Here is a 141,137-nt window from a genome sequence, read left to right on the forward strand (position 1 = left end):
CTTCAAAAGGAAATTTAAAGAAAAAAGTGTATTTTTGACCTCTTCACTGAGGAGTAAACATAACCATTTCTGTTCTGCTACTCTTACAGTCAGAACAACAATTATGCAATATTTCAATCTTCACAGGCCTATATTGTAATCCATCTAGAATTTTTTATCTTTTCCAAGTTTTATAAACAGAAAACATAGGAGTTTTTTAAATTCTGGGCTAAGATTTGGTAAGCCTTAACTGGCTTTTACAAATGTTTTATCACTACCAGTTACAAAACAATGCAACATGAAGCAGCAACTCCTTTCACTTTCGCTCACCGTACTCTGTACGTTGGTCCATTCGTACAGTACCAGTGGCAGAACAAGGAGCATCCTCTGTAAAGTACTGCTCACTGTGTGATATTAGGAGGAAGAAAATTCCTTTTTCCTGCCTTAGCACCTTAGTCATCAGCAGTCATAGGAAAGCACAGTTTCTGAGGACATGAGCAGTGTCTCTCTCTCTCTAGACCACGTGGAAGGCAGCAGTAATGTTTGAACCGGTCTCAAAACGTCCATCCAAACTGAATGAATATCCAGGCCTGAGGAGCTCTCCACCCAGTGTTAGTGTATTCTCTCCCTTTCCTAAACCTTGCAGTTGCCATATCCAACTGCTAACTTTTCATCTTGGATCTGGAGAAAGAGCTGGCTGTAAACACTTCCTCTTAAGGGAAGACTGGGTTCTGATTTATACAGAATTTCTACGCAAACCATCTGCTTTCTATATAGAATTTTATCCTTTTGTCAAAATATATGAAAGCAGATTTTTTTGTTTTAAAATCCTGTCCTCTGATGGAATGGCAAAACATTTGGCAGGATAAAGGAGAAAAGCTCTTTCTCCCAACCAGCCCTCCTCATCATTTTAGGTGTGTCTGATTTCTCATGTCATTGTTCTCCCAAGGAAACCTCAGACCTGGAAGGTTTTAGTGCAACAGTTGGTAGAAGACCAGCACAGCCTGTCAGGAACCCTGTAGAGACCTGGTGGCAGCTGTAGCTGATATACAGGAGTCATTGTAAGAGACAGAAAGTAAAACATAAGGGGAAAGAAGAAAAAGAGGCAAGCACAAGCTGAAGCAAATGGTTTAGGGGAGGGTAAGGAGGCAAACTTGTAAATGTAAAAGCAAGGGCAGGGAATTGGAAGGATCAGCTTGACTAGGGAAGAAAGTCAGGGGAGTCCAGCTGGTGTTTATGTGTTGCTAATCCAATCCATTACCCACAAGGGATTTCCGACATCAAAAGACTGGTTGGTTGTTCAAAAGATGGCGATCACAAACAAGTGTTGGACATTTACATAGTAGCACCTGAGGTAAGAGGGAAATTTATGATCATAGGAAAGAAAAGAATTGCAGATAAAGCTAAACGTTGCTTATCATTTGTTCCAGTTGTTAACGATATATAAATGCAGTGATCTTGAAAAAGACTGTGAAAGAATAACAACTTTTCATGGAGCACCTAGATTTTAGGTGTCTGGTTAATGGATAGTGTTTCCCTCCCTTCAGCTGCCTTCTTGCCCATACCAGTGGTGTGCTCCCCAGCCTCTGCCAGGCAGAGGGGTCAGTGCAAAGTACAAGCAGATTTATTCCTCCTCCTGAGGTCTACAGTGCAATTAAACCCATACCTGGCTGTGTGCATGAAAATGAGATGGACAAGAGATGGACATGGGCAATAAACAGGCCATAAATGGCACACAGATCGGTTCAGGATTATGGCAGATTTCAGTGTTGAAGCTATGTTTTATATTTAATTAGGCAAGAAGAGATTATTTATTGCTTAAAAATGGAGCACTGTGTACCATATGCTATGCAGTTTCACTGAGCTGTTACTGAAGTCTGCTGCAGTTTTTCTTTAAGCTTTTAGGTGTGGTTTTTAAAAGCATTTTGCTGTTCTTAGGTAGAATACTAATCTTACTGGGATATTTTTCTTAAAATGCCAAATGTAAGGTAAAGGGACACTGTCCAGTAGCTTGGGCCAAAATATGACATCTCTGTTCAAAAGTATTTGAAGTCTCTCTATTCAAAATTATTTGAAAAATATTGAAAAAATTATCTTCATTTCCTCTCCACATCCAGTTCTTAACATTTTTTCATACTGTGGCAAATATTTTTAAGCCACTGTTTATGTAACTCTTAAAGTAATTGTCTCCATCTAGTAAGCTAGATGTTTCCCTGAAGGTCTTTCATGTTGACAGTCCTGAGACTGGCTAAAGCATATGTTTGGAAGGAGGGGAATAAAACCACTTGATTGTTTTCATTTAGCATTTGAGTCTTTATGGTACCTTTTCTTCGGGTTTTCCTGCCCCTTGAGAATAGTTTTATGGCTTTTTTTTCTCCTCTCTGAAAGAGGACTAAGAATGGAAGCCAGAAACTGTAGTTTAAAGATCAAAAGGTTTGCTCCTAACCAAGGAGAGTATTTAAGGAGAAAAAGTTTCAAATGATGAAATACTCAGGATGCTAAGGTACAGGAGTGCTAAAGTACAGGTACAGGTAAAGAGTGCAGCTGTTCAAAACCAGCTGGTCAACAACAAGAATCCCATCATACCAGCTAGAAGAGGCTGTGCAGAGAAGATAGTAAAGAACCTGACATTAGTACTGACCTTTTGTTTGAATGCCACTGGCAGTTTATTACTGGAGCTATGGAAACCCAATAAAGGACTTTGCACAAGTGCAGGTTTGTGCAAGAGATTATTTCATTCAAGCACCTTATACCTCCGTTCATAAGGCACTTGTTTGTGTGAGCTGTGCCAGTGATGCTGAAAAGTCTGTTTATTTACAGGTGCTCAGGTGATTTGTTGAATTGGGCTTTTTATTACCTGCAGGAATGCAATTAGGAGAAAAGGAATATTTAAAATTGATCATAAAATTAATTGAAGGGGATGTCTTACTCGTAGGACAAAGAGATTATATACCGTGTTCAGCATAAGCAATGGGGTGATTTTCCTGGGTACTGGAAAGGGTTAGGAGGTATGGAGGGTAAGATTTTTGTTATACAGAGGTTTATGTGAAGAAAAGAATGTAGTTTCTTTAAGAAAATGACAGTGTTCCTTTACTCGATCTTACTCAATGTTTCTTAATGAAAAATGACAGAGATGTATTGCACGAGAAGGTACCATGTTACAAAATAGCAAAGCTACAAAAGCCTGACTTTGCTCCTTCCTCAAAATTGAAATTGCACTATAGTTTTAATCATGCTCAATCACTGAGGTTGTAACTTGTTCAGAAGCATCTTTTGGTCTTAACTGCCAAAGAATTGCAAACCCTGTTCACATCAGACTTCCTACTCCAGATATGGGAAAAATTATGTATACCAGTGTCTGTTACAGAGATGTAGACGGTTGTGTACTGGAATGTTTCTTGATGCTTTTTTTTTCCCCTTTTTTAACCTCAGGAATTAAAAAATAAAATTCTTTATCGTTGTGAATGTATGTCCCTTTCCTGCCCTGTCGAGATAGCTTTGTGTGGAAGATAAATCTGATGATTGTATGGTCTACTTCTAAGCGGGAAATGCTTTTACAAAATAAGGAAAATAGAAAATAGATTGTCAACTATTTCACAAATAGTGGTGAAAGGCCACATCTGTACAGTACAACAGAGGAACAGTGGAGATCCTTAAGTGAGCCAGTCCTCAGAGGTAGAACCAGAGCAGCCTCAAGGACAGCAAGTAAAGTCACTGTTGTCCCTGACAGTGAGCACATGGTCCTTTGGCTTAGGGCTCCCTTCTGGTTCTCCCCAGGTCCTAGCTGGCTCTGTACGCCTGGGTTCTGTGGCATGGCAGCGAGAGGCCAAGAAGTGCTGTGTGAGTCACAGTCACTCTTTGAGTGTCACCTCAGTGCATCTGTAATCCCAGCCCTGGAACACATGGGAAACACACGAGCTGCTGGGGCCATCCAGATGGGTCAGGAGGACAGCAGGCCACATCACCACCAGTCATTGCTTCTTTTGTCAGCTATTTCTGTTTTCTCACAGGAGTTTGCTCCTGGGGTGGAGGCTGCTATGCAGGAATATATGTGACATGAGTCTGTGTTTCAGACTGATCTGTGTTTGTGGAATCTTCCTTCTTCTTCCCATCTTCCTCAAGTTTTGTTTTTATTATTCGTTTATTAAAATATGAAATTCAAGGTTATCCTCATATTGTGCGATCCCTCATTTCAAAGCTACAATTACAAACAGAAGTCTCAGAGCATCTCCAGGAGCATCTCCAGAGGATGACACAAAGCAGCCTTTTATTTTCAGTGCCTATGTGAAGAATTTAGATACTGCATGTGTCTTATGAATATTCCTGATTTTGCTTAAGTCTAGAGTTATCTTGCTCTGCAGAAACATCAGAGAGTGAAATTCATGCTGCTGCCTGGTAGTGCACATTGTCACTTTATCACTGCTGAAGTGATAAAGTCCCAGTTCCACACTCAGAAGCTTCTCTCTAGGACAGGGTCTCTAGCAAAGCCTAATCTGGAGTACAAGGGATCTGCCAAGACTGAGTTTTACAAATACACAATACATGTGTAAGTGACCTTACCCTGCTGCACATCAGCTCTGCAGGGAAGGCTGTAGCTATTGAAAACCTTTGTGTACATTTCCAATAATCCATTTTTATCCATACTGATTACCACTTCCCTTCCTTGGTACTAGCGGCAAGGCTCTCCCAGCCCGACTTCTGCCTTATATTTCTGTTTTGCTGTGAGGAACATGTGAAGCTGCCACAAGTCAGCAGTACCCTCTGCATTAGTCCTTCAAGTGTCACAGGGATGCTTTGAAGCCCAAGTATAACGTTTAAAAACATGGCTCAGGAGACTTGGAAAAATCAGGCAGCACTCGAAGGCACTGGGAACCACAGTATCTGTTCAGTTAAATAAAGGATAATTGATTCAGAGCATACTTGGGTCTGCACATACTGCACTCAGATCAATGGCTGACTTTATTTACCATCACTTGAGTGATGCTTGCAGCTTTAATTGCCGTACTTTCACACCGTTCCATCACTTCCCTGCTCTCTGGAAGAGGCACTTGTATAAAGCATGTCTGTTTCAGGCAGGAGCAGGCATCAGGAAGGCAGGTTTGCCTGCGGAGAGTGAAAGTTTCTTATCGGCTCTCCAAGCTTCCTCTCCCTGTACCACAAGCAGCGTGGTGCTGTGCCGTGTGACTGCCTGCACCTTGGTCTCTGGGTGACAACACTTAGGGCAGACAAAGTCAAGCTGCTCCTTTAAAGAAAAGCGACAGCAGAGGAGACTACAGCCCAAAACTGGGAACATCTATGAAAAAATGGCCTCAAAGAGAGCAGAGGAGAACGAAGCCATGGAAGATCTTAGGCCTCTCCTGGGGCTTCCAACAAGTGCTTAGTGACCATCCTGCTAGAGCTGTGGGTAAGGCATGAGCAGTCCCACAGGAGGTGTGAAGGGATAGGGGCAGGGGAAGCAATACCCTTTGCCTTCACGGAAAACTCCCCTCCTGGAAAAGTGCATCAGCTGAAGGCTGGGGACAGCCTAGTGAGGCATAAGAGTGATTTTGGTAGGATGAATTCAACTAAAACATCAGGGCAGAGGGACAGAGGAGCCCCAGGAGGGCTTGACCACAAGGAGCTATGCTGCTGGCAGATGGAGGCTCCCAGCAGATGGAAGAAGGGGTAATGACAGCAAACATTTCCATGACTGAGCCCCTGCTCTGTGGTGGCCAACAACAAGGGACCCCACCAGTGACGAGGCTACAAGCCAGAGAGCCTGTAGGTAGGCAGCTTCCCTGCAAATACATGAGGCACCAACAGCCTCTGAAGCCACCAGCAGCTGCTGGACTGCAGGCAGCCGTGGTGGAACAAGCCCAATGAGGGAAAACCCACCCCAGAGGGGCTGGGCCCTGGCAAAGCAGCAGGGAGCAGCCTGACTCAGAGCAGGATGTTCATGACCCAGGGATGACCCCATCACCCCAAACTGCTCCAATTTTGTTGTCGCTTTACCACCCTCAGCAGTTTCACCTGCTGATCAAGCATGAATATTTCCCATGGCATTTTGAGGAGTGAAGAAGCTTTTATCTTCTCTGAGAAGGCCACAAAATTCAAGTTCCTGGGGCTGGTGAGATGCTATGCAGGGAAGAGGAGCTTGAGGCCCCCAGACAGGACCAGAGATTGGTAGTCCCTAAAGTTTGCACACTTGTTTGTTTGCATAACTCGGGGCCTCTTTTGGAGCCAGGAGGACCCTCTGACTAGGAGCACCCTCAGCCATAGGAAGAGCTGCTATGGGAAAGCATCTTCCCCCAGTGTGCTCCCTCCTCCCCTGCCCTCAGAAACCTGCCTTCCCTCCCAAAACTCCACCCCACCCCTCGCCTCAGGAGCTTAAACCCGCTGGTGCCTGTGGAGTTCTCAGCTGCACCCCAAGGGTTAGATATGTGAAGTAAACCCTGTTAGCAAAGCTTTCCTTTGGCCTTTTTGAGATGGGTAAATCGGAAACAGGTCATGTGTATGGATCCAAACCTGAGAAGGATGTGTGGGCAAGAAACAACCAGTTCATCCTCTTGGGATATGTGACAGTGCCTTTGTTTAGCAGAATTTCAGCTTCTGTTTGCTGAATACAGATTGCAAAAACCCCCAAAACCCTTCTTGCACATACAGTAAAAAATATGTACATCTTTGACAATTTTTATTTCCTAAGGAAAAGTTAAAAAAATATTTTAAAGTCCAATAAATGCATATAGAACTAGAACCCCATCTGCTTAGATGTACCCTATCCACTAGAAAAGCAGTGCCAAACAACGCAGAAAGCTTGTGTTTATCAACACTCTTTAATGATAAATGCACAGTGAAACCACTTTTTACCTGGAAGAAATAATTAACCAGAAGGCAAACTAGGTTAAATGAGATTATTTAAAACCTCCTGAGCATTATGACTTGCAACTGAAGACTGGGAAGTGGAGGCTTGCAGTCAGGCAGGACAGGCAATGCCACGTCCCTGTGAGCAAGGCGCAATGGACACACGATGTCCTGTGGCCTCAGGCACTGTTACAGCACCAACACAGGCATTCCAAAAGTCCTATAGAAGTTGTGGGGTGCATTACAGCACAGCATTTTGGGAACTGCTGCCTCTGCCAACCTGAAGTCTCATTCCAAATGTCGTGAAGTTTGACACTTAATAATGCTCTGTCTTACTGGCACCAGTCTAAATATATTTTGTCACTGTTAGCAAAGATACCAGCACATAACTGGCAGTCAGCTGAACCACTGGTTTGGTTTTTGTGTTCTGGTTTACTACAGTTTTGCACCATTCAGAAAATATCCCTGGGACAGACAGTACAGTGTCTCTGATACCCTTGAATTTTTACTGTGAGGTGTGATTTGTTTCCAGTACCAAAGTAGGAGCTATAGCATAAATTGTATCAAATTTCACCTGACATCACACAGCTAAACTATAGGAGAAAGGCAGGTCAGATTCTGCAATGACCAGTTTATGAACACAGATGACTGGCTTTTCTTTGCAATAAGAACCACATGAGCAGCCAAACAGAGTTGCATTTGCCCCGGCACAGAGAGCAGCATTTGCCCCTGCAACAAACCAGTGTTGGAGCTAAAGGCCGTTCTCCTTTACAGGGGAGGGGATCTGGTGCAGGAGTCTGGCAGGGCACTGGAGTCTGGCCACCTGCATAGGAGACCCTGGCATCACAGCAAATGAAGGCTGAACTCCCTCCTGCTGCTTCCTATGAGGAGGAGGAGTGGTTCATCCTGCTTTATCTGCCTCTGTTGCTGCTGTAACTGGGTTTATCACCTCCCTGTAAGACTTGTTATTTCAGGCTGTGGTCTGAGCTGCAGATGGGCCAGCTATTTACAGCTGTCACAAAGATAGCTTTTGTCCTCTATCAGTTCTGCTTATAGCAAGTATGGTTCCACTTTGCTGCTCTTTGCCAAAGGTTTCCTATCTTTTCAGCAAGCAAACCTCAGTTGGGTCTCACACATCAAGGACAGGGCTGCCAACCCTTCCTGCTCCTCTGGGACAGTCTTTGGGGTACACAGATGGCTTCCAAAGAGTCTCATGTTCCTCTAGAGAGGAGAGAGTGAGGACTAACTTACAAGAGGACTTTGCAAGGCGGGGACATAACAGAGGAGGTCAAGTGAGTGCTAAGGATCAGGGAGTTCCTCAGCCGCTGCCTCCCCAGCATGGTAAAGGACCAGTTTGAGCTGTGCTCCTGGCTGTCGCAGGCAGGGGAGAACTGCTTTTGGACCCTGCTTTGGCAGCAGCCACTGCTTTGCACCATCCTGCCCAGCACCATCCTGAAGCGCTCACCAGCAAAGACATAGAGGAAGGGGTTGAGGCAGCTGTGGAGGAAGGCAATGGCCTGGCTGACCTGCAGCCCGATGTCCAGCCGGTTGGCAGCCTGACAACTGTACAGTGCCCCAGTGTAGGTGTTGATGGCTTTGACCAGCAAAACAATATTGTATGGGAACTGAGAGAGGAGGAAAGCCGTGATGATCATGGTGATGATCTTCACTGACTTCTGTTTTTGGGATCTTTTGGCTTGTAGGAGGGTCTTGATGATAAGAGCATAACAAATAACCATGACAAGGAGCGGGAAGAAGAATCCAATTGTGACTTTCAAGACCAGCACGGTAACTCTGAAGATCCTGCTGACATTTGGTGGGTACGTGATTTTGCAAACTGTTATGTCACCCACCTGCATGGTTTGGCTGTATATGATTTCTGGGATGCACATGCCCAGCGCTGTCAGCCAGACGGCCAAGCACATGAGGTTGCTGCGCAGAAGCCACCTTCGCTTAGAAGTTTTAGCTTTCATTGCCTGGACAATAGTGATGTACCTGTCAAAGCTGATGCAGGTCAGAAGCAAGCTGCAGCCATAGAAGTTGATCTTATACAGGCTGTTGACGACTTTACACATGAAGTCCTTGAAGATCCAACCGCCAGAAGCAGCCTTGGCCCAGAACGGGAGGGTGAAAAGGAGCAGCAGGTCTGCAATGGCCAGGTGCAGCAGGTACCGATCCATCATACTTCTCCTGAAGTGGTATTTGCAATAGACAAGCACAACCAAAGCATTTCCTACTGTGCCCACAGTGAAGATAAGCCAGAAAAACACCGGCAGGAAGGCTTGAGAGAACTGCCTGACCTGCGTCTTGTCGCACATAAAGTCTGTGTTGTTCGCTGGGTTTCCACACAGGAAAAGCACTGCGCTGTCATTCCTGTAGTAATCCAGGCTGGTCTTGTCGGGGGGGGGAATCTGCAATAGGACATCTGGTAAATTCGTTTTGAGAGGCTCGGTAAAACATGCATTTGCTCCTCTCCACCAGATGCATTTGAAGATGCCTAACATATTCAATTTAAATGGGAAAGTGCAAAGGCTGCCAGGGAAACACTGCGTTTCAGACTGCTTGAAGTGTTCAGCACAGCAGAGACTTATAAAAGACCCACTGAGTAACACACTCTTTACAAAAGAGCAGTTCACCACCTCCAGCCAACTTCAGTTATTAAAACGGTAGGTGATGAAAGCATTTTCTCTGTCAGATCATTCAAAACATGGCCGGATTGGCAGCTTCAGATACCATACAAAACGCAAAATGCCCAACTTGGAAAGAAGTGGGGAAGAAGGCTTTGTTTTACTGCTACAGTGGAATGGTACCACTGGCTTGAAAGAGGCAGAAAACTGATGGAGGAAAAAAGGGGGGAGAGGAAAACAGTGATGAACAGTAACACAGCTGTATACTCACTATGCTTGCAGCTGCCATCTTCAGCCAGATCGTTACTCAGTGTTGAAGGAGGCTCCGTAGCCTGGAGAGGAAAGATCAGGGAAAACAACTGATTTGAAACAGCTCTGAAGTAGGACTGTGACTTTTTTCTTTCTTCCTCTTCTTCTACCTTTAATAAAAACCTCAACTCTATGAAACAAGTCTGGCCGGAAGATGAACAAACCACACAGAAATTGATGTTACTGATTTGAATTATTTAGCTATTTCCATTTTACAGATTTACACTTATCCTACCTTAGGTCTTCAACTTCTCTATGGCACTGTGCTGATTAAGTCCTTTGATGTACTACAGTACTGCAATCTCGTTTTTAACAAGCTGTAGACTGCCCAGCATGCACATGTAATAAGGAAGTAATCTGAAAGCACAATATCTTCAAAAAGATTCAGGAGAAAAAATGAAATATGTCTCTTAAATATCTAGCAACCAATAAGGAAAAGCATCTGCCTTTAAGGTAGTTTGCAATCTTAAATATTTGCATCCTCTGCAGCAACTGATTAACCTCTGCCTGCAACTTCTCTTTCTCATCTGTGACCCTGAGATTACCTCAGTTGGTTGGAGCATGGTGCTAATAATGCCAGGGTTTGGGATTTGACTGCTGTATCGGCCTTTCATTTAGGAGTTGGACTCGATGATCCATGTGTGTCCCTTCCAACTCAGACCACTCTGTGATTCTGAGTTTAGGCACAGCACTCATTGCTGTTGGCTTGTGAAACCTATGCCCCAGTAAACAAGTAAATATTGGGTTTTTACGCTGCAGATTGTTTTTCTGGTCAGTCCACCATCACAAAAGGTAGCTGACCCTCACAGGCTTGATGCAAAACACATGCACCCAAGTATTATTCAACATGGTCTGCTCTAGCCTGTCTGTGATAGTGCCTGGGGATGAAGCCTGAGGCTACTGGGAGCCCTCAAACAGCACAGACCTTCCCTCCAGAACCCTTCAAAAGCAGGTCATGTAACCAATCGAGAGGCCGCCTTGCAGAGCCAAACCTCTCGCCACAGCAGAAGCTGGGCAGAGCCGAACCTTCTCCATGGAGAAATGGCCCATGTTCATGCTCTGGCTTCCCTCTGGCTGCTTGTTGCCTGCTGACTAAAAGCACCCGTGACTGTGGCTGGCACAGGCGGTCAGTGAGCTACTGATTTCTCCCCACACCCATTTCTAACATGTTGTTGCAGCATCTGCTGAAGAGTGCAGAGTTGTGCATCCCCAGGGGGCTTTTTAATGTCATTTTCTTTTAGCTGTCAGACCTACCCTAAATTGCAATCACAAAGATGATTGTAACTGGGCCAATTGAGTGGCAAAAAAAAAGGTGATTGTAATTCTGTTTCCTTTCCATGGAGGTTGAACGTGGGAAAGACAGATATGAATAGTGGAGAAGGTGGGGGAGTCCCTTATGAGACAGGCTTGAGAGAGTTGGGGCTGTTTGGCCTGGAGAAGAGAAGGTTGTGTAGAGATCTCACAGCAATATTCCAGTATCTGAAGGGGGCCTACAGGGAAGCCAGAGGTGGACTCCTCGTCAGGAATGGTAGTGACAGAACAAGAAGAGTAATGTGTACAAATTAAAAGAGGGTAAATTTAGGCTAGAAGAATTTTTTTACTGTTAGGGTGGTGAGATACTGGAAGAGGTTGCCCAGGGAGGCTGTGGATGCCCCAACCCTGACAGTGTTCAAGGCCAGGTTGAAAAAGGCCGTGAAACCTGGTCTAGTACGAAGTGTCTCTGCCCATGGCAGGGAGAGGTGGGACTAGGCAATCTTCAAGGTTCCTTCCAACTCTTAACATTCTATGGGTGTGACTCACTGGCACACTCGCTGGGGGGGGGAGGGGGGCAGCCTGGACTTAGTGCCCAGCAGCCACACCTCTGCATGTTTGCTCTTTAAACCTGTAATCAACCTTTGGGCTTTTTGTAGGCTGAGCTGGGTGTGTGCTCCTGGGACCCCAGGCTGATTAGACCTGTCACAGACTGTTTATTCTGTGGTTTGCAGGGTTTAGGTGGCTCAAACACAGATGGTAATCTTCTTCTTTTTTTTTTTTTTCCCTTTTTTCCTGGTAAACTCTTTCAATAGCAAAAGGACAACATTGCATACCATCGTTTTTCTGCTCATGTGCATCATCTAGCACAGTGCGAATCAGAGGCTGCTCCCAGGCTGTGTCCTGCTGCAAAATGCTTTCACTGGAGGAAAAAAATATGCTGGAACAAGAACTGGGTCTCTCTGGGCAGCCGCCAGTGTACCCTGGGGAAGCTGCAACAGGAAGGAGGGTCTAGTCCTGCCCACTTCAGGCTGACCCACAGGCACAGCTTCCCATTGTTGCACACCAAGGCTGCAAGCAAGGAGGAACCAGGGTAGCAGGAACTGCATCATGCCTTGCAAAAACTGGTGCTTTGCAAGCAACAGCAAAATGGAGCAAAACAAAAGTACACCACTTTCAAGAGGAAAGACCAGGCTATTCCTGCTGCAGAAAGTGGAGAGACTCAGGACGGGACTGCAGGTAGTCATGTAAAGTTCCTGCTGGTGACAACCATCGAGAAGAGTGACAGGAAAGATTCTGAAGAAGAAGGCAGTGAGCAGTGGTTAATAAATATATGAATTTGCACATCTTATGTCTTCTTTCTGGTAAGCTGACATGCAAATTATTCTGATTTAAGTTCCTGTTTCTGCAGGAAGTCCAAGCATCACAGTATTTTGCTTTCATGATATCATTCAGCTATGACTGATGCTTATTCAACTCACACTTCAAGGAAACTTCCAAACTGTGGTTCAGGCTCAGTTCCAGTTAAGGAGAAAACAATGATTCTGGCTAGGTTTTGAGTTGGGCTCCACTGTTACTTGGCATTATGCTCCGGTGTCAACAGCGTGGCATCTCCTTCCAAAGGGAAGGAGCCCCAGCTGCTCCACGCTCCACCACTAAGGTGTCTGCATATGCTTAATACTTAGTTGTCATCCTGAAACTCTTCCTGAAACAGGTGTAGGTTTGTATGCGATGATACCCCTGTATAACACTTGGCCTCTCTCACTGCCTGGGCCCTCCAGTAGGAAAACAGAAGTGAGGGAGTAATCTCAGCTAAACTCCAGGGTACCTGCTAAGGAAAGCACAGGTGTGAAAGCACAGGCATAGTCTCTGGCCTCTGGCACAAGTTACTCTGGGTTGGCAAATGGCTGCCTGACAGAGGACCCATGGTAATTATTCCTAATTCAGGCTTGTTTGGCCCTTGGTGTAATACAAGCTGATTCAGCACTGGGAGAGCTACATTAACTTCAGTAGGGTAAAGGCATGCCCATGGGTAAAGCCTCTGATGCAAAGGATCTTCACATTCTTTGGTCTCTCCTTCATGAATCTGAGCCCTCGTGCTCAGGATTTAAGTGACTTTAATCAGACTTAATTTAATTCTCCCTAGAGGCAAAGTAATAAATTTATCTCATCCCACTACTTCACACAGCCCGTTCCGCTGTATTAAAAGTCCCTGGGGCAGATAAATGTCCAGACCAGAGCACAGGGAAGTGCTCATCTTGTTCATTACTTTTCTGTCAAATGCCATTTGTTAAATGTGAGTGTTGCTGACAGCAGCAGCTTTTTTGCCCCCGAGGGTGGGAACAGAAGCAGAACGGTGTGAACGTTTGTCTATTTGCCAAATTTCCGTGAAACTTGCTCCTTATCTTTGCTCAGTGCCATCCACAGTTAGTTCCTTTCAAACAAAAACTGAGACAATGTGGTCAGTTCTTGCAATACCAGCATGCATCATGAGATAACTTGTGATTTCCCTTCAGCTTATATCATTACAAAACTAAGCATCTTTCTTTTTCTTACAAATATGTTGCTTTCATGTTCATCAAGAGGACTTGCAAGTGTAATGCTTTTTTGTTTGTTAGTTTAAAGTAAACAGGAAAATTAAAACCAGCAGCATTTCCTATATGTCTTCTTTTTAAATTCAGAGTGCTTAATACTAAGCACAACTTGAGATGATTTTTAAAGCTCCTCATTTATTGCTCCTCTGTACTAAGGGCAGATATGTACCCAGCTTGATATGCTGATCAGGTTCTGGAAAGATTCTGCAGAAACAGAACAAAACTTGGGATTATACCCTCTGCTGAGGCTGATCAAGAAGTTTCCTTTTGCCACAGTGAAAACTGCACTGTGTTTACATTAAATCTGGCTTTTAATATATCTATTTTCCACTCAGTTAAGAGGACATTAACCTGCTTCTTTCCAAGCAGGCTATTTTAGAGGTTCAACAACCCCTCAGATAGTCTGTTTAGGAGAGGCTGTGGCTGCAATTCACTGTCCTCTATGAGCAGGATATTTTACAGACCACAGGATCACAGAATATTCTGAGTAGGAAGGGACCCACAAGAATCATCGAGTCCAGCTCTTAAGTGAATGGCCTGTATAGGGATTGAACCAACAACCTTGGCATTATTAGCACCATGCTCTAACCAACTGAGCTAAATCAGTGAGATCAGTGTCTCCATGCCAAGCAAACAAAAGAGTGTTTTATTCCCATTTCCAGTGTGAGTACAGAGTCATTAAATTTTTCCTTCTGTTTAGAAAGGTGGAAAGCTAAAGTAAAAAACTATCCTGAAAACTCTCTGAATGGCCCAGGTAATTAGAACATCCAGCCCAAAAATGCACCAGCCCAAGCCTGCCCAAGTGAACTTCTAACAATAGCCAAAACCCTACTTAGTTTTGGCTGTGAGGATGGGTTGCAGACACAGAACTTGGAAGAAAAAAATATTATTTACACTACCCTAAGTGTAGTATTATTTTTCCTCCACAAAAATAGGACAGGTTTAAAGTGCAGAATTACTAAGTACTGAAGATACAGTTACCCATTTTCTACAAATATATATATCTATATTTCTGTGAACCCAATTCCTGTTTGCTGCCAAGGTATGCTTCAGCAATCCCTGTTCAGAGCCATATAATCAGCAGCTGCTTTTACAGAGCACTGAGATGTTACAGAATATCCCTGAAAATCAGCAGCATCAAGTTTAATGTGAACAGGGTTCCTAATGTTAGTAAGTAGTTGGGAATTAATTATCTTATTTAAATCAGCAAGGGTCACAGCACTTTAAAACAAATTCTGTAATGAGTAAAAGCACATTTTGGTGATTTGCTTTGTTGTTTCAAAGTTATTCTACAGAGTAAGTTTTTCAAAATGGCAAATAAAATTGTGTGCAGCACCTACTGCACCTTCCATAGTGAACAGGATGATGTTTTTATAGTGGAGTGGCATCCTGCACAAACTCCCAGCAGTTTTTCTACCACTTTTTCAGTCTTTTCCCCCTCATCTTTGTATTTCTTGACTTTTTTTTCTTATTATTTGAGCTCAGTTCTTGTTTCTTTTTTTTTTCAGATACAGTAATAGTCAACACGCCATGACATAGTCTTAGCCTGAAGCTATTGTGAGAAAAACAGAATCATAGAATCATAGAATCACAGAATAGATTGGGTTGGAAAAGACCTCCAAGATCATCAAGTCCAACCCCTGATCCAACTCCAATTACTATATCATGGCACTAAGGGCCATGTCCAATCACTTTTTAAAAACCTCCAGGGATGGTGAATCCACCACCTCTCTGGGTAGGCCATTCAATGCCTGATAACCCTCTCTGTAAAGAATTTCTTCCTAAAAGAAGGAATCTGTAATGGCACTACCGTATTATGTATCATAGTAAAATTACAGCATGTAGTAAAATACGTACCATGTAATATAGTAAAACATTTAAGGCACAGATATGCAGCAAATCCATCTAGCAGTTTTTCTTTCCCCCATTCTCTCTGCATATCACACCACAATGTGCCATGTAGGCTCTGGCACACATTTGGGTGAGACTGGACAGAAAATAAACTTTTCCAAAAAGGTTCTAAGAAAGGACTTGAAGGGCAGATTGTATTTTTCACACAGATGATCAATATAATGTTTCGTTATTATTTTAATATTTCTGGAATTTGGTACCAAGAGATACTAAACATTCCATTGTAATGACACAGTAGGACAAATAATGGCTTTTACTGGTGTCCTTTTAGCATTAAACAGCAAACAGTAAGTTTCAAAGAACAGGATTGGACCCCACAATTCAAAACACAACGTTCTGGGTTAAAACTGCCAATACCAATAGCCCTAGGTGACCCACCTCAGCCTGGCTTTACTTTCTTCTGAATCAGGTAAAAATCCATCTTGTGTTCATGAAAAGCCTTTTTAAACAGGCTTTAAAGGACTGTTTGTTGAGAGGCATCTGAGGATCTGAACTTGGAAATAACAGGCAAATTATTAGATCATACACAGCTGAAGAGAAATAAGCACAATTTATTATTCACCTATTTGCCTCTGAAAAGCAATTAACCAAACCCACCAGTAAATTCATTAGTAATAGCAGCAATTACTGCCAGCAGAAAAGCCCTCTGGGCTGTAAAGCATGGGCATAACTGGAAGGAAGAGTGGACAGCAAGAAGCATTTTGGTAGTGCCACGTTTTGGTGTGCTTTTCCTATTGGGTGTCACTGCAGGGTAGGGCTGAGACACAAGAATGAGACATTCCCCATGAAAAAACACACTGTAGATACACATAAAGATATAAAATCTGAATAGAGTTTTTTGGGTATGGGTGTGTTTTGGTGTGTGGGTTGGGTTTTTTTGTTTCATTTACACACTCTTGCACTTAACACTTGATAAAAGACGAGGATTTCCTCTTCAGAAAAGGTACTAATGATAATGCTGACTTTGTAAGTCCAAATCATGACTTTCTTGTAACAACGTGATAATCTGTTCTGACTAAAAGGCTTTCTTTTTGTTAGTTACTGTGTTCTGTTCTACAAGCCGACAAGTTAGATAGTTTTATAACCAGTTAATGGCATGGAAAAATAAGAGTTAGTTTCAGTTGCTGTCATTCTTCAGTTTTTCCTCATCTGTTGCACTTGTTGATGGCCCAAGTCCATATCAAACACAAGTCATGAGCCAAGAGATGGCTATTCTTTGGAGCCTGCTGCTTCAGGCTGTGTCACCAGAAATCACGTGGCTGAGTGCTGTGGAATTCTGAAAGCTCTTCCAAGTGTGTACATCTGTTTGATGCTCAGCTGCGTTTGGCTCCACTGGCCTTGAGGTTCAGCCTTCTTTTGCTTGGTAGAGATACTTTCTTATAGTAAAGACAGTAATGGTGCCTTTGGCACTTGGCAAGCAAGGACAGACAGACCAGACCTAGCTCCTGTTCAGGGGGTAAAAAACCCAAGGGCTGCTGTTGAACATTCTCATTCCTGTCAGGCATTCACATTCCTATGCTGTGTATTCTTAATTAATTTGGGAGCTGTCTGTGCCTGCTTGCCTAGTTTGGAGTACCCACTCAGAGTAAATGTTCTGTTGGCTGCATTTGTCCTTAAGGGATATAAAAACTTGACAGATCTCAGGTCCAACTACTATTTTAGGAGAATCATTGGCTTTGTTGCTCACATTGTAGGCTGGTTCATACAGTGGCTTTTAACTCTTGAGTGTTTGCCTGCATAAATGTGCAGGGGAAAGAGATAAAACCAGACTCGCCACCAATGAGCAATGGGGTGGCACACCAAAGTTTGAGGGATTGTGTGCCAGTGAGATCCTCAGTCGGCTACACAAAGTGCTGGGTACAAGGAACTGCATCTGAAATGTTGCTACACCAATGCACACAGCACAAGGAAAAGGCAAGAGGATCTTAGAAGCCTTGGCTCAGTCCCAGAGATGCACCAGCATTGGCATAGGCAAAACCTGTGGCTGATGTGCTGTAATGGATGATTACAGGCTCTGTAGGAGAGACAGGCAGGGCAGACAAGGCGGGGGAGTGGTGTTGTATGTAACAAAAGGGCTGTAATGTACAGAGCTTCCTGATGGTGATGGCAGGGTTGTGAGCCTTCAGGTAAGGATTAAAGGACAAACAAATAAAGCAGATGTCATTGCAGGAGTCTACTACAGGCCACCCAGCCAGGATGATGACACCAACAAATTAGTCTTTAAGCAACCAAGAAGTACCTGTAGATCAACACAGCTGATACAAACAGGTCCAGAAGATTCCTAAAACACCTGTACTTATTGGTACAGGTACTATGGGAACTGACTAGGAAAGGTGCCTTCCTTGGTTTGTTATTTGTTAACAGACAGGGTCTCGTGGATGAAGTGGTGATTTGGGACCATCTTGGCCACAGTGACCATGAAACAATCAAGTTTAAAATCTCCCCTGACAGAAAGAAAAGTGACAGCAAAACTTCAACTCTGGATATGTAGTGAGCAGAATTCAAGCTGCTCAGGGAACTAATTAGTGAGGTCCCCTTTCAAAGGAGCTAGGGTCCATCAGTGATGGTCAGTTTTCAAGTGTCACCTCTGAAGAGCACCGGAGTGGGCAATTCCAAAACTCTGGAAGTCAAGCAGCCGAAGTGGAAGGCTGGTTTGGCTGAGCCGGGATCTTCTTCTGGAGTTAAGGTGAAAAAGGGAAAGTGTATGGCCAGTGGAAGCAAGGCCAGGGGACATGGGAGGACTTCAGAGATGCTGGAGTAGTGGACAGCCAAACTGCCAATCATGTGGCCACTGCTTTGCTGGGAAGCTAAGCAGAGGTGGCCCCAACTCCTATCAGGAGAGTGCCAGGGAGGACTGCCTTCTTGCTTCTGCCTTTTGCTTCTGCCCCTTTCCATTTTGTTTTTTTCTTTTCCATTCCTTCCCTTCTTCCTCTCCCCGGCCCTGGATTTTGTCATCCTCCTTCAAAAACGTCCTTGCCTGCAAGGTGGAAATCAGTCACATGGATGGAAGTGAGAGTACGGCCATCTCCCCACCCTCTTTTTGTCCCTTCGGCATCCATGCCTCTGTCACTGGCCTGTAGACTGGGAGATCACTCTTGCATTTCCTTGGCACGGGTGTGCGAGGCATTTCTGCCCAGCCAAGGTGGTGGGGGCGGGTGTTCCGTCATCCCCTTTGGGGAGCTGGGACAAGTTCCAGGGCCTGGAGCCTGTGTGGTGTTGCAGGCAATCGTCTGCCCACGGGAGATAAAGGCCAGAACCAGCCTTCTGTCTGGGCACCTTTTCTGTGGGGCAATCTTTGGAGATGTATTCAATATTGGAGGTTGTATCTTAATTTCGGTGCTGGGCTCCTGAAAGAGGATGACAGTGCTTTTACATGGGAAGGAAAGCACCTAGCCCCAGTGTGAATTATGGGCTGCCCAGGAGAGGTAAAGGCCAGAAAGACCTTTCTGTCTTGCAAACTTCATGTGGGAGCAATCCTTGGACTTACACAATATTGGAGGTTATATCCAAAAAGTCTGCTGTGAGCTCCTGAAAGGGCATGACTGCTTTAACACGGGACGGAGAGCACCTAGCCCCCACGCATCAGGGGCAGACGATGGTCTGCCTAGGGGAAGTCTCCTGGGAGGTGGTGGGAGGCAAGGGCAGGAGGAGTCAGGGCGCGGAGGGCGGTGCCGTGGGTGCCGGTGGGGCGGGAGGAAGGATGCCCGTTTCCCGGCGGAGCCGTCAGCTGACGCCGCCGTTTCCTGGCCGTGCCCGCCATGCTGCGGCTGCTGCTCCCGCTGGCCGCCCTGGCCGCGCTCCTCCGGGCGGCGGTGAGTCCCTCCTCGCCTCTCCCTCCTCCAAGCGCACCTGGGGCCGTGGGGGGCGGCTCCGAGGGGCTCCGGCGTGGCTGAGGGCTGGCAGGGGCCTCTTGCCGCCGCTGGAGGAAGGCGCTCCGCCCTTGGTCCGTTTTTAATTAAACCATGAGCGATTTGGGGCTCATGGGCGGCGAGCAGGGCGCGGGTGCCGGGATTGTGCTGCGCCGAGGGGGAGGTCCCGCGGCAGGGACGAGGAAGGGTCCGTGCCCTTGTCCCGAGCAGGCCGTGTGGAGCTGGGGAAGGGCTGGCGGTGGCGCCCTCCGGGGGGGGATGGCCGGGGTCGTGTCCGGCCCGGAATGGTGGTGGGAGCTGTCCTTCGGCCAGCGCCGGGGCTCCCTGCGCTCCCGGGAGTCGTGGGGTGCAGGGCCTCGCCGAGCAGCCAAGGGCGGTGCGGGAACCGGTGCCGATCCCATGGGAAAACTCGCTCGTCCTGTGGTGTGTGAGAGGAGGGAAAGGAGTTTTTCCTGTTCTGCATCGAGTCTGTAGTAGGCACTTTGTCCCCTACCACTGCCTAAGGACAAATCCTTGGTCTTGACAGTGTTGTGGCTCATGCCTTGAGTTTGAGGCAGTGTGTCGCTGTTACCTTGGTAGATGGTGCAGTTGAATCGTGCACAGGTGGTTGAAGTTGTTATGAAAAGCAGCACAGCCTCAAGTGAGACCTCTATGGAATGGGTGACAGTAAATGTGGGGGAAGTTATGGTTGAGCCTTCCAAAATTCTGAAGGTTGATGGGTAAGAGGAATGGAGAACCAATACTCACCAAATTTGGTAGTATTAGCACTCCTGGGGATTTAATAGATTAGTTTAAAACAGATTAAGTACTGTAAAAATATATAGTGAGTTTCAAGAATTTGCTGCCATGGGAGGTTGTAGAAGCAGACAGTGTTTACTGGATTAAAAAAATTGGATTTGCCAAATTTAAATATATCAGGTTCATAAACAACATTCAGAAATGACTAGGCAAGGATTTGCTTTCGAACATCCCTAGTGTAGCAGCTTTATCAGCTGGAGGAGTATGAGGGAGCAGACCATGGACTGTGGCCAGGGTCATGTAATTTCTTTAAACAGCATTTCTTGTTGCTGTTGTCCAGACAGAATATTGCCTGGTGTCTAGAGGACCTATGGACTTGGATCAGTAGATTAGCAGGGCATTTTTTATGCTCTTATCCTTCCTAGCTTTGTTTGTGTAAAATAGCAGGGTTTTAATATGAGAGCTTGAGGAACTGAGGGTGGCAGACACGGTTTTTCTTATCAGCCCACATTTCCCTGACACAAGCAATGAGGGAAGGGATCCTTTCAAAATTTGGTCTAGTCTTCAAAATAGAGCAGGGTCCTGTTATCACGGAGCTGCTAATGTTCTTTTAAATTAGCTTGGGAATGTATATGCTACAAATAAGCAACCTGGCAAACTGCAGTTTTGAGACTTCTGGGCTCAGGCTCACTGCTGAGCCCTCCAAGGCCGCTTTTGTGTCCTAGTTCTGAGATATTTTTGGCTGTAATGATTGCTTTTTCTCTAGTTAAGTGTGGACTGTGGGACAGGAAGTGTGTTGAAAATAAGCATATGCCACTGCATGACTGTTATGTCAGACGTGACCTCTATTGTATATTATAAAAGACTATCCAAACTTTTTTCATCTACAATTAAAATGAAACAGTAGGTTTGTTTTAAATAGAAATATGCATTAGTAGAAACACTGTGACTCTGAGCAAAATACAGAGCAAACCAGGGAATTCCGGTGCAATTCAAACATGATTGATCCTTATTTGTTTTCAATCTGTGAGCAGATATGTGGTAGACTCTACTCCCTTCTAAAGGAGCAGAGTGTGTGATGTTTTGATCCCTTTTCAACTAATCCCTGTTAGAATAGGATATGCTGAAGTAGGCATTGAAACTTGGAAACTGTACATGTAGTGGAAGTGATCTGGCAGCGAGTAGCAAAACACAATGTGAGTTTCACTGATCCTACTGATTTTCAGGGCTTTGGAGAAGTCTGATTCGCAACTGCAGGCAAGGATATCTGCTGATACATCATCTGCAGTTTCTGGGACCACAGTTGCATCTGGTAGCTGTTCCAGTGGGGATTTCACTGCTGCTGTAGCATGTGTTAGTAGAACCTCTTGCATTCGGTAAGAATGAGGTAGGGTGATGCCTGCTTTTCGGATGGAGCCAACTGCTTGGGAAGAAGAACAGAAAACACATGTTAAATTAATATCAGAAACAACTTAGTCCCAGAACATGTATGAAATTTCCAAATACTATAATGGTTGTTTCCAGGACTCATTGCATCCCTGTTGCGATCTATTGCCATCTGCTATAAGGAAGTCTTAATGAGAAAAGAGCGTATTAAAAAAAAAAAAAAGGGTGGGGGAGGAATCATAGAGGGCTGCAGGCAGGGAGCTTGGAAGGGGACTGCCAGAATCCAGTCTTTTCTGTTGTCTGATTTAGTCCACATCAGGACATCTCCTCTGTGTCTTTATAACAGTGATTCTGCATGACCCAGCATCTTGGGTAGTATGTAAAGTAACAATCCCTTTATTGCAGTCTGGGAAAAAGGGAATGTGTGTAATATTTTAAAACGGCTGATACTGGTTCCTGGTTGCAGGCTTTGTTGACCCAAGGCACCCCTTCATAACCACATTATTGCCTACTGGAGACTTCTGCAGAACAGAAGGGAGCAGTCAGGAAGCAAAGATGATCTCCTTCAAGCAACTGCCCCTTGAAGCAAAGGCTGCAGTGGCTGCAGGAATGGTTTTCTTCTCTATGATGCTGTCGCGGAGTTTTCTGGCAGAAAAACTCGATCTCAGGACGCGGCACTGGGTTATAAGGCTGCAGATGGCACTATTTGCCAATACACTCATGCTGGTGGGATCTCTTCATGTTTGGAAAAGCACAGTCACCATGTTCACCAGGTCTTCAGCTGCCAGCTCCCTCTGTTTCATGCTGTGGAAAATAGCTGTGTTCATGTTTCTAGCTTTGGCTCATTCAAGCTTCTTTACGTTGCTATTTCTTGTTGCAGAAGAGCCCTATTTCTTCTCTTTAGCTGCCTACACTTGCCTTGGGGCCTATATCATTCTCATCTTCTTCCTCTTCACTCTAGGCTCTGTAGAGCAGGCTTACAAGTTCTTAGTGGGGAGAGGCACTAAGGCAGGCACTGGCAACAGGAACAGAACAGCAATGAAACCAGTTTTGGCAGTCATGTTGACTCTTGTGCTGACTGTTGTCGGGCTGTTAAATGCTTCCCAACCTCCTGCTGTGAATTCAGTGGAGATTCCAGTTCACAAGCTGCCCTCAACCATGACTAACCTGAAAGTGGTGTTGCTTTCAGATATCCATCTGGGGCCTACTGTTGGCAAGACCAAGCTTGCCATGATAGTGAGAATGGTTAAGGCTTTAAAACCAGATATCACGGTGATCGTTGGGGACCTGACTGACGCTGAGGCAGAGATCATACGACCTGCTGTTGAGCCTCTTGGAGAACTTGATTCCCCTTTGGGGACGTACTTTGTCACAGGAAACCATGAGTACTACACATCAGATGTTAGCAACTGGTTTGAGCTGTTAAAATCATTTAACATTCAGCCACTGCATAATGAGAATGTGAAGATTGTCTCGCCAAAGAGCACTGATGACTGGTTCTGCCTGGCTGGCGTGGATGATATTGAAGCAGATGTATTACGCTACTCGGGACATGGCATGGATTTGAAAAAAGCTCTCAGAGGTTGTAGCAGTGAGCATGCAATAGTGCTTTTAGCTCATCAGCCAGTTGCTGCAAAGTGGGCCCTTCAGGAGAGACCAGACATAAATTTAATTCTCTCTGGCCATACTCATGGAGGGCAGATTTTCCCTCTAAATGCTGGAGCTTATCTTCTGAATCCATTCTTTGTTGGCTTGTACAAAGTTGGGCAGAACACCTTTGTCTATGTCAGCCCAGGGACGATGTACTTTGGAATACCCATGAGGCTGGGCAGCAGAGCTGAAATAACGGAGATAATCCTACGTTCTGCTTGAGTTTTCCATTTGACAGACTTCTGCCATTCTTTTTTTGGTCAGTATATTGGCTCTTCTGCTGTGAAAGCAAATCCTTTTTCAGGGAAGCCAGAGAAGATGTATTGGGCTGAACTTCAGCAGGTTCTATTAAGTTTGAGCAGAAAACACTAAACTGTATCTTGGGCCTGTGAAAGAAATCTGGGGCATGTTAAAATACTGAAGAAGTTAGTTCTTTGAGTTCGCTATCGCTGAGATTCTGCATTGAAAGCTAATGCTGATGTCATGCAGATAATGTATGTCCTGTGCATGTTTAGTAATATCTCTTTCCTGCACCTACTTCATGTTCCAATATTTGCTATCTATCAGGCAGCTGCCTTATCCAATCTCAGGCAGGCAAAGTTCTGATCTCATGCAGTGAAATCACTCGTGCATGTTTTGCAGAAGGGACTGCAGAGTTCCCGCTGAGTATGCAAAATGTAGAAGTCTTATACTAGAAATCTTAGGGGAAGGGAATGGTTGAGGATTTTTTTTTTTAATTGAGGCTGGATATCCGTATCCTTCTAGCTGTCTGCAACATGCACGAGGGCTTCCAGTCTGTGCTTACTAGTACAGTAAGATGCCAGCCATCAGTTCCTGAAATCTAATTTTTTTCGAGTTAAAAAGTTGGTGAGACTGACATCAAAGGATGAAAGTAGCAGTCATTCTCAGGCATTTCTCCAGAATAGCTGAGCATCTAGTAATTACTTACTGAAAATAGCTCTAATAAAAGCAAATGAGAAAGAAATTTCAAAATTAATTTCTGTTGCTGTCTGAGCATGCAGTACCTCCTGATGTAGAGCACAAAATCCCAAGCTGAAATACTAAATGTCTTTTCATCCTATGGTTTTTTTCTTTCTGCCTAGTTTCTGCTCTGTCATTTTTCTCTTGCAAGAGTAAGGAGATGCTGTTTGAAAACAATGCAAATAGGTTAATGCTTGAACTTTGTTTGAATGCTTTAATATCTCAAGTAAATTGTGTCCTTTTTCAAGTAGACTAAACTCTGCAGTGGGTGACTTTCCTTAAGAGCACTTGTGTATCGTTGTCCTGGGTGTCTGTAGCCACAGGGCTTCCCTTGCTCTGCCTTTCTGCCCAGCAGCACCTGGGTTCCTCTCAGGCAGACCCATGTAGCATGGGGCAGAAGAGAGTTTTTATGTGGGAGACTGAGGATGGCAAGACCAGAACTGAGGTGTTCAGTCTTTTCCTGCCTTCCTGTGTGAACCTGAAGCACATGAGCACACTTCTGTGTGAACCTGAAGCACACTTCTGTTTTGTTCTTCAGCTTCCATTCTTGTTTTGAAGGAGGGGTATTTGAAAAGTGCTATAAGCTTTGTAAAGTTGAGTTTTTCTCTAAGTTAATAAATTTTGAAGTTTCGCTTCATCCGCTTCCTTCAGCCCTCCCCCAGGCAGAGTTTCTAACTGCTAGGCTGGTTTTGTATCCTGTTCCTATGTACAAACATCTTGCCTTTTTACTCAGGAATATTGAGAAATACTGTAAATGTGTCATGAAGGTCAGTGGAATTGTTGGAGAAGTCAGTGCTCTTTTAATCTGAAAACTGAACACCTGACCAGTCAGAGTCTCTACTTGCCAAACTGGATAATTTCTGTTTCCTGACACCTATAATTTTGTGAACTTTTTTTTTATGCTCACGAAATGATACCTGCTTAAGCATCCTGAAGTTTGCATGTATATTTAACTCTACGTGGGCAGTGAGTGACACCACTGTGCAGTTGGTGACATAATGTCAAATGAGGCAGTGAGAATTTTGATAGCCTGTAACCCTCTGTTTACTTACCGACATGCCTTCAGTTAAAAGCTTTTCACTTATTGCACTGAGTGCTTTACCATGTAAAGAAGACTAATAGTAAGGCAAGTTTCCTTAACAGGAGGCATTTGTTGACTGATTTTAGATGGTGTCAGTTTCTCAGTGAGTTGCTAGTATTACTTTTTCTTTTTTTTTTTTCTTGCTCTTTTTATTCTTCTCTTCATTCTGTCCAAAAGTGTGCAAAAACCTAGCTGAAGAGGTCCTTCCATCCCAGGATTTCTTAATTACTTTTTATGTGCCTCTCTTGAAAGATTGTTATATGTCCTTTCAGAAGCCAATATGCATCCTTTTAGGAGTGGTCATATTGTCATTTCATAACTTTATTGAGTTCTCCCACTGTAATTTAGTTCTTGTTCAATTTGTTTTCTATAAGTCTCTCCCTCTGAAAGCTTGTTTGCTTGATGATTAGTTATTACTTAACATGTTTTCTTTCTGTGCCAAAACATTTCAAAACCTTTTCTTATTTTGCTTCTTAAATATGAATGGAAAGTATTTTAGATCAACTTTCTTCTTGATAAAAGGAATTAACTGTTTCTAAAATCTAATAGAGTAATATCTAACTGTCCTTCAAGGTTCTTCCTGTACATTTTCCAATTTGACTTGAACATCCACAATGTAGACCCATGTTCAGTATTCCAGATGAAGAAAAATTGCCGTGCTGCTTATTTTGTAATTTTTTTTGATTTTTTTTTAATTTTGTCTGTGTGTGTATGTGTGAAATGTATTTATCTGGAGAACTTAACTAAATGAATATGTATTTCTTTCTATAAAAGGCCAGTTCACTGAGGGGTGGGAGGGCAGTTAATTACTGTCAGAATTAATAGCAGAATAGATTAGTATCATCACTTTGTGAAAGTTGTATTTATTATATAATTACTATAGAATGGATTAAAAATATGTAAAATGTGATATAACAAATGCTTTAAATGTTGGGATTTAATAAAATTTTATTCTTATATCAAGAAATATGCCTCTAATGACTTCTTATTTTGTACCAGTATATATTGAGCAGTTCATGCTGAATAGTTTTAACACACTCATTGTATTTACTAACAAAAAGCTACTGACAATAAACCTGACTAGTTTTGGAAAATCATACACCCACACTGCTGAGCAAGCCATGGTGAAAAGTGGGAAAGGTAAGGCCACTATTAAATTTTCCTGAAGCATATTAGGAGAAAAAGGTGCAGACTGAAGAGATGAGAATGTGATGCAGAGAAAAGGACTGCTGCAAGGAAAGAGAAGGGTTATTAAGAGAATTTTTTGGAAGGAGCAGAAGTGGTTTGTGATTCTCAATTTTGGTACTTAAGCTTTGGGGTAGAGGAAGGGCTGTTCTGTGTTTGAATGGTCTAGATAGGAGAGGCCAGAAACCTTCACAGGTGGAGAGGTTTGTTGAGAATTTGTATCCACATCTGCTTGCTTTCCAAATAAGAAAAAAACCCTACTTTGTAAATTTGGAGACTGAGAGATTCTAGCCACTGTTAAATAAATTTGTGTGTTGAAGATATGTTGGGGGTTTTTTTTATATCAGGAGATATACACATTATAAAATGACAAAATAGTATTAAGATTGCAAAATAAATTTTTCCTTCGTTTAAGAAAGGACAAATTCTTTAGTTCTTCCCTTTTTCATGTGAGTATGCTCTGAGCAAGTAAGATGCAACATTGCCTCTAAGGGTCTGAATTTTCAGCTGGCACTGATGTGATTTGCTATGAATGAGCTGGCATCCCAAACAGTGCTGTTAGGGTGTGTCTGTTGAATCTGCTCACCAGATGAGCAGACCCCCTACCCCATCTAGGGAGATAGAGTGGGAATGAATTCCCTGCATATTCACAACCCTGAGTATATAGTTGTGAATATATGTCAATATGAGCAATATTGACAGAGCTAGACATAAATTCATGATGAGAGCTCTCTTGTTTTCATTGCAAGCCCTGGGTCATGAATTGGCAATAAAATACTGTTGAGTAATTGATCATGAGTGGAAGTCTGTTTGCAATGGGTGATGAATGAGGTAAATCGGAAGTACTCTGGAATCTTCCTCCCTCTTTCACCCCTGTAATAACACTGTGTCAGGAAGCATATGTGTTGGGAAGGTGACTTACAGCTTTAGAAGCATGACTTCTGAATGGTAACTGGTTCAATGATGACACTTTCATAATTGATACCTTCTTTTAATTGTTTTATTGTTTTAAGGCAACCTTGGTTCTCTGCCAGAGGTGTTTGTCCCTGGGGGTGTGTAAACAGTTGTTTCAACATTCATCATCTCAACAGTTATCTGCCACAAATGGAACAAGTGTCTTTTCCATAGGCCTCTTGATGTGGTCTAAAGTCTAAATGAGAGGATTAAAATTCTCTTGCAGACGGAAACCACAGCAATTCTGACTCTCCTTATTTCCAGGGATAGTGGCCTTTTAATATATAATGTGCTTTTATCCCTAATGATGCCTTTGTTTTCTCCTCTTATAGCATTGCAGAACTGCATTGCTGCACCTGGGTTCTGAGTTCCATTTAGTCATGATCATTTGGAACACTCAGCTCTGCATTAGTACTGTGATTTGTCACAGGACCCTACAGTAAAAAAACATTTGAAGAATGTGAAACATCTGCTTAGTGTTTGTAGGGGAGAATGGTTTTGTTCAGGGATACACACAGTACAATTTCATCCTAGTGCAGCATGCCCAGGAATCAAGATGCAGGTTTTAACTGAAAGATCTACAGAAAGCCACATATATTTGAATTGAACAGAAAGTAAGCAGCTGGTACATATCTTAGCATCCTTTGCAGTGACAGTTTACTTGAGGCCTAACAGCCTGGAGTTACTACAGAATCATAATTTCCTATGGAGAATCCCAGCCTTTGAGTTACAATTGTTCCACAGCAGTTGGTTTGTATTTCTGAGCTCTGTAAGGTCCTGATTTTGTAGAAGTGTGGCATGCCCATGCCTTTTTTGAGTCAAGATTTATTTCAACTTTCACAGAACTCTCTGTTAAGTAATCTTAAGAATGGGTCTGTGTTTATGGAATGAGAGCATGAAAAGCTTCTGTTGTGCCACACTTGGCAGTCCCTTGCATTTCTGGTGTCCCTGCCAGCTTATTGTTGTATCTTCCCATATCTGTTGTTATATGTTGACCACACTTTCACTTTTTCACTATTGGCAGAATGTTTTGAATTGCTATGTGCATTTAGGACATTTTCCACAACTTTTTTTAGGTTTTCTGCAAAAAATCGCCTCTGTTGCAGCTGCAACACACTGTAGTCTTCCTCACTGAAATTTGTACTCTTGAAATGTTTGTAGAGAGTTATCTCACTCAGTTGCTCCATTTAATGACAGTCTAGGGATAGGCATGTTTGCTGAGTAATTTCATCCTCAGTTTTTCAGGAGGGTGTGTTTTTATTTTGAGCTATATCTGCTAGTTTGTACTCTTGTTCTTTTGTCCTGTGACACACTGCACCGGTTCCTTTTTGCTTTTGTGTTGTGCTAAGGCTCAGGTGGGCTATAGGTAACTAGTCATTCACCATCTGTTGTTTTAGGACCATTGTATCTTCTGTTATGGGCAACCCACAGGTGTTGTATAGACTGTTCTCTGTGTCTTTCAAGGCAGAAAAAAATTACATTGTGTGTTTGTTTGTTTTGTATACAGAATGTACCCCAGAGGAGTTTTGGGATTGATTATGATTCCAACTGCTTTGTCAAAGATGGGGAGCCTTTCCGGTACATCTCTGGCAGCATTCACTACTCACGGGTGCCCCGGTATTACTGGAAAGACCGCTTGTTGAAGATGAAGATGGCAGGGCTTGATGCCATTCAAACGTGAGTAGCTGATGACTTTCCAAGAGATTTGTAGTCCTGGGAGCTGTGTGAGAAGTAGTTAAGTGGAATGCCGCCATTTTTACTTGGTTTATTATTTTTTTAAGTAACAGGTGAGAAAGCTCTGGAGAAGTGAAGGGTGGTACAGGATAACCCCTATGAGTGTAAACTGGGGCAATTGGGCAGGTTATAACTAACAGGCAACACCTATTTCACAACCCAGGGTGCAAATGTGACCTGAAATAAATTGTTGGACTGTGAACTTTGGCAGCTATGAAACAGTCGTGTGTGCTCTGCCTTTGCCAAGGACGTTGTATTCTATGGTCAAAAGGCAGATTGGTGAGAGGACACAATAGCCTATTTAAAGCTCTTTCACCAGGAGCATTTAAATTTAGAAAAATGGTTGGGAACTAGGTGTTCTTGTTTAAAAAAAAAAAAAAAGTTTAAAAGCTTTCATTTTTGTGTGAATACCAAACCCTTAGTCCATCTTTCTTGTCTTTCCTACTTATTGCAACAGGTGAGGCACCAATTAAAAAAAAATAAGAAGCTTAGTCTTATTTTTGCCAAAACTTTCTTGACAAGGGGAGCGGTGGAAAAGTGTAAGGCACAGTCTTTTCAAGCAAGGGTTGTAATTCCCAAACAGGTTTGTTTTTCTTTCTTAAATCATTGCAAGGCTTAGAGCTTCTCTTTGAAGCTGCCTGTTTTTGTGCTATGGACTGCCAGACAGGGTTGGTTCTGGCAGAGCAGAGCCTGTAGGCCAGGGCACTTTGCTCCGTGGGAGTGTTGCACCACCTCTCCTTCCCTACCTTTGAAATTGGTATTTTTGTTAGACCTGCAAGTTGCCTTGTACACTTGGGGATGTGATTAGTCAGGGTTAGTATGTGAAGAAAATACAACAGGGAAAGAAAAGAAGTTGTGTTTTTCCAAATTTAGGATTCTCTGTTATTTTTGTGTGTGATCTTCTCTGTCTTGAGATGATGCAGTGACTGGGTTTTGGGGTGGTTTTTGTTGTTTTCCACTAAAGCAAGAAAGCTCTGTCTTCACTCACATTATGTAAGAGAATGGGATTAAGTAGCACACTTGCTCAGGGCAGGGTTTCTGGAATTGCCCATGTAATTATTTTTTGCTGCAATAAGAGTAATCTAAAGTGGACCTGAAAATTAATACCTTTTGTTGTTTGGCTTGAAGGTCAACCTGGGTCCAGATAGTGGCTCTGTGACTCCTGCAATCCATAGTGTCTCATACTTCCCTTATGTCTCTGATTAATTTTCCTCCTCCTCCCAACACCCATTTTCAGCTTTTAAAAACAGTCCCTTCCTTTTTTTTTTGTTTGAAATTGTCTGTTCATGTCTCTGCTGTGTCACAGGCCTTTTGAGATAGAAATATTTTCTTTCCCATTCACCCTATCACTGTTGTTTAATGGCAAAATTGCTGCAGGGCTGGTTTGTTTTCTTCCCTGTTCCTTTCCCCCTCCTCCTTTATAATCTCCCACTAAAACCATGGGGGTTTTCTTATTTCTTTTCCTTTTTTTTTCCTTGTTGAAATCTCTGCATTACTGTTTTGCATTAGCATCCTTCTGCTGTACAGGAAGGAGTGGAGATTGTCTTGTTCTGCTGGTGCCAACTGTTGGTCTTGGGAGGGCTGAGTTGTGTCTGTTTTGGCACAGAAGGTGCTGTGCAGCTGGCAAGTGGTTATGGGACCTGTGGACTTAGGTGTTGCTGGATGACAAATGACAGATAACAGTTTTATTACAACCTCCATTTCTTTTTGTAAGAGCAGATTGAGATTCTTGAACTTTCTCCCCCGTTATTGCTTTTACCTTTGGATTTTTTTCTACTGTGGTGAAAGATAAAGTCCTAAATGTGTACCTTAGAAGCAGAAATGACCCCAATGCCTTGCGTTTTCTACAGGAATGAAATCCATGCATTTTTCCATTTGATACCAATCTCTCTCTCTTTCTCTCTTGATGCTAAAAAACCACCTCACCCACCAAAAACCCCTTCTGTTTTTCTTAGAAGTTTGCCAATAATCAAGCCTTACTGCTCTTTATTATTTGAGATAAAGCAATAAATGTTCATTATCCCAAACAAATCTCTGTGATTTTGTGGTTTTGTTAAAAAATGAAAATCAATGTACGTGATTATTTAGTTGTGTTTTTGTTTTCTTCTACATACTCTTTCCTGGATAAGTAATGCTGTTAGCAAGGGATTGTGAAGTCATTCTGGAATGGGCAGCAGCTAGACTTTCTGGTAGAATGTGGTAGTTGGACTCCCAATCTTGAGGCCACCTCTGAAGATTGTGATTTTGCAGCTTTCCTATCCTTTCCATGAGATAGGAAACAGTCTTACTATAATTTAAAATGTGGGAGCCTTCCTTGTTCTTATCAAGGTGTTCCCAGTAAGGCTTACCACTTCAAGGGACAGGGAATCCTTTTGTTATAGGATTGTTCTTGTAAATACCTTGTGGTCGAAGCCAGCCAGACCTGTTCTCCTTCCTATTCCCTGCAGCTTCTTTTTCAAAAGACTCACTATGCCTTGATGCATCTGTGATAAACAAAGTCTCGAGTTTCTGTAAGTTTCAAATAATAGTTTATTATATGGTAAAAGCAAGCAGCCGGCTGGGTGACAGAAGTGGGACCAGTTTCCCAAATCTGCACACCCCTACTACAGGGTACATTTAGTATTTATCTTAGCTACTTCATGCATATTAATTATATCATATACATATACATTCTACAGGTTTTTTGCTAAGTATTTAATATATGGGTTTTCTTACAGCTAAAGCTAAAAGGGTTATCTCTACAACCAGTCATAATTCATGTATTCTTGGATGAACAGGCGCCTAAAGATTTAGTTCTACTATATTTTATTCTTAGGATAGTAAGGAGGTTTTAGGCCTCTTGACCTTGTAAGGGTCTGTTTTATTTCTTTATGGGTGTGTAATTAAGTTTTACAGTCTGTTTGTTTTATTTTGATGTAATCACCCATTTGTTTCACGAATCACAATTATTTATATATCACACATCTTTCGGCTCCTGAGTGAGTCAGCAGCTCATCCTGGACTCTGGAATAGGTGAAGGCAGTACATAATATATAACTGCCTGCACCTGGTAGCATCTTAAGCAATAACAGAACATGTGAAAACGGGTGACAGAAAGCCTGATCTTACATTAAAGCTTAAAATATCAAGGCCTACACCTTCTAAATAGAAGGTTGAAATTTAATGTTGTGGTTGGTGTGACATCCCAGAAAATGATGGAAAAGGACACTGAGGAGCTCTGCTCCCCACCTCAGCAGGCAGCACACAAAAGTGTCTGGTCACACGAGGGTAACTCCGCGTTTTCAGTTCCTGAACAGTGTCTGTCAACTGTACACGTGTGCTGTCAAAGACATCTGGAAAGGACTGAAAGTTAGGGGTTTGTTTGGTTGGTTTTTTTGGGTTTTTCTGCATGGAGGAGGTAAGCAGTTAACCACTAGATGGAGGTAAATATATACAGGATTTACAGATCGGTTGTGAAGCTTCCTGGAAGGATCCACAGTTACCTTTATGGGCTCATAGAAGGTTGAAGTATGTCGAGCATTTTCTTTGTTGGCTCCATTTGTTGACTAATGAGTGGAAAACTGTAAACATGTAGAAACTCCTTCTAAGAAAGAGCTGCTGTTTGTCTCTTAAAATTACTTAAACACAATTTACTGTTTTAAAATACTCATATATGTGTAATTTAACTAGCTATAATATGTATATGTATAATATCCTGCTCATTTCTGAAAGTAGTACAAGTTACTTAATTTCACACTATTAAAAAAAACCACCCTGATATTACAGAGAGAATTATTTTGTACATTAACGTAGTTAAAGTATGGGGGTTTGCCTGTTGAGAGCTCTGTAATAGGAGAGGAAAACTGTGACTTCTGAAAAGGAGAAGACTATAGGATAAAGCTTAGAAATTGTGTGTAAATGGAAAGTAAATGCTATTACTCAAATACAGAAGAAATACCACCTTTCAGGTTTGAAAAAGGGATGTGGCTTTCCTATATAAATTCATTATTCTGTAAGTAAAGCAATACAGCATTAACCATTGACTATAAATTTGTACAATGGTATATAAGAGTTATACTCATTAATGATAACAATTTCAAAGTAAAATGACTTGAGGCCATTGCTAGCTGTAGAAAATATTGGGGGATTAAAGTGTCTTAATAACAATTTTTAGACCAGTGTTTATAATACGTTTATATCATGATTCATTCTGTAAAAAAACACTTCACCTAAACTTTTTTCTGAATTTTCTTCCCTCCTTCTCCACTAGAATCTGCTTTTTTTTCCAGCCTTGTGGTGAAGCATGGGACATAAATGAAAACTGTTTCTGGAAGAATTTTTCTGTCTTCTTCCATCTTGGAAGAAGAGCTGGAGAAACCCTTCAGTCCTCACCTCAGATACTATTAAGCGTATTTAAACCTTGAGACTTGTTTCTAGAACAAGTTCATAAAACTCTCCAGATGACAAGGTGTAGTTAAATTGCAGCTAGAATGCTTTTCTCATATTAACCTCTAATTTACTTACCAGTGATAAATAGCTGGTTTGGTAGACTAAAAAGAAAATATTATAAGTGGTTGCTGTCTCTCTGTAGTTGTATTTTAGGCAGTGAGAAACTGTTATGAAGTTAATACCTAGTCATCTTTATTTAGCTCAAAAAGGTGCAGCGCTCTTATAGAAGCATTTTTCAGTGAAAGAATTCCTACATCTACCTCCCTGATGTACAGGAACAGACAAAACTTTGCCTCTTACTGCAGTGTCATGTTGGTGATTCATAGTCAGATGGTACTTCTCAGTGGAACTTGCAGACCCTTTTCCTATTAATACCACTTCCGTATGTCTTCTTTCTCATTTTGTATTTTTTTACTTTTTCTATGCAAGAGAGAATTGAAAAGGGGTAACTCTTAATCCCTTGTTGATTTCAGACTATGTTGCTCGTTAGTTAAGAGCACTTAAGAATCCTCATCATGTTCACTCATCAATTTGCAAGTGCTCCCCATTAGCAATCATGCAGATGTCAATAAAAGCTTTGGATATAGTTAGACCTACTAAAGAGACTTGGGATACTCCTCCAAATAACCCATTGCACTCCCAGCATATTGTGGGTTGTTGTTTTGTTGTTAATTTTTATTCTATGTTGTTATCCCAGTTATGCTCTTCTTTTTTTTTCTTGCTCACTTAAAGGGATGTGGTACAGCAAAGTACAAAAGCTTTGTTAAGTCAAGAGACATGAATTTTTTTCCTTTAATCCTTTAGGCAAATTTTCCAAAGAACAAATAGATTTAGGTTTATTTGTCCTTGACAAATCCTTAGTCACGTATATATGTAACTTAAAAGAATTCTGCATTCCTAAGCAATAGTTTTGAAAACAACAGAGCTGTTATAGCTTATAGCAAACTATAATTATACTGCAGTGGTAGCCTGGATGATGGTGTGTGGAACACGGAAAGTAAGTACAGTACGATACTCTGCTATTGTCTTTTCTAGGTAGGTTGGGCATTGGTTTGTCTTAAATAGTTTCCTGCTTTATCCACTTTGACCTTAAATGTCAGCAATCAGCTTGCTCCTCTGCTTGAAAATTAGACAAAGTGCACAAAACTACATTAACATCACATGTATTTTCACGTGATTCACGTATTCATTAAATGCGCATTTAGTTTGTTTTACAAGTGAGTTATTCGTGTGCTTCAGAAACAATTAGAGCATGTTGACAAAGAAATAAAATATACCACATAGAGGGGAAAATCTGCATTATGATGCCTGAGTGCACTGCTTTGACTCTATCCTGGCATATGACTTTTAAGCTTCATCATCTCAAACAGAAGCTTAATACTGCACTCTTTCAAATTTTGGCATTTGAAAGGGTATGATATTAACTGAGGTTGAAAGATTATAATTTTTTGTATTTGATGTTCATGTGCTTGTTTGTCTGTGTATGGCCATTTCAGTAGTGTACTTATTTGAGGGTTCCTTTTTTTCCTATTGAAAGCACTGTTTTATGCATTTTCTTTCCCTCTTGGGTAGTTTTTACAAAATTAACTGTGGAATATATAAACAAATACAGACAGTAAGACAATGAGAGGATCTTTGCTTGACTGAACACAGTTTTGATTTTAGAAATTTTTCTCACATTTATTCTTTCTACAGCAGTGGCAACAATTCTCCTAAAAGGAGAATGTGCAAAACAAACCCATGTGCAAAACAGTAAATGCATGAATGAGTTTTCCCATTCCCTTGAATCCTTGCTCAGGCTGTACTCATCCCTGATTTTAATGTCTGTCTGTGCTGTGATAGCCACTTAGTACCATGCCAAGCCAAAACACTCTGTGGCTGTCAAGAAGTTGTCCAGCAGGGACCTTAAGCTACAACACCATGCATGGTAGTTGGTAGATTACATGTTTCTTTGTTGTCTTGCAACCAAGTGGTTTTTTTTTGTTTGTGTGAGATGTTCAGTGCTGAGGTTGCGGTTTCTTAAGTCCTGGAAGTAGGAGAGAGGTGTTCTTTCAAATGGTGATCTGCTTGTTTGGCAGCTTTATTGCTTAGTTGAAATGAAGTTTTACTTTGTCCAGGCTCTTGGGCACCTTAACATACTCCAGCTTGACCGTTCTTCCCACTGTTGTTTTCCAGAACTTGCTTTGCTCCTGGTCAATGAAAACTTTCAGGACCAAGATGCAGTATTGTTTGAGACTTAGATGTTTTTTAGGTTCTCTGTAGTGGCAGCAGCATGGACCTGTCAGCCTAGTTGGTGTTTCCTGTGCAATCTGGGTGTTTCATTCACGAAGGGTCATGCGCTGTTTTGGTTCCTGACCTCCTCCTTTGTGAGTGGTTTACAGTATTCATCTCCTCATCAACCTCCCACCACAATATAGCTGGCACCTGACTTGCTAACTTCAAAACTATTAACTACTTAAATTTTGCAACAGACATCATAGGTTCAAAACAGCACTACCAAAACCTGTTCTTGCATTGATATGGATTCCTGGAGACATACTGCAAAGTACTAAACCTAATTTCAGTATTAATTTCAATGCCTTCTGCCATATGAAGTAGGTCACACAAGGAAGGTTGCCTTGGCTTTTACTGCCCTTAAGGACCAGTTCAGCATTACAGATCTCTGGGGTGTGTAGTGCAAATAGTTGTTACTCTGAATTCTGGTTAGTCTCAGTTTCCTAATGGAAGGTGACTTTCTCTCTTAATAGGTATGTCCCGTGGAACTACCATGAAACCCAGATGGGCGTATATGATTTTTTTGGTGGCAAAGATCTGGAGTATTTCCTGCAGCTTGCTAATGAAATTGGATTGCTTGTTATCCTGAGAGCTGGACCTTACATCTGTGCAGAATGGGACATGGTATACAGCCTTTTGTGACAGTTAGCTCGTTTCTAGGGTAAATCTAATGCAAGTATTTCTGTCTTAAAGTATACAAACATACTTCATGTATCCCTTGGACGAGAGTCTTGCTTTAGTATAATTAAATCTATGCATCCTAAGTGACTTCTTACAATACAAGCTTCCTCAGCATTTGTTTTTTCTTTAGGAATTACTACTTTCTTGTAGAAAATCAGTCTTCATGTCTCACTGTATATTTTGATAAAAGGCTAAATTCTTCTTAGATTTCCTAAAAATGTTTACTGAAGTGTTTTCCTTTCTTTTCACAGGGAGGTCTTCCTGCATGGCTGTTGGAGAAGAAATCTATTGTTCTCAGGTCTTCTGATGCAGGTAGAAACATGAAAAAGGTTATCAAAAATACACTTTGGCAGCAAGGCAACTTGCTGTTTGAGGCCATTAGTAGATAATTCATATTTCAGCTTAAGTTTTTTTGTGAGTAAAATTTTTCAGTACTTTTACTCAGACGTGTGCATTCAAGAAGTATACAGAATGAACAAAGTAGGGTAGAAAGTATCCGAGGTATTGACAAGTGGGTGCCAAGAGGGAAATCATTGTCACCATTGAGGAAAAGGCAGCAGCTTCAGCTTTGAGATCCTTGGTTTTGTCATGGCCAACTGGCCACTAATTGTGGAGATTCTTTCTGGCTGGTCACTGTCCACGTAATTCCAGAACTAGTTACAGCATTCTCAGGTGCTGCCTGATCATGGACCAGTTACAGAGGGATGAAATGAGACAAGAGATTAATGTGTTTATTGGAGTGTGTATTGGGCAACAAGTATATAGATGTCATATCCAACTTCAGTTTTGCTCATTGTGGGTTTAAATTATCTATTTTAAAAATAGTACACCTAGCAATGTTTGAATTCTTTTCCTGTTGAAACATATTAGGACAACCTGTGTGAGACATGATGAAGTCCCTTTAGTGATTTTCCAAGTTCGTCAGTATTTAAGTGTTTTATTTTTTAGTAAACGGTACTGGATGCTGACATTTATGAACGAGTTTAAGAACACATCTATTCAAGTATAAGAGCAATCTGTTCATTAAATGCCGTTCATGCGTTGTATAATTAGAACTATGGTAAAAACTATCCATGTGTAAACAGAAATAAATAAAACAAAAGTAACCCCCCAGAAATTTAGGTGAAATGTTTATGCTTTGTGTATCACAGATTACCTGGCAGCAGTAGAGAAATGGATGAGTGTCCTTTTGCCAAAGATGAGGCCTTACCTCTATCAAAACGGAGGTCCAATCATCATGGTGCAGGTAATTTTCTGGAAATCAGATGACTCCTAGCAGCATGAATGCTTATACCACTCTTTCAGACACTCCATGGCTCTTGGGTGGTGGTGTCACAGATGTTCCTTAGCAGTTTCAGGTAGCTGAAAGTTTCTGATGAAATACCTTACCCTAAAGAACTGAATGCACTGTTTCCAGAATTCGGAGAGAGCTCATCTGCTCGACTGAAGTTGTTTCCCACAACCATAGAAAGCAATAGAGGGAACCTGTGTAGCTTTTTAGATCTGATATTCATGCCAATTCTCACGTAAAGCCAAAATACATTACAAATGCATGAAACAATTTGACAGGGAAAACCCGCAGATAGAATAAAAAGCATTATGGAGTAAGCCTAAACCTCATGACAAAAACTACCTGAAAATTTAGGCTTTTTAGTTCTTAGCACCTAACTTGAGTTGTAAATGTTTCCAGATACAATCTTGTACGTTTGTGGTGAGTAGCTTCTCTCTTAAACTCCTTCTAGATGTGCAGGGGTGATTGTTCTATATTCTTAGAATTTGACCGTAATGAAAGCGTTATTTCAATTTTTTTTGAACTCTGTGGTTGACACAGGATGGGATAAGAGCCCCTACTTGTAATATGCCCAAGATCATTTAGTTGAACAATGTGTTTTATCTGTTGAGCAGAAGCAGTGGGAAAAATTATTCTTATTTCTTCTGCAGAAATAAGATGCTTATAACAGGATTTTCAGAAATAACCTTCAGGTCCACATGGTGTTGGAGATCTGGAGCTTGAAAGTCCATGTCCTTGCGAAAGGGGCAAGATGTGTACCTTTCAGCAGTAGCAGTGTTGTCCTTCTGCCCCAAGTCATTCTGAGTCCATTACAGGGCTTTGCAGTTCATGAACCCTTTATAGATGTGCAGTTTTGTTGCAGTTTTGGTCATATCACAGCCTGTTCTATGGCTTTATTGTTCTGCTTGGGAAGGTGGTTGTAGATCTCAAATTTTAATAGAGATTGTGTTGTGATCACTGTAGCTAAGTAGCAAGGGTAAATACTTCTGGTGGGGGTTGATTTTGTAGGAAAATGGCTGAGCTCTGCTCAGTAATTGCTCCACTTTAAGATACAAGTGAGGGGAATCAGTGCCTAGAAGTCTTGTCTTCTCTTACTCCTCAGATCGGAGTTAAAATGACATTTTCAACATTGCTGTCAAAGGAAGAAGAGGCTTGGGTTTGGGCTTTCTGGTTTTGGTATTGGATGCAGACTGAAACTGGCTGTGGCTTTACTGACTTGCTTTTACTCTACAGGTAGAAAATGAGTATGGAAGCTACTTCGCTTGCGACTATAACTATCTGCGTTTCCTTCTGAAGCTCTTTCGCCTGCATCTTGGTGATGAGGTGGTGCTTTTCACAACTGATGGTGCAAGCCAGTTTCACTTGAAATGTGGAGCTCTTCAGGGTCTCTATGCAACAGTGGACTTTGCCCCAGGTTGGAGACTGCTGTTGGATACCAAAAATTCTGTTTTGTGTGTGGTTGTGGCAGGACAAACTGACTTGACTGCTTGACAAACCTGACCGCTTTGTTTAAATGGGGTAATAGGCATTTATGTGTATTTGATGTACTCTTAAACGTACAAGAATCACCCATGAGCACCCAGTTAAAGAGTCTTGCATCTTGAAATCATGAATTAACAATTTGCACTGCTCATAGTAAGTATCTCCTAAAAATAAGCAGTAATAGTTGTTGTTGATTCCATGTATTTTTTTAATATTTCTTTTAAGTCTTTGAGTTTTTTAATGTCCTCATCTGTCCTAGAATCCAGCTGTCAAAGTGCATTTCTGTTTAAGCCAATGATTATTAGAAAAAAAGTACTGCTGAAGATCATAATTAAAAATGTTCACACTGCCACAGTTTGGTATGATATCAGTCTGAAGAATGGCTTAACGGCAGTAGTGGGATCAGAAAGTACCCCTTTAATAGGAAAGTTAAGGATTTAGATGTTCATATACCACATGGACTTGGCAAAATTAGGCTTAAGGAACAAGATACAAACTCCAAGATAGATATTTTCTTTTTTTTTTTAATGTGTGGCCTGTTCTGTACGTTATTCTCTCTACAGCCAAACGTGTGCTTAGCAGGATCTGTTTTCTTACAAATAGAATGAAATCGTGAACTCCTTCATGTGTTTCATTTATGAGATGGCGAGCTACTCATGGAAGTGGTTGTTTCCATTCACTATGGCTTGAGCCACTAGGAGTGATCAGAAGTGAAAAGCTTCTTTAGAGACTGCCTGGCTTCTGTTCTTCCCCATAGTCTTGGTACTATAACCCCAGACCTAGACTTTCCAATGATCAAGTAGCAATTCTGACACATCTCAAGACTTTTTCGTGCCAGAATGTCATTGCTGAGAAAAGCTGGGTTTTCAAAAGATGTATCTCAAAAGCAAAGGCCTATACATATGCATGCATACATGTATGTATATACTTCAAATCAGTTCTGCAAATGAAACACTGGAATCAAAAGTATTGATTTGTGTGTTTGCTGGAGTAAATTCTCATGATTTTTGCTAGGTTGAAAGGGAGATGAGACACCTATCTCAGTAAAATGAATGACCGAGAAAGTCACAGATGTAGCAACTCAATTTTATTTCTTTCTGTTTATAGGTGGCAATGTCACAGCAGCATTCTTAGCTCAAAGGAGCAGTGAACCTAAGGGCCCTTTGGTATGTCTTTTCACTTAAATTTCTTGTATACTTTCTAATTTTGAAGTTGTTAATAAGAGTTAATAAGAGTTGACAGCAGCTCATTGAACAGTTTTAGAGACATGTTGACAAAGATGTAATTTCCAAGTCAGTCAGAAAAAGTGAATAGAGGAGCTTCTGTGGGTGTTTGTCAAACCCACATTAACTGCTGTTCAGCGAATACTATTTTAGTCTCAAAATGTATTAATTTTGTTTCAGTAGTTTTCCTTGCTAAGGCAAATGTTTACAAAGCAGCGGAAACGCTAAGTATGATTAGATGAGTTAGTGAGATATGTGTGTAGGTGGAAGCTAAAAGCAAAATTAAAACGGCAGGTTAGAAGTTGTTTCCTGTTTTCAGCTACCCTAGAGGTTTTAGACAAGCCATAATGGGATGTAAGATCACTTTTGACAAAGGGAAAAGGCCCACTGAGGGTACAAGATTATCTCTGTGCTATGTAATTGTTTGTAATATTGATTTTTCATTACATCTGGTCTATGTATGCTATTTTGCACAGAATATGTTGGATTCATCGTTTATTTGAATGCCAAGCATCTGAAACATTCATGTTGACCAGTTCCCAGGAAATCCATGTTCATTGGTACTTAAGCATTTGTTTTCAAAGTGTCCCTATAAAATTACTGAAACGATCCTTTAATTTCTTTCACTCAGTAGTCTGAAAATTTGACCAGTCTGCTGAAAAGGACTGATTTAGTATATATTTTGCTGTATTTGTAGTAGTTTAAAAATGGCTCAGATGAGTCAAGGTGGCTTTTTTTCCTTCCCTCTCACACTTAGTAACCTTAAATCACATTGCATTCTGTTCTTGTTCCCTCTTCATGTTTTCCCTTCCTCTTTTGCCCTTCCTCCTTTCAGGTTAATTCTGAGTTTTATACTGGATGGTTGGATCACTGGGGGTACCGTCATTCTGTTGTGCCCGCACAAACTATAGCTAAAACACTTAATGAAATCCTGGCACGTGGTGCTAACGTTAACCTGTAAGTGTGTGTTCGGTAGAGGTTAATTTTGTTGGTTTTTTTTTTCCCAGTTCAGCAAAACCTGATTTAAGTGGAGGGCTTTTTTTTTTTTCCTTTTTAGGTACATGTTTATAGGTGGGACTAATTTTGCCTATTGGAACGGTAAGAAATTATTTAAAAGATACTAATGATGTAGAAGAACTGTTTATGAATTAGGTAGTAATGTATTCTGTGAAAGAATAAGCTATGCCTACTTTCACGTGAGAAAAGATTACTGCACTAGCTATTTTCTGTCTTTTGTCCGCATGTTGTACTAAACCCACATTTGTCTTTGCCAAGGCTACTTCTGCCTCACTCAGTGCTGTGAAACAGTGTTTCTCTTCAGAGTATTTCTGAAGACTCTGTAACAGAGCAGTGCGAGCTCACAAGGACATTGTCCTCCGTCAGGAACAGTTTCTCTGTGTCAAATCCCACATATCAAGGCCTGCATTGAATCTGAAAATTTAGCTGAGTCTGACCGTGATCGGAAAGAATTCTCAAAGTTGATGCCTTTGAAAAAACCCAGCTCTTCCACTGCTTCTATGGCTTCTTCTTTTTTCCTCTTGCCTTAGGTGCTAATATGCCCTATATGTCACAGCCCACTAGTTATGACTACGATGCTCCACTGAGCGAAGCAGGAGATCTGACAGAAAAATATTTTGCCTTGAGAGAAGTCATTGGTATGGTGAGTGTCCCCAGGACATTTTTAGAATGGTTCTTTGAAACATGCCTGGTGTACTGCAAACTCTCTTGTTCTTGCGTTGGTATAAGTCACTTCTGAATTTACTGTTTTCTGCAAGTGGTGGAAATGAAGTAGAACAAAACAATGAGTCCAACCTAACTGCTTGTTGTTAGAAAAGGGCAAAGATCTTGCACCTCTCTGGCTGTCCCTTCTGTCCTGATGGATCCCTCCTTCCTTTTAGGGGAGAGGATACAGATGTAGCTCTGACACCAAAATCATTGAGCTGTCCTTTCTTAATGCATTTACTTTCTTTCAGCTGAAGGTCAGTAAGCTGAATCTGCTCCCTCAGTCGGCTGAGAGCCAGTGCTGCCACAAGGGAAGCAGAGGGAGCGAGGAAGGATTTGGCTGGGAGTAGAGATGGGAGAGGAGTGCACAGAGCTTTTTCCTTGCAGCATCAATCAGCCATTCAGTCAGTTTAGGCTCAGGGCTCAGTATCAGCCTGATGTGTGCTACAGCTTAGTATTTTGGCTGCCTGTATCCGAAGCTTCATGCTGTGGTTTTGGGCCTCTGTGAGAAGAAGCATGCTTATCCAGCTTGGTTTTGTGATTTCACAAACAGTAGCTAGTGGGTGGGACCAGCTTTGCATTGCTGTAAAAATGAAGTGTCTCTGCAAACTGGAGACTGAACTGAAACATGGAACCTGTGTCCAGATTTTGAATAGCTTTGCATTGGAGGCTGTTTAGATGAGACTTAAAAACAGATTCCACATGAATTCCAAGACTGAGGCTTGTACTCGTCCTGTTGCATGCCAGCAACATTCCTATTCACTAGAAGACATTTTTACGCTGGGAGTAGATCTCCCAAAATAGTACTACCCTTTCTCTAGGGTTGAGCGTGCCTGTACCTCTGTAAATGTGGAGGGCCTGCTGTGGATTGTTTCCTTCAATTTCTCAATTTTCCCCAAGCTTGACGGGTTAAATTGATGGGATAATTTTGATGGCCTTTCCAAGGGGAACCTCCTGTCTTGATACAGCCCTTTTCACCAGAGACATCTCCAAACTTCCTGATTTACAGTTGTTTTCTTCAAGACAAGGTCCCTGTCTGAGATATAAGTAGTATGCTAGTGCAGTGAGAAAGCCTTGGTAAGATCTGAAATGTTCAGTATAACCTCAGGTGTGTTGGGTCATTTTTTGGTTTGGTTTGTTAGTTTCTTACTTTCCATATCCATAGGTTCTCATGAAGTTTTTCTGTCTCTGCTGTGGGTTCTAAACCTGTAATAGTCTATCTACTTAGTTGCAGTTTCAGGTGAATCTGATGAAAAAAATTAAAGTTACCTCTAACTAATGACTGAGTTCAACATGTTAGCTGTGCTACAAGGCTAACATTATAATCTTCCTTTACAGTTTCCTTTGGTTAAATATGTAATGAAGAGGAGTTTCAGTTTGCAGCTTTTTTCAATTGCTTACAGCATTCTCTAGGTTTTACTATTTGAACTGAAATTTCCTGCTTCTGACTTCTCTTGGGTGAATTCAGTTTTTGTTTTCTTTAAGTCTGGATATCTTGATTATTTCCAAATACAGAGAAGAAGGAATGAACTTGTTACCGGAAATATAAATCAGGCTTTCATCCATCCATAATTGACACTTGACAGGACAGGATTGAGAATTACACTGCTGTGATCTGTTAAAAAAAAAAAAAAAGGCCAATTAAAAAGACTCCTTGTCTTGGTGCCAAGGCAAGCTTTGGAGCCTGAGTTTTATGCTGGTTATACCATGTGTAAACCTAGAAAATCATGCCTTGTCCTAAAATTTCCAAGCTGAAATCAAAGTAAAATCTCTTTAGAAAAAAATCTCTTTCAACCTCTCACCAAATGAATTTTTAAAACAAAATCTACCAAACCAAGCACTCAGAATATGCAGATGTGCAGCCTTCACAAGGGCAGTCATTTGTGATATGTATTAAAAAGTAGGCTTAGACTGCTTGCTTACGTGGGTATCTTGTCTGCAGAAGGTTTTTCTCTCTAATGTGCAGACAGGACAATGTTTAGTAAATGAAAGAACAGGTGGGAAGAGTGGACATTATATAAGACAGGTAATGGCAGGAAAGGGAGAAGAAGATGATTGCAAGGAGAAAATAAGGTTGTGGGCTCACAAAAGAGAAGGCTAGGTTGTGGGGCAGAAAGCCTGGTCTGGTCTGCCTTTCCTCAAAGTAGTGGATGCCCTTCATCCCTTCTCTCTGCTGATGTCAGGTTGGTTATTCCTAGAAATATAAGGCAAGAAGTAAACAGAAGTATATCCATGGTCAGTGTTTCCTTGTCATGTTTCCTTGTGATTAATTGGACAGTTGTCTAGACCAGGACTAGAGGAAGGTAAAGATGGGACCTCAGAGGTTTGTGGAACTGTGGTCTCAAAGCTGTGCTTCTCAAAGACCCCAGCCTAGGAAGTAATGGATTAGCAGGAAAGGCACAAGAGGCTAAAAATTCCCATACGGAAGTGTTGCTAAGGAAGGGTCAGGTGGAAATACTGTTTTACAGGCTTTTTGAAATGTTCACTCAAGCCCCTATGGACTGGGGAGATGACTGCAGAAGAGTTGTAGAAGTAACTCAGGCTGAAGCCACAGGAGGGCTCCAAAGGGCACTGTGATTCTTTGGCAGCTCAGTTTATTTGTTATGCCTTTTACCGTTACCTCAAGTTGAATAGTTATTAAAAAATTTTTACCATATGTGATCAAATCAGATTTTTTCTTTAAAAAAACCTCCTTCATCTTAAGACTAGATGCATCTGTAACATTTTGTGAGATCATTTACTTTTAGCCAAAGTTCTGTTTACAAAGTTTACAAAGTTTGTAAGTTGTAAAGTATAAAGTGAGAATTCAGTTAAAGTGTGTTTGTATTTAAGTTTTGAGCGTGTTTTTTTTCCTTCTTCTCTTTCCAGTATAAGCAGTTACCAGAAGGTCTTATCCCTCCAACAACACCCAAATTTGCATACGGGAAGGTTCGCTTGCAGAAGGTAAATTAACATCTGTAATATATATCTTTTGTAAGGTTCTGTGTTTGCTTTTTACAAAAAACTGTTTATAAGGGTGTTATGGCAAGCTCTAGATATGCTACAAAATAAAGAGGAAAACCTTGAAAGCAAACTTTCAGGAAGGAGGGAACAGAACTTGGAAGTTAGGAATCATGACCATGTTTGAAAATGAGAAAATGCGTCTTATCTGGACATAAAAAGGTGATTTTTACAATATTCAGTGTGTACCTGAGGATTTACTTAACTGAAATTAATATACTGTTAACACAATAGAATCACAGTTATCGAAGATAACTCAGGTATGAGTAATGTAGCTGGGGGAATGTTGCCATAAGAGCTATGAGCAAAGATTGTTTCTGTAGCTAGTGATGCCTCTGAAGTAGAGGCAGCAGGTAGGATATATGTATCTTTTAAGTACTTCTATACGTTTAAATTTAAATATGGAATATTTTTGATAAATTTTGGAGTCTTATGAAGTTTCTTACAAGATTTGTGCAAATCTGTAGCTGACGAGAGAAATTAAATTGGTTTCTTGCTGAGGGAGAAGCACACAGAACCTAGCATGCTGAACCCAACGCTGCTGTATCCTGTACAACAACAGTGGTGTAGCTGGTCAGCTTGCAGGTATCTGGAGTTTGTCCATAGCACCATTGTTTTAGGACCACGGACAATTTTTTATGAGATATGGTTGAGAAGTAGATTCCTGCAGTGAGTGAAGAGGGTGGTTTAAAGGGAAGAAGAGAGAGCAGGTATGAACTTGGCTATATTCCCTCTGCTGGGCACAGACGAATTTTGAGGTGGAGGATTACTGCAGTTGGTGTGCTGGATACGGTAACTCCTAGTGCTGTGATTTTATACTTTATCTGATCTGTTATGTACTGCAACTGAAGCATTGCAAAACTTGGTAATGATAAGGCTTTGCAGGCATTTTCAAGTCATTCTGCTCAAGTGGTGGGCAGAAATACTTAAATGCAAAAAGTGGTTCACCAGTGATGTTGAAACAGATCTATATTATGTTCAGCAACGACTGGCAGTTGTGACTAATTATATGCTCTTATCAGTACATCCACCACTGTGGCTGCTGTTTAGGGTTGCCAGCACTTAGGAGCCCAGCTATCAGATTTTGATTCTGATCTTCTCATGGATCATGGCTCTCAGATAAGACTGTCCATTTTCACTAGAATGATGAACTTTCTCTTTCATACCTTAAATAAATGCTGCTGTGTCCCTGATCCAGACACCCATCTTACAAAGGGGTCAGATGACCAAACTTGCTCAAATATCACAGCTTTGACCTGACCATCACATGGGGAACCCTGCTCCTTCACCTTCTATGCTTCCTGCTTTACTGAGAGGAAGTGTTTTACTCTCCACACAGCAGTTCTAGGAATCCAGATCGCATGTGTGAACTGCCAGGCATGAGGTTCCTGTCATGCCTGTACATATACTGCCATCTGCACTGAAAGCCTCCAGAACTGTTTTCTGTGAAAAAAGCAGCTTTTTGCTCTCTGACCCATTGCTTAACTTCAGCAGCCATTTGCTCTGCTTGGCTACCCCACAGCACGGGATGAGTCTCAAATCACAGAGGGTTTGTACCATCCCAGCCAAAGCCTTCCTCCCAGCTCCATTCTAGCCTCTGCTGGGACTAGGTCCAATGCACCTTGTTGTATGGAGAAGCATGGATGTATTTGGGTGAATATCAGAGAGGGAATATTTTAAATAATAGGACAAGGCTTTGGTAATAGTTAACTTCCCAGCTATATCATTTGCAGTGACAGTGCTAAAACACGTACTGTGTGAGGCTTCACTGTGCAGCTGAGGTCCAGCAGTCCGTCTGCTATCCAGAGCAGTGAATCTACTGCAGTGAACCAACTCCCTTGTCACTTTCTCAAAAAGGAAAAGAGAAAGGAGACTCCAGAGTATTTTCAGGAGTCATATGTTATACGTAACAGAGGTACATGTAACCAGAGTGGGCTGTTCTCCATTGATTCTTTTCCCCACAAGATATTCTGTGACAATTCAGTCTTTACGTACCAACTCCCTTCATCGGGCAGTTGTTCATTTGAGCTCATTTGAGCTATTAAATTATTTTGAAGAATCCTTCTGGGTGGGAAAAATATAATTTATTAAAATATGCTGGAGACACTGATGTTATATAAGACCAGAAGACAGGAAAGCAGGTGATAAGGAAAAAGTCTTGTTGCATAGATGCAAAAGAGAAGCGCTGAAGATGATGAATGAGGGCAAGCAAAGGCAAAACAGCAGCTGGAGCTATTTTGTTTCTTTTTTCTTTCATGCTTGGTCTTACACTTCAGTTTTGAAGACTTTGCTCTAAAGTATTGCTATTTTTTATTAGTAGTCGTTTGTTGCTTTTCAGGTTGTTTTTAAAAACTCCTGACAATATTTGTGATTTTTAAATTTACTGTTAGGTTTCTGTTGTGATGCTGATTGTCCACTAAGTAGCAGTCAACAGGAACTTACATCAAGACCAGATCTTGAGGGGTTTTTTGTACGCACAGCTGAAGACTGAAAAGCTGAACAAAAGTAATGCATTGATGTTTCAAAGAAACGAGCTTCTACTGGCCCAGTCCCTGAGTGAATCGTATGTGGTTGAACCATATTAATAGAATAGAAGCTCCCTTGGTAGCAGGAACTTAAAAACAAAGTCAAACAGCCACATGTACAAGCTGCTGATACTCAGTTCAGCAAGGCACAGAGCAGCACTCATTGCCAGTTAGTAGCTCGTTCAAGTGACTGTGTGTGTCTTAATGCTGCTTACATTCATTTCTGATTTCGCTGTCCACCTGGTCTAAGACTATTAATGCTCATAGGTTTGTTGTTTAGTTCTGTAAATTAACTCTGCCAGTGTCTGTGCATCTCTTGCTTTACAGCTGTTGTAGAAGACCTGGTAGTTCAATCTCTACTGTGGCCTGCCAAGTCCTGCATATTGCTGTAACATTACTGGCTCCCTTGAAGGAGCACAAGATAAGGAATGGAGCACATACACAGTATGGAATATTTGGGGAATTTTATTCTGTGCAAGGTGACACTTATTTTAGGTACAATGTTTAAACTGAAAATGTAAGAGCAAACTACCTTCACGAAAATTTTGCAAGCCGTTGTGTGACCATCAGGCTTGTTACCTGAGTGAACATGCTTAGCTGTGGGCTAGTGAGAGTGACCCAACCTGCAGGTAGTGATGACCATTACCTTTTGTATACTTATGGCACCCCTCTGCTTTCTTGTTCCTAGCTAGAGTTAAGATAAGCTCATTTTAAAAGTTGGTTTAGATCTGTGTCTACATGCTTGTTGTGGTTTAATCCTGGTAGGCAGCTGAGCACCACACAGCTGCTCACTCGCTCTCCTCCAGCGAGGTGGGGGAGAGAATCGGAAAGGTAGAGGTGTGAAAACTTGTGGGTTGAGATAAAGATGGTTTAGTAGATAAAGCAAAAATTGCAGGCATAAGTGAAGTGAAAACTGCACACATAAGTAAGATGAGATAAGAAGTTCATTTACTACTACCTATCCACAGGGAAGTATTTTGCCATCCCCAGGAAAACTGGGCTCCATCATAGAATCATTAAGGTTGGAAAAGACCTCAGAGATCCTCACGTCCAAGCGTTAACCCAGCACCACCCTGTTCACCACTAAACTGTGCTCCTGAGTGCCACATCACACACCTTTTGAATAGTTCATGTGTATTGGTTACTTGCCAAGATAAAAACACTGTCACTCCAAACATCTCCCCCTCTCTCCTTTTTCTCCCAGCTTCTATTACCAAGCATGACACCATATGGTACGGGATATCCCTTTAGTCACTGGGGGTCAGTTGTCCCAGCTGTGTCCCCTCCCTGCCTCTTGTACACCTCCAACCTGCTCTCTGGTGGGGTGGAGAGAGAAGCAGAAAAGCCCTTGACTCTGTGTAAGCTGAACTCAACAGTAACAAAAACATCCTCGTGTTATCAGTGCTATCTCCAGCAAGAATCCAAAACACAGTCCCATACTAACTACTGTGAAGAAATTTAACTGTATCCCAGCCAAAACCACTACTATACTGCAGAATTAATTATGCGTACATAGATGATACATGCTGGCTTTTGTTACATCACTGCAAAATGCTGTGTGTACATTTTAATATTTCAGCACTGTTTTTGTGTATGCACACAAAAAATTCAACAGTTCTGTTATTGAAGTAGCCTCAGAAGTTTGAATTGCTGTGAATGCTCTTGCAGTACAGTTTTACAAGACTGTGGAAACCTAATTTTTTTTGCTGTTCTTTTTTTCTCAAGCATTTGAATGTAAATCTGTGTTTGAGAAGTATTTTGAATGTGAACTGAACACCACTGAACAGTGACAATAATTCTGGTGAAACAGATTGACATCTTGCAGGAAAAATTTTATTTTTTGAGCTTGTAAGACAGTAGGCATATTGTGGACATTTTGACTAACCTAAAATTGAGCATGGACTTCGGGACAGAATTGTAGATTGGTAGAAAAGTCTCTAATTGTGAAAGGAAATTGAGGATGGCAACAAAAGGCAATTTAATTGTACACATCTAAGTCCTCGTTCAACAAGGTCTTTATGTATCTGATTACTCTAAACCTTGCTCCCAGTCTTACTAAAATCAGCCCAGCTACTTACATGTGACAACTGAATGACAGCCTTGAAATTTCTAAAATAATTTAAGACTAAATAGGGTCAATTCATCTTGGATAGCTCTTGATGGAACCAAATTGTATCCCTACTTAGCTCAGAATGATTTCAGAGTAACTCAGTAGATATCAGTGGCACTTTCCCTACCTTGAGTCTAACTGAGCAAAATTTAGATAATGTAGTTGTTTTCTAATAATTGTCCAGAGCAGTTGTGTTTGTTTATAGAAATTTGGTGAGAAAGTCCTGGGTTAGTTCTTGTTAAATAATAAAGGGTCATTTTTATTTTTATGAATGCATAGCAAATTTAAAACATCTACTCTTTTAAAACATTGCTCCACATGTAGCATGTTTCTTTCAGAGTTCATCAGTTGTCTGTACTGTATTGTATTATTAATGTGTCTGCAAGGGTGATGTAAAGATTTATTAACTTTCTAGACAGATGCAGTGAGCTGGCTTGGTGGTATGCAAGCTGTTATATTTGGACTAAAACTTATTGACCTTCACATATCTAGTTTTTCTATGCTGCAGGTGGGCACTGTGGTGGAGGTTCTTGATGGGCTGTCACCTTCTGGACCAGTGAAAAGCACTTACCCATTGACCTTTGTTCAGCTAAAGCAGGTAAGAATTCCTTCAGTAGGCACTCTGCAGTAATTTTGTAAAGTTTATTTGAACAACCCTCCATGGTATTACTCTTTTTATGTCATGTCTTACACCTTATCCCAGCACAGAAGCAATAGTATTATACAGGTATCCATTGGAGGCCTTTGCATATTCTACACTGCTCCTGTTTTGCACCTGAGGTTTTCTTCTTCCTGTGAATGTAGGTATCTGTGCTGTCCAGGCTTCCACCTTTATTTTTCTCCTCTCTGAAGTATTGACTTTCAGATTTTTAAGAGACTGTTGGGTTTTTTTTTAAATCATCTTCATAGCCCTCTGCTGGACCCTCTCCAGTAGTTCCGTGTTCTTCTTCAACTGGGGAGCCCAGAACTGGACACAACGTTCCAGATGCAGCCTCACCAGGGCTGAGTAGAGGTGCAGGATCACCTCCCTCAACCTGCTGGCAGTGGTCTTCCTAATACACCCCAGGATACCATTGGCCTTTTTGGCCACAAGGGCACACTGCTGGCTCAAGGACAGCTTGTTGTCCACCAGGAGCCCCAGGTCCTTCTCTGCAGAGGTGCTTCCCAGCAGTTCAGCCCACAACACGTACAGCTGCATGGGGTTATTCTTCCCCAGGGGCACAACCATGCACTTACCTTTTTTGAACTTCATTAGTTTCCTCTCCACCCAACTCTCCAACCTGTCCAGGTCTCAATAATGGCTACAACATTTTTTTCTGTTCCTGATGAGGAACTTAGTGAAAAATATTCCTAAATGTTCCTGATGTAAACCATGCAGTATTTAAAGATAATAGATAATTAGATAGATAAAAATAATGGATAATTAGATAATATTAGATAATATTGACTTGATGAATATGTCACTTTATGGGCAGTGGGTGACAGTGAAGTCAGTTATGAAGGGATTTTCCAGCTATCTTTTCATTGATTTTAATGAAGAAATAGTACTGTTGGTCATTAACTGCTTTGTTTTTATTGAGGAAATACCTCTTAGAGAGAGCCCTATCTTGTAAAGTTTCGTAAATCTTCTGATGAAATTTAAAAGTGGAAACTCTGTGGGACTTACACCCATTACCTAAAGGTCAAAGTGAATTTTAATCTGAAATGGTGTCAGTGATAGACGCTGTCTGAAGTGAATGAAAGTTAACATTTCAATCCAACCACGTGGGCAGAAATATGGGATATTTCTAATTCTGACCTGAACTGAAACTACAGAATTACTTGGTTCATGAATCTGCTTGGGTTCTTTTTCTTTCTTTTCTTTTCCTAGTATTTTGGGTTTGTACTGTACAGAACTACACTTCCAAAAAACTGTACGGAGCCAACGGAACTGTCTTCACCTTTAAATGGAGTCCATGATCGTGCCTATGTCTCTGTCGATGGGGTAACAACATTGTTTACTGGTGTTCATTTCTGCCTTCATGGAAGTCATGGATGCAGTCTACGGGTTTTTTTCCTCCTTTCTCTAGATTACCAAGACAACCCTGATCTTATTTAATCACACAAAGGAAATAAGAAAGTATCTATAGTTAATTCATACCAAATGTTCAAGTTTGTATTTGAGAAAACATGACTATTATCTTACAGTTTTTGAAATTTGAACGTTGATACAGATTCATGACTTAAGTGAGCAAAAGACCTAGAGAAAGGGTTTACTTGCAGGTTCATGAGATGTGTTAATGATATATATGCTTGGTGGCTTTCTGCAGTATTTCCATAGATTTATTTTTTTTTATTATTATTCTCTTATTTTTTCCTTTGAGGGTGGAAGGAAGAGAAAGCCTGAGCCTATGTCTCAACTTATGAAACTGGCTTCTGATCACAGTTTCAGGACAAAAAAAGTTTATTGTACAGAATGTGAAATTTGTCTTTCTCCCCATAAGCGGGGTTTTATTCCTGCTTAATGAGAATCAATATAAATTCATAGACTTTTATCATCTATTTTTTAATTAATATTTGACCTACACTGAACTCTCATCACCTTTATGTCCAAGTCAAGCTCTTTTTTCCTTATGTTATGGGAATAGGAACAAATAAAACTAAATATTGATACATGCTTAATTGGAAGATGAAGCCCCTTTAAATCACTGATATTGCCAAAATCTTTTCAGTCAGTAGACTAAATTTAGGAACCTGCTTTTTTTTGAATCAGGTGCATCAAAAATCACTAGCACATCTTTTTGATGTGTACCGAAATGTGAACATTGGCATAGCAGTTCAGGAAATTTTTTTTTTTACTCATTATTTTTTTTTGTAATTTTTGTTTTCTTCATACGAGTTGAAAAAACAAATAACAGGGTATTTTTGTTGTTTTCTAGGTTCCTCAGGGTGTCCTTGAAAGGGGCAAATCACTTACGATAAATATAACTGGAAGGGCTGGAGCAAATCTGGACCTCTTGGTAGAGAATATGGGCCGAGTCAACTTTGGTAGATACAATAATGACTTTAAGGTAAGTAAAATCGAGTTATGGGATTGTAATGGCTTTTATTCTTTTCCACAAGTTAAAAAAAAAGTAGCGGAATAGAAAGAGCAAAAAGGTCAGGATTACGCAGCTGGAACTTTACCTCAAAATATAACTACTCACTAGTTTTCATTTGAGTTTTTCCAGTCACTGAAATCAATGTGAAATTAAAAACTGCCAGACGTATTTTAAACTTTTTTTGTTGGTTCACTTATGTTGTCGCCCACAAGACTTTCAGATTGAGTTGAACTTGTACCTAACATTTTAAAATGTGCAAAAACTGCTTGTATAAACTCCATAAATGGGCTGGAAATTGGCCTAGAACTTGATTGTACTTTGAGGTTTGTGAATCCTGGGATTGCATTTGGGAGGTTGGTGGGTTTGGGGTTTGTATGTGTACATATATACACTTTTGTGTCTCTGTCCCTGTCCCATTTCATTTGTCAGAAGTGTGCCTTTGCAATAATTTCAGTGTGGCTGGGAAAGGCTGTCTCACAAGCACTTTACCATGCAAAAGTGCCAGTTCAAATTTGGACTGGTCAGATGTTAGAGATAATTTTTAGAAAGCTTTCAAGTGCTTCTGGGTCTGTGCTGCACTTTGGGACTGTCAACTCCATCCATGAGTGGCCGTGGTGGGTTGACCTTGGCTGTACCATGTGCCACAAAGCTACTCTGTCGCTCCTCCATCAACAGGAGAGGGGGAGAAAATACAATGACAAATCTGTGGACGGAGATCACTCAGCAATTACCGTCATGGGCAAAGCAGGCTTGACTTGGGGAAATCAATTTATTGCCAATTAAACAGAGTAGCATAATGAGAAATAAGAACAAATCTTAAAAACACCCTTTCTTCCCAGGCTCAGCCTCACTCGTGATTCTTCTAACTCCTCCCCTTGAGCAAGGAAAGGGGACAAGGAATGGGGGTTGCAGTTAGTTCATTATAGGCTGTCTCTGTTGGTCCTTTCTCCTCACAGTCTTCCCTGCTCCATCATGGGGCCCTACCTATGAGAGACAGTCCTTCACAAATTTCTCCAGTGTGCATCCTTACTATGGACTGCAGTTCTTCATGAACTGCTCCAGCATGGGCCCCTTCCACAGGGTGCAGTCCCTCAGGAACAGACTGTTCAAGTGTGGGTCCCCACCGGGTTACAAGTCCTGCCAGCAAACCTGCTCCAGCGTGGGCTACTCTCCACGGGTCCACAGGTCCTGCCAGGAGCCTGTTCCAGCACAGGCTTCTGCAGGGTCACACCCTCCTTTGGGGGCATCCAAGTGCTCTGACCTGGGATCTTCCTCATGCTGCAGGTGGATATCTGCTCCACTGTGGACCTCCATGGGCTGTGATGGGACAGGCTATGTCACTGTTGTCTGCAGGGGAGTCTCTGCTCCTGCACCTAGAGGACCTTCTCCCCCTCCTCCTCTACTACCTGGGGCTCTTTGTTTTCATTTTTCTTCACTCCTCTCTCACAGCTGCTACACAGTTTTAGGGTTTTTAGCCTTTCTTAAAAATGTCATCACAGAGGCACTCCCACTGTCACTGATGGGCTCAGCAGTGGGTCTGTCCTGGAGTCAGCTGGAACTTTGTCCAACATGGGGCAGCTTCTGGCATCTTCTCAGAAAAGCTCCACCTGCAGCCCCCCTTGCTACCAAAACCTTGCCATATAAACCCAATACCATGGAGGTGCCACTAGGCACTAGGAAGGGCACCATGTAGCACTAGGAAGGGCAGGGGCAAAAAGTAAACCTTTTTGGTTTTGGACTTAATGGGATCCTCAGTGCTGTGTGATAGTTGATAAAAGAGAGGAATGCTGTAGAGGCCAGTCTTATGTTGTGTTTGTGCTGTGTAGAGTTCACAGCATTCCTTTTTTTTTTTTTTTTGATATTATTAGGACACAAGTGGGTAGCAGTAGTGCCAACTCTGTCCATGCTGTCTCTTCAAGGCACTTCACCGTTATCTGAGTGGTAGGAGAGGGAAGCTAGTATCCCACTGTTTTGCTTTCATGTTGAAGCAGCAGCAATATTTTTGTGTATTTAATAACAGGCAGGTGATAAGGAAACTTATGTGCTTAATGCTAAATTAAGGTAACAAAATAAAAGGTTAGAGGTTGGATTAGGGAGGTGCTCAGTGTTGCTGTGGTTGAGTTGAGATTCACACTTATACCAGGGTTTCAACTGTTTAAAGATTTAAGAGTGAAAGCAAGTTTAGGAGACATGTCCCTGGTGAGAATAATACTCTAAAAACAGGATCCTTCTATGTAGAAAAGGCGGCCTTTCTCAGGTAGTTTTGGACTGTGTGCATTGCTTCTTCCCATAAAATTCCTCCATCATGCTGTTGTTCATGTTGATTTTGAAAACTGGAAATAATGATATCTTGGGGTTTAGATATTTTGTGCTTTTGAAAATTACATTAGTTGAAGAAGTTCCTGCCTTGTGAAGCCTCACATTTTTAAGCAAACAGGATGGTTTCCAGGGTTTTGTTTGGCTGGAGTTTTATCACTTTTTTGAGCTTGAAATCAAAATAGGCATTTAGCTTTTGTGAAGGAATCTTAAAAGGATTTTGGCTTTAAAATGTCCTTCTGACCTAAGTCTTGTTGTTGAAGGACACAAAAGAAGGAATAGTGTGGTTTCTGGTTTTTTCTATGTTTTCACATGCTCACTGCCATCTGTGTTTCAGTTGTACTTCGAAAATTTATATCCACATCTGGACCATTGAATGTGCATTCTTATGCAGACCAAAGTAATAGTGTTTAGTAGGCAATTCATATAATTTGAAAAATCCCACTGTTCATAGTGCCTACAGATGAGCTTAGGGAGGCAGGTTAGAAGGTTTGACCTAAAGTGACATTGCATTACTTCAGTTGATTACTAGACAGAATAGAGTCTAGATTGTGTAGAAAGGTTTTGTCACTTAACACTCTGCAGATATTTTATTTTGACATAAGAAAAATAAGCTCCTGTTCTGCAAAGTGGACATTTAGGTAAAGGAAGAGAAAACCAGTTAGTGCTTGTACAGGTGATGAGGTCTGTGGAGTCAATGCAATGCTTATTAGACATCACAACAGACACACAACATAGTATCAGCCCTCCCAAGCCGTAGAAACTGTGGTTTTACTTGTTCCTGTTTGACATGTGGTGTTTGCAACAGAACTTAAATCGTGCTGAAAAACAGCTTCTATGCAGGGTGTATTCAAGCAGTTAAAATCAACCCCTTGCATCGCACTGAAATACCACTTTAGGAATTACTACTATAACACAATTAGGATGTGTGCAGGGGTGACTTAATTTTTCTTTCATTCTTCTTAAATCATGGCCTTATCTTGCCTTTGCACTCATTGTGCAAGTACCCTGGTGTGCTGTGAACCAATGTGTACGTGGTTCCATGGAAACGAAATGGGACTCTGTGGGCTTAAAACTGACTGTAAGCTTAAAGTATTTCACTGAATCGGGCATGTGCATTGGTTTTTATGATACTTCATCTTATCTGGAGAGATTTGTAGGAAGTAAATACCACTTTCTCTGCTAAATGTCTTGGGTTAGTGACTCAGTGTTACCGAATGATGGTATCACAGACTTAATGATACTTAATGTTGCTTCTGCTTTTTGTTAAGCCCTAGGTTTTGTAATCATGTTAATGTTAAACCAAAATAGATATTTTCCCAGTTACAGGAAAAAAGTTTGAAAACAAACTCTTGGGTATCAATGAAACCTTAAAACTTTGAGGAGTAACAGATCTCTCACAGAGAAGAAATGAAACCCTTTATTCTTAAGCAAAGCTTATAACTTGGTGAAGACCAGATGCTTGGCTTTTTCATACACAGATTGGCAACCAGCTGTTGCAAGTACTTTGATTCAGTTTTTATTCCTGATTTATAGTTGCAGACAAATAACTTCAATAACAAAAACTAATTATCTTATATTTTGGTGTTGTTTTTTCTTCTTCCTTTTAGGGTCTAGTTTCAAATTTAACTCTTGCTCAGGATATACTTGTTGGATGGGAAATGTATCCTCTAGACATAGATGGAGCAGTGAACTATGGCATTGTTCCTCTCTTCGATCAACCAGAGAGATTTGTTGGCAATCCACTGAATGACGAAGTACCTACATTTTACACTGGGAGTCTTTCAATTCCTGGAGGGATTCCAGACTTGCCACAAGACACCTATGTCAGTTTTCCTGGCTGGACAAAGGTACAACTTTTTGCTGTAAAAACTCAAAGTCTACTTAGAAAGCTATTGAAACTTCTATGGACAATCAAAGTCCACCTCTCTTGGATGGGTAGAAGTTGGTTGTAGTGGTGGGGTGTTTCAAATATATTTAAATAACTAAGAAATGGATTCTTTGCTTTAGGTAAATCTAGAGATACAATATTAAGAGAAGGGAAACACACTCCAAAGACACGTGGTATTGGTCTAAAAAGAACCAAAACAACACAACCAACCCACCCTAGTTTTTCAACAGTGAGGAAAATCAGGTGTCAGGCTGTTTAGAAAGGCTGCATTTAGTGGTGGAGGGTTTTTTGTGTATTTTTTTCTTGAGATGTGAAGCAGAAACAGCTTGTTGTAGGGAAGAAAGTGAATACTTGCCTTGAGGTAACAGTTTTTTATTCTGGAGAAAGTGACGTGCTGCAGGACACTTTCCTGGTTGTATGAATTGGTTAGAAGTACCTATGAACATATTGGAAGTGCTGTGTGAGGAACTATACATCCTGTTGCAAAGCATAGGGTTGGACTCCACTGCTGGTGTTGTGCCCACAGATACAGATGTAATGCATGGAGGAGGTTACCTGTAACTGGACTGAATGGATCAGGGAGCACTGCTGTGGGAAGCCTGTGGACAACTCTCTGTTAGTGGGAATTTCTCACAGCGCTGGAGCATAGCTAGAGCAGCAAGGAGTGTGTTTTCACAGTGCCATGCTTGAAACCACCAGCATGCAGGATGGGTAAGGACCAGCTCAGCTTGCTGGTGGGACAGAGGGAGCAGAATGTGTGCCACTCCTCTTGGAAGCCTAAGCATTTAAATCCAGGGTTTAGGGAAGTACCTGTGACAGTGTTAGGTAGCAAAACTGTTCCTCTCTGGAACAATTAATTTACTGCTATTAAAATAAAGGAAAGGAAATAAAAAAAAGGAAAAGGAGTTGCTGTTGATCTGTCTTATCTACCAGTATTGTAGTGGTTAAAGCACTTCACAATATGCAGTGCATATGCAGAAGGCACTTAATGTTTGCTGGCGCTGAGCTTGGATGAGGAAGTCTGAGTTGGTCCCTGTTCCTGCATATATGTGCATGTGCATGTCTCAGTCACTGAATAGAATTTAAAAATAGCTTTTTTTGCATGGCAACTGGAATCTGAGACTTTTTCAGTAAATTCTGTGACCCCATCCATCATAAATCTTCTTTAGAAAGCGTGGTGGCCATACCCGCCTATTGGCAAATTCATATATAAAATGGCAAATTAGTCCAAGAATTCTTATGTATTAGTGAAAATCTTTTCCTTTGACCTATAGAAACCTTTGTTTTACATAGTTTGTATACCCTCTAAAGCAGTCATGGTGAGAGATCCCAGATGAACTGTAAGTTGAGCTGATGAATTGGTCCTTCAAGCTTTATATGGATTGGTCCAGTGTTTTAAATAAGATATCCCAGAGTAATAAGATTGACGTGATGCTGGGTGTAGAAACTGAGACTTCCAGGTAACTTTAGCAATGAACAAATACCTTTAAGGCAGAGGGCCTTAAGGGTATAAATTCCACTCAAGTCCTGTTGTATCTGGGCCTTAATTCCTTGAGCGGCACTATATAAATTGCTGATGCCGAAGTGTGGAGAGGGATTCTTAACAGGGGTTAAAACTCACGTATTTGAGATGTTGGAAAACCATGGAAGCAACACTTATCAAGGAAACTTATACTCCTAATAATGGTTCTGCCTTTGCATACTAAGGCAGGGAATATAGCATGGTGGACGGCCTGGAAGGAAGGGTTGCAGCCTTAAGAGTCATGCCCTATTGTTGTAGCTTGCTTGTCTTCAGTGGTTTTTAAGCCCTTAACTAGTAATAAAACCTCCTCCACCTTCCCTTGAAGAATCACGATGCCCTTGAGCAAACATGCTGAATGTATGGTTAGATTTATTGGACCTTTCTTTTTCCTCAACAGAAAATAGGATTTGGAGTCAGGACTGTTCCTGATTTATGTGGAATCGTGGGCTGTAGTTGCTTTCCCTGCTAAGGGAAATCTTGCTACTGAAGATACAGTTTCTCCCTCTTTTATTTTGTCTAAGACATTTTCATTGGTAGTGTATATAGTGTCATAATTTGCTGGTTTGGGGCACACAAATTCTTGAGTGTGCGCAGCTTTACTGCAAAAATGCGTTGCAACCAGTGACTGATAAAGATCAGAAACAGAGACCTGTCTGATCATACCACCAGCATTTGATCTATAATGCAGTTGATTCCTGCAGTAAACACCTACTTCCCACAGGTTTACTGTCAGTGTCTGTAGGAGGAGGGCTACTGTCTGTCTAGTGGGTACACTAATTAATCTTGGGGGGGGTGGGTGGAGTTGGCGTTAATGCTATGTTGTCTTCTAAAACTACTACAGCAGCAAAGTAGAGAGTTTGAATAAAGATAAACTTGATTAAGGAAAAAAATTTTGAGGTCAAAGTTTATTAACACCTTGGCAGAACGATGCAAGATAGGATCTTATACCACGGAAGTGGATACAGAGCTGAAATAACTGAACTGCATTTGCAAATGTACTAACTCCTTAAAAGTTTCTCTTGCATGTTTCATAAAATTTGTTTTCATAAATACATGAAAAAGGAAACACAAGAAAGATACCTCTGAAACAGCCTGAACAGCAATACTCACCATATTACAATTGTGCCTCTATAAATCCTTTTAAAATATTCTTCTGATTTCAGTTATCTCAGAAAACTTTAGAAATTACTTGAATTCAGTAAAAGTCCTTACTTTCCACTGATTCAGACAATTTTATTATTTTTATCAATGCACATCAATGCTATGAGTTAGTTTGTTTTTCCTCTATATTTTGGTTACCAAAGACCAAAGCAAAAGGAGAAAACACAGATGCAGTTATCTGTTCCCATCTCTTTTCCTGACGCTGAAATCTTGTTTGACATACAGTGAAAAGACACTTTGAAGGAGTAAAAGTTATTTATCCAAATCAGTTGTATATTCTCCCTTCTATCTTGTTTAATAAGCAAAACTCAGTAGGAGTCAGTTTACAGTTTTACTAAACACTCTGCATCCCACCAGTTTATAAACTTTTGGAAAAATCTGCATCTGTGTCACTTCTGTGTGTCTGTTTTGTGGTGTATAAAGGATTGGTTTGACTTTTTTCTTTTTCTCCTTGCCCATTTTTTTAAATCTTTTGAACTTAAGGTATTAATGATGTTAGGGCAATATTTTGAACTAGGGGCTCTGACCACCTCAACTATAAAAAGCGATTTAAGGAGATTTTATGCCAAGTTAACCACAATTTCATTTAACCTAATACTAGCAGACCCCCAAAGATTTTAATGATTGTATGTAACTGCAGCAAAATACAGTACTTTCTTGCAGTGTGATTTCACAAGTACTTTTGTTGACTTAAGTATGAGACATCTGAGTTTCATGTGTCTAGACAAGCTATAGCTTTTCCATGAAATCACAGAAACAGGAAAGGACTACCAAGGTAGTGTAGTCTTACACTTGTACAGAGAGCCACAACAGAATTAGCATCTGCATTTTTCTTCTGTGAGTTTTTTCTCCTTTTAACAATCAGCTTCAAGCAAATACAATTTTCAGGTTTGTTTTGATCTTAAACTTGGTGTAAAATTCACTGCGAGGAACCTGCAATTGTTTTCCTAAGTATTGTCATATTTGGAATTGCTGCAGTACTTGACCACTTTCTTTTTAAATATTAATGATAACTTTAACTGCTCAGGGAATTTAGATTCTTTTGACTGTCTTTAGCATTTTCTCGAACAGATTTTCTGTCCTTGTGTTCTATCAAACTGAAAGATGAAGGAAATTCAGTTACTATATGAAGAGCGTTATACTCAAAGCTATTTTGTCATTTGATCTCTGACGAATTATTAAAATGTTTTTGTTTTTTCTTTCTCTCTTAACAGGGGCAAATTTGGATCAATGGCTTTAATCTTGGTCGCTACTGGCCAGCCCGTGGTCCTCAGTTGACCCTTTATGTTCCAAGGAATGTACTTGTTTCATCGGTGCCGAACAACATAACAGTCTTGGAGCTGGAGAGTTCTCCTTGCAGCACTCAGGCGTGCGAAATAGAATTTGTAGATGAACCTAATATCAATGCAACCATACAACATGAAAGTTATGACCACCAGCTCTTCGTTAGAGACATGTGGCTGACCCTTCTGTAATGATTTGAGTGTTTCTTTGTCTTTCCCCCACTTCGCTTCCCTTTCCATCAAATCATACTGATTTGACACCAAGTCTTTAAAAAAGGGAAGTTGCTTTGCTGAGGCAACTTTTTAAATTCTTCAAAGACTTTTTTTTTTTTTTAAATCTCTCAGAGGTAAATATTGAAGTGCTTTCTAAAAATAAAAGCTGCAGCTCTAACATTTGCCTTGGACTGTGAAATTGAACTCAACTGGAAGGTAATGTTCGCATCAGTCTAGTAAAAATGTACACTCCTTGCACTACAGTAACCTTCTTACACTTTTATTTTTTTACCATGTTTTGCAACTAGAGAGGAGCCTACAAAAGGGGTGCACAGCCCCTGCTGGCTTACTGGTTTCACTTGTGGGACTGGTAGCTCAGAGCTGCCAACAGACAAGACACTTTTAGCTTCTTTTATCACCTGGTTAGTATCAACATCATTTTAGTCTGATTGGGCTCACTGCCAGCATTGAATGGACCTCATTTTTTTTATGACCTCTGTGCAAGTGACTTTGGGAAAATTTTAGTTGATTTCTTACGGGAGCTGAGAACAGCTGCAGAAGAGAGCACTCAAATGCCTGCTGGTCCAAACAGCAGTAACATGGAAAGAGACCTTGTAGTCTGCATCTGTCTGCTCTTAGAAAGCCAGTTTACTGCTTCTGTTCTGCTGTCCCTGAAGACTTAAAGTAAATTGAGAAGTACAATGACATATGAAAAATTTAGGCTGTTTTGGTTGGCCTCTAACTAACCTGTAGGTTTTAAATGAGCCATTTTTCCTCTAATATATCCTTTTTATGTTTATTTTCTTTTTTTTTTTTTTCCTAATGGGCATGGAGTACCTGCTTTTTATAGGCCAACACCTTGGAAGTGGAATGTTTTGAGTTAAAGAATTTTATTTCTCTTTAGTTATCTGTTTTGTTCCAGTAAACTGATGGTCTTTGTAAGTGCCTGATATTTGCAAAGATGCACAAACTCTGTCAGTACAACTGACTTTCTAGAGCAGACAGAATCTTCTTTTTGATTCCTATGGTTTTGATGTCAGTCATGGTGTTATTTAAACAACAGAATATGATGGAATCAAGTATTTTCATAATCAGTGGTTTCTTACTTTGATTTTTGTCTGACATTATTAAAATGGTTCTTTAAAGATTAAATTTTTCCTCTGTGTGTTTGAGAAGGAAAAAAGGGAGGAGGAAGAATTATTAGCAGTACTAAGGAAGAAATGAGATTGTAAAGTCTCTACGGATGAGGAGTTATTCGTATTGACATTTATTTCCTGTGTTATGAAGATGTGTACAAAGTAAACAAAATGAAGTAGCTGTGATGGGCTGAGTGGACACTGAAAGTGCCACTGTTTTCTGAGATGACCAATGCAAAAACCTGACTATTTCTTCTCAGCTGATAAGGATCAATGCTGTCACCAGAGAAGGCGGTGAAAAGGAGCTTCAGTATCTACTTCGGGTTTGCTATGTGTTTGACGTGTTTGATGGGTTTTCAGAGCCGACAGATGTGGTTCACCCGAGACATAGAGCTTGTACTTGTAATTTCTCACCTCAAATGCCAGTTCTAATGATTGAGGACTGTGTGTTCAGTACCAAGCACACTTCATTCTTGGAATAAAGTGGTCTCCACTGACCCTAGAATTGCCTTTTTTGGTGTTCAAAGGCAGTTACGGATTTGCCTTTTTAGTGTTAAAAAATGGCAGTTGCACACAATTTTTCTTTTGTGGCACCATCCCTATGGAGACCCTGGAACATGCTCTGTGTGCAGTTTATTAAGAATTAATTACCTCAGAGCCAGGCCTTGAAGGTAAGGAATGAAACAGAATTAGTTTCAAATTAGTTATGGGTTTTGTGGCTTGAAGTGTTGTTAGAAAGCAAGGCACTTCTGTATTTGCAGCACTGGGAGTGTATGTGGCCGACAAAACTCCTGCCTCTACACAGACACCAATACACCACTTTTTTACCTATTCGTACATTTTTAACAAAAAAATTAATATTCATTGGTTCTTAATTACAGAATTCTCTTTCATTAGTTAGTATTCTACCTTCTGTTGCTTATTAATTTCCCACTTTCTATGCTAAGTAAGTCCACATCTTTAGTCTTTTTAGTATCCTTGTCCTCTGGTAGGGACCTTCCAGCACGTATACTGAATTATTTGTTTATTCTTTTCTTTATCTGCTGGTTTCTGCAAAATGTCCTTATAGTTCATTCCAGATGTCTAGCTTCAATAGCACATCTTTCTCAGGCTTTGTTCACTGAACCATATCAAAGTTAGTTTAACAAAACTTAAAGTTTTAGCACTTTTCCCAAGCTATGTTCTCACAAAAGTAGCTAAACACTGGGTAAAAGTGATTTAAGGCCTAACACAGCATCTATAATTAATTAAAACAACTAATCAAAAGGTTAATTAAAGTTAGTAAAAATTAGAAAAGTTATTTCCAACTGTGTGCAGAATGACACATTTATGTATTATTTCTGCAACGATTCAGTGCTTTACAGCCAGGAGTATTTTTATTTTTCTGGCAATTAGTGCTGTGAGGAGAGCAGAATTTTAGTTTTCACTCCATTTTGCTTTACATTGTACTTCTGAAAACGTAGTGTATCCATTAAACTTCACTTGTTGCCATAACTGTGTAGTATTGCAAGTAAAAAGGTTTTGTATCAATAATTACAAACACACCTCTGATTAGATCTAAGAATAACAATAACAACATGGAAAGAATGGTTTTAAAGTTCTTCAAGTAGGGCTCTAGACTGCTTCATAGACACACCTGCCTATTTACTGCTTTCAGTGAAGTGGTCTTCTGTCTACAGAAAAGACCTGAGAGTTGTGGCCCTGATTCCTAATCGTGGTCTGCCTACATGAAACACTGCTAGAGATTGTGTTTGACTGTGCAGAAGGGAGGTCCCTGTGACAAAGGAGCCTCAGAGTATACAGCACTACTAAGAACCTTTTGCCGGTTACTGCTGCTTTACCCAAGGGTGTGTCTGTATGTGCTGTAACAGGGTGTTCTACCCTGCCGGTGCTGCACACAGGGTCCCTGTACCCACACACTGCTGCTGCTGCTATGTGGCTGGGACTTATCCTGTGTTTCCTAGCCTTGGCATGCAGTCCTGCTGGGACTGAATATGTGACACAAAACAGGACAGCGTGGCATTTGCTCCTTTGCAGTCTCAGGCAGGTCAGTTTTTCTAACTTGTCCTCAGATAGGTTCTGTCAGCCACGTCCGAGATGGAAGTGAAATCAGAATGAAACCTTCTGACTGAGGGGCTGTGGGGAGTTACCTGGTTCACCTTGACCCAGTGGGCAAGGCACTGGTGCATCTAGTTTCAGTTTGTTTTTGAAAGGCATGGTGTGAAAGCATTATCAGATCCCTGCCTAGTATCTGTGGTGTAGTTATATGAACTATGCCATATGCTGAAGTTCAGCGGGATGGTCTGTCTGGTGGAGCCAGCTGCCTCCTGAAGGCCTGGGAAGAAGGAAGATTCCTAATACTAAAACTGTGGGTCCTCAAATCCTCCCTGCTGCATCTCCTTGGGAATGTGCAAGTGCTTTGCTGACACAGCAGTTGAGTAATGAGCACAGCATTCTCTGATTTTGGTGGTCAGTGCAAACCTGGTATTTAGTCAGAATCAGTCTGTAAAAAGCAGGTTTTATACTAGTGCCATCTGGAGGGTATGTGGATCCTTGCAATTCTGTAGGGGCGTGTAAAGTTTAGCTGTAGGGACTCAGCACAGATGGTTTATTTTTTTTTTCAACCCTGGAGTGGGGTTTGTAAGCTTAGACTGTAATCCTGCCTGTGCATGAATGAAGGCCTTTAAATGTGATTATTTGGGATGAATGAGCAAAGAGAAGAACATGCACTGGTGAACAGTGTGCACTGTATAGCTGAATTGTATTTCTTAACCTATGTGCAAGGCTACTCTATCCCTTATGTTCATAATGTTGCTATTTTACAAATATGTGTCAGATGTTCAAAAATAGCAATTACAGAAGAACAATACTGTGGTTTACAGTGCTCTGAAGGAGGTGATACTGTATTTTACAGGCTGAGAAAGCATCCTCTTAACTAAACCCTAAGTTTGGATGGCAAGGAGAAGGAATCTGCTCTGTTTGGATGGACTTTGTCCCTTTGATATAATCAGATGTCTGACTCCAGACTATTGCAGTCCCTTTATTTCTCATTTTGGATATCCTAAAATCACTGGGGATAACAGCGCCTCTGTGTGTGTAAAATGGATATTCTGACACTTTTCCTAGGATACCTTTCCTGAAAATCCATCCATATTTGAGCAAGTAGTTCACAGTGCTGACAGATCTAACCTGAGCCTCTGGCAGCAGCTTGGTTATTTACTAACCATTTCTGTCTGTACCAGCAGGAAGCTACTTGAGAATGTTTTCTGTTACATGACTTTGCAGTCGCTCATCATCCTCCCTTTTTTCACTTGCAAATGCTCTAACGTGACTTCCCAAAGGAGCTGCTGAAAGATTTTCAGTCCCCATATTTTCTCTTTAATCTGTTCTTGTATGTCTTTTCCAGACTGTGAACAGCATTTTAACGGATAATAAATAAAAGATGAAAGGTTTGTGAGAGGTGATCTGGCCCTATGCCCCTCTAACCTAAGGAAACATCATTTGTATCTTGAATATTATTCCCAATGTGTTTGTTTAACCTATTCTTCAAAATTTCTTATGATGGCAACTCCAGTCTATCCTAGGCAAACTATTCCAGTGAGTACTGTTGGGAAACTTGTCGACAACTAACTCATTGCTGTATGTAAGGCAGTTATCACTTTAACTGTCCAAAGCCAACACAAAGTATCTATTTGTGCTCCAAGGCTGTTTTGTGCCCTCTCTATTACCCTTTTATCTCCCTGTGAACTGGATTTGCAGAGTTACACAGGTGCAGAGTAACAGAGACAAGACATGGCAAGAATGACCAGCTCCTGAATAACTTGGTCCATGTGCTACAGCAGCATTTCTTGAAAGAAATGACCGAGTTACAAGAAAGTTGTCTTGCAGGCTGGGATTTAAAAACATGGCAGTTAACCCCAAGGTCCTGGCTGGGAGATCAGATGACAAAAGGAACTGGAAGCTACAAAAGAATAGGGTCTCTTTTAAAGGTTCTTCAATGAGAAGGCAAAACTGGGCAGGAAGAGATTATCCTGGAACTTGATGCCAAGGGCTGAATGGAAAAATGTTGGAAACATATGTCACAGGGATCTTTGTTATGCTTTTGCTGAATAAAGTGTGTATGTTTAAAAAAACCTTTTCAGAAGATATTCCCTGTTGCTTGTTATGTTATTAAATACGGGAGTAATGAACTTCCCCAGTTCTGGGGGAAGTCTTGAAATTGTGTGTTACCTCAAGAAGTTTCACAGAACCAGTGCTTATTTCAGGCCCTTGGTCATGCAGTCCCCTTTCAGTAGGATATATGGTCTTGATGGCCAAGGAATTGGGAAAGTATTTACTAATTCCTGTTTTGGGCTTTAGCACATATACCTGTCCCGCAGGAGGCAAGTACATATGGAACTCCAAAGCCAGGGTCTTAGGAAGGTCCCACTTCTAACTCTGCAGAGCTGTAATGGCAAGCACAATCTGGCTCGTGAGACTCCCCAGCACATGTTCACAGCAGACGCTGTGCAAGCATCACTATAAGATTGCAATCTTGCACTTTGGTGGAGTGCCTACAGCTGCATGCCTAAAATTTAGCCCTTAAAAATTGTGGGGGGAAAGAAGAGGGGAGAAAAAAAGACTCCTTAATGGACATGGGATTTGAGTTTGAAACTCTAGCAGAATGGACCTTTGTTAAGTAGAGTGGACCTGTTGAATACCAATGCAAATCCAGTAGAAAAATGCAGCCAATATCTACGGTCTGAAAGGATTTTCCTGTTAAGTTTCCTTCCTCATTGTAAGTATATGCACTAGTTTTATTAAACTTGGTGCTTCTGTAGAGCTCATGCTTCTATACTAATATTAACTGAGCATTTTCAGTCTTTTCTGTGGTTGTGGGCCAGAGGACGGATCTGGGCACAGTGTGGGCAAATGCCTCACAATTGAGAGTCATGCCTCTGATGCTGTAGCTAAGAAATTTTTCTTCTCTGTTTCCTGTTCTTTTCTTAACTCTTGCTGATTCTTCCTCTTGTAGTAGGAAAGTTTTATGTGTAGAGAAATTCAAAAAATTTCCTTCAATATGTTTTTGTTTGTCTGAGATGGAGTTAATCTCCAATCCACTGCTAGTTTGCAAACTGGATAAAAATGCCTGCCTGTGCTTCCAGCTTGTTTATACCTGTCTCCTTTCTTCCAAATCCCATTCAGAGGTTCGGTTTTGCAAGTTCCACCAGTCTTCATCAGGTGTACAGAATTAACACTCTTTATGGATCTCTAGTCCAAATTTAGCCAGAAGTCTCCCCTGGTTGTGGACTTGTGCAGTAGCACTTTCTGTGAAATCTGTGAATAATCTCTGAAAGCACTTGCCTTGGGAGAATGTCAACTGCTGTGTGTTGTTTCTCATGGCTGCAGGATCTGGATATGTTCCTGTGCTATGGGTGAAAGGGCCATCTGAATCCTAGGCAGAATTATTGAGGAGGAGGAAAGAGAAACTCATGGCTTACTCTTAACCTTCCTCATGTCCTGCCTGTTGCTGAGCTTCAGACTGTAATCTTTCTCCTGTTTGCTGCAAATGTTGGTTGCTGTTTTCACAGAAGATATGTATGGGATAAGACAGAAACTGCACAGAGGAAAAATTTGCTCTCCTTTCTTTTCTTCTCCATGTTAAATTTTATTTCTGGGTGTTGTAACACTCTGATGTACCATCAAGGCTTTCTGGAAGACTAAAGGCTCTGAGAGATGGGTCTGAATCCTGCATATACATATCTTCTTTCAAGCTTTTTTACTTTTTTCCCTCTCTATTTTAGGATGTGGTTTGCACTAATCATGAATAGGTAGATCCGGTGTGCTGAAGAACACAAGAACCTGATAATGAACTCACAAAGGGTTAGTATGATTTCCTGCAAAACTTGATCTGAGCAGTGCCTTCTGCTGTCGTGCCTTCTTATGCTGCTCTTTTGGTCCTTTGATCCAGAGCAGTATCTACTTCAAAAGCTCAAGTTAAAACAATGCAAGTCTTTGACTGTAGCCAAACATAGACACTTTCAGACCTGACTTTAAAGCACTGAGTCTATCTAGCTCTGTTGAAATAGAAGAAAGTTCAGCAGAAACAACTAGCAGTAAGCAGCCCTTTTTTAAGTTTTTCAAGTCTAACCTCTCAGGTCTGTTAGTTTTGATTCAAAGGCTTCAGAGGTGGTGGAAAAAAAACCCAACTTACTGCTTCTGTGGATCATTTCTAATTTTCAAACTATACGATGCTGAGACAGTTGATGTTTTATTGTTAGCCAAATTTTTGACACCTCTTAATGTCTTTTAATGGGAAAAGAGGGACAGACCATATACCCCTAGTACCCCAAAATTAAGCTTGTTCGCCTATTCTAGGAAATAAAGATAACTTGGACAGCTATGCTGAAATCAGCCAAAAGGCTTTTTGGGTGTATTTTTTAGTTATGAAAAATCCAGTCTGTGCAAAGATACTGAAAAGAGATTACAGTAGCAGACCTGATTTGTGTGAACGTTGTTTCTCCATTCTTCTAGGTACAGTACAAAGTGCTGAAACGGGATGTTTAAGCACTATGGAGATACAAGCAAAAAACAAATATTCAGTGTTACAAAACATGACCTGGATGCAAAATCTAGTGAAGACAGAAGGGAAAGCATAATAATATGTCTGGTAAAGAGTGGGTTGTTTGTTGGGTTTGTTTTGTTTTGGTGGGGTTTTTTTCTTTTTTTTTTTTTTTTCTCTTTTGTTTTCAAACCCAAGCAGGTTGGCAGCAGAGAGGGGAAGGAAAATAATTTCCCTTCTGGTACCTCCAGCTATAGGCTGTGGTCTTGCATCTGACTAAACTGGCAAAACTGAATGATGCTGAGCTCTGTAGTTTTCAGATTTCTTAGTTACAAGTGGAGAATTTTTACATGAAAGAAAGGAGGGGAACTGGAGTAAAGATTCAGCTCCCCTGGCTGGATCCAAATCCTAACAAAAAGTCTACCTGACCACAAGACTGGGAATGCCCATAGTTCTGCTGGTACTTGCTCCCTGGTTGCTTATCATCATCTTGTCTTCCATTTTATCCTTGCAATGCAAGGTAGAAACCATGCTGTTTCTGTCAGTCCTTGATATGCATCACCTGTTTTCAGTTGTTCACAAAATAATGAGGTTAGATGATGCATAGTTTGGTTTCACTGTGGTTTCTGGTGAGCGAGTACCTTCTTTGGAAATCCAACCATGCTGTTACACTTGTCCTGCAAGGTGGATGAAAGAATATTCAGGGGTTCCCAACTTTTCTCCTCTCTCTGCGTTTGTCAAGGGTTTGGTGCAGCACACAAGGATGCTTTTGTCTCAGAGGCTGAGGGCTTTGAAAATACACAGAGCTCAGCTCACATTTTTTGTTGTATTTGTTTTCTTTTTCTCATTTAATACAGTTCTGGTTTTCCATAAAAGACCTTAGTTTGACTAAGGTCCATCTAGCCCTGTATCCTCTTTTGAAGTAAAGCATATCCTCTTTTGAAGTAAAGCATATCTAATCATCTCTTTTTGAGCTTCAGCACCTGAAACTTTAGGGTGAAATCTTTATCTTTGTACAAAGTTGAGCTGAAATTTCAGTGCATTTAAGCTCTTTTGGAAGAGACTCAGCTTTGACTGCTGACTCAGCTGCTTGCTTGCCATGACTCAGTTTGCAAAAATAACGCCGCAAAAATTCTAAAGTTCACACTCTGCAATGCAAACTGGAATACAGCAAATGAAACAACTTAAAAGCATCAGCTCTGTTCAATAGCCTTGGTCAGTACTCCATAGTGTATTCTAATTTGGGAGATTGCTTGTGTGCCTTTCGATGCAAAATTGTGTTGCTGGTTTGGCTTGGAAAGAATGTTCCTGTTCTGTCTTGCAGAGTACCCTGTTTTTTCCTGTTACCTGTTTTAGTGTGTGCATGCAAATTGGTGAAACTCCCTGCTGATTACAAATGTCAAAACCTCGAGTAAATGAGGCAAGCAAGTTGAAAAGGAGCAGGGGTTTAATCTGCAAACCTTCATGATTCAGGACAATCACCCATTGACTGAGAAATGTTAGGAAGAAATTGCTCAAAACCAAAGACTTGTGTTTAGAATAATGCATTATGAAGTTGTTTTCATCTTCTGTGGAAGGAGATGAAACTTTCTGTGCTGTGAGTAAAAGAGAGTGCATGGTTCTTGATGTCTTGAGACAAGGCAAGAAATCTGGTAATGAATACTCAGATTTTTGTCTATATAATAATAATAATTTCCATTGTAGTGCTTTCATCTGCAAAATTACTTGTTTTACAAAGGAAGACAGAGTTTTGATTTCTATGTAGCAAATGCAAGAGTGGAATTGACTGAGATCCCTGGCAAGGCTGAAACCAGAACCTTAAAAACAGCTTTCTTTTTTTTTTTTTTTTTTTTTTTTAATTAGGGAGAAGTAAAGGACAAGGGTGCTACAGTCTCTTTTGGCATATCAGCTCTAGTCAATAGGCTAGGACATGGTTGGGCTACTTCTGCCTGGTGTAAGTCTGCAGCCCAATATGATAAGGAAGCCAGTGCAGACAGTGGAGGCCATCTACTAAGCTGCAGGTAATAAAGCATGTTTTTTTTCTTGAACAACCACTGTCTGCATGAACACAGCTGGGGCCAGTTATGTTCTGCTCCCCAGCCGCAGTCTGTCTGAGTGTTACTGTCAGCATTTGCAGTCACAAAGGAGAAACACTTTCTTTCAAACATCACGTCTGGCTGTGGGTCTGCATGAGGTCTCCCCTACAGAGTCCTCAGCAGCTGCTGCTCTTGTTGGAGTACACTCACTTGTAGGTGTGCCATTCACTGACCAGGCAGGTGTGGCTTCTGCTGTGATGGATCTCACTGATTTTCCTTTTATTATTATTTCTTTTTTTTTTTTTTCTAACTGTGTTTCGTTTTGCTTTTGCCAAAGCAGTAACTTTATGGAATCTTTTGGTCTCTAGTCTAAAAAACGTGGCAGATTTTTTTAGGTGTCACTTAAATTAACATTGATACTAGCTACCTATTTGCTCCATTGTTGGGCAGTATCAGCTTTTCTGCAGCTATTTCTGTACAAGTTTTTGACATTTCTAGAGCTCTTTTTACATTTTTCCAGGAACCTGGAGGCGTGTACATCATACACTACATATGCAGTGGATTATGCTGGTGTGAACTTCAAGAATTGGACAAATGCCCTCCTGAAAATTCAGGCTGGATTCAGTCATATTGTATTGTGATTGAGGTCTTCATTGTGAATCACCTTAGAGAAAAGGCGGACTTTTTTTTCTCTGCTTATGACACAAGTAATAGTTGCTCTGCCTCTGTACACACCCATTCCTGGAATTAAAAAAAAAAAAAAATCATGCAAATTAAAATTCAGCAGAATCTTTGGTATCTAGTACTGACGTTGCTTTCTCAGTCTCTGATGCAAATTGCTAAATAGTTATCACTTAAAGATTGACCTTTCATAAATGTTGATGTGATGTTTGATCGCTTAAATTTTATTCACGTAGTCTCTTGTGATAGTCTATAAAACACTGCAGTCTTTTACGCTATAGAAGCAACAAAAGTTATTTGCTGTCGTGAACAAAGTGCAGATTTAAAAAAAAAAAAAGAAAAAATAAAATCCTACAGCAAAAAAATCCTGGTTTTGACCAGTAGTTTTCACCAAAAACGTTCATCACTTTACTGAAGTTTTGCTTCTCATGCTATCTTTTTTCCTAAAATCTGGCACATTCTATGAGTATGTGGAATGAACTACTGACTGAGCAATGTGGTGAATTTATTCTATCAAAGCTGTTTAAGTGTCTTAAAGAAGACAAATCCTTGAGTTTTTTTCTACAATTTTTGGTTACACGAGGACTTCTGAAATTATTTCCCCCATCAGAATAAAATTATAACATGAATTCAGAGCAGAAATGATGAAATATTTTATTTCAGTAATGTTGAAAAATAGGCTGTGCTTACTCTAAAATAGTTTTAGTCTAAAGCTGAAACAAAATGCATATCAAAGTCTGGGGTTAAAAGGTGATGATCATTAGCCAGTGCAGCTGCCACCAAAAATATGCTCTTTTTGGTGTTTGGATTTTCATTGAACCATAGAAGTATTTGGGTTGGAAGGAATGTTTAAAGGCCATCTAATCAAACTCCCCTGCAATGAGCAGGGACATCTTCATAAAACTGCCTTGTCAAATGCAATTCTGCCGGTGTAGTCACAAAACAGGCACCCTGCTTGGGTGATCTCTGGGTGTGGAGAATGTGATCTTAAGCTAGTGAGGAAATGAATGGATTGACTCCATGTGACTGTGGAGAGGAGGTTGTGGCATATGCATTTATGCAAAAAATCAGAGCAGGAGCAGACAGGAGCCAGCCTCCCCATAGGGGATTTTGGAGGTTCCCTAATATTTCTAAGGAAAGGAAGCAAGTACTGGCCTGCGTTATGCAAGGATGGGCTTGTGAAGCAGAACTGAAGAGAAAACAGCCAAAATCCAAACTTCCCTTTTATTTCCTTCTGTAAACTCTTCAGCCCCTTCTCTGTAGTGTTGCAGGGTTTTGTGTGACACCTCATGCTATGGGTTTCGCTCTTCTAGAAAGCGTAAACAAGTTTCTTGATAGCAAAGTCAAACCTGTTCTCTGCAGCTTCCAGCCTTGTTTTCTTTCCATTCCTGGTGCTTGTGAGTGAGCAAAAAGGGCATAAGCAACAGCAAAATCCATCCTTCTTTCCCTTCTATGTGTGCTTTTTACAGCTTTCCCACATGCTTTGATAGCAGAAAAGGCAAGTCAGTCTGTGGTCATGGTCTTGTGGCAAATTTCAGTTTACTGGTCTATGAACAAGTACAGAGATGTGAATTGTACTCCCCTTCAGAGCAGGTGTACAGAGCTGGTGCTGGGACAGTGGCAAGCAATTATATAGGAGGAGAAGAGCAATTCCTTGCTGGCTCTCAGACTGAGAGGAGCAGATTGGGAGGAGGCTGCTGACCACAATGCTGCTTCAGCACAATTAAAAAGGGATGAAGCTCCAGAGCAAAAGATAAATGTGTAATTCAGCTTCATGTTTAGGGATTGGTTGTTGTGGCCTAAGCACTGTATGCAAACCAATCAATCAACTTCTTTTTACCTTTTCATCATTATTTGTTTTTAGTATAATTAGCTGATTTCCCCCTTCATCTACCCTTCTACAGCTGCTTAGCAGAACTGAAGAGACGATGCAGGCTGGCCTTCTGAGGAACCTTGATGTAAAAACGTGGGTTTAAGAATGAGTCAGCTTTGCTTCACTTAAATGTCTATCCATTCTCTTTCATGGTTCAGTGAGTCTGTACGTACATCATTCATTGCTGGAAACTCTTGTTCAGCTAAAATGACATCTTTGTCAACTGACATTTTGAAAATCCCTGCTTTGTTTTTGTCTGTATTAATTCCATTATCTGGTTCATTCTCATCAGGAGCTATTTCAAAGCCCTCTCTTAAAAGAGGAGTGGCATTATCGACTGGAGCTTGGTGCATGTTGGGGAGGGTTTGTTCCAAGTGACAGAGTAGGAAGCCACCCAGGTTTGATGAGCTTCAGCCCCAGTACCTGGATTCTTGAGCCCATCACTTAGAGGTGAGCCCCTCTTTACACTCAATTCAGCAAGCCTGCTCAGAGCACAGCTTTCAGCTCAGCTGCTCATTCAGCACACACACTGGGTAACTGTGAGCGTTACTGAGAGAACTGGAAGAGGTTATTTGGCAGAGATAAACAAGGACAACATTCACCTGTGGGGAGCTCTGCCTGCAGCAGGACCCTCTGCACCAAAGGCAAACGTGCACGGGCTGTGGGGCACAAAGCTGAGCAGCAATGTGAAGCACATTTGAGTTTTGTGTGGAAAAGGAGCTTTACACTAGCTCAGTTTATGGCAATGCTGCACAGCCGCTGGGTGCAGCCTGTTAGTTCCACACATGAGCAGATTTGGCATCCTCCCTCACCACAGGATGTGCCCAGACCCAGACCAGCCTGCGAGCCATCCCTTGACGCCACTCTTAGCCCTGTACCTCTCTTACATCATGGTTATCAAGAGAGCCTACAGCTTGCTTTTTCCTTGTTGACCATCATATTTGCCAGGCCAGCACAGGCAGCCCTTTCCCTGGTCTGGAAAGCAAGACTTCTCAAAAGGAGCCATTTATTCTTACTGACTAGAGGGATCACAGAGTATGACCAAGAAAAAAGCAACTGTGTTGCGCTGTGGGGCTTCCAGGTTAATCTGTGCGCTAGACCAATGCATATCTCAGCTGTTCACAGTGCACTATCAGCATCACCATCTGTGAGGGCTGTGTGCTGTGCCAACTTGGCGTGGTATGTTGGGTTCAGTGACATCTGTGAGAATTTGAAGCACCTGACACTTGAAATTGTTCTTCCTTTTCAAAATAGGTGATGGATGCCTTAACCCACTCTTTGCATCAGTTTTTCCCAATGATTTACTCAGTGGCTTCTAAGGTTTTGAGTAATAAGAATTTATAGTCTTTTTCTTGGAAATAAAGACAACTTTCTTATTGCAAGTAATGTCTTCCCCAGCTATTCAGATTATCTGCATTAATGCAGATCCTTGCTTGTCAGCCTCAGCAAACTGCTAATGGTAATGCATTCCCAAAATTCATTATGATGGATATGTGCCTGCACAAGTATTTAAGTATTGCTTTTTATTTTCAGTCTTGTATCATGAGAGAGGTCATATGGAGGTGAGCTTCCACTTAGTTTCTTATTTAGGGTGATTAGTACAATGGCATTACAATATTTTTACATTTCTTTTCCCTTTTCTGATGCATTTTAATGCCTTGTTTGCTCTTTGCAGCCTTGGCTACAGCAGGCACTTTGTTACAATCTTAGAAAATAAAACTCATCCTATTGAATGGCTGTTGTCCAGCAAAAAGATATTAGAAATATCTTCTAATACTATTTTTCAACTCTTACTTTGTATGCCACCACATTACTGATTTTTGCCTGTTTTTTAATTAATTTTATGCCAAAATCTAAACACCGCTATGTGAATTTCCTTCCTGTTCTGGATCTCTGGTTAATCTCCTGTAGATCTGTGAGCAGCTACTGGGGCATCACACTGTTTTGCTGTTATCAAATGCAAGGATTTGTGTGGTTTCTAAGTTATCACAGACTGATTGTGTTTCTACACAATCTCTGTTTTTACTTTCTTTCATTTTGCCATATAAATCTCCAGTGAATGACAATTGAGTCTTGGGGTTAAGTACTTTAGGAACAAAGAACATTCACTTTAAAATAAATGCTTTTAGCAAAGATACTTCAAATTTATTCACACATGCTGCAAAATAAGCTTTTTAAAACAGTTTTATTAAAAAATATTTAAAACTTTTTTATGTAATAAAAGTACAGAATTTCTATCCTGAATTACAGTAATTCAAAATGCCTATATATATGCCTGTGTATAGGCATATACGCCAACCTAAGAAAAAATGTGTCTACAACACAACATAATGGCTTTGCATGTTTGTGCGCATAAAGAATATATTTTGTGTCCTTTTTCTTAATGTCAGAGGGTGTATCCTCCCCTTCAGATGAAACATTTAACAGTAGCAAGTACTGTTAATGGCTCCCTAAGAGTCATGACTGAACAAGTCCTACATAGATCAACTGTAGAATAAAAAAATATGGTAATAACCATCCTTCTCGAATAAATGAATTTATTTTCTGAGTGTATGTGCTGATGACAAGCTGCTGTCTCGCCTCTGCCCATCCATCCAGGCCAATGTCTTGATGCTGGTGAAAGAGAAGCCACCTGGCACGGCGCCCTGCAGAAAGCTGAGGCTGCTCTTACAGCTGAGCAGTGATTTGTAATCGCAGCAGAGAAAAACTTTCACATTTAGGACACCTTCTGTCATAGTATTTAGAAAATCTAGAGGCAGAAATGAAGCTGAAGTAAGTAATTACACAGCACTAGCTTATTGTTAAATGCATCTGCATTCGCTTAGCTTTTCAAAGTTCCTGCTTTTGTCAGTTGCTTGCTGGTGAGTTCAGTGGCTGGTCTGAAACACGTTACAGAGCATCTTGATCTCCCGTAGACTGTGTGTGGAATGAACTTGTAGATTCAGTGTGGTAAGTGATGTGAACTCCACACCACTTGCAAACATACCCAGGTAAATGCCAGTTCTTAAAGAGCATCTTCAGATACTTCTTAAATTTTTCCCCCATGAAGAAGTAGATGACTGGATTGAGGCCACAGTGAAAAAGGCCAAGGATTTCTGTTACCTGGAAAGCATAGTCCAGATTATTGCTCACTTGACAGTCTCTAATGACTCCCATAGTTTCCAGCAGTTGTAAAAAAATAACGATGTTGTAAGGGGTCCAAAAACAGAAAAACACAATCATGACAGCAAAGATCATCTTCACAGCCTTATTCTTTTTCTCATTTCTACAGTGAACTAATGTTTTAATGATCATGGAGTAGCAAAATGTCATAACTATAAAAGGGATTAGGAGCCCTAAAATGTTGATTTCCAAAGTGGAAAAAAGTTTCCATGTTGTGAAATTGCCTGGATATCTCAGCTTGCAGGTAGTATAATTATGTTCATTAAAAGACTCTCTAAATACAAGCTCAGGAACAGAGGCCAAAAAAGCTACGAGCCATATGACAAGGCTAGTAATCAAGCCATGGAAGGCAGTCCTTGCTTTCAAGGAAAACACTGCACGAACAATTGCCAGGTATCTGTCTATGCTCATGAGCATAATAAAAAATATACCACTGTAAAACCCGACCAGGTAGATCCACGAAATGATTTTACACCAGGGAGTTCCAAAAACCCATTGGTCTAGCGTGAAATAAGACCAGAACGGCAAGGATAAAACAAAGAGCAAATCTGAGATGGCGAGGTTTAGCAGGTACACATCAGTCATGCTCTTCAGCCTCTTGTATTTGAAGAGGACCACAATGACCAGAATGTTTCCAGTGAGCCCGACCAGGAATACTAGGGTGTACAGAACCGGTAGGAAGGAGGCTGCAAACCTCCTGACGCTTTCCTTACTGCATGGCTTTGGAGCATCGTTATAATTATCATAGTATTCATAGAAGGTTGAGAGGTCAGGGAACTCTGTACTTGCAGAACTCATGCTTTTTCCCCAGTTCCTGAGAAGGAAAGAATATGAAAATGTCAGTGACTTTCAGTGCGTCAAGACCCTATGGTTACTCGCAGCCCTGAATCATGAGCAGTGACTGACTTACAGTTCCCATGCATGTCTCATTACAGGTTCTCAGACATTATGTAAGCATTATGGGATGCATGTGCATGCTTGCAGAATGTACTGTCCTTAACATGCACGTGCTTAGTCCTTGCAGCACTGTGCAACTTGGATGTCAAGCGACACTGGATGAGGGGAAAGCAAATGGGAATGAAAGACCACAGATATCAAATCAGAGAGGGTTTAAGTCCTATGTGGAGTAAAGTAAAAAGCAAAGCCACTGTTTATAGCAGTTCAGGATTTCACCCACCTTTCCCACCAGGCAAACATCACCATAAGAAGAAAGTAATAAAAATGCATCAGACTTTTCCAATGAAATTATACTTACTGAAAGCTGAGATGAGTTTTGTGCTGTCTTCAGTAGCTAAATGAATAACAGGAATTTGTCATATGTATGCACTTTTCTAATAGGTGTTTTAACTGAGTTTTAACTGATGTTACTTTGAGGTAACTTGCACACCATACAAATTTATTGTTGATGTATCACTGTGTGTGTTATTCACATCACAGCAAGTGTCATTCTTTTAGCCTGACATACGAGAACTCTAAGCCTGAACTATGTTCTTCCCCTTTGTCCTTATTTTTATGAATAGAAAGCAGAAGAAAAGTGAGTTTCACTGCTTTACTTGTCTTTACTTTGTACATTGCTGCAACATAACAGCAAACATTGACTATCCTTAACCTGACCCATCCTGTGTGTAGTCCCAAGCACGACAATTTTGCAGCCTACAACTCCGTTCTATTATACACAGAGAAGAACTGAATCTGACTTACAAGTCAAAAGGACAAAATCATTTGACACCAATGGTATAGAGATGACAGCTTTGCAACACCTGCTCCCAGACATACCTGAATCTAATCTAGGTTCAGCATAATATACTCAAATATTTAAAACTGAAAAACATATGATCACAGAATGCACATATACCCACTTCTGATGATGCAAGAATTCTTAAAAGTGCTTTAAAAATTACCCGAGCAGCTAAAAAAGGTAAATGAGAAAGCATTACATTCACACACATCATGAGTGTACATGACACACAACTGTTTCAAAATTGCATTTTATGAATTTTACCTTTTCTCCTCCTTTCTTTTCAGATGATGTGAAGAAGCTTCTTTGCTCTAAGGGTGCAGAATCACCAGGTAGCTCTGCCAGGGAGGTGTTACCCACACAGTAATATCCAGCAGCTGCAAAAAGCAGATGTCACTAGGTAGCTGTGTCTCATAGCGGAAGCTTCCAACTTCCTTACAGATTGTATCACAAGTGCTTCTCTCCTCAGTGCTCATCAGAGATAGTCCCTTTAAGTCAGAAAGAGAATTAAACACATAATGTTTAAGAAAATGCAGATTCCACTGAGGGCCTGATTACTGAGTTAAAACAGCTTCATCTTATCCAATAATCATTAAAATAGATGTCACTAAAAGCAGCTCTCATTTAACAGAAACCTTGTTCTTTCTTATGGGTTGTAAAGTGCATCTTAGAAAAAAATAATCAAAGGATCATTTGTAGTGAGCAGAGAGGAGGCGGGCACTTGGTGGGTGTGTGGGAGGTGTGTTTCTAGTTCTTCTCTGACAGATAACTAATTTTGCAAGTTGCACTATGTAACTGTACAAGAAAAAATCTGTATAGATACAGTGTAGGGAAGGCTCCTTTTAATCACTGTTGTTTGATCTTCCTAACCCCTACTTATCTTACTAAGAAAAGAAATGAAGGCATGTTAATTCATGCTGCCTTTTTGCTTGATGTTGCCTGTAGTGTGTTTTATATACAGCAAATCTGCCTCCTACCACTGACTGTAACAGCAGTCAGAATATCAGATAAGAAGTAGGATGTGCGCACGCGCACGTGTGGTCTGAGGGCAGAGGGTGCTGAGGTTTACTGTGGTTCTTGTCGCAGCAGAAAGCTCAGCAGCTTCTATGAATTTCTGCTGAGAGTGTGGTGGGCCCTTATTTGTCTTTTGGGGGATCCTGGGAAGGGAGAAGAGACCACAGAGAACATGTGTTACTCAAACGGGATGGTTTTGAGTTCTGCCAGCAGACCAGCTGTGCTAGTAGCTGGCAGGTGCTAGTCTCCTCTGTATCCCAGAAAAGGCCAGCCAAGCAGAAGTGTAAGCCATTTCTCAACAAGGGAGCCTGCTTTCTTGTTAGCAGGAGAAACTGAAGACACACAATGAGAAATAGAAACACAAAAGCTACAGGAGGTAGTTGGGAGGGTAGGAAGAATCAGAGAGAGATCTCAGTCCAGAAGAGATTACATGTTTTCTAGTTCATTCTCTGGTGTTATTCCAGATACGGGATTCCTTGTCAGGGCGTGTTTGTGTGACTGTGGCTGGATGGAGGGGAATGGCTGGACCACAGTGTCTTGTAAAGCAGCTCTTATGTTGCAGACACCTTCCATGACACCAGTGCATTTCATGCTGCATCAGCAGATGGGAAAGTCTGTTTTTGTAAGGAGACTGAGCGAAAGCATCTCTGCAGAAAGAGGAATGCTCGACCACAAAAAGAGATAAATGGTTGCAGCTACAGATGATGAAAATCTGTGAACTCCAGAAAATGAAGATTAAAAAAAATGTCAGTTCATGAAAATCAAGAGGATAAGAATGAATCTAGAAACACCTTCAGGTGGCCTACCCGTGAAAAGAGTCCCTGGGAGATCCTGCAAGGAAAACTGCAGAGAAGACAGGAAAAAAATGAGCAAATGAGACAGTGCATAAAATAGAGGAAAGGTGTTGTGAGTGCAGGTCCTGCAATGGCTTGGAGAGAAAGGAGAGTGAATGGGACTGAATAAAACTATAGTCTCTAGCAGGGGAGCTCTGAGGTCCCCTTCTAACATGGTAGCCTGTCTTTTCCAGGTCCTTCATGGAGAACCTGGCAAAGACTAACAGAAAGAGAATGGCAAGAGATGGCAAGAGTAAGAGGAAAGGAGGAAGGGTTCTCAGTGATGCTTCTGTAAAACTAACATGTCTGCAGGGGAAAGGGAGAAGTAAGAAGTTGTCTTACCTCTTTACTAGATGGTATCAGGTATGTGGAACTTACCAAATAAATAACAAGAGTGCAGAGAGGTGATCCAAACCTGATTAACCTGACTGGGAGGAAATTAACCTTTCATATGGGTTGGTGAGGTGGTGGTGGGGCACCATTAAATCCAACAGGAAGGAACTCAATAAAAGCAAAATGCAGAACCACCCACACCATGAAAACATTGCTTCTCATCAAAAGATTATTTCTGTCATTCCCATCATTTATGGGAGCTCTTATCACCATTTTACAGGGTACATAAGATTCTTTCCCAAGTAGGGACTGGAGATAGACATTTATCTAACTCGCTAGCTAGGCTGTGAGATACTCACCACTGATATAAAAGTGCACTACCCATTCCCCATGATCTCAGTGTTGGCCATGGATAGACAATTCAGAGTGTGTTTATTTGACAAGCCCTTATTCAGAAGGGGTTGCCCCAGAAGAGAAGCAGATGACAGTAAACAAAGACAGATAACTGTTGCAAAATCAGTATTTTGACTGTATGGATCAGTGCAGGATCCAGGCTGCCAAAGTCACAGATGGACAAATTATTACCTTTCTCAAAAAACCATCCTCTCCATCAGGTGGCCAACTCCTTAGTGTGTGGTCAGGCCTTGTGCAGTTCTTCTTTTGCAATTCAAGTGATTTTGGATTGCAGTTTGCACATCTCTGTCTCCCATCCTTGCTTGTTAGCCAAACGTTTGTGCCACCTGTTCCTTGTACAGTTTGTTTCCTTGTAATTTTCAGTGTATTCCAGATTTCCTGTTCATGAGTAAAACTGCAGCACTCTTGACAGAGAGCTAAAAAAGGGAAGCGAATAAATTTCCTAGTCTTAGAGACAACCACTGTGTACCCCGGTTCCCAGGTGATTCACTCATAAACAGTCTGAATGCATGAATCCCCTTTGGCTAAGATGGCTGTTTGCACTGACAAGCAAAAGATTTAAGTCCCAAACATCTTTTCCTTGCTCAAAACGAAGCTGCAATTTTCCTGATCTTTTTTCTTTCAGTGGTGCAGTCCTGTGCATTCTTCTGTTTGTAACCACTGGTGATACTCTGAATGATATCAGCCATCCTTTTCCTCAGCCTAATTTGCTTTCTTTCCATATGCTGTGCTTGCAAAGCTGCTAGATTCAGAACCCTTCATTAAAAAAAAGAACTGAAACTTCTCACCTCAAACATGACAGAAACAGTAATTTGTATGCTGAGTTTTACTTAAAATAACAATCACTGATGCAAAAACCATGAATTGTATTCCTCCTAAATGTGAAATGGCACAGCAAGGAGCTTTCTTTGTCTTGTTCAGTGATCTGTCAAATGTTCCTAAGCTGTTTTGTCTGTTTTGACTCTGAGGAGCCGTTGATATTTGAGATTTAATTTTTCTTTTTTTTTTTTTTCAAATGTCCCAGCCATCACCTAACCATCACTAAAAGTCCCCACTAAAGTCTGGTCTTTCCAAAGAAAAAAAGGCAGTGGTGAATAGCAGAGATGTTCTCAGGCCAGTTTGTTTGATGTTTATTGTGATGAGTTTAGATACAAGGGAATGATGACTTCCTGGTGTAAAGGCTTTGTTTTCTGTGTGCTCTGTGCTAGTGCCCCCAAGTCTCATGCATTTCAGTATCTGGTAGTCCTAATAAAAGCTGTTTAAATGACTGGCCTTATCCTACACATCTACACAACAAATATTTTTGAGGTCTCTTCTGCCATGTTCCTCAGGTGGCAGTTGTAACATGAAGGAATCTAGTTAGTAAAACTAAAATATTTGCAGAGGATCAAGACTGAGAAAAAAACTAATACTTGCTCTTACTCATTACTAGTCTCTCTATCTTTGCTAAGACCCAGGCACTCTGCCATCACATGGACAGGCTGTTTCACTGCAAGTCTTCAAGACAAGCTGTACAGCCAACTTACGTTAATATTCAGTTCACTTTTAGTAGCAGGGAAAACCAGTCAGGGCACCAAAATAAAGATGTGATAGCAACAATAATAGGTTTTCATTGGAACATCTCGTTCTTCTTTGTGATTCGCAGATGATTCTGTTGTGTTTTGTGAATTGTTGGTGAAACTGCTCGTAATTAATTTAACATCCACGGGCTTTCATTTGTTCAATAGCAAGCAAATAAAGAAAACCTAAAAAAAAAATTATGTTTCTTCCAGCAGCAGAATGTAGTGTTGTCTTACTTTTTATATTTTTTGCACTTGGTACTTGTTCATCAGTGACTCCACTTGCTAGACTGGGGTGTCCTCCTTTACCATGAATGACTTTTAAGTCCAACAGAGTTTAATAATGCCACCCTCTGGTGGAAATGCAAAGAAAGCATAGACTCTAAAGATGGGCAGAAGGCTCAGTGGAGTAAGCTTAGGACAGGAGGTCCTGCATGAACAAAGGTTAATGCAGGGATAGTGAATGGGTATGGTGACCCTGGAAATACTTGGCTTCAGGTCCTGTCAGACTTGTGTAAAAAGACATATGCCACTGTCTGCAGCTGCCCTTTCGGAATCTGACTTGATCTGTAAACCCTGGCCCATGCATTCTGTGTTGCCTTTATGATAACATGTATTTTGTCTGTCCCTTGCACTGTAGCCTCCTGGAACCCGAGTTATTAGGAGGATCCAGAGAGTAAGGATCAGCAAAGGGACCAAGAGAAAGTAAATGAACAAGAGATCAAGTGATGGGGAGCCTTAATGACTCAAATGAGGGCTCCCTTGGGGAAAACAAACAAACAAACAAACAAAAACAACCCACCAAAACTGATCACAGTATGAGGATACCTGTTTCCTAAGATAGGACCAATCCCAAGGGGAAGACAGGCTACAATAAAGCAAAGACTTCCTGAAGAGGGGCTCTGAAGCCACTTGGGGGTCACGATCTAGGAAATTTTAGTCAGCTCTAATTCTCTTATTCACAAAACAGGCAAATCCAGCTTTGAACCTTTTTATACATCTTCCTTCCAGGGCAAAGAAAATATTCTGGTGAAGGTCCTTCGTCCCTACCAGGAGGTCTAGCATGATGTCCCTAGGAAGTGCTGAGAAAGCAATTCCTGTGCCTGCTTACCCATTCCCCATCCCTGAGTAGTTATAGGCCATTAACACTACTGGTTGAGGCCCTTTGAGTGGGAAATTCTCCACATTGCCATGTGCTCCTGCTATGGTCAAGTTGGGGTCTGTGTTATCAGCAATTGCCAGGGGCAAAAGGGGGTGCAACAACCTGCTCCAGGTGCCTCTCAGACATACCATTTCATTCTAGTTTGCTCTTACCTGGTTGGAGATGCAAAAAATAATTGAAGCTGCAGCTCAGGGTTTCAAGCGGTTCTTAAATGTAAGGAACCGTCCTGGTACAGCACATAGGAAATTACACATAGAAACAGCAGATCCCGTCTGTCACTAGGGGGAACTGTCTCGTCAGCAGATGCACGAAGCCATCGGCTGCTCTGCTTCCTCAGCTTCGTTGGTGTCCTTCAATGTGCCCTGCAAGTCTTGGCCATTGCAATTTGTGCTGTCGTTTCTTTGTCTCTCGGTGCTGCTGGCTCTAGTTTTAATGTAGCAAATGTAGCATTTATGGGCTAAATGCAAACTTCTCACGGGAGAAATGCAGCTTCTCAGTTGCCTGCGTTATCCTGGCGTATGAACCTGTATGTAGTGGGACTGTTGTGCTGCAGCTGAATGTGGAGCAGTGACAAATGCACACAATTAATTGAGACTTAAATTCTGAGTGGGATGGAAAAAACAGACTGTTCCAGTGATAGCTGCAGTTGGAAAGGGGATAATAACTGCTGAAAAGTGAAACAGCTGTGCCAGTCCTTGCTTGCATTCTCTATCCCATTCACTAACCTCTGCCTTCAGTGATATATAGTTAATGTGCTGCTTCCTGCTGACGTAGTCAGCAGGTTGGAAATTTGGTAAATGCAAACTGTTCTAAACGAGCTAACTGGTTTCCCCATGTCCAGTGGAGCTATTTTACAGTGTTTCTTTAGGAAGAGAAATGACAAATGTTATATATTAACATTTGTCTCTTTTATATTAGTGTAACAAACAATATCATACAGGAACAGCTGGTGGATTTTTTTTCCACGTTGAGAACAATGTGTTTACCCTGGCACTACAAAACCCCAGTCTTGAGGTTTGGGTGTGTATCTGTTGAAAACCAAGCTTTTACAGTAACTACCATGTAAATTAGGAAGTTCTGATTAACAGTGGTAACAGAATTATTAACAACTTCAGCAGAAGCTGTATGTATGTGTTAAGTGTCAGAAACCAACCTTTGGTAGTTACACGTTGTTCTCAATTTTTGCTTTGATTACCGAACTTGAATTTCAAAATAATAACTCTAGATGACACAGGTTTTCATTAGAGTTCCAGGTGTCTTATAGGGTTAAGAAACTGAAGTGCAAACAGCAGATTTTTGAGCGGGACTAGGTAAGGCCTTAATACAGAAAATATTTCATTCACCCCTTTAGAAGTGGTGCGTCAATGGCCTTTGTTGAAGCACCACATCATGCTTGGGTAATAACTACAGAGGAAAGATGTTACCGCTAGGAGCTGCAAAAGCAATAGTGGGCAGATATAGTGCAACTTCTGGAATTCACAGTTGAAAGAACAAAGCTGGTAACAGAGATTTTCTTTGAAAAATTCTCCTTTGTTTTTTAGTGATAGCAGGACTTGGGACTTGCATGGATCAGACTTGTCTCCTCATTGACAACAAAGTTGACCCTTGTCCTGCTAGGAGAAGGGTTTTGTATTACCCACAAAATCTGAGTGAGGGACTTCACAAAGGTTATAGAGACAAAATGGAAATGACAGAACTTAGCCCATAACCCATTAATTTATAACTAGTTTATCTGCGAAATACATTAAAACTTCAGACTACTCTGGGCCAGGACTTCAGATCCACTCCCAGCAAATGCTGAATCCAAAGGAAATATGTGGGTAGTGGCTGGCTCTTTCTGATGCCAGTGTTGAAAATGACCGCTCTCACTGCTGAGCAATTTCCTAAGCCAATGCGATGATCTGGCAGCATTTCTAAGTTTTTTGTACAAGTTAAAACCCCCAAGAATTCAGAGTCCCCGTGGACAGCTTAAAAATTAAGAAACATAAATCCTATTATTTTGGAACTGTGATGTAATATTTGACTAAGAGGGATTCACAGTGGCACCTAAAAATAATACTGATGTCCATGTATTTCACTGCAAGCAGTTTGGCTGAATATGTGTCTTGTTCATTCTATTTTTAAGTAGAACATGAAATATAGTCTTGAACCTGCTGAGGAAATTTGGATTTGGGTTTTCTTAGTTCCTCAAACTGCAATCCATCTGAAAAAAGATTTATGTTAAGTGTCAATGTGATTCTCAAACAGGAAAAAAGTTGATCATGATGAACAAATAAGATGCAAAGATAGCTCACCACCCCTCAAAACCTCAAAGCCCAACACCCCTCCCCACAAACCCAGAGATTTCCTGACCTCGTTTTTTGCACAACCAAAAACACAACAAGTGTGTGTATGTGTGTATATTTATTTCCATGTGTAAATTGTGACTTGCTAAGTCAGTCCTTAATTTATGGCAGATGGGAAGGTTTTATCCTATATTGAGAGACTGGTTTACTTTCTCATGAATAGTGGATAGGGACTGAATGGTTGCTGGTCCTCAGGGATGTGTTGATCCTGATTAAGTGCATCATTAGTGCTCTACATAGAAAAGCTTTACATGTTGTAAACTAGCCAGGTAATGAGAAAAACATGTTTCCTGCTGCAGAGATTTTGAAAGAGAAGTTGTATTTTTAATTAAAGGCTACAATTAACTGAAAGTCCAATTCTTAAAGAGACATCAGTGGGCTTTCAGTCAGGCTTGAATTGTGCAAACAATACCTCAAGGAGTGTAATAAGTAGAAATCCGGGAAACTACACAATATTAGCTGTCACAAATCACAAAAGAGGCATGGTGTGGGCAGGAGCTGCGAGGCTCTGGCTCCCCATGCCTGCTGCCATGGTGCAGTGCAGTGAAGGGCAGCAATGCCGAACCCTGTCCTGGTAAAGTTTGCCACTTGTGGCTTTCAGAGCAGTGGTATGTTTCACGGAGTCTAAAGCTTTTTAAGGAACAATTACAAGAATACTCTTCCAAGTAATACAAACAAAATGAAAATGTTGATTTTGGTTTTCACTTGGGTTTTTAAAGATTTACCACTTCTGCTGTGAGGAGGAATCTGCATAACTAAATGTTTGTGGCAGAGCCCAGCAGGGGTCAAAAACTAAGCGATCTCAGTATGGGGTATAAACTGGAATACTTTATTGAACACGTGCTTTGCAATGTAAGGGTCTTGGGGGCAGGGCATGTTAATGAGGAGGATGAGCTATGTTAATTAGGGAATTACACAAGTTTTACGGCAGTTTACTCAATAGGTTAATATTTCCCTCAACCAGGATTACATAAGGGGAAAGGGATTAAAGGGTTTAGACATGGTCTGATACAATTATCTCAAGAGTCCTTTCTTAATTCTGCTGGAGTCAGGCTTAATCCATAAGGTTGAACTTTTACAGGTCTTGTGAGAAGGGTTCAGCTCTTCAGATCATGGGATTCTTGTCAGCCTCTGTTGGCCAAGGCCCACTGCATTGACTCATTAAACTCCGTTCTGCAGCTATTATATTTTTGGGGTCCTACAGAGCCCAATGCCTAGAAACTCTCCTGAAGCTTTTAATCTCATACAAATGCTCAAATATTGATCAATAACACCATGCATGTAAAATGGCAAATTCTATATAATAACTTGCAAATACGTAGCATAAAACTTGACAATGTTACACTGACAATCCTTGGAAGTCTTCCATTGCATGGTATGGCAAAGAAGACAGAAGGAGTGCAGGTTGTCAGAAGGGGCCCTTGACTTGGAAGTGAAGGATTTTTGCAGATGCAGCTTCACACGTTGTAGCTTGCAGAGGACTCAGGTCTGACGAGGCAGTTTGACTCTCAGTAGCAAGTCTGCCCTGCCAAGAGGATGATCCATATGGCAGGAATATGATGCATTGTGCTGGTGATGGGTAGGATTGCTGGGAAAGAAACCACTGGAGCAAAGCAGGAAAAGGCTCTCCTTTCCTAGGAAGCTGGCAGAAAGCCCTGGGTTTCCACCTTTACTTTAGAGATTGCATGTGGATCGTATTTAAAGGTGCCTTTTACTCTTCCCACTCAGTAACTCACCATTGTCTGAAAAATCAAAGTAAAGTTAAATAAACTGCATTGCTCAGCTTGGCAATCCACCCTCTTCAGTCTGATTTCATCCAGATGACTTCTTGTTTAGTCTCAGACCACCTTCCTCTTTCTTTCTGCACATCTTAGCATTTCTTTAAAAAAACATTGTAAAAATACTGTATCTTAAAAATAACACTTTCTTGAGGGCAGGAACAGACAGACTTGTTTTCTACCACTTGATTAGGCAGATTGAATTTTGAAAAGTATTTAATTTCAAGTGACACTCATGCTACACAATCTTAGACAGTAAGCCTGGAGTCTGGAAGTCCACTTATAGCTGAAAACTACAAAATTGAGCATATATTACATATTTACACCTAATACAAAGAATTTTATGGAAAGGTATCTTTTTTTTTCTTTTTTTTTTAACAGCACAGCAGGATGAATATTCAGTAACAAAAAAATGGATTATTTAATATTTGTGGAATTATTGTATATGGAAAATTGCTCAATGGACACATTCTCCTCCAAGCTTTCTTAGAAACAAGATGATACTAAGGTCCTCAAAGAAAGAGCCTACTCCTCGCACTGATACTCTAAAACAACTCATTTGTGTTATTTGAAAATATGTTATTTGAAAAGTGAGAGCACTTCTTCAGTTCCATCAGTGTATAGAAATGGGACCCCACTGTTACGGACTTGTTTTGTAAGATTGGTCCTTGATTTTTCCTTTTAAGCTGATTTCAATTTCATTATTGGCAACAATCCTTTTTCCATTTACCTAACTCTAGTCACCATTACCAATAAACATCTTTGCCCTTGCAGCAGATGATGGCTGTAGTTTCCCAAGGAGGTCACTGGCAAAGGGGTCTCAGTTGTCTGATTGACATTTTCCACCCCCAGTGCATTGTTATTGCAAGAGTAAAAGGGATATTTGGCTGCTGTGGAGTACACATGGGAAATGTGTCCTCTGGGATGCATTAAGTCTGGATATACCTGCAGTTTTCCCTGGGGAAATCAGTTGTGGTGGGGAGGTCCCAAAGGTTGAGGAAGGTTGTAGTAAGGAGCATGGGCAAGTGGTTCTTTTGTCCCCAAAGGCGTTGTCTATGGCAGTACAGACACAATTGCTGTTTACAACATGGAGTAAGCAGAGCATGGGTGTGAAGCATGTACTTACCATGCTCAGCTTGATCATGCTATATTTGGACCAAGCACAGTGATACCCAAACCCATACCTCTAGTTCCTCTTGTCCCAGCAGGTGCTGGTCAAGCTGGCAGCCCCTGGCTCAGCAGAGGGCTTGGGGATGTGCCAAGTGAAGGACTCCACTGAGCTCTGGCCTTTGGCTCAGGCCAAGCCCATGATACTTGGGAGATATGCTTACTGGCGATCCTTAAGGATGGTTCTTTCTCTATTATTGCATGCTGTAAACAGAAAGTGCACTGTTGGCTCCAAAAACATGTTAATAAATTACTCTTTTTTTTTTTTTTAACAGTTGGATTTTATTAGGGATGAAAGCACAGGTAAAAACATTTGTTGCATTCAATAGCCCCAAAACACTTCCATATAGATATATAGCATCAGGAAAATATATCCCTTTACTATAAAAAATATCCTCCTAACAGCTACCATTCATTAAAGAGATCTCTCTTCCCTTAAAAAATGAGTTTAGGTCTATGTACTTTAGTATCACATGTACATACACTGACATATGCACATTTCCATGATGAAACTGTTCAAAAGGTTTCTTATCCTTAAATTCTTCTCCATCCCCTTTTCTAAGCACAGAGCACTCTTTTTGTTTCTACTTTCCCCTTCCTTTCTCTTGATTCCATTCCACTGTTTTTCACTGACATATTGTACTGCTTTTGTTTTTAGAATCTTTACTGGTTTAGAATATTTAATGCTTAACAAGAGGCATGTCAGTAATTCAGTGCAGCTGTCATCTCTTCATGTGGGTAATGGCAATCCCTCAGCGCTTGCTAGCCCCGCAGAAGACACATATACAGACATTTCTCCTTCCCAGAGCCTTTTAGACAAAGACAGAGCCATCCTGATCGCTGGTGTTCAGGGTTATGTTGCTGTTCGCAACACTTTCTGCATAACTAACTGAATGGGTGACCTGGTAGTGACTGCAGGGGCCACAGAAACACAGGAATGGACAGTACTTCAAGCAGACTTGATAAAGGTATTTCCTGAATTTTTCCCCAGCAAAAGCATAGATAAGAGGATTGAGACAACAGTGACTGAATGCAATGGTTTCGGTCAGGTGCATTGCATAGTCCAATGATTTAATTTGGTTGCAACTTGGGAATAACTCATACTGCTTTAAAGTCTCTAGAAAAATCAGTACATTGTAGGGAGACCAAAACAGAAAAAACACGACCACCACAACCAAGATCAGTTTTATGGCTCGTGCTTTTTTCTGATTTTTGCAGGACATCAGGGTTTTGATGATCCCACAATAGCAATAGCATATGATACAGACTGGGATGAAAAAGCCAATGGTGTTCAGCTCCATATTGCAGAACACTGGCCAGATGTTCTCCAGTTTCTGTGGGAAGACAGCAATGCAGTCATTTTCTACCAGCTGGGAGAACACAAAATGTGGCACTGACACTAAAACCGCTATTGCCCATACTCCAAAGGTTACAAGAAAGCCCTGTCTCACTGTTCTGGATTTCAGAGAATATGTTGCTCGAACAATGGCCAAGTACCTGTCAACACTGATAACAGTGATAAAGAACATGCCCCCAAAGAAACCAATGTAATACAGTGAGGAAACAGCTGTACATGAAATAGTCCCAAGGGTCCATCCACGCACTGTGTTGGAAGCCCAGAATGGAAGGGAGATCACAAAGAGAAGATCTGAGATAGCCAAGTTCAGGAGATAGATGTCAGTGATGCTTTTTTTACTGCCTTTCACAATGGCAAAAAACACCATTAGATTCCCTGTGAGGCCAAGAGCAAACACCACAATGTAAAATATCGGCAGAAATATTTTCCCAAATTCTTGGATGTCAGCCTTATTGCAGGACAAAGCATGTTCATCGTACGTATATTCAGCTGTCGTTTCTGCATATGCGTCCGTCATGCTGAATTTGCTAGCTAGAGGCAAAATTGGAAGAATAAAGAAAATAATGTTAGAGGAAGTTATCCAGTATCTGCTGTGGTAAAATATTGAGAGACTGTACCAACAAGCACACTTTGGGATTTTGTCACTGTTTGACTTAGTGATAGTTGTATTACTGTGGAGGTGATGGTAGTTACTAACCGAAGCCCAGACTCTGCCATTACATGTACTTCACTGAAAATTAACTCTTTAGGATAAGAAAAACTAAATGAGACTTTCAAGGACTGTCGCATAAGCCTCTACTTATTGGAAGTGCAGCAGGGGCAGCAGTAAACCAAGATCTGACTAAGTGATGTGGTGCATTGCAGCACTGTGAGAAATGCAGGCCCTCAGCCAGTCTGTTGGACAGTGCTTGGCAGGAAATGGTACCTCACAAATAGCTGCTGATCAGCATGCAGTGCCTGTCAACACCACCAGCAGCCCAGTCTCACCCCACATGTTAACCCTGGGGTGGAAATGTGGTAATACACCCAGTTAATACACCCAGTAATACACCCAGGCCTTAACTGATGCTTTCTGATGTGGGAGGAGCAAAGTCTGCAATGGGACATCGCTTGGCAGCAATCATATCTTTGATGAAGCTCTTTTAAAAATCGTCATATAATCAAAAGAAGAGAAACTATATAGACTCTTTTCCTCAAGCAACAAAGCATCTCATGTCTGCTCCTGCTTTGGCTGCGAGGTTGGAGCCAGGGCTTGTTAGCTTGGCTGAACCCAAAGAGAGTATGGGGTGCAGGTGCACAACCTCTGGGCTCACTGATCTGCACACCCAAAAACTCAGAGCACAAGTCAATTCCTCTGCAGCCCCCTTGGGATGTGGTGTTCAAGTCTCCTCAAAGATTTCTGTTTGCAGGAAACCAAAAATCCTAGAGGGGTCCAGATGTTACTGTATTCAGTTTGCTCCCTCATTGACGTAAAGAGCTTGTAAGTATCCACTACTTGCTCTCACTGTAGGAAATGAAGGAAATGAAGGGGTGCTATACACATGACAACATGGTCAAAACAGCCTATTAAAGCTGACACAGAAAGGAAAGGCCAGTGATAACAAAACTGCAGCTAATAACTATCCCTTGGTCACCGTGTTGCCAGCTTCTTACAGGAACCCCCACTGACTGCAAAGAAGGGACTCAGTTCAGTGACCATAGACTGTCTCTATTATAGATGTTTACATCTCCTGTTAGTGGGACATAGTCAATACAGCCAATAAAGAGCAGTGTATCTGATCTAATGCAGCCAAATCTGCTTTAAGCCAAGACAGACTGCTTTCCAGACTCTGCTGATTGCATTGGTGGAAGTTCTTTTCCCAAGAGAGTACGGCCGTATTATTCAGCAGTAGACACTGACGGTGTATAACTACTCCCACTCCTGATGCTTAGAGCTAATTAATAATTAGCAGGTGGGAATCCCAGCCTACATGAACATGTTTCACTGACAACAATAGCTTTTATACCCTCTGTTTAAAATAAGCCTTGCAAAACTAAGCACAAAATAACGATGTCCTGGAGTGTGAGATAGCCCTTCGCCCAAGAAGTTTCCTATGACCTGGTAGCAACTGCAACAATCTTCCCCACGAGTGGCTACTGTGACCATATTAACATCTTCTCCCAATGCCTCATTGCCAGACTGCCGTTTGTGGTGTTGGCCATAAAGTTTTGGCCTCTTAATTTGTAGTAATATCTCAAAGAGGTTTTTTTTGGTGCTAGTTGAAAAAGCAGGCTCTCTGTTTTAAATTATCTTCTTATTCTGAAAGTTCAAAGCCTAATCATCTCTGAAACATTTAAATGAGAAGTGCCCATAGTCACTTAAAAACAATCTTTGTGGTTTTGCACAGGAAAAGTGGGCTAGAAGAAGGGCTGTCTCAGCACTGGTAGCTTTGGGGCATGGGCACAGCATGGGGAAAGCTGTTTGCAGCAGGCAGGCACACCCATGGGCTGTGCAGCTCCTTCAGTGTCTTTCACCTTGAACTGGAAGCTGAATCTATCCAGCCTCTGCTTGCAGCCCAGTTCAGTTCTTCAGCTTTCGGAGATGAGGTATCTGACACCAGCAGAATTAAAGGGATACAAATAAGAAATGTTTAGGTGCTGGGGTAGAAGCTGACAACAATTGCAAAGAAGATAGTTATTTTCTAGTGGTGAGAAAACTAATTAGACTTGCCTAGAAAGATACTGTCATCTCTTTATCTGCCCTGTTGAGGGATACAGATATGGGCAAGAGACTTCATATGTAATCTCAATAACCCATCATTTTCTGCCTTTCCATCCTAATTTCTTTCTTCTTTTCTGAGACTAAATATATGCAGAAGGTGCCTTTAAAATACAAATAAGTGCCAGGGTACACCAAGTCTCTTGTGCCAAATATGAGTCACTGTGTCAGCCCACCCAGCTCCTTTGCACCCATCTACACAAGCACCAGAGCCTCTATCTTACTCTGTGAGCTGCTGTGCTCCACAGCTGGAGCATTTGTTCTGTGAAAAGACACTGAGAACTGGGGTTGATCAGTCTCAAGAAGAGACGTCTCAAGTGGGACCTAGCGAGAAGGTGTAAAGGTGAAGCAGACAGTTTTCCTCAGGGTAATAAGAAGCAATAGCCATGGGAAATTGTTACTCAGTGTATGGAAAAAGTTTTTTGCCGTGACGGTAGTCCAACACCTAGATTCCAGGGCTCCAGGGAGGTTGTGGGATATAATTGCTGGAGATACTTGAAACTCAGCTGGCCCTGCTCTGAGTGTGGGTTTGGACAAGAAACCTCCAGAAGTCCTGTCCTAACCTCATGATTCTGCAAAAAAGGCAGACAGAGGTCATGACATTTCTGTAAAGTTTTCCAGCTTCTTCTCTGCTGTGTAAGCTTCTGTTTCAGACATGACTTTCCTGGTGTCACAGCGAAAGTCTCATCATGCACAGAGTTAAAAACTGATTGATACGTGCTTGTATCCCATTAACATCTCTGCTAACTGTGCCGGCATCCAGAGAGGGGGCTGTTCAGTGGTGCTTGCCTAGACTGTGCTGTGTGAAATCCCTGATCTGGGAGAGAGGGAGTGCACACTGGTTTACTCTCTGCACTGAGAACCTCTAGCTGTGCTGTTTTTTCACATGCTTGCTCTCTTAATTTATATCTAGAAAAGCAGCTTGTTGCTCTGGAGATTTTCCATATGTGTTCATACAAGTTGCTGTGCTCTGTCAGAGGATTTCATACATGTAAGGAAATGCAGCTCCACAGGTTAGCCCTCGGGTCTAGCAGACTTCTGCACAGGCTGAGCCGACTGGCATTGCCTGGAGAGAAAGCTGGGTTCAGGAATGGCCACCTTTTTCACTGGAGAGCATCTACACAGAGGTGCAGGATAAACTCCTGGCCAGTTTTCTCTCTCATGCTTACAATAAATGTTCACCTCAGGGGCAAAGTGAATTGAAGAGCATAGAGGACACAGGAGGACCACAGGGCTGTGAGGTTCCTCCACCAGACTTTTTCCCTTGCTGAGTACAGGAAATAGTAGATTCACTTCTGCTTCTCATGGAGCTGCTCAACCACTTTTGCTCTGTCTCCAGATTTCCCCAGAGGCTTTGCACCTTACTCTACACAAACACTTCTGCTCTTAATCACATTTATAGCTATCTCAAAGACCATAGTCTGCTAGACCAATACCCCTGTTTCTCAACCCAGCTATTCCCAATGACCATATGTGCCCTAAGTAATACACAGGGAAGTGAAATTGTGAGAGATCCACAAACTCCTCTAAGGAACAGAAGTTGCCTTTCAGCCTTCAAACAACACTAGCATCAGGCTGGAGGACACAAGATCTAAATCCTGCTTATACATCTGGTCTTTCCAGTTGTCACCCCTAGCACTTCAACCAAGTGCCAAGAAGAGGAGGTCTACAAGCACTTGCCTCTCTGTGATGCCTTTCCAGTCATCCAGTTAAAAGAAGTTAAAAAAAAATAACCAAATCCAGACCTCTGACAGAGAGTCACACTTCAGATTTGCACAATATGCTAATAAAAGTATTTAAACCTCAGAAATATTTTCTCACCTTAGTCAGCATTTCTGAGTGAGGCTCACTTACACTCTTTTCTTACGCAGGCAAAGCATGTTTTCAGTGCACATTGAGCGGGCTGATGATTCAGCTGGCCCTGGGAAATTGTAGGCTTTGTGGGAACCCCTGTGAAGGTGTGCATATTCCTTTCTCACCCTTAGATTTGAGTCGCCATCCCCCTACCCAAATATAAATGCCACTGCTTTTTTGCATTTGCGACTACACCCATCTGCTTCTTGCCAGCTGGTGATTCTCAGCAAGACCACAGGGATGACCTCAGGTACCTCCCAATGAAATCTTGTAGCTATGGTGGCACTTCTAACACATAACAGAAAGAGATTTAAGGGAAGTACCCAAAACTGGGTGGAAACTATCAGGAGAGATGCAAGTTTTAATAGCACTCTAGGTGAAACTCTTAACCAGCCTGGTGCCAAGCAGCTACCACACAGTCACCAGACTGCCATGGACACCTCTAAGCATGGTTTAGATGATACACAAACCAAAACTTAGACTTATGGGCAAAACATTAGCCAGAGATGGGGCCCAGTTTCTACACCCAACTGGTTCCTATAATTCACTTAGTTTATTATTCAGAGAAAGGTCACTCCATTCATAGGGGATGGTTTCTGGAGTTGCTTGGGATCATGTTAGATAGCCAGGGTAAAAATCAAGCCCAGCCCAGCATTTGCAGTTACTTTCACTCTTCAGTCTTTTATTCAGCCCTGAAGTGGGGAGATGTTCTCCCTGTTCCACCTCTTCAGGTGCTGGAAGCAGCTGACACAATGCTGACCTCCAAAAGCAGAAAGCAAGGTGAAACAGCTAGTGTAACCTAATCTTTAACCTGGCAAAATGAAATTTAAACAGTTAAGAGGGCGAGTGTAGCTAAGGCCAGTCAGTGTGGCTTTCTAGAAGAGGAACTTTTGGATATCTGATGACACTGCAAGGTTGATAAGGTGACTGTGCAGGAGAGTTTGATATCTGACCTCCACTGCATGCTTATTTGATTGACACATATCTCCAGCTCAAAGCAACACAAGTCCAAGAAAGCATTGCAATGGGATTTGGACTGGTTAGCCATCAGATCTCAAAAGACAGACATCCATGGAGGAAGCCTCACTGAACTAGGAATATTGTTTGTAAAATGTTTGTGGAAACAGCAAGTTGAAAGCTAAAAACTGTTCAGTATTTTCATCATTGGTTTGATAGTAGATCGGGAATCAGAGCTAGCAGGGGGACATGATAAAAGAGTTAGAGAATTGGACAGTGATTCAGACAATCTGAGTAATCTGGGGCTCCTCAGATGATTCACTTTATCTCTAATCTAGCCAAAGTGACATGCTTGGGAGTTATAAAATGTGGGCCATGTCTCAAGAGTGGGGGCAGTTCTCAAGGAAACTTGACTGCAGGAAAAGCTGATGCAACCCTCAGGTGTTTAAAGAGCCGCTAAACGGGAAGGAACAAAAGAGGGTAGGCTGCCATTGCAGACCTTGATAGTGGGGATGGAGGCGTAATTTGTTAACACTTGATTTCACCTTTGCTTGTGTTAATAATCTTGTTAATTATTCTAATGGGATTAGCCATACCTTAAAGTAACACATGGAACCTCAGAAACATGCAAGATAGGAATAAGATACACATTTTTAACACAGAAAGTCTAATGACTGAAGAGCCTTCAGGTAGGAGAAGGACTTGCGTATCTGAGGGTCTCCATGTCAAGAGAAGGTATTGGTCTGGAAACCATGTTTAGGCCAGACATAGTGGAGCTCAGCAGGAGGGTACTGGGTAAAATCCTACAGTCCCAGATAGGCAGGGAGGCAGACCATATTGGGGCACACTTCTCTTAACAACTGTGACTGTCTTGGTAATAAATGACTGAAAAAGCCAAACTATCCTCTCCCCAGGTACTTCAACTGCATTAGCTAGCCCAAATCCTGGGATGGGACCCCCTGGAAGGAAGTGGGCTCCTGTGAAGAGCACAGAACAGCTGCTGGGATTGGCTTAGCGCTGAGGCTCTATGATGGCTACCGAAAGAAAGCAGCATAGTTTGGGAATATTGTTATCAAACAGCCAGTGTGTCCTGCAGCTGTTAAATCCTAGGTGTTTTCCCTCCTAACCAGTTCTTTTATCATTCCTCAAAAACTTGGGAGTGAATGTGGTGTAATTCCAGATGTGTTCTTGCTCCCTGCCCCCCCTGTTCTTCCCTGATGACTTTAAGGTAAGGAAATTCCTTTCTTTGCTGTTTCTTCTTTCTTCTGTGATTTATTCTCAGATCAGCTGGACAATTTCTGTGGCCCATCAGAGTTCTGCAAACCTAATAATTGCTTATTGATTTAGGTGATTTAATTTATAGAAGCTCCTCCAAAGACTTCAAGGATGAGTTATTTAGAAGCAAGTAGTGATCTGGGCTGCTTTGTTACTGGATTTTCCAGTTTAAGGTGAAGTTGAAGGTGCAGAAACATATGCAGAGGCTTTCAAAAAATTAGGGCATTTAAGGTGTCTTAAGTAAATGACCCAGAAATGGAAGCTGATTAGACCACTACTGATTAAGATAAACATAAGGCTGAATATTGGTCCTTTATAAATGCATTTAGGTCAAAGAGATTTAAAAAATGCCATCTCTGCCAGTGGCAAGGTCTTCACCACCTATCTTTCAGAGCAACCACAGAGGTACTTTTTTGAATGAGATTTTGCTCTTGCTCCACCAGTTCATAGTCCAGCTGGCCAGGCCAGTGGCCTCACTCAGGCTGGTTGTGCTTCCATCAGAGCAAAGCAGGCACAGGGGACTGAACCCAGGTGCCCTCGGTGCATCCTGACCCCAGCAACGTCCCTCTACTTTTTGGTTTTGTCGTCCTGCCAGGAAGACTTGCTGTGAGCCATCCGGGAGGTACAGCTACACCACAGAAGTGCTGGGGCCATGCCAAACCCTGCCAAACCCCTGGCAGCTCACCCCTGTGGTTACTGGTGTATTTATAGCAAAAGCTGAAGCTTTCAGTGTTTTCAGCTCCTTCCTTTGGCTCTGGGGAGAACAAAGCCCCTCTGAGGCTGACAGGGTGGACATGCAGGTGCCTTGGTGCCTGCACACTTAATGGAGCAGGGAATATAGATTCAAGTTTTGGGGCATGATCAAGTCCCTTGAGCAAGTGAAGCTGCACAGAGTCAGGGAACTTCTGGGGAACACTGGGGAGCTTCTGAAAAATCCCATAAGGTGCTTGGTCAAAGCACCTTTAGAAATCTGGCCCTAAGGAAGTTAGAGCCTTAAATATCTGTTTCAGAAATTACTTATGCATTTAGGAAGGATGACCTGGTAGTATGATTCAGACTCCTGCATCTCCCCTGGATCTTAAAACTGAGGTTCTAAAATCACTGAAATGGTTCTGAAATTTTCATCTGTGACTCTCAGGGTCATGATTTTGCGGTCTTGATTTTATGACCAGAACCAAGAGTCCTCTTCAAAGCCTCTGCAGTCTGAGATGATTTCCAGGCAGTGTCCTGTTCCCAGGGACCAGCCAGGGAATGGGAAATTAGGCAAATGGTGTGAGAATTGTTGTAGAGCAGTATTTATTTTTGCCCTGGGGAGCACTTTATCTGAGCTGCTGGGAATATAGTGGCAGAGCTGAGGAGGGACTAGCTGCCCTCCCTGGGGGAACTGGGTGTTTGGGGTTGTCATCTGATTGGATGGTGACTGCCAGGATCAGGATTTTCTTGGAAAATTATTTTACAGGTATTTCATCTAGCCTGTTAATTCCTCTATTTGCCCTTTTTGCTTGCACAGTTGCTCATGACACTCTGTATCTTTTTTTATATGTATAGCTGAGCATTTTGGCAGTGTTTTCTCTTACCTCCTCTTCCTCAGTATTTTTTTATCCCAGGCCTTCCCTTCTTGAACAGCATTCAAATTTCTTTTGTATTTTCTGTAAAAATCTGTAAAAACAGATGGTTTGTTTTTTTTTTTAGCTATGAGCACTGTTTGTACTTGTTTTTGGTTACCATTTGCTCCATCCTCTCGCTGCCTTTATTGTGATGCCTATTTACTTCCTGCTCCCCACCCCCCTTTTTGTGATTAATAACATCACATTGCTTTAGCATCTTTGAGAAATCTGAGATGGCTCTCTAAAAATAGGAGATCTCTTAAATCATCTTCTCAATTATTTAGAAAGCAGCACAAATTACCCCTTCTTGACTGTGTATGGATGAGATTTAAGTTCTGGAGCTGCCAGCTCCTTCTGGGGAAGATCACATTTACTGTGGATTTACTCTCAATTTATTATGTGTTGCCCTTTGTCAAACTTTAGCCTTTTCTTCTCCCTTTTGCACTTTTTCTGTGCTTCCCAATCCCTTGTAATTCATTACAGTCGCTGTCTTTCATCCTGTCACTCTGTTCGCTGCCTCCAAACAGGGTTTGCCCCAACAGACCAGATTTTGGGAATGACTGTTCTGGATCTACGTTTGTATCACACAAGTAGTTAACAGGTTGCCGCCACTGTATTACCCAAATGTCTCACCCAAACCAACAGACATCTTTGTGCAACATCCTTCCTGTGGAAAGCTGAGTCACAAAGAAAATAAGTAATGTGTCATTCAGAAAGGTGGGTTTTTAAATTTTTTGAATTTCTATTGCTTTCTTGCTGGTATGTCTACATCAGACACTTTCTATTGACTATACCAGATTTTCTGCTTTGGGCTGTCTTTCAGTTCAGTGTTGTTTGGAATGTTGGTTCCCTGACCAAAACTAGAAACAAGCATTGCTGGGGAGTTGTGAAATCCCTGCAGACATCTAACAAAAAACATCTAATGAAGTAGAAGGGCTGTGTCTTCTTGGTCTGTTCTTCTGGACTAGTGTTGCACACTAGTCATCTATCAGCATTTTGTTAACCTTGAGGATTTCTATCCAGGGTGAATATTTCTCTTACACAAGATGCCACAAATAATTAGTCGACCAAGTAAAATTCCTCCGCCCCGGTTCACTTTGGTTAATAAAAGAGTTCCCCTCTCTACTTTCTCAGTTTGTAAACATTACCCACATGATCTTCATACAAATTAAATATAATTTAGATTTCAAACACTAAGCAGTGAAGACTTTCCTTTAAGTTCACAAAACACCATTTCATCTCAATCCTGCTTTGTCAAATTATAGGTAAAATATAATTGTCTCTTACCTTAATTCATAGCTGCATTGAAAATCAATGTTTCCTTCAAGCTGAGCTGTTTGGGTTTAAATGTATATTTCCTCTTCTCTAATGCTGGTGCCTACCCTATGAAACATGTGAACTTTGGCAGGGCAGCTTCCTGGGCTGTGCTTAGGTTGGGCTGAGAAAGTACTAATGTGTTCTGCTTGGGTCCTGCTGGTTCTGTGTGAAATTGCAAAGTGGGATGCGGTCACTCAGAGGGACAGAAATGCTTACGAGGACAGGACTTGCACAGAAGACAGAAATGCCCAAGGTGCTTCATACTCAGTGTGTCAAAGCTGTCACCCCCTTGGTTCCCCCTATCCTGTGCAGAAAGATGTTTTTGACTCAGACACAATTGTACAGTGTATAGAAATACAAGTTTGCAACAATAGCAGGGGCCTTGAGCAGTGGCGACGCAGGATGCAGCACAGAGGAGTGCAGGTGTGGGATGGTAAAAGACAGGGCACAGGATGGCACTGGGGAGCCACACAGAAATACACCACTCACTGATGGTCAGTTAAAAAAATGCAGACCTGGAGCTGGCAAAACTGGGTTTAGTGGTAACAGGCAGAACAAAAATAGTATCTAGCATACATAATGGGCACCACATTATGTGTGTATAGACCAGCAAAGACCGAGGAAGGTATAGAAAAATGTTAGAAAACATAAAAACAATGCAAATCAGATCTAGAAAGAAGCAGAAGAAAAATTAGGATGAACATTGCTTTTATCCCAGGGAAGGACTGGAAATGCTGACAGCTTGCTCTAGCACTGCCAGTGAAACCACCAGCCTTAGGACCCAAAGGAGCAGGGGAAGAGAAAGCGGATAGAAACTATGTGTGTGCAAAAAAGTTTAAACTGCAATAGTGTACTTGTTCCTCTGCAACAAGCAGATCTAAACTGACAACAGTTGGAGCCTTCAGATTGCCATTAAACTAACAAAAAATTCTTAGCTTTATGTATACATATATTGTGTCTCCTCTTTGCCTGTAGACAAGATTTTAAACATAAAATTTCTCTGCGACCCAGGACCAGCGGAGTCTGAGGGTCTAAAGCATTGGGATGTCCATTAATTAAGGAGTCTTCTGGAGCATCATGCTCAGGGTTGCATTACGAGTGCACCGCAACTGGAATGCTGCATAGCACATTGCAAGGCACCACTGGGGCACAAAAAGCTGTTCATCTGGGGTGAAACCAGGCAGGAGGCTGTGCATTGGGGTGCATTATGAGAAACAGAGACACAGTGTCTGGTTGGGGGGTGCACCAATACCAAAGTCCTCAAGTACACACAGGAATACAGTCCTGGAAACAACCCCAGGTACTGCCCCTGCCTCAAATGTCAAAGGAAGTTAAAATGCCTTCTCCCCAAAGGCAGAGTTGTGCTGCCTTCAGGCAGGCTGAGCTGGGCTGGATTTTGGGGGTGGAAAGCATCTTCCAGGTTGTCTGAGCTGTTGCTCGTTGACTGGTGTAGCAAGTTGCCAGGCAAATACTTTTGTATGAGTTTAGTTCTGGTACGTTTGCCAATTACATGGCTTTTTTCATTGTGTTATGCTTTATCTTGCAGAGGTTACATACCCAACAGCTACATAGCAATGGCCAAAGTGTGAGCCTACAACATCCGTCAAATTATGCACGTGACGTGAGCCAGGTGCACCAGGACAAGCGCCCATGGAAATAACCAGGGAGCAGATTCCTGGATAGGTGTTGGCCAGAAAAAGCAAAGACACACTGCTGAAAATAAAGTTTAAAAGTCAGGGAATTCTAAAAGTCAGAGCAGCAGATTTGCAAAACTCACTTTTTCCTCTGACAAGTGCCAGCATCTCCATTACCCACTCTTTAAAAATAAACATAAAGAACTCTGCACTCTTTTCAGAACAACATCAAAAAGCTAATGGTTGGTTTCTCCACACACACTGAAAGCAGGATCTATGACTGCCAAAATTACAAGCTTTCGACTTTCAGAAAGATAATTTCTGGTAGATGGTACTAAGGAAATGTTCTCATTGTGTGAGAACCCTAAGATTCAGAAAGATGAACGAAGGCTTCCAGTACACCAGTGATAGTCTGATACGATCCCTGCCCTCCTTTCAGGGGGCCCTGCAGAAGATGTTCTGTGGTTTAGAGGACACCAAAATCTAAAACTGTCTCCCATGTCCTTGTGGGGATGGTGAAAGGCTGTGTCTCCCCCAGCCCCCACTTCCCTCAGCCCTATAAAGAAAATGTAGAGGTAGTCCAGTAGGAGCTTCCCCACTGGGGACCTGCACATGCCAAGCTGGTTTGCTACTGACCTGTAAAATGTGGATTGCCAGAACCCTGGCAGACACTCATCCTGGTGGGCACCCGCTCCTGAGTTGCCAACTCAGCACAGTACCTTCTTTGCAGGCAAAAACCTTGTGAATAAGGGTCAGGACCTCCCATATGTAACAGCAGGAGAGGCTGTCCCCAGCCACTGCTAACAATCTCCTAAGAACAGGATTTCCCTGAAGGCAGTCACCAACCACTTTCCTCCTGTGCTGCCCAGTTTAACTGGAACTGAACACAGAGCAGGCTGTTACCTCAAGAAGAAATGACGTTTGCCCAAAGGAATATCCAAACAGTCTTTATCTGGAGGACTTCAATGAAAGAGAAACCAAGTCAGGCTGACTCAAGACATCCTCAGCAGGTCTTCTCAGGAGACAGAAAAGGCTTCCTGTTGTATTCTGTTGTGAGTGATAACCCTAGATAAGAGTGCTGCTCATTATCAGGGCATGCACTTGTAGTGCAACAAAGACAGGTATAAAATCAACACCACCTGAAAGACAACTGCCACATCAACAAATGCTCTCCATCTTCAACCTTTGTTCACCCTCACAGCTCAGGAATAAGAAAGTCTGAGGAAGCTGCTGAAAAGACTCATTCTGGTCCGTACATGATGGAGAAAAGTATCTTTTGTTTCTTCAAGCTGAAAAGAAAAAGACATTGCATCCCTTGTAACCAGAGAGACTTTTCCTAGGAAGAGCTAGGTAGAGTGTGCTGTCTTCCCAACTGTGAGGCACACAATAGTTTTAGAGAAAGAAATCAAGAGTGGATGTGAAGAAATCAAAGGATGTGCTGTGCAGGGACACAGTGGGTAAAGAGGGGCAACCCCCCTTTTTATGCCATCTCCCTCCGAGTTGCCTTCTGAATTTGAAAACTCATTTCTCTTAACGTCTGGGGAGACCAGCGGTACTTCCACACCAGTGGTGTCTCCTCCTGCTCTATGGCCAGGCTGCCAGGTCAGTTTGGGGAGGCAGGGTTTTACGCAGCAGCACTGGCAAGTTCAAGCTTTGTGGACTAAAGCACTTAGTAAAGAGATGTCTGGCCTGAAGGACCAAAATGCTGCTCTCCCTAGCTCACTCTGCTTTCACTTCCATGTGGGAAAGCCTGACGGTGGTGGTTTTCTACAAAAAGGGGCTATCTTGGTTCTCAAGAATTTCATTGGAGTCCCTCTGCAGGGCTGATGGGCATCAGTACTGGCCTGGGAGTAACTGTTCTGTCTTTCCAGGATGGAGGCCCGAGTCCCACGGGAGCTCTGTGATGCAGAGCTGCCCCACCCCACATGGCTCAGCAACACAACATGTACCATAGCTGTGACTGCACTGAACCCTGCTGGACACTTTCAATTTCTCCAAAAGTCTTGTGGAGGTGCAGCCCTTCCACAGCAGCGTCCTGTTCCTCCCATGCTGTCTTGCAGCAGAGCCCAGCTGGCAGCTTTTGATGTAGCTGTAGGCACCAGCTGTTCACACACACATACAGCCCTTCACAGAAAGCATTTCTGTGCCTCGCTTCTGAGAGAAAACCCAGCAGAGGGAGCCTCATCTCTTCATGCCACTATTCTGGAGAGATGCAAGGAGATAATGGAGCTCTGGCACTATTCCAGACACCAGTGGGAGATGCATTTATTCTTCACTGAAAACATGGGGAGGAAAAAATTACCCAGAGAGAGGAAAAGAGAAGATATGTCTAGGGATGAAAGTGTTTCAGCCCGAGGGCTGCTGAAGAGAAGATCCATAGAAAGATGAAGGTTTGCACACCTTCTACAAACAGTAGGGGTGTGGCCCAGAAAGACACTGAAAGTTAAGAGAAACATTTATTCCTGCATTAGAAATGACATGGAAGGGATAAGGACACTGGAACAGTTTAGTGCTTAGGCTCACTCATGCCTTGGTGACCACATCTGTATTCCTGAGCCGTTTGTTTGCCTTCCCTCACTCCAGCTGTCACAGAGAGGTGGTGCTCTCCTGCCCTGGAGAGGTGACAGAGGCCTAACCAGGTCTCCTGGGGAGGTGTCCTCCTCCCTTGGGATGGGCGATGTGCACACCAGCTGCTCAGATCCTCCTGTTTCAGTGTGTACCTGAGTTACACCAGTCTCTCAGAGCACATTGCTGAGGCTGCGCTGCTTTCGAGGTTGGCTCCAACAAAAACAATGAGATCCAAGAAAGAGGGGAGGAAGCCATTGGTGGGGCAATCACATTCATTTCCTCCTGGGCTCACCCAGGCAAGAGGAATGGCTGCTGTTCAAAATGATGAATAAAGAAATGCCTTTTCTCCCTCCTTCCCTGCTTTCCGTCCTCTCTCTCTCTCTTGTGCTGCTTATGACAGCTGAAGCTCTTAGGTACATTTGCACCAGCACCACCCCTCTCTCTGTAGACACATTGGGGCAGTGTGGTGTTGGGGACGCCAAGATGTATGAGGATGGTGCAAGAGGCGTGCAGGTACAGAGACACAGAAGCAGACGTGGTGAGTGAGGGGAGTGGAAATGTTGCCTGCCTTTCGGTGAGCGTGGACAAAAGACCGAAGGAAACCACCCAGCATTGCTCTTTGCTCTCAGCCCAGTTGAATACCTGAGCATTAGGGAACAAAACCCATTTCCTTAACTCCTTGTTGTGTAGGAAAGGCATTGCCTTCTGACAGCTGGTTTCCAAACATTTCTTGACACATAGGTCTCTTTACCTTGCTGAGTGCTGCAGTCAAGGCTGGTGCTGAGTCGAACACAAGAGACAATTGGTACTTTTGCAGTGTCCTGGTGGTCTGTGTTCGGTCACGGCTGTGTCCTTCCTTTCTGTCCATCACTGTACTCATCCTCACATGCTGCATGTGCATTCACACCTTCTCTAAACTCAAGCATGTGGAGGATTACAGAGACTGAACACTCTCCAAGGGTGCCAAGTGAATTAAGGGATAATTGTCTTGCTGATCCAGAGGTGCATGCACATGTTGCACAATCATTAATATTACTGGGAAGACTGCCTGGATACTGGAGTATGGCGAGGAAAAATGGTGTTTTCTGGAGTAACAGAGCAAACATTGCTGTTTGCTTGGTGGTAGGCTCCTCTTGCATATAGCTCATTCTACGTGGTAAGCGTGACCCAGCTGCTTACCTGGCATTGCACTGGCTGCACTGGCTTCTGGAAAGCACAGCAGACCCGCACAAACCGTCCTGGCAGCCACAAGACGAGCACGGCATTGGATCAGACGAGGTCCCAGCAGACACACTCGTCAGAAGTGGCTGAGGAAACCCAAATCACGCTACTGCTCTTCTGAGGTGGGGATTTCTGTGACGGGTCTCTGTACATTTTGGCGTGTCAGCTGAGGCAGCAGAAACACGGATTTATCTAGAAGTGCACAGACACGCAGGAGCTCACTGCTCAGAGGCTGTGTATCAAAACTGACGCATGACAGCAGCAGTTTTGCTTTGCCCAGCATTACTTGCTGCCTTTAAGGGACATTAACCTTTAAGGTACATTAACCAGAAACACATGTCAGCCCACACATTACAGTTAAATATGACATATTCAGACTAAGGTTATAATTACCTTTCAATTTCCCAAACTATTTTTACATCCAGAGAGAATACCTAAAGTCATCTTTATATTTTTTCTGTCATGGTTCTTTCTGGATCCTTTACTGGCACAGTTATTAATTTCTATGGTGCTTCATTACTGGAATACATATATATTATGCATATATACATATATATATATACTGGTGTATAAATATATATATATATACATACTGGTGTATAAATAATTGGTGTTTTCAAGAGGCTGAAAATAAAATAGGATTATCCTCAACATGATACAATTAACAGGGCTTTTGGGAGTTTTGTGCATGTTAATGCAGGCCCATCGAGGCATGGGGGTATCTTTCAGCTAAGAGAAGCATGAGACACAGATACCCTTCATTAACCTTTCTTTTTTTCCTTGTTAAAATTTTGACTGGTTCTGACCTCCAGGTGTAGCTAGATGGTACCACAGCAGAAAGAGGTAGAGTTGTGCTGCTGGCTGGGAGGACTCCTCCAGAAAGGATCAAGTCAGAAGCTCCCATCCTCATCACTAGACTGTGTGCAATGGCCTGAACAAGTGACTTGAAAGCCAGAAGCTCTGCCAAGGATTTAATTAGTGTTGTCTCCATGTTGTCTTAGGAAGGAGGCTTCAGTATAATGCCAGAAAAGGCCAGATGTGGATGCTGTTTTGGAACAAGATACTAAGACTATCATTCCCTGTGCTAAAAGCAGCAGTCCTGCAGCTCAGAGCTGAGATGAGGAACAATCTGCTAGGCCCCACTTCACACTATTTTCCAAGGGATCTAGCAACACCATAAGCTAACATGTCGTCATACATCCCACTTTTTGCTGGTACAGTTCAACAGCATGGTCCCTAAACATACCCTTTTGTTCTCTACCACTGCAGCACAGGTTTGCACAGTGTGTTAAGTGACCATCAGGCAAGACGAGCCCCCCTGATGCCACTGCAATGCTCCAGCCTGTTAAGGCCTTTCCATCCACACATGCAGAGCGTCATGGGTGGCATCAGACAAAGATTCCGTCCTTCTAAACAGAGACTGTCTGTAGAAGGGACCCTCTGTGCTAGTAATACCAATAAACTGAAAAAAAATAGTACGTATATTAGGTTTAAGCTTGAATATAGGTAAGGGTTATGCTGGTGTGTTTTAAGAACAAAACTGTATCTGACTATTTGATGTGCCAACATCATCCTGAATCCTCTTTAACCTGCATCATCTCAGCAAAAAGAAAAAACAAGATCAGGATATGAAAGTAAGTAGCAGATATGAGCAGGACCAATATAACAACTGTGGTGGGTATTTTTTACACAGTAGGTAAAAAGGCACCAGGGCTATGCAGGATGCTCTGGTCTATCCTCAGCTTCTTGTGCTCTCAGTTCTTGGGAAGACCTTAAAATTTCCATTACCCTCAAGCTGCCCATCAGCTTGCACAAATGCAGGAAGATGTCTTCTGCTCTCTATGCCCTCACAGGCACGGGCAGGGTAGCAGACTGCTCTCAGGTTTGTCCCTTCAGAAAGAAGAGGAGCTCTGTAATCTGCAGGAATGTTCCTGGCCGCTCACAGCTACACAGGGCAGGTCCTGCCAGCCATACACCCTCCGGATGTGGGTCTCACCTTCGTCCTTTGCACAGGAAGGCAGCGATAGCAGCTTAAAGCAGCTGGGTCAGGAGGAAAAGTTGAGGTCAGGTCCAACTCAGAGCTCCCGGTGTTGCTGCTGCAGTAGAGGAAGGCAGCTGCCTCTGGCAGAAAATCCACTGAGCTGCAGAAAGTTTCTCGCACTTCTGCACTAGGAGGGTTTGCAAGCAGTATTGAGGCAGCAGCAGGAGAGGATGTCCTCCAGTGAGAGCTAGAGAAGTGAAAGACTTTGCAAAGAAGGCTCTGCATGTTTATGTTACCCTCACACCACCAGGTTACAGCCCTTGTGGGGAAGCCCTGGGTTACAGCCTCACTCCAACAGCAATCAATGAAAGCTACACAACAGCAATCAATGAAACCTCTGAAAGGAAGGAGATATCCCCTAGCAGAATGCTCAGTAACACCAGGGAAAGGCCACTGTCTTGCAAGCTTGGGCAAATGGGCTCCAGCACCTGTCCCACTCACACAAGAGATGCACGACAAAGCTGTGGGGCTGCAAAAATCATTCCCACCTCTTGTGCTTCAGCTGAGCAAGTTCTGATCTAGAGGGTTCATACTGTGAATTTGCAGAGGAGATAGCTGGTGCTGTCCTCTAAGCCCACGATCCTTTGGCTTTGTCCTGAATTTTTATTACTCACCTTCTAGAGCACCTGACTGTTTGCATACCCAAAAAAATAGCCTGGCTGCCCGAGGGTGGTAGAACACTGAGAGGCAGGGACTGTACTGCTGCACCTGGTTGCAATCCTGCTGCTGGGACCTAGGCAGCAGCTGAACCTTTTCCTCTGGCCACGGTCTTTGCTTTACAATTTGGGAAACGTGTGTCATGGCCTGCATGAGGTAGATGTATTTCTCACACACCGTTCATTACTGGCCCGCTTGTGCAAAAGATTTCACCTTGCAGATTGCAAATGGGAGCACACATTAAAATTGTAAATGCCATCTGAAGAAGATTAGTGGTTTAAAAGAATTTTATTTTTGTTTTGTTCTGGTTATTCGAGGGAGTAAGCCCAAGGGTACTCAGTAGGTATGGAAACACTACAGGGGCAGATGCTTACAGAAATTAAATTTCTAAAATAAAAGATAATCTACTTTCTGCTTCTTCCCAGCTAAGGAGGAATAGGAAGGGAAAGAGTAGAGGGAGAGAAGAGGCAGCCGAAGGGATTGTCAGTTTTGTAGAACTGTCCAGGCCATAATAAATGCACAAGCTGAAAGAAATAAAGAAGAAACAGGTTCTTTGGGTGTAAGAATTGTGCAATTACACTGCATGCAGTACCTTTATTAGAAAACTTAAAATATGGTGATATCTTGTAGAGAGAAACAGATCAGAGATAGAAGTTTCAGAAAACCATTGCATTTATCTATCAATATTTCTATATATAAAAAAGATATTTCTATATATACACACATGTATACATGTGTTTTTATTTGTGTATATTTGTGTTTATTTGTGTGCATGTGCAACTTTATATACACATCTATATGTACATAGTTATATGAATCAGTAACCATTCACATATAAATCAGCTATCAAGTTGGTACAGTAACTAGGAGGCCAAACCCAGTTGTACGCTCAAGAGCAGTGACCACACTGGCATATCAGTTGCTTAAAGTGTTCAAAAAGTTCCCTCATGGGGACATGTGAGTGCCATCTGTGTTTTTTAGGAGCCTCTGGCCACGCAAAACCAGCCAGTGCTGTTTGCTTTAGATACCACCTGAGTTGCAGGATGCTTGAGGTATTACCCCTATTTTTGTCTCTCTCTGTCCTGTTCCAGGCATCTGCAGAACAGCCAGCCCCTCAGCCAGCAGGTCAGGGCTCCACTGAGAGCAGACACCACCCTGGCCAGTGGTTTACCAGCCAGCAGGTCCACAGAAAGCTTTGACATAGGACTCTTACCACTCTCTCAGCTCACACTCACTAATTTTTCCACTCTTCAGCCTTTTTCCTGGTAACTATTCCTCCGCCTGTTCCTACAGGTCTCATTCATTCCTGTAAGTGCTGTTTTTTGACACTCACAGCATTATTTATAGGGCTACAGCTTCCAAACCTTTCCAGCCAAGAAGCTGCAGGCCCTGGTAACAGATGGGGTGTCAAGATCATACTTAGATATTAATTCACATTGATTTCACAAAAACACATGGACAGCATTTATTTCTTTGTTGCTTATCCAATTATTCACTAGGCTCTTTTTGGGCTGAAAGCCTCATTCAGACATGTCAACTGGGAGTCAGTCCCTGCCATGACACCTTAAACTTGGATACCATTTCCCTCCAAAGAGCAGGTTCCCACTCCTGCAGTGAGCCCCATCCCTGCTCACAAAGCCAATTCACTCTGCTGAGACCAGGGAAGGAGCAGCCAAGTGTCCAGAGTTCGGAAACATAAAACAGTTCCTTTCAGTACTGAATCTGAGAGGTGGAAGATATGTTTCTAAGGCACCTTTCCATGCTGCTCAGGCAATGTGGGAGTCTGCTGGTAATTTCCACCACCCTTTTATGAAGCAGGCAGGGCAGGCTGTGCTAGGGGAAAAGGAGGGAGATGCTAAAGAAGACTCTAAAAAGTAACAACACTAAAAGCAAAATCAAGCAGCTGCTTCCACTTTTCCTGTCATAAAATGTTTCACAAATAGTCCATCTCTGTGGATTCCCTTCTGGTAGGATTTCTCAGCTTTAGGTCACCTGTCCAGGATGATAGTTTTTGACTTGTAGTTCTACAAGACTGTACCAACAGAAGACGACTGTGAGGACCTTGTGTGCAGAGAGGAGTTCTTGTCCAGGCTGCGTCCACTGAAAGCTCTGTAGTCTTTGCAGATCAAGAGAAAACATGGAGATTTTCTGAAAGCTTCACAGAGATGCTTCTTGAACTTCTCACCCACAAAGGCATAGATAACTGGGTTGAGGCAGCAGTGGACAAAGGAGAGAGCCTCAGCCAGCTCCACAGCTAGGTCTAGCCTTTGGCTTGTCTGGCAGTCATCAATGATGTACATGTTCCTTAGAGAGTCCAAAAAAAGCACAATGTTGATGGGAGTCCAGAAGAGGAAGAACACAATTACAACAATAAAAACCAGTTTTATTGCTTTGTACTTGTTCTGGGTATGGCACTTCTGCAGGTTTTTCAAGATGCTGTGGTAGCAGAAAATGAGGACACCAACAGGGATCAACCACCCCAGGATGTTGACTTCAAAATTACTGAAAGTCTTCCAGCCATTGTTGCCACCAGGATAGTGAGGGATGCATTTAATCTGGTTATTGTCATTTACTTCCTGGTAAAAAATTAAGTCTGGCATTGATGCTAAAATGGCAATTACCCAAAGAACAAGGCTGGTGATAGCCCCATGGGCAGCTGTTCGAATCTTCAGAGCATAGACAGACTGGACTATGGCCAAGTACCTGTCAATGCTCATGATGGTTATGAAGAAGACGCTGCTGTAGAAACCAATGAAATAAGCTGAGCTGATGATCTTACACATAGCATTTCCAAAAGTCCATTGACTCATAATGGAGTACCGAACCAAGAAGGGGAGGGAGAAAACAAAGAGAAGGTCAGAGATGGCGAGGTTCAGCAGATACACGTCAGTCATGGTCTTGATTTTCTTGAAAACTGTTAGAACCCAAATCACCAAAGCATTTCCCACAAGGCCTACCACAAACAGTAGGGAGTACAGCACTGGAAAAAAGGTAGATGAAAATGCCGGAATATTTTCAGTATTACAGATGATGCCCAGGTCTGGGTAGTAGAAGGCGGATTCATAGGCTGCAGGGGAGTCAGATGTTGGCAATGTGTAACCCACCTGTTCAAGCACAAAGAAGTTCATAAGACCCAAATCCCATATTTAACCTCTTAGTAAATATACTAGGCACAAGTCAGCTCATGCTAAGCCACATGAGGACAAAACAGCTGTGCCGCAGCTGTGGTACAGGATGCAAACAAGGAATGAACATGAGAGACTGGTCCTCCCCTGCAAGATCTGGGATGAGGTTCTTGCACCAGAGGGGCAGAGGAGATCAGAATGCAGCTGACTCCCCTGACTCCTTGTGGAGGCATGCCCCATTCCTGAGTCGAAGTGGGGCACTGGGGCCAGAGACAGCGCCCATCCCCAAACCAACAATGAAATAAGCATGGCCCAGGGGCTGAGAGCCCCTGATATGGATTTTGGGGTCCTATTTCATGTTTCCTTCTGAAAGGCGAAAGGGAGCAGGGCTCAGAGAGAAACTGACATGTAAACATTCATCTCCTAAAAGCTTCACTTCCAGTTAGTTGAGTGCCAAAAATAGCCCTCTATGGGACAAGTTACTTTTGCCTAGGATTCCTACACAATTCAAGCAGTTTTCAGCTGTAAAGGTGCCAGCACTTACAGGTCACCAGTGAGTGCTGCACATCACACTTTCTCGCCACCCCAGGTGAGATCAACAATAGCAGCTCTGGCCCATGGGGTGACTTCCCAAAGAGTAGATGGGGCTTTCTGCCTCTTCCTCCCTCCTTCCCAGCTTTGTCTTCTCTGCAACCACCACATCCCTGGGCAGTACCTGTGACAGCAAAAAGCTAAAGAAGATGGATGCCAGCACATACCCCAGTCAGGATATCCTCCATAGGACACTCCTAGCACTACCTCTGCCCTCAAGGACAGCCTTTTTCCACAACACAATCTCATCAGTCAAAGATACTTTCACTCAATGTTTTTTTTTTTAACAACAATGACACTGATTTCTTCTAAATCCTCATCATCTCTTTCAGTACTATATGTCCCCATAGGCAAAACTAGACCTCTAAGATGTGCTACTGGCCTCAGCTTGCAGGGGAGCAACCCGGTGGAGAGTGACTCACCGACATGTCCTCAGAGCCGCCTCTGCCCAGCTGGTATGTCAAGTTCCTCTCCATAATCCAACACTGTGTTTAAAGAGTGCAAAAAAATTGTCTTTATATGACATATTTTTAAGAAGCAGGCATACCTTCATTTATTATATAGGCTGGCAGTATTTACCTGAGCTTACGCTGCAATGCCAAGCCACAGGCAAGGTCCTCGCTGCTGCGGTGCACAGTCCTAAAATATCTTTTCCTCTTTGTGACATGTGTTACAGCCTCTGTACTTGACACTTAGAGGAACGGAAACATTTCAGGTTTATCTCTGAATAATCAGTATGCCTTTTACTTTGGGCGTTTAAATGAACGTCAGTGGAAGAGATTTGCAATTTCCCCCATGTGTCTTTGAAGTGTCCCCGTCTTTCACCTGGGTGCCCCCGTCCCACCTGCTGCCCCTGTTCTGCAGTTTCTCTGGCTAGGAGAGATAAAGTACCACTGCCTCTCCTCTGCTCCAAGAACTTTTGGTGAAGATGTCTGAGGGGAATGGTCCAATACTGCCAATAGCCAGCATTGGTAAAGGGCACCATGTTTGCTTTAACATTTCTCCTTGGAAGGCACCTTCCCACCACAATCACCCAAGCACAGACAGAAATACCAAAGGGAAATGATCATAGAATCATAGTCATTTAGGTTGGAAAAGATGTTTAAGATCATCAAGTCCAACTGTAATCTGAACGCTGTCAAGTCCATATGACCCTTTCTTCCCAAAACATGCACACTTTAGGATGGTCTCACTGACAATAAAACCCTGAACAGCACTGAATTTTCACTAACTCTACCAAGTACCTACTGCCACCATATCCCGACCCGACACGGCTTCTATCCCATAGCTGTGTCTGATTTTCCCAACAACACAAGATACATGGGAAAGAGCAGCGCTGCTGAGCAACAGGTAACATCTGAAGTGTGTGTTATCTCCTTAAATACTGCTGCTCCTCACTATAGCTTGGTGCCATTACTGAAATTCAGCCAAATCTCATAACTTTTTTGTTTGTTTTGAACAAACAGTACCTCACTGGGCATCAGTCCACAGATGTGCCACTAAAGATCCTCACTTGGAATGGTCTCTTGTCTCTCCCAAACTCTTTGAATGTCCACCTGCATTCACCATTGCTCCAAAGGCAGGGGGTAAATATCTGTGAATTAAGAAAATCTGCAACTATTGCACATGTGGTGGTGATGATTGGCTTTCTTTGTCCGTGGTGGGCAGAGTGATATTGGTCAAAGTTCTATACATGAGTCAAGCCAATGACAACCAAGCTCTAATGGGTATTAACTCTTAAAATACCTGAAACTTGAAATCAAAACCAGGAACACATTACTTTGTCACAGGAGTTACTGACAGTGTTGAAGCTGAATCTCCACTATCCATATGCAGGTTTAAAACAGCACTCAAATTAATTAGTGTTGGTGGCAGAGAGTATACCTAGGAATCATTCAATGCGGAAAAAGATGTGTTCACCAAATGGGAATTTGGCAGTTCTGTGCCTCTCATCTCCTAAACAGACATAACAGGCTGCCTGAGCACAAGGAACAAGCAGCCCCAGCAGCTCTGAGACTGCTAGGGAGCTGTGAAGTGTCCAGGCATCTCCCAATGAAGTAGGAACAGAGGCTCACAAGCCACCCCATGCAGTAGCTGGGACTGAGGATGACACCTTGGATGTTCATATCACACATGTTGTGCTTGGGGGAGGTGTTTCACTGAGCCTGAGTGGGAGAGGAGCAAGCTGCCTGTGACATTTGCACAGAGCCTGCGACAGGACATCCTCTGGTGCCTGCACTGGTCAGCACAGTCGCAGCAGCACAAAACACCCCCAGCCAGAGATGCCAAAGTGACCTCTGCTTGCAGCTTGCCAAGCTTCACCCCAGGGTCTTCCTATGGGGAAAGCACTGGCCAGAGGAGACCAGATGTCAACATGCATCAGTGATAGCAGTGGCACAGGCCACTGGCACCTCATTCACAGAGGAAAGACGTGGCCCAACGCCCCTCTCTGGGAGACCTTGGCTGTGTCCTGCATGGCAGTGGGAAGCCCTGTCTGAAGGAAGCCCAGGAACAAGGAAAATTTGCCACCAACCCCATCAGAAAGGTCATCAGTGCCTTGCTCCTTTCAAAGAGTGGTGCCAGCAGGAAAAGAGAAAGAGGATGAGCAGGAGGAGGACAAAGAGGTAGGTGCCCATGAGAAACAGAGAGGGGTACAGTTGCAGTTGTCCCCGGGTAGCCACCCTGTGAGCAGGACAGTGCCTGAGTGCTGGTGCTGCTCCCACTGGCATCATGTCTCAGCTTTGGATGGGATGCCCTGCTTTCACCTACCCACTCCTTGGCTTCACAGGGGCAGTTACAGTATTATGGAAATTATTACAGCACATGGAAAATGAATAGTGGCATGAGAGAAACTTAACCTGTTTCTTCTGAACATACCCTCAGCAGAAAACATCCTACAGGAACTGCAGAGTCAAACCCTCCCAGCTGCAGCATGGCAGTACAGGTTCACCTGGGAATCATTTTGGCTTGGGTCAAAAGCTTCAAAATGCCTTTTGTAACTCGTAACCCCAAATTTGGCACCTTAAGTACCTGAGAGGTGCTTGGCTGCAGCAGTGCAGAGAGAAGGGTGGTGCTGGTGGCCACAGTGACCTGCAGATCCCTGTAAAGCCCTGTGCGATCCTCCTGTGGAAGATGTCCTCACAGCACAACATATGCAGGGAATGTGTTTCACCTCCCTGGTCACAGCCAGGTGGATTGCATCAGTGTCACCTCAGAGGTGATATTTGTCAGACTGCCATTTGGACCATCTGAGAGGTCTTCATTCACTCCACGGCCTCAGCCCTGTTGGCTCTAACATGGCAATGGGCTTATTGACCAGTGCTGTCACTGTAAATGTTTTGGGGCATGGGAGGGAAGCATCTCTCCTTCACTGGAAGTGCCTCAAAGTAGTGTTTGGCTCTACAAAGAAGTTTGTCTACTTCGGCAGAATCAGTAACACTTTGGCTCAGGAAAAGGGATATTTGGGACCATGATGAGACCATAGTGTGAGACAAGTGAGCAGGAGAGACCAAGGATTCAGTCATCCTATACCTAAATCCAACAGTGCCTGGGCACCCCAGCTGCACCCACCCCTGAGCAGGGACCAGTCCGGATCCAGCTCACTTTTGCCTCCCCATAGCTTTACTGAAGAATGAACGTGCCACCCACTGGTGGCTGGAAAGCCACCACAGCTGAGTTGTCTCATTGCATCTCTCCAGGACAGCAACATGAAGGGATGCGGCTCCCTCTGCTGGGCTTTCCTGCAGAAGTGAGGCACATCCCTGCAGAGATGTGATCGGTGGCGCTGCTTCACCTCCATATTCATCATGAGGCTTATTTTAAGGAAGAAAACTCTTCTAGGTCAACAGCAAGACAAAACCTGGACAGTGCTGTTACTGCCATGGTTTCATGCTGGATGAGCTCTTCCTTTGGATGCATACCATTTGGCCAGTGTTGTTGCAACCCCTTTTTGCTTAGAAAACCACAAAAAAGTCCATTGTTGTTCCACCCAAATGCATGGACGGATAGGATCCAACCACATCAGCTCTATAAAGAAACATTTCAAATGCATCACTTGAGTTTGGCAGCTTTATTAGAGTTGTTAAGCTTATTCCTCTAAACAATCTACCTACGCAGTCTCACCCCAGCACAGCCAGAAACATGTCAAAAAAAACAGCCAAAGCAGCTTTTCCAAAATGACACATATCTCCCAGCCAGCTTCCTTATATAATCAATTATATAATCAATGATGATGCACTGGGTTTACATGGTAGTACCCAGTTCCAGCCAGCTCCAAGATGGCTCTGCTGCTGGCCAAAGCTGAGCCCGTTAGTGATATTGGCAATGCCTCTATGAAACACTGTGCAACGGCAGCTGTGAGAGAATGAGAATATGTGAGAGAAAAAGCCTTTGCAGACTCCACAGTCAGTGAAGATGGAGGGGAAGGAGGTGCTCCAGGTTCTGGAGTAGAGATTCCCCTGCAGCCTGTGGAGAAGACCATAGTGACACATGTTGTCCCTGTGGAAGTCCACAGTGGAACAGGATGTGAGGTAGGGAAATGTCCTAGTTAGAGCAGCTGGGACCAGTTCATCACTGTGTGGGTATAACCCAAACTGTGTATTCTACACCCTCTATGTCATTTCCCAGGAACTGTTAACAATAGACCATTTGCAGCAGCTGCCCAGAGCACACCTGACCCCTCAGGCTATAAGCAGCCCTGTTAAGAAGCCTGTGAGATAGGAGGATGTTCCTATCCTCACACTAATGACTCAGGTGTGATAACTCCCAGGAGGAGAGTCATTAGCACCTCCACACCCAACCTATGGGATCATGTCTGTTAATGGGCCATCAAGGATTCCAGACTCACAATCACCCACTGTGGAACTTTCCACCCTGGAGGAGGTACTGGGCATTCCCACTCAAACCTTGTATATAATCTTGGGGTCTTGTGATTTCTGGACTCACTTGTCAGATCCAGAGGAGGACTAGAACCATGACCGGACTGCATCCATCACCCTTGACCAGACTCCGACCAGCACTCTCACCAACAAGTTTTCCTCTCCTTTAACTTTGCACTCAGGGGGACCACGTGGGGCTCAGCACAGGGGCCAATGAACACCATTCTGTTCGTGCCCCAGGGTGCTGGGTTATACATCTGGGTTTTGTGGGTTAAAACCAATTGTTTGCCCATATAATTGTATTTATTGTATTATTTTTACTAAATTGTGACTCTGACTTATAACCTCTTTTGAGTTGGGTTCATTTCTCCTGCTGGTTTACCTTTAAACCAGCACAGGAAAGAGGTACCAGGATGGATGGGGGTGAGCTGATCCTCTTTTCCATGAGTTAGCAGGCAAAGTCAGTTAATGAAATATAAGGCAGTTACTCCCCTGAGGAGAGAACTGCATAACAAGAGAGGAGCTTGCAAAAGGGAAGAGAGCATCTAATGAAGTGCTTTTACCAGCCTGTGTGCTACATTTTCTCAGAGAAGTATATTCTCTCTTTCTTCAGGGGCTGCCATGTGGCAAAGCGAGCACACGACAGAAAGTAGTTTGTGCATGTGGTTACTGCTGTGCCCAGGGAATTCTTTCTAGGAACAGCCCAACTAGCTGGAGCGTGACGTTCTGGATATGCTGTTCCTTACTTGCCCAGGGCTCAGCAAGCTGGTAGGCCAGATTCTCAGAAAAGCAGCTTGCCAAAGCCATTGCATGCTCCTCCCAGCCTCCTCCAGCTTCGTTGATAAGCAATGTCTGATTCTGCAGGCACAGCGAAGCTGCACGGTCTCAGGGCTGGCACAGGTCTAATATTGAAAAGCTTCGTTTCTGTGCCTTACTTCTCTAATGCTCTGGAAACCCAGCCCTCCTCTGCTCCAGGCCCAGGATGTGGAAGACCAAGTGGAAACACTAACAGTAGCGGTAAGGAAGCGTTAGGAAGTAGCTCAGGGTTCTGAATGACACAGTCTCCACGAGAAGCTGGTTTTGTGGGGAAGTGGGGGGGTGTGAACATGGAAGCTGCTGGTTATGAACCAGTGCTTCCCACTGCCCGTGTCTGAGAAAGCGCTTTGGGGTTCAGTTGCTGGATACAGTGTACAGTTCTGGAATACAGCATACAGTTGCTGGAACTGAGTACAGTTCTGCTATCCGCAACATAAGAAAGACAGGGAACTGTTGCAGCAAGTCCAGAGGAGGGCCGCAAAGTTGGTAAGAGGACTGGAGCACCTCCCCTGCAAGGACAGGGTGAGAAAGCTGGGGCTGTTCAGCCTGGAAAAGGTTGTGTGGAAACCTCACAGCAACCTTCCAGAATCTGAAGGGGGCCTACAGGAAAGCCAGAGGGGGACTCCTTGTCAGGAACCCTAGTGATAGGACAAGGATTAATGAGGACAAATTGAAAGAGGAGAAATTTATGCTAGATACTAGGAAAAAATTCATTACTGTGAGGGTGGTGAGACACTGGAACAGGTTGTCTGGGAGGTTGTGGATGTCCCAACCCTTCCAGTGTTCCAAGACACATTGGATAAAGCCTTGAGCAACCTGGCCTAGTGGGAGGTGTCCCTGCCCATGGCAGCGGGGCTTGGGTCTGGATGATCTTTTAAGGTCCGTTCCAACCCCTTAACATTCTGTGATTCTGCGGTTCTATTATTCTATACTGAACGGCGGAGAGAACTGACGAAAGCGCGACCCCGGGGCAGAAGCGGCTGGGGGGAGCCGGCTGGGGCCGGGCGGCCGCCGCTCGCTCCCGGGACCGTGCCCGGGTGTCCCGGCGGAGAGACGGCGCGGCGAGCGAAGGGTTACAGGCCCCGCATGCGCCGGGCGGGAGCGGGGCCGGCCCGGGGTCGGCGGCGCTGGATGGGCGTCACCGCTGCCCGCCGCGCTCACTGGCTGCGGGCGGCGCGGGGATGCCGGGCCGGGACGCTGAGGTACTGCTGGGCCGGGCCGGGCCGCTGCCCCGGGCCCTCCTCGCCCGTTCTGCCCAGGAGAGCCCCGAGGCAGCGCCCGGGTGGGAGGCGGCGGGGGACTCACTGCCCCTTCCCCCCGTCCTCCTCCATCGCGGTCCGCGGCCGCCCGGCTCTTGTTCCGCGGCCCCGGGGCAGCGGGAGGCACAGCAGGGGAGGGACGCGCGGGCCCAGCCCCGTAGCGGTGGGTCCGGGCGGTGGGGGGTGGTCGGGCCTCGGGGGGGTCCATTGCTGTCTCTGAACGTGCCCTTCTGGACACCGCCGTGCAGTTTCTGATCTGTCCGTGTTTCCTCATCTGCTCTGCCAAGGGGCGCAAAAACTCGTTGTCCATTAAAAAAACAGTTATATGTTTATATAAAACCAAACAAAACCCCAAAAAATCTTCCAAAAAATCACACCCGGCCGTGTGATTTGTATCTCCTGCCTTATCGTTACCCGAGAAGCGCCGGCAGGCGGCAGCCGATGCGGGTAAGGAAAGGCGGGAGGCACAGCTCAGCCGAGCAGGCCCTGTTGTGCTTTGGGTACGTTTGGGCCAGGTTTGGGGCGAGGGCAGTCTTAAGGAAGAGGCCCAGTGGTGCCCGTGGCGGTGCGGGACCTTGGTGTGCAGAGTGTGGAGGGAGGGTAGGAGGTGCTGCCAGCAGAGGTGGATGGGACGGGGGCAAAGGTACGGGTGGGAGGGGGGCACCCATTTCCTTTGACATGGCAAATGGTAACCAAATGGCTGCTAATTCATTCGATGTTCAGAAAACTCTTTCCAACCACCGAACTGCAAGGAGATTTTGGAACAATCTCCCCAAAAGAGCAGAGGGACCAAAAACTACAAATAAAACATAATCAAACTCAGAAAAGGTCTGGCAAAATTTTCTGTGCCCTAAAAACAGTCCTTAGCATCTGGGGTCAGCTTGTCTTCCTTTCCTATATCGTACGACATACCAGCTGCAATATTTCTTTTTGTGCCAGTCTTAATTAAAGGGCCATTTAAATTTCTGTTCTTCCTCTTCCAGATGCATCCAGTCCTAAAGGCCTTTGTGTGTGGCTCCATCAGTGGCACTTGTTCTACACTCCTCTTCCAACCCCTTGACCTGCTGAAAACCCGCCTGCAAACTCTGCAGCCTGCCGTGAATGGGTGAGAGGGTGGGGATGTGTATGTGTAGGGGGCGTGGGGGTACTTCTCCATAGGTTTCTGCTTTATTTGCTGGCTGGGGTTTGGAGTTCAGGTTTGTAATTCAGGAGCTTGGAATCTTCTTGAAAGAGGAGGTATGTTTTTGTATCATGGAGAAGGATTGATATTTTACTCCAGAAGAGGGAAAGTGTCTGCGGTTGTGAACACTACTTTAATATATTTAATAATTAATATTACATATGCTGTAATAATGTGTAACCTCAGCATTTGTTTGTTCTCATCTGAGAGACTGTTTTTCTGGAGTGGCTGCTGTGCAGTTTCATGGGGTGTCCTCTGCCTGAAAAATCTGGTGCAGTTATCCTAGGATAACTTTTCCATGCATACAGCTGCTCCCATTTGTTTCGTGTATGCCTATATCTGCTGCTGCTGCTAACAAAGGGAATGATCAGCTAAAAATGCTAATGAGAGTGGGCTCTAGTGTGTGTTACAAGTAGTGAGAAACAGAATGTGACTGAGAAGCCCTGGAAAGAGAGACCAAGAAAAGCAGGCTGAGTTGAGAAAGAGCACCTCAGAGTAATGCACAGAGATAGGCATGAAAGGGGGGGGCCATGGAGTACATCTGCCAGGTAGCAGGAGCAGGTCATCTCTGCAGTTCCTGTCTTTCTTTCAGGTCTGGTCGTGCTGGGATGGTAAGGCTGCTCTTTAGGGTTGTTCGTACTGAGAGTATTCTGGGGCTCTGGAAAGGTGTCTCTCCAGTAAGTGGCTGTTTTAACCCTGACTTCTGAAAATAAATAGATAAATAAATTTACTGTTTATTACTACGTCTGCCTGAATTTAAATAGCCAGCTTTTGTACAATTATGAATGAAACCACATGATTTAGATTATATCCAATTTTAAGGAGTTACTGTTGTGAATTCCACTGATTTGGTTATGGCACTCCCTGTGGTTTTGCAGTCCTGACCAGCTGAACACTTGAATACTTTTGCAAATGTGGGATGGCAACTGCACGAACTTCCTTTTGGTTTGGAATATCTTGTTCCTAGAAAACTGCCATTGAGGAATGCATTAAATCCTGGCATCATTTGAATCATTTGTCTGTCAGTGCCATAAATAATTTTTGTTTTATCTTCTTTCCTTGGCATGTTAACTTTAATGATTTCTTTGTTTTTTACAAAGCCTTCTGTCAAGTTTAACAGTCTCAGAAATGTTCTGTAGTACATTTTGTCTTACATTAGCTTTTTCTTTCTTCGTCTGCTTCTGTTTCTTCTGAAGTCCTTTGCAAGATGTATTCCTGGGGTTGGGATTTACTTCAGCACTTTGTACATGATGAAGCAAAAGTTCCTAGTGGACCGTTCACCCACAGCCCTGGAGTCTGTCCTTCTGGGTGCCACTGCACGTGCAGTTTCTGGGATTTGCATGTTGCCAGTGACTGTAGTGAAGACCCGATATGAGGTATGCCTTTCCAATTAGTTCCCTGTTAGTGGTGTCACACACCTTCCTTGGGATGAAAAATAAGTTCTTCTGTCTGGAGAAGGTTACTGCCACTGGGGTACAGGCAGGGATGTAGACCTGTTTTCATCCTGGTTCACACACTGTGCAGGAGATGCCACGCACTGATACTTAGGCAAGAAGTGTGAGATGACACAAAATTCACCCCGAGATTTTTAAGTTTCAGTTGTATAGGATGTATGTGTAGCATCTTTCATGTTTTACCTTCCTGAAAGATTGTTTTAAAGGCTGAGGCAGGTGAAACCCAGTTTTTGTCTTGGGCTGTCCTCTGTGCTGTCATCTTGGGCATCACACTGAGTGCATACTGCCATTTCTTTGGATGGCTTCAGGGTGTGTATAGGGCTCCTTGACCTGTGCCTGGCACATGGATTACTGACCTTCGTGTACTCTTGCAGAGTGGAAGATTTGGCTATGGAAGTGTGTATGGAGCTCTGAAGAATATCTATCAGACGGAAGGGGCTCGTGGCATGTTCAGTGGGCTCACGGCGACGCTGCTGCGGGATGCCCCCTTCTCTGGCATATACCTGATGTTCTACACACAGACCAAAAAACTCACACTTCAGGGTAAGGATGGTTGTTGGAGGCTGGGATGGAAAATATTTCTCTTCTTGGATCTTGCCCTGCAGCTGACAGCCTGCATGCTCTGCTTATTGCCCTCCGCCTCAGGAGTTAAATTAGTCTCTTGCAGGGCCTTAGGTGAGACATCCACATTTTCCTGTGGAGAACTGTAGACCTATAGCTGAGGTCAGTGCAGAAATGGCCCTAAATTGATTGATGTCTTAATGAAGACTGATGCAATAAGGTGGGTTAGGGAACAGTTGAAAGAGAGAGCACATCTTCAGCATTGCTTGCTACTTCTGCTTGTCTTGCATACTGCTCTGTTTCCACTGAACTGGGGCTTCTCTGATGTTAGAACTGACTGGGGCAACATTTGTACAGTCTTCTCTTTTCTGAACTTCTGTCAAATTCAGTTCCCCAGCAAGTGAGGCTTTTTAGTAGTGCTAACTTTTGACTAGTAACCATATTTCCCTTTGAAAGGTTTCTTTACCTGCAAGGATTTTACAGTGTAGATTTAATCATTCAGTAGCTTTCTCTTTGTCACACAGTATGAATGTTCCTGGCCTGTTTTCTGTCTGAGTGCATTCCCTTTGCTCTGTTGCAGACCAGCTGGATCCGGTGCTCATGCCCTTGCTGAATTTTGGCTGTGGGATCTTTGCGGGAATCTTGGCCTCGCTGGCAACGCAGCCTGCTGATGTCATCAAAACACACATGCAGCTGACCCCCCAAAAGTACCACAGGACAAGCCAGGCCATTGCCTTCATCTACAAGGTGAGGTGAATCCCTTCTAATACATGCAATCACAACCTCATTTCTGATCCCCTTGCTTGAAGCACAGCTATTCTGGGGAAGTTTTTGCCTTTTAAAGGAGGTGAACAAGTGTCAGTGCTTGGTATGCTCTTGCAGTCGGGCTAATCAGTGTCAGCATTTTCACATGCTAAAGGGGGTCATGCTGTGGGAAACCAAGACTACAGTATGTAGTCTGAAATTATGATTTCAGATACAAACCAGATACAAAATAATTCTTTGTCCTTTGGACACTAGAAGAGAAATAAATGCCCAGATCTGTATCCTAGGAATAGGATGGAGATGTACTCAAAGCCCACTTTTCCCTTCCTGCTCTCAGAAGGGCAGATCTTGACAGGTTTGCTTTATTTCCATATTGAACTCTATTCCTAAATAGGAATCTGTTTACTTTTGTATGTATTTTTATGTAACTCTTTTCTCATATCAGAAGGTTTTTTTACTTCACTACTTACAAATCTGTTTTTACAGAACAGCTAAGTGATTTTTGTAAATATGAAGCTCTAAACCAAAGACAAGTAATTTTCCTGAAGTTTCCTGAAACCATTACCATGCCTTCTCTTTGTTGGACTTCCCCAGCTGTTACCTCCATCTTGTCATTGCGTTCTCCACTCACTGCTCTTCCTGCTTTCTTGGGTAGCCTTGCAATTGTGCAGTGCTACAGGTTCTTTCTAAACATTAAATGCTATTTAAGGCTGGATCTTGCAGAAACTGATCTGGGTCTGAGCTGAAATACTTCCTGTGCTCTTCCATATAATAAATGATGAGAAATTGAAACGCTAGAGGCAGACTGTGATGACTTGCTTTTTGTGTATCTCCTGTTGCAGGACTTTGGGTTGGTTGGCTTTTTCCGAGGTGGTGTGCCCCGTGCCCTCAGGCGCACTCTGATGGCAGCAATGGCATGGACGGTGTATGAACAGATGATGGAAAAAATGGGCTTGAAGTCTTGACCGAGTTGCACGAGAAACGATCAGCTTCACTCCTTCTCCTGCTTGCTGTGATCAACTGGCACTAGGAAGTTCCTAGTTCCACAGAGGAATAGCCCTTGCTCAGCCAGGAGGAAGAAAGCCCTTCTGAGACAGCGGATTAGGCCTTTTGGCAAGTAGAGGAACGGAAAGACTGGACCTTTGCATTGTTTGATCAATGTATTCCAGAAGGACTGCACTTGCAGACTGCCACGGGAAATGGCAGAGTTTCAGCTATTTTTAAAAATAGCTCTGTGCTCACCACCTTTACCCAGTGAAACATTCCTAGAGTAAAAGTGTTTGAGGAGAAAACCTGCCAGCCTGTTCCTTGCTAGTGTGGCCAATAAGGCCACAGTGAGTCACTGTCTGATATAGAACCTCCTTCCTCATATGCTTTGTTCTCACAGAGGAACACTGCAGGCCCCAGTGGGGGACTGGATGTGTCTCTTAATGCTTATATTGCAGGAGTGGCTGGAAGAGAAATGAAGTGCTGAAGGAAAGCTAGAAACATGGTCTCTGACATCACTTTCGAACTGTGCGTGATAGCAGAGAGAGTAACTGGAACCTCCTTGCTGTGTTTTGTGTTATTATGTGATTGAGCATCTTCACACTCTTGAAGTGTGCTTCTGCCTCTACAGCAGTGTTTGCACTGGAATTAAGAAGCATAAGGCACTTTAGAATTGATTGCTACCAAAGTTCTACTTGTTCTCTGAAAAAAAATTCCTGCTGGTTTAACATTAGCAGGAACGCTCAAGTGGGTTTTGTTGTGTGTTTCTTTTTATCCAGTTGTCATAGAGATTTACTTGCTTCCCACTACTCATTTGTTAATCCCTGATCAACATCCTCAGTGCAAACTGGTCCTTCGATGTAGCTTTGAGGGTCATGGCTCATAATGCATAAAGGTGTGATGGAAACAGATACAGATAGTGGCACTTCAGATTTCCCAAAGCAGCTGCTGATTGCATGTGGAGTGTGTTTGGGTTTGGAAAGAAAAGGCTGCTCTTTCTGTAAGATTTCTCCAAAATTTGAGCCCTGTGTGTGCTTGGTAGGGAACTTTACTTCTCCTTGGGCTCCACAGAGACCCTCACATTTTCCCGACTGATCATTTTCTTTTTTCAGGTAGTCCATATTTGAGTATCCCTGAGTTTAGGCTTAGAGATAAATACACATTTTCCATCCACTGTGCCTTCTTACTCTTTCCTGCTGTGTTACACAGACCTCACAGTGTGTGCTGTCCAAACCTGGGTACAGCCTGCTCCACTCTTCACTTGTGCCTCTGTGGTGGGTTGGATCTCTTGCAGCTCTGTTAGCATAGCCATGAAGCCGGCGTGGAAGTGTGCATCCTGTTCTGTAGTGTGCCTTGTAGAAAACTTAGCTTTGGCTTTTATTTTATTAAACATTTAGGGATATTACAATTAACTCAAAAACCAGAGCATCTGTTTCTAAAGACGAAGGCCTGACACTGTAGCTATATGAACAATCAGTGCTACCTACCTGTTGTTTATAAATTTTGGAGTGTAATTTGGACAATCACTGCCTGCCCTGGCAACCTCCTCAGCACAAGAGTAGAGGGGATGTGGATTGTTAAAGGTGTCCTTTACCAGATTTCAACTCCAAAAAGGTTTGATAACTGGTGTGAAAGTTGAGTAAAGTGTAAGGGGACAGGCTGGAGGCTTGCAAGGTGTTGCCTGTTTTCAGTCTCAGCCCATCTGTGAGGGGACACTGACGCTACACAGTGCAGGAGTCTCCAATAATGGTGGTAGAGGGTCCCGTGTGCACATGTCTATGTGTTGATAATAGAGCACTGCATCAAATCATTCCACGTTGTGACTGACAAGCAATCAGATTCCCTCTGCTGCTTCTCACTGTCAGGCACCTGGCACATTATTTACCAAATCCTTTCTTTTCCTGTCGCTCCTACCCTTAGTGACCTGAACTTGTGAGAGCGCATGAAACCGTGGTAACTGCTCATCCTGCTTGTTTGTTATCCTGGGCACTACTGGCACAAAGAGCTGGACAACCAAGGCTAGGGTTGCTGACCTGGCAGAATAAGGTGGCAATTACACAAGTTACCTCATTTGTCTTTTATTCCCCTGTACATAGGATTAAACTAACATTGTGCTGGAAGCCTGAATTTATTTGGGGCTTTCTAAATCTGGTGTGTGAGTTGGATCTGTTGATCTCCTGGGCAGTGGCAGTCAAGGGGGGTGTGTGGGGTCGCCTTCAGGGTGCTTCACACGTATTTTAGTTCCTGATTTAGCGACGGCAAAGCAGTGTGCAGCTTGTGCAGACAGAAACATGAGGCAAGTGAGCCAAGGAATGCCAGGTGATAAATCTGGAGTTAGGTAACATCCTCATCAGAAACCTGAAATTCAGGAATGTTTTGGTGGCTTTTATGCCCTGTACTCCTGCCTGGTCAAATAACGAAGAACTAGAGAATTTACTCCCACGCACCATGTTTTAAAGGCTACTGTTTGTCTTAAATCTTGATTCAGGCCTAAAGCAGTGTTTGCTTTTTCTTTGGGAGAGTTCTTCCATTCCACTTTGTAGAGAACTGAGGTGATGCTTTGATGTTGGAGAAGAGTGAAAAACTCTGTGCTTTAGACTTGTGAATTAGCCTGAGCTCCTTTGAGTATAATAAACAGTGAATATAAACTGCACTGTGTTTCATTTACTGTTGGTGCTGCAAATCCAAAAACTTACCTACCTGTGAGCTGGGGAGAATGAATTCTGCGGTGCAAGTTTGTTGTTTGTTTTTCTTTATTATATTTTTGTCAAGTCTCTTATGGGGCAAGGGAAAGCCTGAAGTTCTGCTTCACTCTTTTTTTGAAAGCTTTATCACATAGGCAAGCACAAGACTATTTCTCGACTTTGGTCCTTACTATCCTTCACCCTTTTCCCTTCTTCCCTTTCTGTTTCTAAAGTGATTTATTGAAGTTACTTTTTGATAGCTACAGCAAGTCGTCTAGGCAAAAAAACGAGTGCAGACTTCAAGTTTAGATATATTGCCCTTGAAGTTTAGTGCTTCTAATTAACAAGAAATAGTCACTGTACAACCTAAATGCAATGTAAATTAAATAGAAGATCTGGGCACAGGTGCTTAATCACCTACCTGCATGGTGCCAGCAATTCAACACTAACAATGCTATTGGATAATCAAAGCCATCCTAGCTTGGGTTCCAGAGACAGTGGTGTGATCCCTTCTGTGTATGGCAGGATCCCAGCTGGATCCCTCTTGGATGACCTCTGATGCTGGCAATACACTCTTAGTGAATGTGCATTGTCTCTGCTTGCCCCTGCAGCTGTGGCATAAGAACACAACTGGCTAGTGAGTTGAGACAGGCTGTATTTAAGTGAGTTGCAAGGACACAAGAGGAATAGTCTGTATATGCTTTAGAAACTTCATGTTTCCATTCTTCCTGTGTGATGATTTTTTTTCCCTTGCACTGTTTTAAACAGAACTTGGAACATTGCATGGCGTTAAGAATTGTGAGTGCTTATGTGTCTATATAAAATATTTATGTGAGAAGGTGTATTATATGTTTTATTAAAAACTACTTGCCAAAATGAATGAAACTCCTCTTCAGTGTTTCTTTAAAAAAAAACAAAACCAAAAACAACAAAACGAAAACCAAACCATAAACCAATCAAATGCACAAGGGATGGGATGGAAGAGAGGCTGAAGAAGGCAAAAGGAGTTTCCCAAGAGAACAGAACTGTTGCATGTCTGCAGGGCCCATACAAGGCAATGAATATTCTCTTCTTCTGTGGTGCATAATATGCACAGGCTATGCTAGTGCAACCTAAATCAGCTTTACTTAAATGGAAAAAACACATAGCAATGGGGAATCTTGTCTTTTGCACAGCTTCCTTTGCCTGCCTGCTGTGTGTAAAGACAGAAGCTGAATTTCCTGGTGAAATACCTGCCTTTAGGACAGTGGGGTTTTAACCTTTGTGGGGAGAGATTGTTTTCAATCTCCAGCCAACTAGGTCTTTGCTACTCAGACAGTCTGATCTCAGCGGGGGACCAGAAATTGTCTCCTGCAAGGCATAATGCATGGTGAGGATGGATTGCTGGGATGTCTTCTTGCTGTCACGTTATGGTCCTGGGATTCAGTAGCAGGCATGTTGTGCTCAGCAAAACGTTGATGTTGTTGATACTGAGATGTACATCTTCTGCATGGCAAGATCCCAAACCTCTTCTCTTTTCAGATGTTACTTACATGATACATTCTCACATGGAAAAATTTTTGTGGAGAGTTATCTGTGTGTAACAGACTTGTGAGACAGTCCTGTGTCCCCTTGTGTCAACTGGATCTGAACTACTTGTGCAGGTACCTGATAACAATTCAAGTATGGGCTGGGACAGTGCCTGCTCTTAAATGCAAGGCTCCCCAGAGCTCTCCTGCTGTATTGGAGAACCACCTGTTCATGCTGCTGACAGCTGCCCCAGCTGTGAGAAGAGATAGCAGACAAGCTCCCTAACCCTCTTGGAGCAGTAGAGGGTGGGAAAGACTCAAAGTTTAAAGGCACAGTCATTGTAGCCAAACACTGAGTTATGGATCTCCCTTTCACATAAAAAATAGGCAAATACTTTGCTAGCTTTTTAAATTTTTAATGTATTATGTGCCCTGCATAATCACTGACACCAGAACTAAACAGAAGGTATTCCTCATCTCTCACACACATACACAGGTATATATGTGTACTTCTACAAACTCCATGCAGAGATCTTGAATATGCTTATCCTTTCTGTTTTTGGTTCTTGTTTCAAAATAGAATTTGTTTGTAGAAATAGAAATAAGAAGGGAATAGATTTGCCAAAGTATGTTTTCCAAAAACATGTAAGAAGTAATAACAAACCTTTGAAGCAAGCCAAGATGGAGTTTGCAGGGAAGCAGAGTAATGTGCAGTTTCACCAGAGGTGGGTTGATCTTCACAGTTTTCCTTTGTCTTCTGGAGAGTCAAGCTCCAGGGGTGCCACACCATCTCTTGGGTGAGGGCATGTTTGGTAGGGAAGATGCTGCTGAAAGAGCTTTCTGCCTGAGACTCTTCCCAAGACACACGATTCAACCCATTCACTGCACGACCTGTTCTGGTAGCACAGAACGCCCCCATTACAGCCCTCTGAGGAGCCCTCTGTCCCACCACTGGAGGGTCCTGTTACAGCCCCCTACTCATAGGCTTCTGGCAAGGGCTGCTGCTCTCTCCTGCAGCCTGGGCTGGCTGTTGGAGAGATGCTGTTTCTGGGGCTTTGTGACTACCCCAGGAACCTGCTCAAAGTTCTCAAGGCATCACCCAAAGGCTGGTAGTAACTCCATGATGCTTCTCTTTGTACCTGTAGGCCCCGAGTCTCCTTGGCACTGCAGGAGGACCAGTGACTAAAAGCCCCTTTCTATGGGGCCCTTTGCCTGCTACAAGTCCCTGTTCCCACAAACTGCCCTCAGCCTTCCCTTGAGCATTCCGGGCTCCATCCTGGAGACCCTATGCGCAGCATGGTCCAGGGTGTCACTGCCTTGCTGGTACTGACTGTAGAGTCAAAACCAGCCAAACGGAAACAGCCACAGCGATGGCCATGTCCACAGATTGCACAAAAGAAGTAGAAACATATCTGTCCTTCATATTCAAGGTGCTCATGTTTAATATCAGCTTCAATATCTTAGTGATCAGATGAGGTGATTAAACTGCGAGGAGTTTCTCTCAGATAAGGAATATCTTGAATCTAACTCAGCTTATAAAAAGCAATGTCTGCCAAGCTCTGTATGTAATTCTGTAATAGATTTCAGTGTGAACTTTAGACCAGAGATACCAGGTCTAAAACACATGGTAAGATAGATACACTTCTACCTGAGGGGCATGTCCATTTGTAACAGAGATTTATTCTAAAAACTCTCAGCACACAGTAGAAAAATAGAGCAAGTTTTCAGGTTACTTAAGGAAATAATTAGAAATACTTTACTGTCAAGCTTTATCATGACTCTTCCAAGCCCCCTCATTGGCTATGGGGCTCATGGTCTAGCAGACAGTCTCCTAAGTGTAACAGGAAGAAATAAATTAAGTATTAGAGATGCCAGAGGAGTCTGGAATGCTTACCAGTGACACCCTTTTGATAACATTGTATTTACCGCAATATTTATTACTTAACTTCCAATCATTATCTTGAAATACACTTTTAATACAGTTGGATTTCAATTGTGCAGAAGAACTCTCCAGACTAAATTCATCGCACACACCATGGTAACATCACCACCACCTCCCCTCTTCCCCCCCAGGGTAATATTCACACTGTGCTCCTGTTAGGAGAGACACACGTTGTACATAGCCCCATCAGGTCAGCTGTCACTGTCCCCAGTGCACTTATCAAAGTGCCACAGATGTCTATAACCTGTCAATAATAGTTCATGCTCCTGACAAGAGCTCACTAGCGAGTTGCTGAGTTTCGTTTTACCTACTTTGTCACCACCATGTGACAAATGTCTGAATTACTCTTTTAAAAAATATCCTAAACCTGATCTGGTAATCTTGCTAATTAACATCATCTATCAAGCATGCCAGCTCCTGACTTGCAAGGTGAAGTTTTGTGCAAATGTTGGAAAGTGGCTGGCAGTGGCCCCTCACCAAAACACGACAAGGTCCCATTTTCTAGGAGGTGAAGAACATACATGAGATGGCATTGTAACCTGCTACTTAAATAATCTTCTCCAGAGCAACTCAGTGTGCAGACATCGCAAACAGGCTCTCAAGAGAATCCATGCCCAGTCACACTGCTGAGGTTAAACTAGGTTAAAACAGAGGAGAGAAAACTGTTACTAAAACGATGTGAAGATGAGTTACTACTAGCAGAAGGCACTGGCAATAGTGTTTGCATGGTCCAGAAACTTGTCCAGAAAAGTATCTGGATCTGGACAATAGCAAGCATAACAGAGTAAATATTGCTACTTTTCTTTTTTCCACTATCAGGCCTGTGCCTGCTTCCAGAATAGGACAAAGAAGAGGAGAAAGATGATGAAGATCCTTAAATCTCATCCCTTTCTGTTGCTTCTTAAAAGCAAACAAACAAAACCCCAACAAACCAAAAGCCAACCAAAAACCCCATGAGGGCAAGTACCACACAAATGTCCACTGCAGAACAGGATGTGTAAGTTCAGTGCCAGTTTAACCTCTTTTTATGGGCAGTTTTGGCAGAACAAGCTCTCAGAGCAGTGCCCCAGCAGGGAGGGAAACTGTGGGTGCAGGGAAGATGCTATGGCCCCTTAGAAGCTTCCTCCCACAGAAGGCAGTTTAGAAGCTAGATGTAATTCATAAAATAACCATCAGCCCCAGAAAACAAGAGCATATATTTCACTTTCAGCAGGAAAACAGAAGTGTAAAGTGTTTAAAATTAATCTTTGCTCTCTCTTCACTTCAAAGACTCAAAAACAGCCTTGGGTTTGTTTGGAGCACAAGCTCTGAAGTGGTTACTCCTGTCCAGAATCATGGAAACACAGAATCAATCAGGTGGGAAAAGACCTGCCATCAAGTCTAACGTTTGACTGAACACCATGTCAACTAGACCATGGCATGAAGTGCCACATCCAGTCCTTTCTAAAACACCTCCAGAGGCAATGACTCCACCACCTCCCTGGGCAGCCCATTCCGGTGTCTAATCACCCTTTCTGTGACATTCATCATAAGGTCCAACCTAAACCTCCCTTGGCGCAGCTTGAGGCTGAATCCTCTTATCCTGTAGTTGCCTGGTAGAAGAGGCCGACTCCCACCTGGCTACAACCTCCTTTCAGGTAGTTGTAGAGAGAGATAATGTCACCCCTGAGCCTCCTCTTCTGCAGGCAAAATGCCCCCAGCTCCCTCAGATGCTCCTCATAGGACTTGTGCTCCAGATCCTTCACTAGCTTCGCTGCCCTTCTCTGGATCCGTAATCCTACAGCTTTCAGAACCGCCCGCAGACCGTGCCCGGGCAGGGCCCGGGAAGGGCCGGCCTGAGCCTCCCGGTCCAAGACCGCTCCCGCCGGCACCGATCCCGCCCTGCCGGGCCGGACACGCCCCCGCCGCCGCGAAGCCCCGCCTCCCACGCGCCCCATTGGCTGGCGAGGCTATATAAGGCCTCAGGCAGGCCAAGACTTCCTTTCGGCTCCGCGCCACCCGGGCCTCCACACGGCGTTGTCAGCGTGAGTCGGGGGCCGCCGCGCGGGGCTCGGGGGCGTCGCGGGGCGCGTCGTCCCCCCGAGGTGGTAACGCCAAGGTTCTCTTCGCGCCCCTCCGCGGGGCCGGCGGCCGGGCCGGGCCTGGCCGAGCCTCGGGGAAGGCCGAGGCCTGCTGGGTGCGGGGAGGGAGGGGGGGAGGCGGCCCAAGATGGCGGCGCGTGCGGCTGGTCCTCGTGGCGCGTCCCCGCCGCGCTCAGCCGGGTCCCTCTGCCCGCAGGTTCCCTGTCGTTGCTTCCAGAGGGAAACCCCACAATGTCCGGAGGCCTCGATGTCCTGCAGATGAAGGAGGAGGATGTCCTCAAATTCCTCGCTGCCGGGACCCACCTGGGAGGCACTAACCTCGACTTCCAGATGGAGCAGTACATCTACAAAAGGAAGAGCGATGGTAAACCCACGGGGTGGGCAGCTGGGATCTTGTGGGCGTGACACAGGAAAGTGCTAGTGTTTGAGCTCTCTAGCATGGTTTCTCCATGGTTTGAAAGGAACAGACGTTTTTGCTGATCAGACCATACTAACTCAGAGAAGTAGAATGAAATACGGATTTTGGAGCTACTAGTTCTTGACTGTCTTCATTTTGGAACTTGGTGAATCAATCACAGCTGGATTGGAGCAGTTCTGCTAGTTCTTGGCTATGTTAACAAAGTGGTTTTACTATCTCAATAGTGATTTTTACTTGTTTGCATTGTTCTTCAATCTGAGCTGCCGTCTGTGAAAAGATTAAAGCTCATACCAGACCTAGGTTCTTGCTGATAGGTGCTAGGTGCTGGAATTGTGTTACACGAAACCCGTAGGGGAGCTGTTGAGCTATTCCTTGGAATAGCTTTAATTAGAATTACACTAGAATGCTTTCACTTTAAAAAGAACATTAAGGTGCTCGAGCATGTCCAGTAAAGGGCAACATCGTGAAAGGACTAAAGAACATGTTTGAAGAGGAATGGCTGAGGGAGCTGGTTTCTAAAAGAGGAAGCTCAGGGGTAACCTCATTGCTCTCTACAACTACCTGAAAGGAGGTTGTAGGCAGGTGGGGGCCAGTCTCTTCTACTATGCCAGCAGTGAGAGGACTATGGCAAATGGCTTTAAACTGAGACAGGGGAGATTCAGATTTCACTAGGGTGAAAATTAGGGTGCTCAGGCATTGGAATAGGTGGAGGTGTCGCTGTCCCTAGAGGTGTTAAAGGTATTTTGGATCTGGTGCTGGGTGATGTGGTAGTGCTGGGTTGATGGTTGGACTGGATGATCCTAAAGGTCTCTTCCAGCCTTGATGATTCTATGATTCCATGAATTTTGGAATAACCATAGCCATGTGACAGGTTTATTGGCAGAAGAGTGCTGCCCTGTTTTAGGATCTTGTACTTGCTGATTGCTCTAAAGCATTCTGTCACCAATAGGTATTTACATCATCAATCTGAAGAGAACCTGGGAAAAACTCCTCCTGGCAGCTCGTGCCATTGTTGCCATTGAGAACCCAGCTGATGTGAGCGTCATTTCCTCTAGGAATACTGGACAGGTACGGGCATTTGTTAATCATGAGGCCTACAATCTCAGTAGCTGGACAGTCTTGTCATGCATCATTGCCTGCCAGCGGCAGCTTGGTGCTAAAAGGCAGTAACACCAGTTTTAACTTTAGGAACACTTTGGGAAACGTATTTCTTGTGTTATATTTGCAACTTAAAACAGATCAGTTGAAACCCACTCCCCATTTCTGTGGTTTTAGAGTGTTTGGTAACTTATTTGTCTTCTATGTCCTCTTTTGGGACCTTCCTTTTGGATTTTCTGGCATATTAGTGGCCAGTCCCCTGGTGTCCTCTTTCCCCCCACTGTGAGTCATTGATTTTTTGGGGACAATAAGGACCTGATAGAAGAGTTTTCAAAGAAATCATTGTTTTTGAGCAAGATATAGTAACTGGTATATTTGTAATTTTTGTCTGTAGCGTTATAGCAAAAAATTTTTCTTGTAGAAGATAACAACCTTTAAATAAAACTTACTAATCACTGGAGTTTGTGAGATTAGTTTCTTTGGACTAACGCAGTTGGGGCCACAAACAGGGAGATTGTGAGTGGCACAGGGTGGATTTATGAAGGAAAAGCCTGGGTTCCTGGGGGTTGACGTGCACACTGTTAAAGCTTGATGCTGAGGTCAGTTTCTGGCCGATGAGCTCTCAAGTGTCGGAGGTGTGCGACAGCAATGGGTGGCAGGGTTTTTGCTAATGCCAGGAGAGGGGCTCCCTCTAGGGTTGGAGTTCGATAGTAGGCCCTGCCACATGCCTGAGAAGTTGAAAACTTGCGAGTAAGAACTGCCAGCTGGAATTTTAGTGGACACATCCACAGTTTGCATGTATTTAATGTTAAGTTTTTCCTGTAGTTCCTGAAGTTATGCTACTGGATAATGAAAGTATGTAGAGATAACAGAAGAAAATTGGCTTGCTTTTGTAATAACCTGTTTATTTTATCCCCCTTTCATGATTTGATTATGAGAATTTAGAGAAGAGCTTGCAAATTACTTTAGGGGAAGAGAAGGGTGTTTTCTGTATCCTGACTTCGTGCTTTACTGGTGCCTATGACATTTTAAACTCACGGTGTAGCTATTTTCAGAAACATTTTTGTCTCCTTCTGAGATGATGAGCCCTGATTTCACAGGTATTGAAACAAGTGGTTCAGTTAAATTCTGTGCGTGTTCACTGACAGTGCCTGGGTGAGTTGGTTGAAATGCGGTTTTCCAGCTTCACGGTTGCTGTGGTCCATTTTGCAGCGTGCTGTTCTGAAGTTTGCTGCTGCCACTGGGGCTACTCCTATCGCCGGACGTTTCACCCCCGGTACCTTCACCAATCAGATCCAAGCGGCTTTCCGTGAGCCACGACTCCTGGTTGTCACGGACCCCCGGGCTGACCATCAGCCCCTGACAGAGGCGTCTTATGTCAACATCCCCACCATCGCGCTGTGCAACACCGACTCCCCGCTGCGCTATGTGGATATTGCTATTCCCTGCAATAACAAGGTAATGGCTTTGCTGTAACATTCCAAGCGGCTTCTTCCGTAGCATGCCCTGTGTTTGCAAGATGGATGCTTTCTGCAAGGGAGAGTTGGCTTGTATCTTGTGTGTCTCCCCGGGGGAACAAGCTAATAATTGTCTCTTGCAAACTGGCAGGCGGGTGGGGAGGAGGAGATAAACTGCACACAGTTGGAGCTTGGAGCTGAGGCTGATTTCTGGCCAAGGAACTCTCAAGTGTAGGACGTGTGCTATAGTAATCTGGCAAGATATTTCGCTGATGCCATGAGGGTCTTTGTGGCCCAGTGAGTGGAGTTTGATAGTTATTCTTGCCACAGATTATGAATACGAATGAAAGATAAAGTGAACTGATAAAGGAACTGCTCTGAAACATTACCTTGTCAGAAATCACCTGAAAGGTAAAGTCTAGGAAAATGAGAAGCTTCTTTAAACTCTTATCTAGATGTCAGTCACCAAAACTAATGTAAGCCACATCTGAGCATGTGTGTAACCTTTGCTTATTTCATCAGGTTTTCAGTTTCTTCATTCTGGCATATGTGATGAGCATAATCCCTGTCTTTTTGATGAGATTCACATGGGGTAGTGACCAGTCTGAAATTCCATAGCAAGAGATTTACCTTGGGCTATGTTGTATGCAACAGACTCACATGTTGGTGACTGACGTGCACTGGAATTGCTGCTGAGACCTGAAAGTGTCACTGGGAATGTGAAAAGTTGCCTTTTTTTTTTGTGTCTAAGTATACAAGTCTGGGTATGGGCAAGTAATGTCTTTCTTTTGCCACACAAGAACCTTGGACTGGGACAAATAAGTCTTTTGCTCTTTCTTCAAAGGTTTAGCTTTACAGAAACTTTCACCTACTTACTTCTGTTCCAGGGAGCCCACTCAGTGGGTCTGATGTGGTGGATGCTGGCTCGGGAGGTCCTGCGCATGCGTGGCACCATCTCCCGTGAGCACCCATGGGAAGTCATGCCTGATTTGTACTTCTACAGAGATCCTGAGGAGGTAGGAGCCCCATGGCAGGCAGTGTGTCTCTGAGATGTTTTGCTTGTGCTCCAACCCCGTTGTCCCGTGTGCCGGCTGTTGAGGACGGCTTTTGCCAAAATAATAATTGCACTTCACACTTAAATGTGACGGTTGATTAATTGTATTGCCTGTTAGTGCCTGCTGTCTGGTGTGTGATGTGTTCCTGGGAGACTCAGGCTGGGCTCTTCCATTGCAGATTGAAAAGGAGGAGCAGGCTGCTGCCGAGAAAGCAGTCACGAAGGAGGAGTTCCAGACTGAATGGACGGCCCCAGCACCTGAATTCACTGCTCCTCCTCAGCCTGAGGTTGCAGACTGGTCTGAGGGAGTGCAAGTCCCATCTGTGCCCATCCAGCAGTTCCCCACAGGTCAGTTTGAGGGGTGTCTGTGGGAAGGGGGGGATGTTTTGTGAGTGGGGAGAACTGGGGTGCATTTAAGTGGTATTGTCTTTGTGGTTACAGAGGACTGGAGCGCCCAGCCTGCCACTGAAGATTGGTCAGCAGCTCCCACGGCCCAGGCTACTGAGTGGGTTGGCACTGCCACAGAGTGGTCTTAACTTCAGTCCCACTGTACTGTGAGAGAAATAAAGCCTGGTTTACTATACACTGTGCCTGATACTGCTTTTGTAAACTTGTTGTCTTGTGATACGTGTGGGTAGTGTGGGGCACAGTCCTCAGCCAAGGGTGGGGTGTGTGTTGCATCCTGTTCAGTGGAGCTGGGGGCTGTGAGTTCTGTCCCTGCCTGTAGAGTGGGCTGGGCTGCCCCTCCTGCCTGCTTGCCTAACAAAACACAGCACCAGGGCTGGGGTGGGTTTCACATTTCCCGCCTTGCCTGGCTCCATGCCCCCAGTGATGAGGCAGCTCCCTGTTGGCCAGCAGGAGTCCAGCTAGGGTGGCTTTGCATGTGGGACCGGAGGGGAGGTGACAAGGGGTGGAGCTGGTTCTTCCATCACTCCCTGCACCCCGGGTGGGTGAGGTTGGAATCTACCCAAGCAGAGTGTTTTCATTACTCTGCCTGGGGTTTCACAAGTTAGCAGGGCAAAGAAGGTTCTGGTGACTGGGTGTGGGAGGTGGCCTGACTGCACAGTGTGGAGAGGAGAGCCCTTGAGTGGGAGCTGCTCCCTTGCTGAAACCCCAGCTTCTAGCATCAGTATTGCCAGTTCCTTCCTCAAAAATACTGCAGTAATCTTCAGGAAAAAACCTCCACATTCTTTTGTCTGCTTTAACTCTTTTGAGGATTATATTGCTGTGATTAACAGCAGTAGTGGGAGGTAGACCCTTCACCAAGTGAAATGGGGCTTTTTGTTGGAGATCAAATTGGATCCTTTTTTCCATGTTGCTGTGGTCTCGGATTCTCTTTTTTTGTACCTTCAGCACTGCCAATTAACCTGTAAAGAATGTTTGCTCTTAGCACATGTGCTCATTTGATTTTACTGTAATAATGCATAGTAGCAGTAAAAAAACCTAAAGCAAGTTATGTATATTATTGCACAGCACATATCCAAAGGAGGATGATGTTTTTTTCCTGTTGTCTTTACCTAGTACATGCAAGACGACTAAATAGTTAATAACAAAAAGCTTTTAGCCAAGAGGCATATAAGCACTTCACCATTTGGCCCTGAAAGGGGCCTGTTCTGTTTGTGCACTGTGTTCTTCAGATGTGTGTTTGTGACACATCCTCAAGTACTTCACTTTCCAGCACCCAGCAGTGAGAGGCTCCTTCCTGTCACCTGAGGTCTGTCACCGGTGTGTTGGGGTGGGTTGAGACCTGGTCGCTTTGGGACTCTGGGTGGGCTTTGTACCTGGATCGGGGACAGCCTGTACAGCACCTGCTGATTCTCTCCCCAGATCTCAGATTGCCCCAAATAACTTTTTGCTCTTGACTTTCTTTTCACTCTTCTGCATTAACATTTCAAAACTCAGAGCATAGTCTTACCCCTCTGTACAGTGAATCGCTGCTATTACTGTTACTGTTTCACCATTGTCCCTTTATCTGTTGTAACCTCCTTCATAAGCGTAAATGTTCAAGTTAATGAGTATGTAGCAGTCATCAGACAGCTCCTGTGTGGGTGAAGGTGCTGTTCTAAATAAGTGAGAGCTGCATCTGAGTACTTGTTACCGAAATATTTCTGGTATGTTACTGAAACGTGGTTGTTTTCATTTAAGGATTTCCTGATGTATCCCCTTGGCTTTTATGACTGTGGTTCTTCTTAGAACCGAGGACTATCAGTGAGGTGGATCTACACATCATGGGAAAAGAGGGTCAGGAGACCTCTGCAGTGGAAGAGCTCATTTGCCTGGAGCTCTGCAGAGGGGATGAATAGCAGCCTTTTAGAAAAAAAGGCAGCCTTGGCTGCAGCAGCAGAGAGCACATTGCAGGAAGGCTGTGTTCCTCAGCATACCGGAGGCACAGGGAAGGAGAATTCTCGGCACAGGAGTGCAGGCAGCAGCAGAGATGTAGCAAAAGATCCTACATCTGCCAGAGCGTCCCCTGTGACAAACACCTGGCAGATGTGATCTACTGAGGCAGTGTAGAGGAACAGGAAGAGGAGGTAGGAGCAATCCTAGAGATAGTGCCTTGTTTATTATTGCAGGTTTTTTCCAGCAATTGCATTGTTGATGTTGAAAAAGGACAGCAGAGAACTTAAAACTCTGTTCTGGATTGATCCGATTTGACTCAAAATGGTTTAGGCAGAGGTCTCCATGTAGTGAAAACAATTTTTTTCCCTTGAGGGTCATGGTGGTGTTTCCTTTCTCTGTGACCATTTGTCTGTATTTGATTTGGGTTGTTTGAAGTGGGTCGAGTTGGGCTAGATATACTTCTTAGGATACCCTTTTTTCACATTTGGTCTTGGCAGGAGCCGACTGGTGTTGCTGAGCATTACAGAAACCCCCTGGAGAAATGAGCTATTGGAGAGTCCCTGCCAATAATGCTACTATGTGATCCATGAATCTCTCATACACATCTGCTTTCTAATTCCCTCCCTTATTTATATGCCACCATTCACAGATGTTCCTTTTCCTCTCCAGTCACTTCTTTGCCCAAATAATCATGATATTTTTAGTATCCAAGTATTGTAGGATTACACCAAGGCTTTTCTTTTGCAGGAAGCAAAGGGTTTTATGCACAGTTGAAGAGACTCATCTCTGTTGACTTAAATCCAGTCTGCAAGAATGTTCCACTCTTTCCATCTTGTCTTGCTTTATGAAACTGTGAAAATGGCTATAGGATGTTTGATGCTGAATTTTAGGAGTATGGTATACTGATATTGTAAGCCTGTTTACTAAAATCAGTGCAGCATATTAGTAAGTATGCAAAGGAAACCAAGGTGTGTGTGATTGATGAATTCACCTCACTGCTTCTCTGAGAGGCTTCCTCTGTGCCCAGGACTATGAGCATGCAGTTGAAGTGGATCTTGTAATTTAGAGTTCTTTTTTTTCCCCTGGATTAATATACATGATGGAGATAGACTCTACATGGAGTACTGCACATAGTAAATCTGAACTGTTGTGAATGCAGCACTCTCCAAACCTGTGTATCTAGAACCTTCTCTGGACAGATGAAGCCTGTCATGAATACGTGTGTCCCAGCAGAGGAAGGAAAAATAAAAACATATCAGATTTACCTCATTATTGCTGTAGGACCAAGGTGTTGCTGGAGCATTTTCCCACTGCCCTGCAGCTTCCAAAGAGATATCAATCTGCATTTCAGGCCAAGTTTCTTTCCTCTAGCCAATGCTTGGCACTATTAGTTCCCAGCCCTTGCAGCCTAGAGCTTGTGAAAACCACAAAGCCTCTGAGTTTGAGAAAACCTCGTCTCCATCAAGTGTGTATAACACGTAAAGGTAGAACTGTGTGTTACAGCTGTATGTAGCACTGGGAATGAAGAACATTGTTGATTAACAGCCCTACAAAGAAGCAGACTGTGATAACCTTGGGCATGGGCACAGTCTTGCTACGTCACAACAGAGATTTTCTGAATTCCTTGCTTTGTGGGATGCTGATTTCTGAGCCTATTTTTATTTGCTCTTTAAATACTTGTGTTTTTCGGAATGCTCACTGCCATTTTCTACTGTCCAACTGGGAAAGCATGTAGTTTTTATTTATACGCTCAGCAGTCACTGATGAACAAAACTACTCAGTGAAGATACTTTTTTGATTGTTAATAGCTGAAATAACATCTCTTTTCTGGGCTGCTGCTTAAACCTCAGTTTATAAAGTGTTAATAACGCCTGAGTTTAACTAGTGTGTATCTTCTCATGTGACAGAGTCCTAAATATTTCTGTCAGTGTTTATTTCACTGAGTACAAGATTGTTTTTACTAGTACTGTTCAAGCATAAATAAAATAAATCCTCAAAGGACATGGCATCATTTGAAATGATGGCTCCCTAACCCCGCTTTGAAGGCCAGAGAAACCTGCTTTTGTGGAAAATCTTTGTCTTCATGCTTAAGTGCCACTGCACTACACCCAGAAAGGTTCCTTGGGTTGGGTTACACAGCTAATTCTCTTTGTTTTAAGTACAGAGTCTTGATGGTCACTCTCGGGCAGGACAAGGTACCACAGTGCACCTGTGCCTCTGACACAGACCGCCTTCCAAGGGTGGGCATGGTGTGCTCACTACTCTTAGTGTGAGGCTTGGGTTTTTACAGCAGGCAGCTCAGAGTGGAATGTGGCATGCTGTATGGGCCAGAGTTGGGTGTTGAGGACTGAAACATTTCAGGTGCTCAAAGTGGCTACATGCCTGTGCACTGTATACTTGAGTTTGGGTTAGGTTTAGGGTTATGCAAAGCAGGAAGCTCGGTGTGAGAAGTGTGGCATGTTGCAAAACTCCGAGCTGGTCTGCCATGAGAACAAGTTGTGACAAAGACGGAGAAGATTTTGCCGTAACAGGGCATCTCAGCACTGCTCATTCCTGTGCTGTGGCTGGAAATGTCAGGGTGCAGCCGTACAGTCTGGAAAGCTGCTATGTAGCCCTAGTTCTCACCTGGAA

The 141,137-nt window shown here is 42.8% G+C and overlaps 8 protein-coding genes, 1 long non-coding RNA gene and 2 other non-coding genes across 18 annotated transcripts; 7 read left to right on the forward strand and 4 right to left on the reverse strand.

Annotated features, from left to right (window-relative positions):
- Positions 1–7,715: 7,715 nt before the first annotated feature.
- LOC113954740 (C-C chemokine receptor type 9-like) lies at positions 7,716–9,323 on the reverse strand. Its single transcript, XM_027659463.1, has one exon. The coding sequence runs from the start codon at positions 9,321–9,323 to the stop codon at positions 8,067–8,069; it is 1,257 nt and encodes a 418-aa protein (XP_027515264.1). The 3' UTR covers positions 7,716–8,066.
- A 9,890-nt stretch (positions 9,324–19,213) lies between these two features.
- GLB1 (galactosidase beta 1) lies at positions 19,214–61,563 on the forward strand. Its single transcript, XM_027659455.1, has 16 exons — positions 19,214–19,323; positions 28,863–29,032; positions 36,265–36,415; positions 36,724–36,784; positions 37,624–37,718; positions 38,997–39,177; positions 40,353–40,411; positions 41,304–41,425; positions 41,526–41,566; positions 42,016–42,128; positions 45,059–45,133; positions 50,334–50,423; positions 51,696–51,809; positions 52,744–52,875; positions 56,832–57,071; positions 61,010–61,563. Exons 1-16 carry the CDS (start codon positions 19,270–19,272, stop codon positions 61,268–61,270), a joined length of 1,959 nt encoding a protein of 652 aa, XP_027515256.1. The 5' UTR covers positions 19,214–19,269; the 3' UTR covers positions 61,271–61,563.
- TMPPE (transmembrane protein with metallophosphoesterase domain) lies at positions 19,224–24,592 on the forward strand. 4 transcript variants are annotated; one of them, XM_027659458.1, is made up of 3 exons: positions 19,224–19,323; positions 21,345–21,494; positions 21,971–24,592. In XM_027659458.1, exon 3 carries the CDS (start codon positions 22,060–22,062, stop codon positions 23,374–23,376), a length of 1,317 nt encoding a protein of 438 aa, XP_027515259.1. In that variant the 5' UTR covers positions 19,224–19,323; positions 21,345–21,494; positions 21,971–22,059; the 3' UTR covers positions 23,377–24,592. The 4 variants fall into 4 exon arrangements, with proteins under 4 accessions (XP_027515259.1, XP_027515257.1, XP_027515260.1 ...); XM_027659456.1 differs by having other exon boundaries at positions 21,345–21,471; XM_027659457.1 differs by lacking the exon at positions 19,224–19,323 and adding an exon at positions 19,552–19,567 and having other exon boundaries at positions 21,345–21,471.
- Positions 61,564–63,356: 1,793 nt separating the features above from the next.
- LOC113954738 lies at positions 63,357–71,624 on the forward strand. The gene is made up of 3 exons (XR_003530324.1): positions 63,357–64,795; positions 70,832–70,989; positions 71,525–71,624. It is a non-coding gene; the product is annotated as an uncharacterized LOC113954738 (long non-coding RNA).
- A 4,174-nt stretch (positions 71,625–75,798) lies between these two features.
- Positions 75,799–78,813, reverse strand: LOC113954737 (C-C chemokine receptor type 4-like). Its single transcript, XM_027659461.1, has 2 exons — positions 78,723–78,813; positions 75,799–77,534 (listed from the first exon to the last, which is right to left on the reverse strand). Exon 2 carries the CDS (start codon positions 77,516–77,518, stop codon positions 76,448–76,450), a length of 1,071 nt encoding a protein of 356 aa, XP_027515262.1. The 5' UTR covers positions 77,519–77,534; positions 78,723–78,813; the 3' UTR covers positions 75,799–76,447.
- Positions 78,814–89,343: 10,530 nt separating this feature from the next.
- CX3CR1 (C-X3-C motif chemokine receptor 1) lies at positions 89,344–100,403 on the reverse strand. 2 transcript variants are annotated; one of them, XM_027659492.1, is made up of 3 exons: positions 100,159–100,402; positions 98,842–98,913; positions 89,344–90,951 (listed from the first exon to the last, which is right to left on the reverse strand). In XM_027659492.1, exon 3 carries the CDS (start codon positions 90,935–90,937, stop codon positions 89,876–89,878), a length of 1,062 nt encoding a protein of 353 aa, XP_027515293.1. In that variant the 5' UTR covers positions 90,938–90,951; positions 98,842–98,913; positions 100,159–100,402; the 3' UTR covers positions 89,344–89,875. The 2 variants fall into 2 exon arrangements, with proteins under 2 accessions (XP_027515293.1, XP_027515294.1); XM_027659493.1 differs by lacking the exon at positions 98,842–98,913 and having other exon boundaries at positions 100,159–100,403.
- Positions 100,404–109,523: 9,120 nt separating this feature from the next.
- On the reverse strand, positions 109,524–112,732 carry LOC113954755 (C-C chemokine receptor type 8-like). The gene is made up of 3 exons (XM_027659504.1): positions 112,605–112,732; positions 112,448–112,510; positions 109,524–111,413 (listed from the first exon to the last, which is right to left on the reverse strand). Exons 2-3 carry the CDS (start codon positions 112,499–112,501, stop codon positions 110,334–110,336), a joined length of 1,134 nt encoding a protein of 377 aa, XP_027515305.1. The 5' UTR covers positions 112,502–112,510; positions 112,605–112,732; the 3' UTR covers positions 109,524–110,333.
- A 5,061-nt stretch (positions 112,733–117,793) lies between these two features.
- Positions 117,794–127,488, forward strand: SLC25A38 (solute carrier family 25 member 38). 4 transcript variants are annotated; one of them, XM_027659551.1, is made up of 7 exons: positions 117,794–117,919; positions 119,961–120,082; positions 120,750–120,834; positions 121,354–121,533; positions 121,986–122,154; positions 122,753–122,919; positions 123,780–127,488. In XM_027659551.1, the coding sequence occupies exons 1-7, from the start codon at positions 117,845–117,847 to the stop codon at positions 123,900–123,902; spliced, it is 921 nt and encodes a 306-aa protein (XP_027515352.1). In that variant the 5' UTR covers positions 117,794–117,844; the 3' UTR covers positions 123,903–127,488. The 4 variants fall into 4 exon arrangements, with proteins under 4 accessions (XP_027515352.1, XP_027515353.1, XP_027515355.1 ...); XM_027659552.1 differs by lacking the exon at positions 117,794–117,919 and adding an exon at positions 118,771–118,920; XM_027659554.1 differs by lacking the exon at positions 117,794–117,919 and adding an exon at positions 119,120–119,140.
- Positions 127,489–131,967: 4,479 nt separating this feature from the next.
- Positions 131,968–136,749, forward strand: RPSA (ribosomal protein SA). Its single transcript, XM_027659555.1, has 7 exons — positions 131,968–132,082; positions 132,336–132,503; positions 133,507–133,625; positions 134,868–135,113; positions 136,000–136,128; positions 136,346–136,514; positions 136,608–136,749. Exons 2-7 carry the CDS (start codon positions 132,371–132,373, stop codon positions 136,700–136,702), a joined length of 891 nt encoding a protein of 296 aa, XP_027515356.1. The 5' UTR covers positions 131,968–132,082; positions 132,336–132,370; the 3' UTR covers positions 136,703–136,749.
- On the forward strand, positions 134,226–134,383 carry LOC113954786. The gene has a single exon (XR_003530342.1). It is a non-coding gene; the product is annotated as a small nucleolar RNA SNORA62/SNORA6 family (small nucleolar RNA).
- LOC113954785 lies at positions 135,286–135,444 on the forward strand. Its single transcript, XR_003530341.1, has one exon. It is a non-coding gene; the product is annotated as a small nucleolar RNA SNORA62/SNORA6 family (small nucleolar RNA).
- Positions 136,750–141,137: the final 4,388 nt, after the last annotated feature.

This window comes from Corapipo altera, unplaced genomic scaffold (assembly GCF_003945725.1).
Source record: "Corapipo altera isolate COAL_440 unplaced genomic scaffold, ASM394572v1 44b, whole genome shotgun sequence".
NCBI classification, from domain to species: Eukaryota; Metazoa; Chordata; class Aves; order Passeriformes; family Pipridae; genus Corapipo; species Corapipo altera.

Coding starts and splice junctions, on each gene's coding strand:
- LOC113954755 (XM_027659504.1), bottom strand. CDS start 112,501: ATGGAGAGGAACTTGACATACCAGCTGGGCAGAGGCGGCTCTGAGGAC. Junction 111,414..112,447: donor GCGGCTCTGAGGACATGTCG/GTGAGTCACTCT, acceptor GTGCTTGAACAG/GTGGGTTACACATTGCCAAC.
- LOC113954740 (XM_027659463.1), bottom strand. CDS start 9,323: ATGTTAGGCATCTTCAAATGCATCTGGTGGAGAGGAGCAAATGCATGT.
- GLB1 (XM_027659455.1), top strand. CDS start 19,270: ATGCTGCGGCTGCTGCTCCCGCTGGCCGCCCTGGCCGCGCTCCTCCGG. Junction 40,412..41,303: donor GTGAACCTAAGGGCCCTTTG/GTATGTCTTTTC, acceptor TCCTCCTTTCAG/GTTAATTCTGAGTTTTATAC. Junction 41,567..42,015: donor TAATTTTGCCTATTGGAACG/GTAAGAAATTAT, acceptor CTCTTGCCTTAG/GTGCTAATATGCCCTATATG.
- RPSA (XM_027659555.1), top strand. CDS start 132,371: ATGTCCGGAGGCCTCGATGTCCTGCAGATGAAGGAGGAGGATGTCCTC. Junction 132,504..133,506: donor CTACAAAAGGAAGAGCGATG/GTAAACCCACGG, acceptor TGTCACCAATAG/GTATTTACATCATCAATCTG. Junction 136,515..136,607: donor CATCCAGCAGTTCCCCACAG/GTCAGTTTGAGG, acceptor TTGTGGTTACAG/AGGACTGGAGCGCCCAGCCT.
- CX3CR1 (XM_027659493.1), bottom strand. CDS start 90,937: ATGACGGACGCATATGCAGAAACGACAGCTGAATATACGTACGATGAA.
- SLC25A38 (XM_027659551.1), top strand. CDS start 117,845: ATGCTCTGGAAACCCAGCCCTCCTCTGCTCCAGGCCCAGGATGTGGAA. Junction 120,835..121,353: donor TCTGGAAAGGTGTCTCTCCA/GTAAGTGGCTGT, acceptor TTTCTTCTGAAG/TCCTTTGCAAGATGTATTCC. Junction 121,534..121,985: donor TAGTGAAGACCCGATATGAG/GTATGCCTTTCC, acceptor GTACTCTTGCAG/AGTGGAAGATTTGGCTATGG.
- LOC113954737 (XM_027659461.1), bottom strand. CDS start 77,518: ATGAGTTCTGCAAGTACAGAGTTCCCTGACCTCTCAACCTTCTATGAA.